This window comes from Vitis vinifera, chromosome 12, assembly GCF_030704535.1.
Source record: "Vitis vinifera cultivar Pinot Noir 40024 chromosome 12, ASM3070453v1".
Lineage (NCBI taxonomy): Eukaryota > Viridiplantae > Streptophyta > Magnoliopsida > Vitales > Vitaceae > Vitis > Vitis vinifera.
Window position 1 is genome coordinate 6,728,870 of NC_081816.1, and position 127,179 is coordinate 6,856,048.

General features: G+C 34.3%; 13 protein-coding genes and 2 long non-coding RNA genes across 27 annotated transcripts; 11 read left to right on the forward strand and 4 right to left on the reverse strand.

Moving 5' to 3' along the window:
• Nucleotides 1-3,114: 3,114 nt before the first annotated feature.
• Nucleotides 3,115-8,847, forward strand: LOC100258592 (probable protein phosphatase 2C 52-like). 2 transcript variants are annotated; one of them, XM_059741372.1, is made up of 7 exons: nucleotides 3,146-3,373; nucleotides 3,486-3,696; nucleotides 4,578-5,087; nucleotides 5,172-5,519; nucleotides 5,611-5,728; nucleotides 5,814-6,037; nucleotides 8,147-8,847. In XM_059741372.1, the coding sequence occupies exons 3-7, from the start codon at nucleotides 4,827-4,829 to the stop codon at nucleotides 8,615-8,617; spliced, it is 1,422 nt and encodes a 473-aa protein (XP_059597355.1). In that variant the 5' UTR covers nucleotides 3,146-3,373; nucleotides 3,486-3,696; nucleotides 4,578-4,826; the 3' UTR covers nucleotides 8,618-8,847. The 2 variants fall into 2 exon arrangements, with proteins under 2 accessions (XP_010657270.1, XP_059597355.1); XM_010658968.3 differs by lacking the exon at nucleotides 3,486-3,696 and having other exon boundaries at nucleotides 3,115-3,373.
• A 1,152-nt stretch (nucleotides 8,848-9,999) lies between these two features.
• Nucleotides 10,000-10,909, forward strand: LOC100241457 (putative cell wall protein). The gene has a single exon (XM_010658967.3). It carries the CDS (start codon nucleotides 10,391-10,393, stop codon nucleotides 10,757-10,759), a length of 369 nt encoding a protein of 122 aa, XP_010657269.1. The 5' UTR covers nucleotides 10,000-10,390; the 3' UTR covers nucleotides 10,760-10,909.
• A 1,802-nt stretch (nucleotides 10,910-12,711) lies between these two features.
• LOC104880877 (uncharacterized) lies at nucleotides 12,712-14,929 on the reverse strand. Its single transcript, XR_786989.3, has 2 exons — nucleotides 14,350-14,929; nucleotides 12,712-12,983 (listed from the first exon to the last, which is right to left on the reverse strand). It is a non-coding gene; the product is annotated as an uncharacterized LOC104880877 (long non-coding RNA).
• Nucleotides 14,930-15,256: 327 nt separating this feature from the next.
• Nucleotides 15,257-18,894, reverse strand: LOC100258564 (uncharacterized). The gene is made up of 7 exons (XM_010658972.3): nucleotides 18,451-18,894; nucleotides 17,470-17,610; nucleotides 17,261-17,374; nucleotides 17,000-17,173; nucleotides 16,457-16,572; nucleotides 15,701-15,779; nucleotides 15,257-15,595 (listed from the first exon to the last, which is right to left on the reverse strand). The coding sequence occupies exons 1-7, from the start codon at nucleotides 18,892-18,894 to the stop codon at nucleotides 15,590-15,592; spliced, it is 1,074 nt and encodes a 357-aa protein (XP_010657274.1). The 3' UTR covers nucleotides 15,257-15,589.
• A 494-nt stretch (nucleotides 18,895-19,388) lies between these two features.
• LOC104880878 (pentatricopeptide repeat-containing protein At1g03560, mitochondrial) lies at nucleotides 19,389-21,915 on the forward strand. Its single transcript, XM_010658973.3, has one exon. The coding sequence runs from the start codon at nucleotides 19,389-19,391 to the stop codon at nucleotides 21,363-21,365; it is 1,977 nt and encodes a 658-aa protein (XP_010657275.1). The 3' UTR covers nucleotides 21,366-21,915.
• A 16,724-nt stretch (nucleotides 21,916-38,639) lies between these two features.
• Nucleotides 38,640-41,620, forward strand: LOC100248306 (indole-3-acetic acid-amido synthetase GH3.10). Its single transcript, XM_002272524.5, has 4 exons — nucleotides 38,640-39,066; nucleotides 39,462-39,563; nucleotides 39,646-40,466; nucleotides 40,808-41,620. Exons 1-4 carry the CDS (start codon nucleotides 38,747-38,749, stop codon nucleotides 41,341-41,343), a joined length of 1,779 nt encoding a protein of 592 aa, XP_002272560.1. The 5' UTR covers nucleotides 38,640-38,746; the 3' UTR covers nucleotides 41,344-41,620.
• A 12,959-nt stretch (nucleotides 41,621-54,579) lies between these two features.
• On the forward strand, nucleotides 54,580-56,151 carry LOC104880879 (uncharacterized). Of its 2 annotated transcripts, none has more exons than XM_059741219.1 (6): nucleotides 54,580-54,821; nucleotides 54,934-55,018; nucleotides 55,281-55,373; nucleotides 55,491-55,726; nucleotides 55,822-55,897; nucleotides 55,991-56,151. In XM_059741219.1, exons 1-6 carry the CDS (start codon nucleotides 54,766-54,768, stop codon nucleotides 56,102-56,104), a joined length of 660 nt encoding a protein of 219 aa, XP_059597202.1. In that variant the 5' UTR covers nucleotides 54,580-54,765; the 3' UTR covers nucleotides 56,105-56,151. The 2 variants fall into 2 exon arrangements, with proteins under 2 accessions (XP_059597202.1, XP_059597203.1); XM_059741220.1 differs by having other exon boundaries at nucleotides 54,934-55,177; nucleotides 55,991-56,149.
• Nucleotides 56,152-56,705: 554 nt separating this feature from the next.
• On the forward strand, nucleotides 56,706-59,777 carry LOC104880880 (uncharacterized). Its single transcript, XR_786991.3, has 3 exons — nucleotides 56,706-57,047; nucleotides 57,141-57,268; nucleotides 59,741-59,777. It is a non-coding gene; the product is annotated as an uncharacterized LOC104880880 (long non-coding RNA).
• Nucleotides 59,778-71,344: 11,567 nt separating this feature from the next.
• Nucleotides 71,345-72,454, forward strand: LOC104880897 (F-box/kelch-repeat protein At5g60570). The gene has a single exon (XM_010659051.1). It carries the CDS (start codon nucleotides 71,345-71,347, stop codon nucleotides 72,452-72,454), a length of 1,110 nt encoding a protein of 369 aa, XP_010657353.1.
• A 1,603-nt stretch (nucleotides 72,455-74,057) lies between these two features.
• LOC100253450 (uncharacterized) lies at nucleotides 74,058-77,164 on the forward strand. Its single transcript, XM_002278135.4, has 2 exons — nucleotides 74,058-74,589; nucleotides 76,679-77,164. Exons 1-2 carry the CDS (start codon nucleotides 74,317-74,319, stop codon nucleotides 76,856-76,858), a joined length of 453 nt encoding a protein of 150 aa, XP_002278171.1. The 5' UTR covers nucleotides 74,058-74,316; the 3' UTR covers nucleotides 76,859-77,164.
• A 1,549-nt stretch (nucleotides 77,165-78,713) lies between these two features.
• LOC104880881 (uncharacterized) lies at nucleotides 78,714-80,238 on the reverse strand. Its single transcript, XM_010658974.3, has one exon. It carries the CDS (start codon nucleotides 79,696-79,698, stop codon nucleotides 78,970-78,972), a length of 729 nt encoding a protein of 242 aa, XP_010657276.1. The 5' UTR covers nucleotides 79,699-80,238; the 3' UTR covers nucleotides 78,714-78,969.
• Nucleotides 80,239-90,523: 10,285 nt separating this feature from the next.
• Nucleotides 90,524-101,801, forward strand: LOC100248332 (protein STRUBBELIG-RECEPTOR FAMILY 3). 10 transcript variants are annotated; one of them, XR_009467076.1, is made up of 19 exons: nucleotides 90,524-90,670; nucleotides 90,816-90,840; nucleotides 91,110-91,296; nucleotides 91,867-91,996; nucleotides 92,089-92,160; nucleotides 92,615-92,680; nucleotides 92,806-92,877; nucleotides 92,989-93,060; nucleotides 93,159-93,230; nucleotides 93,310-93,375; nucleotides 93,849-93,914; nucleotides 94,693-95,072; nucleotides 95,208-95,638; nucleotides 97,348-97,619; nucleotides 97,923-98,061; nucleotides 99,564-99,697; nucleotides 99,788-99,944; nucleotides 100,878-101,155; nucleotides 101,638-101,801. XR_009467076.1 is itself a non-coding variant. In XM_010658975.3 (18 exons), the coding sequence occupies exons 3-18, from the start codon at nucleotides 91,176-91,178 to the stop codon at nucleotides 100,971-100,973; spliced, it is 2,346 nt and encodes a 781-aa protein (XP_010657277.1). In that variant the 5' UTR covers nucleotides 90,524-90,670; nucleotides 90,816-90,840; nucleotides 91,110-91,175; the 3' UTR covers nucleotides 100,974-101,801. The 10 variants fall into 10 exon arrangements, 6 of the variants coding, with proteins under 6 accessions (XP_010657277.1, XP_059597057.1, XP_059597056.1 ...); XR_009467074.1 differs by having other exon boundaries at nucleotides 90,539-90,670; nucleotides 91,078-91,296; nucleotides 101,499-101,801; XM_010658975.3 differs by having other exon boundaries at nucleotides 100,878-101,801.
• A 1,112-nt stretch (nucleotides 101,802-102,913) lies between these two features.
• On the forward strand, nucleotides 102,914-113,800 carry LOC100243027 (secretory carrier-associated membrane protein 1). Of its 2 annotated transcripts, XM_002278406.4 has the most exons (12): nucleotides 102,914-103,279; nucleotides 106,297-106,404; nucleotides 106,568-106,630; nucleotides 107,070-107,103; nucleotides 107,196-107,318; nucleotides 109,763-109,825; nucleotides 109,912-110,005; nucleotides 112,063-112,108; nucleotides 112,214-112,281; nucleotides 112,993-113,041; nucleotides 113,246-113,311; nucleotides 113,412-113,800. In XM_002278406.4, exons 1-12 carry the CDS (start codon nucleotides 103,223-103,225, stop codon nucleotides 113,496-113,498), a joined length of 858 nt encoding a protein of 285 aa, XP_002278442.1. In that variant the 5' UTR covers nucleotides 102,914-103,222; the 3' UTR covers nucleotides 113,499-113,800. The 2 variants fall into 2 exon arrangements, with proteins under 2 accessions (XP_002278442.1, XP_010657282.1); XM_010658980.3 differs by lacking the exon at nucleotides 106,297-106,404 and having other exon boundaries at nucleotides 102,959-103,279.
• Nucleotides 113,801-114,984: 1,184 nt separating this feature from the next.
• LOC100244720 (pentatricopeptide repeat-containing protein At1g73710) lies at nucleotides 114,985-118,528 on the forward strand. Its single transcript, XM_002272748.4, has 2 exons — nucleotides 114,985-115,081; nucleotides 115,160-118,528. The coding sequence occupies exon 2, from the start codon at nucleotides 115,175-115,177 to the stop codon at nucleotides 118,199-118,201; it is 3,027 nt and encodes a 1,008-aa protein (XP_002272784.1). The 5' UTR covers nucleotides 114,985-115,081; nucleotides 115,160-115,174; the 3' UTR covers nucleotides 118,202-118,528.
• A 310-nt stretch (nucleotides 118,529-118,838) lies between these two features.
• Nucleotides 118,839-121,394, reverse strand: LOC100267038 (pentatricopeptide repeat-containing protein At1g03540). The gene has a single exon (XM_002272783.4). It carries the CDS (start codon nucleotides 121,343-121,345, stop codon nucleotides 119,444-119,446), a length of 1,902 nt encoding a protein of 633 aa, XP_002272819.1. The 5' UTR covers nucleotides 121,346-121,394; the 3' UTR covers nucleotides 118,839-119,443.
• Between the last annotated feature and the right edge of the window lie 5,785 nt (nucleotides 121,395-127,179).

The following is a 127,179-nucleotide window of genomic DNA, read 5'->3' on the forward strand; positions in this document are numbered from 1 at the left end:
TTTTAAAATCAATTAAAATAACTTTTATTTAAAACTATATATAATCGGGAGAACGGGTGATATTTTAAAAACTTTCTAAACCTATTCTAAGCTCGTTTATCCTTATCCCTAGCCCTTCTTATTAGGGGGGTGAGACAGTATAAAAAAAAATCGTCTTATTATCATTCTTATTTTTATCTTACTTTTACCATGGTAAATTATCTTACTTTTACCATGGTAAATAAGGTAGCCCATATCTTAATTATCACTATTTTCTTATGTAAGAATTACTATATTTTATTTATTTTTAAATAGAAAATATATCCAAATCAACACCAAATTATCAATATGGAGAATTTAAGAATTTTCAACTTTTTTTCATATATATATATATATATATATAAAAGACAATGTGGAGGGACAAAATCAAAACAAAAGGAAGAGCTGCAACCCTATCAACATAGGGAGCCATGCCCATGAGAAAGTGAAAAAATAAAATAAAAAGGGCCTACATTTTAGGGCATTTGCTGTAAAGATGAAAGGGCATTATTAATAAAGCCATGACATAAGGTATAAAAAAAGATATTTGATTCTTCCTTCCAAACAAACCTCAAAAAGATGGCAAGAAAAACCTACCCCTTTAAATGCACTTCCTCCATTTATAATAAATCTATTGAAAAAGCTAAAAGTGAGGTGGAAATTCATGACAGGCTCCCCCACTTTACCCAATCTGCCAAAAGCCCCCCTTTTATTTATTTATTTATTTTTCATAAAAAAACAATTTATTTATTAATTTTAAAAATATTTTGAATTATCAAAATATTTTCAATATTTAATTTTTGTTCATTTTTTTAATGTAAACTATAACTTTTTTAGTTGGTTAACGGATGACTTGTGAAGAAGACCCCCAGAAACTGACGTGGACCACCCACCCCCATTAAAGCCTTGCTTTGCCTCTTGACACTTGTTCCATGCCCTCACTGTCCACGTCATCCACATTTTTTTCTTATTAATGGTTTTATTTATTTACGTTAAATACAAACTTGTCATATTTATTTACTTTCTACTACCTTTAATATATGTAACGTTCTTGAGACCTATTTTTTTTATTTCTTTTTAATAATTATAATCTTACATAATATTTTTAGTAAACGGATGTTTATAAATTAATTTTATCATTTAAATTGACTTAATAATTTAATTAAATTCATTAAATAAATTAAATATATTTAATAAAATGACTTAATAATATGACTTAAAAGTAAAAATTAATTTTAAATAATAAATAAAAATAATTAATTTATTAAGAAGTATTATTTTTATTTTATTATTTATCCTAATTATTTTAATAACCTTTTTTTGCTATTTCACTATCTCTATAATTACTCGATTTTTTTTAACCCAATTATAATTTATAAGAATAAATATGTCAATTTAATAATTTAAAATAAATTTTAACTTAATATTTAAAGTACTAATTTTTAAGTCAATAATTTAAATATAATTTAACTTCAAACTAACTTAAGTTATTAAATAATAAATATTAAGTTTTACTTAATCCTCTTAATATTTAATCTTAATATAAAAAATACAATATCAAAATAAAATATGATTAAAGTGAGTTAAAAACTTATGTTTTTTTAATTATTAACATTTATATAAAAAAGTTAAAATAATTTTATTTTAATTAATTCAAGCAATAAAATTAAACAAAATCTATTTTAATTTTTTATAAAAAAGTTTTAAAAAGTATTTATATATTAAAATAGAAAATATAAATAATTCTTTTTGAATTTCATCATTATTTATTTATTATTATATTTCCAACAAAACCCAGCTAGCTAGGCCCATCAACTTTCCCTCCCATCTGTCTTACAAATATTATTTGACCAAAAAGAAAAAAAAAAAAAAAGTATGCACGGAGGAGGGGTGAAGTTGCAACTTTTAAGAGGAGGGATGGTGGGCTCACATTTAATTGTTTAGTGCCACGTCACGTGGCCCCACAATGTTTTGTCAGTTTGGCGTGCTTTTATTTCCTCGGTTAATCCCCTCTTCCACCTTCTTTACCAGCGCGTTTCCTTCACACCCCTCTTCCTCTCCGTCTCCGTCCTTTTGAATCTTCACATTTTTTTGGGGTAAATTTTGACTTTTATTAGGGTAAACTTGTCTCACATTTTCACTCTCGTGGGCAGGGAGTCATGGACCCATTTAAAAATTAGGACATTTTTAAATTATAAAAATATGAATTTATTTTATATCATTAAAAATTATTTGAAAATAAATTTGAGTAAATATATAATAATTTATTAAATATAATTTTTAAAAAATATTTTTAATATTTTATTTTCTCTTGATTTTGATTCAAATGAAGCCTAATTTGAATGTAGATATGTTTTTACAAATTGTAAGATGCATGGGATTGATTATTGAGGGCATGACTCATCCGTACAAGAGTGAGGTGATTGATTCACATGGAAACATGGGTCCATCAACTGCTCTCAAGGTTCCAATTATGGTCTTTGAATCCTAACGACTTCATTTTAAGTCTTTTAAGCTGTTTGGTATCAAAATGTGGGGTCTCAAAATAATCTTAAAAAAAGAAAATTATAAATTAAAATTTATAAAATATAAAAAACAATTTTTAGAACAAAAAGAAAAAATTTTCCTAAAATCATTATCACACTATTCTTAAAACATGTTTAAGTTTTACAACTAAAAAATAGACAAAAATGAAAAGTAATTTTCTATTGTTAAAAATAAAAAATAATGTATTTTCAAAGATTAATTTTTAATTATTTTTAAAAATAATTATATAAATATGAAAAATAATTAAAAATAAAATATTACATATTAAAGTTATTTTTAAAAACATATAAAATGGAGTAAGAATGTTTTAAGTTTTTAAACATATTTTAAAAATTATTTTCAAAAATTGGTTTTCAAAGTGTTTTGAAAAACATTTACTAAACAGAACCTAAAGTTTTAACACGGTTGATGTAAATTATTGATACAAAAATTATGAATTTTAAATAAATAATATAGGACAAGTGGGTGAAATCAAATTTCAAATAGTAATTATTTTGGTAATGATTTGTTTTGTAATTAAATTAAAGTCTTCCAAAAATTTCATTTTTCAGATGTTCCAAACGCGCCATAAAAATGGGGGCGTGGTGAGTAAGGGAGAGATGAGTGGTGGTTTCATCATTTCGCCGGGGTTGCACGGCCACCAACAGTAACTGCCGGCCATCTCTTTCTCTCTCTCTCTCTACTTTCTCTCTGTTGCTTTCTCAATTAATGCACCACTGGCTCCTTCATAATATCTCTCTTTCTCTCTTTCACTCTTTCTCTCTTTCCTCCACTGCTTGCACGCCCTCTGATTGCTGGAGACCCAAAGGTAATGCTAAGAAAAAGTCGATGATTATTATTAATTTTTTTTTTCTGGGTTTGAATTTTGTTGATGGTTGGTTGCTGTGATGATTGATTCAAGTGTTGAGTTTTTGCATCAGGGCTGGTTTGATTTTGCTTTTCTTTTGGAGTCCAATGGTGGGTTCTTGTTTTCTCGGGTCACAGAACAGTGGAAAATTTAAGATTCAAAATTCTAGGGTCTTTCCCTTTATTTTTTATTTTTTGTTCTGCACTTTCTGAGCAACCAAACGAAGCTTGAAGCCCATCACTACCTCCTCTGTTTTCACTTATTTATCTTTCCGTGGAATTTGGGTAAGATTTGCTTGATTTATTCCTCTTGGTTGGTTGTTTTCTTTTTCTTCCTTTTTGTTGTTAATAAGTTTTGATAGAAGTAACTATACATTTATTTATTTTCCTCTTTCGGAGATTTCCGCTGAAAACCCAGAACAGAGACTGTTCATATTTTCTTGCTTTTGTTTTATCTTTGATGATTAAACACTGGTACAGAGAAATCGTCTACCTCTTCACAAGATTCTGCTTGCCAAAACCGGGGGTGGGTTTCTTTCTTGAGGAGGTGTCTGGGTGTATGTGTAGGCGTTACTGAAATTTTAGCTTTGGGTTTTCTTCTTCAAAATCCCTTTGTGATTTTGAGAAGAACAGGAAAAATTCTTAAAAATTACTTGGAACATTCTCATTCTTTAAGCATAATGAGTCACGGGTGTATGCTTGTTTAGGAGGATGCGTATCACACTGTAATTTGAGATTCCTTGCTCTGAGTTTGTTTGTACATGGATGGATGAAAATGGGTTTGTTGAAAATTAAAGAAAAAATGGAAATTTTCATGGTGACTCATATGAATGAAAGCTAGATGTCTTTTTAATATTCCAATCTGTTCTCGGATTATATGTTCCAGATTTTGCTGCTGTTCTGTCTTTACTGGTTTTAGTTTTTAAGTAGTGACTTGTGCATATAATTTCATGAAAGCTCACCATTTGATTTTGATACATAAGATTCCTGTAGGACAAGTATTCAAGACAATGTTGCGTATATCCTATTCCTGGTTCACATGGGAGATATTTTAAAATTTGCATTTTGTTTGATTTGTTGGGTTTTCTTCCGTGCAGCCGTTTCTGTCTTCTATGAGACTTTAGGATAAACAATTCAATTAATTAATGTCTTCTCGTTTTCTTCAGCTGGTTTGATTGTGCTCCAACAGATCCGCATTTGACTATGATAAAAAGACCCTAGTTGTGCCATTGTTTTTCTATATTAAGGTCCAGACTTCCCATGGTTTGATGTGTGAGAATCTTTGGTGTTTGAATTATCTTTTGTTCGGTTGACCATTTCAACTAATTTTGGGAATTTCAAGTGAGATCTGTTCTGGCACAAGGAGGAACCTTGTTCCTGTTTTCATCAGATGTATTCGTTGTGGGGTTGAGAAGATGGGAGGTTGTGTGTCAACTAGCAGTCGGAGTACTTGTAGTAGCAGGGGCAATGGAAAGAGAGTTTCTCCATCTTGTATGGGGATTGGGATTTGTAGGCGAAAGAGAACTAAGAAAACATTTGCAGACCATGTCAATACATTGCAACATTTGCCCTCAATCCCCAACCGAATTTTCACGAATGGGAAGAGCCGAGCTTCCTGCATATTTACTCAGCAGGGCCGGAAGGGCATAAACCAGGATGCCATGATTGTGTGGGAAGTAAGTTCTGTAGTTTTAAATTGAGAGCACAATTACTTGTGTTTGGGGTTTAATTTCTTAGTTGCGTTTTTTAAATCTTCGCAGGATTTTATGTCGGACGATGTGACTTTTTGTGGTGTTTTTGACGGTCATGGTCCACATGGTCATCTTGTTGCCCGCAAAGTGAGGGATGCTTTGCCATTAAAGCTACTGTCATTCTTGCATTCTTATCAGTCAAGGCAAAACGGGTCCAGCACTGCTTGTTTCAAATCAGATTTGAAGAAGCTGGATGGTGGAGATTCTGAAAAGGACAGCTCAACCGAGGATAAACTGGACTGTCTATGGAGAGAAGCTTTCCTCAAGTCATACAAAGCCATGGACAAAGAATTAAGGTCCCATCCTAACTTGGATTGCTTCTGCAGTGGTAGCACCGCTGTTACTATAGTGAGACAGGTACAGAAGGAACCCACACTCCTCTGCTTCTTCGACCTTTTTTTTTTTTTTGTTTTTTCCTCTTTTCATTTATTAAATTTTTGATGTCAAGGGTTCAAATCTTTTCATGGGATATATTGGGGATTCACGAGCAATCTTGGGATCCAAGGACAGCAGTGATTCCATGGTGGCAATCCAGTTGACAGTTGATCTAAAACCTGATTTACCCAGTATGTCTTATTCGCTATCAAATTTACAGCTGCATGCCTTTTGGATTATTCTAATTTTGTTGTTGCAATGTATCTTTTTTCACAGGGGAAGCTGAGAGGATTAAACGATGTAAAGGTAGGGTCTTTGCATTGCAAGATGAGCCTGAAGTGCCTAGAGTTTGGCTACCTTTTGATGATGCCCCTGGATTAGCCATGGCTCGAGCATTTGGGGATTTTTGTTTGAAGGAGTATGGGGTCATCTCTATACCAGAATTCTCTCACCGAATGCTTACAGATAGGGATCAGTTCATTGTTCTTGCTTCTGATGGGGTATGTCTTTCACCTCTGTGGCTGGATTCTGTTTCGACTTTCCTCTATTTTGTAAATTTCATTGGCTAGTAATAGCTGAAATTTGATTTTGCTGAAGATCTGCATTGCTGATTTGAAAATTGAGGATCCTTAGCATCTTTTAACAATGCCTTTGGACCTGGTCAAAATCAGAGACCTGCAAGTAAAGAATACAAAATAACAATAATAGTAATATGACTGCGATCTTACAATAAAATGAGAGTAGGGAAATTTCGTTTAACATGTGACATGACAAATGGAAAACCAACAAACAATGAACAAAATTATAAACGATCTTTTCTTCATGGCATATCAACTGTCACAAAGGATGAGGTTGATGGGCCTTTATGTAGGGCTTGTGCCCCAACAATAACAGTTGCAATAATTCTGGGATAAAGTTTGTCATATTTCCTTGAGCCAAAATAAACAAATAGGTAAATGAAAGCAACCCATTCTGCATTATGCTGAAACTACTAAAGTTGCATCTGTGTAGTGATGCCAAGTTGCAAGTGCATAGTTTGATGCTTTGGTTCTCTCTATATCTTTACATGTCATCGTAATAAATCAATTTGGTGATTTATGCTGTAGATCAAACTTCTTCAAGGATATATATGTCACTTAACTTTGGCTCCAATGCATTGATGTTGGACTTGTTATTCCTCATTAGCACTTGCCCTGTTGTGTCAATAGCATGTGGATTTAATGCATTAGCTTTTAGTACAGATACATGTTAAACTTTGGGACAAAATTGACATCTCAAAACATTATCAGCGTCTCTAGTTGTATATTTTACTGCATTTAAAGCCACATTAGACAATTAAAAGGTTATTATCTCTATGATTGATCTAGGATTACGGTAGGAGTTAAATGTGTTGTGTTGAGGTTGGTAGATGCCATTTCGGAGCCCAATTATCATTACATGCATCATTCTAGTGTTTCATCAGGTTTTGACTTTGCTTTGAGGATGGATACAGGCCTGTTATTCTTATAGTTGCAGGCTGGTTAGCCTATAGTTGCCCTTATATCTTGTATAAAAAAAGGCATTTATAGAAGCAAATTAATATCCCACTAAATTATTTGTATATGTACGATTGTCACCCCTTGAGATTATAGATAAAAGAAAGAAACAAATGTCAACAATGTCTTGACACAACAGATTGTGAATATAAGAAATTTAATTTTTTGCAGTTCAGTTAAAGAATGAATTATCATAATCAGATTCAATTTTTTTTTTTTCTGACATGTAACCTAGAACCTCCCCAACTTTTCATCACTTCAGCCAGGCTTCAAAGATCTGGATTTGAATCTTAATCCGGTGTCATAAAGGCTAACCACCCAGAGTGTACCAAACTATTGACTGGTTCCAAAATTCTGTATCATGTCCCCCGTCTTGAGTACTCATGCCTCTTACCCTACAGAAACCAAAGTAAGTTGAATGTTCTATCTCATTGTTACCCAATTTATGATTAATGACCACACATTAAGGGACTGCAACTGCCACTGATGGTAAAACTAAGCAACTGCAAGTACAACTGGGTTGGACAGAAGTTATGGAATGGAGAAGAAACAATACAAGTGATTCATTCTTAAAACTGTTACATTTTATTTACCATGGTCATGTATGTATTATTTTTGCAGTTCCCAAGTAAAACTGGTGGCTATGTGGGAATTTAGCAGGTGATTTTTGCAATTTTAACAAAATCTCTTGAATTATTCTGAAATTTTGTAGATTTATCCCAATCTTTTTGCCAAACACATCAAACACATGAATAGTTCCACATATTTCAGTAATTACTTAATATTCTGCAGATGCAAATAATATTATGGGATCACCCACTTATTCTCCTTAGTATCTTAACATGCATTACTTTTTCTTGCTAGCCTATTATTGGATTTTTCTGGTGAATTCTTTGTTTTTTTTTTCTTTCTCAAATAATTTTGCAATTCAAATGAAAGAAGGATTGCAAAATGTTTAGGTTCTTTTCAAGGTGGCATCTTTTGAGAAATTGAATTTCCTGAAGGGGTGCAAGCTTTAAGATAACTGTCTATTTTTCTTCGCGGCTGAGCATTTCTAGCATATTTGCATTACAGGTCTGGGATGTTTTGAGCAATGAAGAAGTGGTTGAGATAGTGTCCTCAGCTCCAACCCGTTCATCTGCTGCGAGGATCCTGGTGGACTCAGCTGCTCGTGAATGGAAACTCAAATACCCAACTTCAAAGATGGATGACTGTGCGGTGGTTTGCTTATTTTTGGATGGGAAAATGGACTCTGAATCTGATTACGAGGAACAAGGTTTTTCTACGGCCACCCTCCAAAGCAACCATTCTGGTAATGCAATGGAATCAGATGATGGCCAGAACTCTGAGCCATCTTTGCAGAGGAATTTTACTGTTAGATCATCAGAAGAAAATGATTCTTTCAGAAGAATACCGATTGAGATTGAAGGTCACGAAGAAACGGTAATGGCAGAAGATCAGAACTGGTTGGGTTTGGAGGGTGTCACTCGAGTTAACTCGCTTGTTCAACTTCCAAGATTTTCAGAAGAGAGGCCAAACTCCTAATTTTTTTGTTTCTGGTTAATGGAATGGGATTGGCGTTGTTGTAATATCTGGCCCTTAGTGGCTCACAAAACCAAGAAATATAGTCTTGGCTTGATTCCATCATCATGAGGGTTTGTGCAGGAACCCTTTTGCCTTCTGGCCTTTCATTTTGTTGGTATTGCAGAAAAACGCAGGACAGCTTTCATGAAGGAAATTGAATTGAATCAATGTCAATACAACTCTTGGTTCTACTTTGATGTGTCAGTTTGGGTGCATTCATATAGTATAATGCATGATAGAGCTTAGCATATGGTATTTGCGATATCCTAGATAAAAGTTTTGATACTGCATATGTAGCTTATATTGAACTTAGAATGAGTAATAATGAGTAATATTTATATAAGAGTGAGTTGCTATAAATGATATCAAAATTAATTCCATATCTCAATGTAGAACTGTATCCTAAGAGATTATTTACAGGCGATTTTACCATAGAGGAGGGAGCAAGTCTTTGCAAATACAGGGATTTCAAACCCGAGAGTAGGTGAATGTAACCATTCTCTTGAGGAAACTTGGACAAAATACTCCTGGAGTAAATGCAGCTGGTTAGAGTTTGGTGGGGATGATAACGATAAAAGAAAGCCTTAGGCAGCAAAAATGCAGAGGTGGAGTTCTCTGGTCCAGGACTTTATAATACCAATGAGAGACCTTGTCCTAGTGGAATGGTAGTACGAATGGGGACAAGTTCACATATGTATCCAGAGAAGTAAATGAATGTCCTTAGGAGGGATCTTCAGTCCCCAAACCCAATCCCCAACTTCCACTTCCACCAAATAGGATGAAAAAAAAAAAATAATGAGGAAGTCCAGGGGATGTTTCATGTGTGTGAATTTTGACACACTGGTGAGGTAAAATAGAGCCCTCCTGCCAAAAAATTTTAGTAGGAGACCATGGAAAAGAACTTTCCAGATCATTTTCTTTGCTCCAAAATGGAATACACCTCTGAAAATAGAACCAAACACATCCTAAACTTTGGATTCATTCAATTCCATATAATGTTTCCCCCAAATGAGGGGTCCTAAAGGGAAAAGAAAAACCAAAAACATACAACATCTGTGTATATAAACCCGCCCCCTGCATGGATATGAAATGCTAAAGGTCTTTGCATTGTCTCATTCTCATCAATGGATGCACATGTTATAGAAAGAGCTCATCTTGTTATGGCATTGTCATAAAATTCTGTATGGTCATCCTACAAGGAGCCTGCCATGGGTGGTCCATGCAAAAATACCCTAATGGTTTCAGCTGCAACACCCAAGTTGAGGACCCATGATTTATTTACTTACTGGTTCAACCTGCAGTTCACATACGGAGGGCTGAATACAGAGAGAGGGAACAAAATGAAGATGAACATAGACAAATAAAATGGACTCAAGCCAAGTACATCAAACAAATGCAGGTACAAAAATATGTATTTTGGCCATGTCCAGGCCCCAGGATGTATTTATGAGCCGAGCAAGCAGTTGGTGAAGGTGAGATGACATAAATAATGCCAAAAGCCCTCCAACTACATCAACCAGGACGAATGGTGCACCACTCAATCATGTATTTGTGTAAAACCATGACTATGGATCTCCACCATCTATGCCCTCTACAAGAGGAAAACTCTCATAACTCACCGCCACAAAGTCACCCAACTCAAGACACAACCTAAACTATAAGAAGAGCTGCTGTCTTCTTGCTTCTCCATCACCAACACCAGTATCTCTTTCTTTCTCAAAGAGTTCTCTACCAATGGCCCACAGCTTGCAAGCCTCTCTCATTGCCCTCCTTGTCATCTTCAATGTCCTCCTCGGGCAAGCCATTGCAGCACGTGAAGTTCCAAATGACTCCAAGAAGGTTGACAAGAAGCAGCCTGAGTGGTTCATTGAACCTGATGGTAGTCTGCTTATTCCAGGCCTTGGGAGGGTGATGGTGCCAGGGTATGGATCTTACACTCCCTATGATGGCAGCATCCCTAGCGGTTCGAGTGGGAGCGACGGTTCCACTGGTGGAACCGGCAGTTACATTCCAGGTGGTGATGATACATTTGTCCCAAACCCTGGTGTTGAGATCCCCAACCCTGCTGGTGGAGGTGGTGTTCCTACAGCATCTCGTCCTTGAATTTGTTTAGCATTTCTGGTTTGGTTTCAAGGTGTTAAGTGTAGTGCCTAGACGTATGTGTTTCTAGTCTTTGAATTGTCTTTCTTTGCTGTTTCCTGAAGATGTTTGTAGAATAATTATTCTTATGAATAAGAGATGGGTTTGTTTCAATATGTTATAGCACCGGTGCTCTACAACCCTATAGCTATTTTTGGGTACTTAGCCCCTGCATTTACCTGAACAATAATAAATGTGTGTGCAGCATTCAAGTGAGTGACAAACAAAAACCCAGTTTGAATTTACTGCAAGAATAAAGAAACCTGATCTCCAAACCTCTGACTTCCAAAGATTTCACTGCCAGTAGTTGCATTTAAGGTTTTATCCAAGCCAGGGACTAAATAACACAAATACAAGCAATCATGAATATCAAACACATCTACAAGGGTATGCATTCAAGAGTGGCTACCATTCCATTTTGAGAACCCAAAAAAGGGTAAATTTAGGGGGGTGTTTGGTACGTGGGAATGAGGAGTGGGAATAGACATCTCATTCTTTCCCTCCCTTATTCCTATGTTTGGATAAATTTTATGAAAGTAAGAATGAAATCAAATATGATTCTGACAGAAATCAAATCCTACTTATAAGTGGGATTTCAATTAATCGCAAGTAGGTGGTATTCTCATTCATTCATCCCATAAGAAAATATAAAATAGTCTAAAATTATTATTTTATCCTTGGATTTCATTCATCAAGCCTTGATGCCTTTTCATCCCATAAAAAAACTATTTTTCTCTTATAATTTAGTAACAAAAAAAAAAAAAAAAATCTCAATTTTAAAAAAAAAAAAATGAAAAAAAAAAAAAATTTTAAACCATGTGTAAGGGTATTATTATCAATTTATTTCTTTTTCATTCTCATTCCGATTCTTACCAAACATTAGAATAAAAACAAATAATCATTCCAATCATTCGTCCAAACACTAGAAATGGAATTACCAAATTTATTTCCATTCACCAAAAAATAGGAATGGAAACAAAATATTCATTTCCATTCCCTATTTTTGTGTACCAAATACCCCCTTAAAGGCATTGGAATTGAATGAGACACCAAAATAAAAAAGAAAAAGAAAAGAATAGAATAGAAACGAAAGGAAATCCAAAAATTGAGTGAGTCACAAAAAATCCCATGCTTTGAAACAAGTTTGTGATAATAGAAAAACTTTATCTGAACATTGTAAAAGTATTGGTCACATAACAAACCCTAAGTAAAGCGCAATTAACTGACTTGATATGTTAGATGTCCAAATGACCAAGGGGATAATTAGTTTGTAGGGGCTGACTAAAACCAATGCCATTGATTTACTACAAAAGTTCACATCTAGGTCCAAAGATGAGATAAGAAAATCAAACTATTGAATACAATTAATGTGCCAACAAAGAAGAAGATGGCTAAACCATTAACCACCAACAAGACTTGTCTTCACATTCAAAGAAACCTGCGGTATGGTTGTTGTCCAGCTAAACAAATAAAGAGTTTGGTCTCACAAAATCCATTGTTATCAATTCTAATGACACAAAAATAGATTATGATGTCCCTAAGTCATTTTCTCCATAGCTGATGACAAGAAATCACTTAAATGCGTGTATTAAATCCCGAAAAGTCAATTCATTTACTCAATAGCAGATCATCAAGTCAATTATTTCCCTCAAATGTTCTTTTAGGATATCATGTTTAGGTGCAGTTTGCTGCTGCCTTCAACATCCATGGCCATCTTCTTAACTACTCCTGCTATTCTTCAATTAAATAAAAGGTGGTAAAAATTTTATCTCATGCAAATGCCATGTCCAACAATCCAACATAAAATCACCAAAATAAATTCAAAAATTTAACCTTTGGAGATATCGATATCCAAGGATTTCCACATTCTTACAGCAGCATTCCTAAATGGTTATAGCTCAATAAGCCACATAGTGTTTAGCTTTGAATTAGATTTTGTATATTTTCTTGACGTGATAAAAGGATGATTATCCACTTATAAGATAGGATATGAACTCATAATATGAGAGGGTAAACAATAAGTATCTAGTTCTTGAGACCTTAAAATTAAGGGATTCCTGAATATAAAGGAATATGACAAAGAATCTATAATTATGGAATGTGAATCTGACCAAGCCAATTACAGCAAAGCCCTTAATGGTCAGAGCTGAATCCAACATGGAGACATAGATAAGCCATAGAGAATGCCCTGCAAAAAGGAGAAATATTCCCTGAGTAAAGCGACATTAAATGAAGAGAACAGTATTACTGGTGGCTGTCAGTCCAATTGAGAGGAATGAAATGTAAATTCATGTCTCATGAATTCATATTTTTGGTCAATCCTTAAGGGACTTCAGGATCAAGCAGTCATGTATAGTATAACTCTGTAAGCATGGAGGAATTTGAGCCTCTAAAGTTAAGCTTTGATATATTTTTAAGCACTTGATCCCTTTGAACCTTAATGGGTTTGCATCCTTGGTACAAGACCAGCAATCGAATGAGGAAGTAACAACATGAAGATTACAGTGTAGGCAGAGAAGTTATATATTCATCCAATAATTACTCAATTCAGCAGATTTGATCCAAGGGTATATACATGATGTGAATTGATTAATGTGGGAATCTTTAGAGGGCTACTTGGGCAACAATGGCTAAATGAAATGATCAACCAGCACACAAGTCAAACAAATTAACGCAGCCACAATCTTAGGTGTCCCATGAATGAACCTAATAACTAAGCCACCAGCCACATATCTTTCACATTTAAACAACCATATGTCATGACATTTGGCTACCTACCACACTAAAGTATTTTGATTAGATCCCCAAAAAGTTGCCGCTTTTTCTTAATAATAGCGAAAGTTCAATGATATATCTTGGCAGCCTTAAAGCAGGTCATTTTCTCTGGTTTAATGAGCATAAACTCATATTGAATGAGTCGTCTCACTTCCAAAAAGCTGTTTTCCCTAGCAAACATGAACTAAATAATCTACAAGAAGACTAAGACAAGGTTTGTTGGTGTCATAACAAACGCTTCTCTCACTTTCAACTAAATATAAATGCTGCTCCGCATCTCTCTCAAACCCAATCACATCATCTTAACAGCTTGAGCTACCCTCTTAACTAAATCAAAGGCTGTTCTATCACAATTAATGCTCCAACCATCACCAATAACACACAGGCACAAAATCAAATAGTTGACCTTCAAATACAGAAATGCCCTGCAACCAGTCCAGTTAACAGGCAACCCATTAGTCTCAAGGGTTCAACTTCCATGAATGATCTCGGTAACCCATTGTTAAACTCTGTAACACAAAGTGAGGTTGGTAGAACAAAACGCTCAGCAATCAATGAAGACATGGGCGGTCAGATACTCGAGGACTAAACTTTTCAACTTCATAAAAAATGGAAACAATCGTAGATAATTTCTTCTTTTTTCTCACTCTATTCCTAACAGTCATCACACCCCACAAAAATAAATTAATACAAAGACAGGATCTCAGTTGGGTCCATAAAAATTAATCAGAAAAATCTACCCACATATTAACGAAGTAAGTTTGATTCAACAAGTGTACCTCATTCAAATGGCAGAAATGATCTTGAAGAGTACGAAAGTGAGGAAGCCGAGGAATATGAGGAGGAAGAGATAATCAATGAAAACAAACAAGTTGTTGGAACCATGGTTGGCCTTCTTCTTCTTGCTTGGTTCCTGATCAAGTGGTTCAAGTTTTGCCATTATATATATATTATCAAAAAATTTCAGATGATCAAATTGCTGGGTTTTCAGGGAATAAGATATGCAGATCTGGTTTTTTTTTTTCCTTCCCAATCACTCGATAATTTATTGATGGGTTGTTGTTTCTCTGGATGGCAGTTTGACTCCCGCGCTCGTTGTCTCCGTTGCATTTTCACGCGTGTTGCAGGTGATCCTAATAGGGTTAGGGTCATTCTAGCCCAACCAATTCTATAAATTTGGGCCAACCATCTTTATGGCCCAAAAAAGCCAGGCCTCATAGCCCAAGAAGCCTAGCATTTTGGGCCAAATTGTAGTTCAATTTGCGTGTGAGTGCCCTTGCTGGACTCTCTTCGTTCTGTTGAATACCTTCTTGGGCTCAATATTGAACCCAAGCCCACAGCCCTCTGGGCCGAGCCCACGATGTAAAAAGGTATGATTTGATCGATTTTTGTAGAATATTAATTTAGTTTGGACTTTTATAGATTAAAAGAAACCGAAACCAAACCAATTCAAAATTCTCAAATTGAGTTATTGAAAACCAAACTAATATGACCGATTTTGATTGATTTGGATTATTATTATTTTTATTTTTTAGATTTTACTTACACCCCTAATACTTTGTTCCTTACAAGATAGTTTTAGAACTGTTTAAGAATAATTCTGATTAAAACACTTTTATTGGTAAAACATTTGGTGCATCTGTATTTATTTTCAAAGAAAGAAACATGATCATATCAATCATCATCTGTGACAATAGCACTGTTCTTATTGAAACCCTAGACTTACATTGCACATCAGTTCAACAATGGTTTGAATAAATATAGCATAGGTATGAAGAAAAATATGCACACCATGTTACAGAATTGATGACAATAATATTGGGTTCAAAGAAACAGAAGACTAAAGAATATGTATGATGATAAAAGAATGTAGCAGGGGCTAGCCCAGAACTATGAGTAGTTTGGCCCATGGTGTCAGCATCAAGCTTCTGGTCTAGGTTCAATCCCATTTTCATTTACCATTGGCTGACAGCATAAGATTGAGTCATTCTTGTCTTAGCAAATCCAGTTTCCCGGTCATCAGTCCTGATGAAAGACAACAAGAATGCAACTACTTAGTATTCATGATGCATGATGCTCTATTGAGAGAGCTTGGTGGTGCTGTTTGCGGAACTCAGAAACCGGGCTTACCTCTGCATTGTTCGATGACCTGGAATTTGCTTCCTGTGTAGCCTCTGTTATTCTTGCTTCTGACTTCTCATTTGAGTAACTGCAGGGAGAAGGGAGTGGGGTTATTGAAATAACTCAATTGAAAGAGTTTTTATCCTTCAGCATCTGATAATCACCAAGTTTAGTAATGGGATCTTCTATCATGTTAGGTAAAAATTGTAGGAATCCATCAATTTATTGTACACCATTTCCTGCTGCCTGGTTTGGTTTGTTTAGAGGATGTCATATGTGGGAGTCTCCCATTTGATTTTCAGGTGTTGAAAGGATGGTGATTCCATACGACAACCAGGCAGAACACACTAAATTGATGGATTCCTACAATTTTTACATAATATAATAGAAGAGACACAGGGCCGGTGTAACCATGTTTCAGCTATGTACTTTACTCTTATGTAGACCACCATATGACCAAAGGAAATGTGCTAAGGAGGGTTTTTTTCATCCAATTGAGTGAATGTCAGTAAGTGAATGGATGTAGGTGTGCTTTCATGGAATGTGTTCGTATTTGTGCAATTTCTGCAATTTCTGCATATTCTCTTCATGCTCTATAAGTGACTGAACAAATGGGTGGAAAGTAAACATGGAATTTTACTAATAGCTTCCCAAATCCAACATCAATTAGTTTGTAGGTTAGCTAAAATTTTCTTATTTTCTAATGTATTCTTAGCAACAATCGGGGGGATTCTTGACATAGAATGAGGTAGATTGGATACTTACGTGGACAGTATGGTAACCCAAATGAGCTCCACACAGTCGACCCAGAGAAGCCTTTGCTCCACTGGAATCACACCATAGGTTATCAGATGAGCAAACGGCCAAAGCTTCCACCCTGCCTGTAAAGCAAATCAGAATGAAACTACCTCAGAGTTTGCACAAAAACCAAAACTCGATGAATAAAATTCTGTTCCAAATTTCACTCTAATTTTCAGCATGTGTGGTCTCCAGATGTTGCCTCATTGGATCAAAACTTGAACATACACACTGAAAAGCAGGAAGCTTTGAAAAGAACCGAGGTATGGGTTCAAGCCTGTTACTCAGTTTTCAACTTTGAAGGCTATTGCAAGATCACCAGTAAAAACAGAAGAGAAACAATAGAGTAAGGGATTGAGACATGTTCTGCTAAGTTGGTACTTTTATTTGTTTCAAGAAGACAACAGATAGAAATTTCACAAACTACAACACAAGTATGGTCAACAAAATGTTATCTAAAGGAATTAAAGGACTAAAAGCTAGCAAGGGGAGTGTAAGAGAGTTTCTCACAGTCAACATCGGCCAAAATGTTGATTTCACTTCACCATAAATATTGGCCGGTGATTCCCGCCGCAAGAATCCCAAAGCCACATAGTAGATGCTGTTCCATATGGCCGCCCACACAGTTTGGTCAACGACAACTTTAGCAGGGACCACCCACCAATCCTTGGAAGGGAAAAGAGCCTGAATGAATAAGTAAATGGTTTCAGCCACACATAAAAAAACAAAAAATAAGTTTAAAAGGAAAATGATATGAACCACAATTACAACCTCACAGAACTGGTAATAATAATGAGAAAGGGACCCGTGGAGAGAAAATCCAACAAGGCCTGATCTGAGCATACGTGTAAGATCAAACTCAAAAAGAGGTTTTCCTTCGTAGCACTGCAAATTCAGTCAGACATAACTAAAGAATCAACAAACTAAGTTGGTCACCAAGATGAATCATTGAAAATGAACTCTTTGAAAAACACACATACTTGTGCAATCCAATCCCCAATTGAGTAGACAGCTCCACTTATTGCCATTTTGGCTAAAACAGGATTCGTCTTCAGAGCTTCTTCGTAGGCAACCCAATTGTGCTCGGGCGCATACCTCAATACCTCGTATAGAGTCCACCCCTGTGAAATAAGAAGATAAGAAATTAGTCCTGGGATATAAAATCCAATAACTAGAAACAAATTTTGATTTTTGCAAATCAAAATGACCAAGGAACTCATCCTAACTCCTTGGTTTTTATCTGTTGCACTTTTTTGACAGTACAGATTCTGAAGATGGTTGGGAGAAATTTTTCATCATATTAGGTGTATCCTATCCATCACTTCACCCTGAAGTTTGTAATATAATGGAAAATAGTTCACAGAAAATTTTTCTCAGGATAAAAAAGACACTTTTCTTTCAGGCTCCATTTACCTCCAAGGGTATTTTACAGCTTGAAGAAAATTAATAATGCATCTTCAATTGCTTTCAAAGAAATCCACAAAAACCAAATTTTATTTTCTTCTCAGAGAAAAATACCCTGGAAAATTTTTCCTGCAAAACATAGAGGCCTAAGAAAAAAAAGTTACCAAGAAAATCTTCTTCATTAAGTAAATGGATTAATCTTGGTTTAATGCTTCATAATGAGCATGGAAAACATAAACTAAGCTCAAAATCTAGCATGATCCAACAATTACATCACATGGACAAGAACATGATCCTTGAAGATCAGCCACTGAGCAGAACGAAAGTAAATTAATACATACCCACTTCAAAACTGCCAAGCATAGGGGGAGCAAAATCAAACAAAAAGAATTTTTTTTTTCAAACTCATGAAAGAGAAACCCGAGATAAACCCTTCAGTATATAAGGATAAATCACCAAAAACAACCAATCGCGGATGCCCATCTAATAATCTCAACCAAAAGAGAACCCAAAACATAGATTAAATCAATATATAAAGATAATTATGGTTCACTCACATGCCAGTAATCATGATCAATGGTTAGCAATCTAGTGATTGCAAGAGTACCACCAGCTAGAACAATTGTAGCATTAATTGTTTTACTCCTCAACCTATCAAACTCATAGTTATCTCCTTTTCCCTGAGAAGAAACTGATGATGATGATAAACCCTCAGAATCTTCAGACCCATCAAGCGATGAGCGAGGCAAATCTTCATCTTGATGGACTTTTGAACCACTTGTCTGTGCTGGAGCCAAGTCTTGATCCTCTGCAACTGCGTTGATGACCCAGTTGAGTCTCTTCTTCTTTGAGAAAGTTGAATTCAGTGATGGGTTTGATTTGTTGAGGAAGAGTTGGGAAGAGGAGGTAGAGATACAAACTGTATATGAGTTATTTGATTCTGTAATGGATTTGGGGAGTGGGAAAAGCCTATGGGCAGTGATGGTGTTTAGAGTCGCCATGGCTGGTGAGCTCACCAAGGTTCCAGTTCCAGTTCCGCTGAATTGATGCAATACGAGGAACAGGCATATCAACTTATATACAACTACAAAACCATTACCTCTGTTCAAAAATATATTTAAGAATTGGGCCAGTGTGTTTGAGTAAACGGGCTTTTATTATTAATTCCCTTGGGCCCTTGGGCCCCTAACCGATCCCAAGAAAGAATTGGGGTTGGGCCTTTGTGAAGCTGTGAGTCTTGTGTCTATGAGCTTCCCATGAAGATCGAATGATTTCATTTTCGTTTGTCTCCCAAGTGACAAAAAATGGTTCAATTTTATCGCTCCGATATGAAACCGTCCAAATGAGAGAAACCCCAATCAAACCTTCCTCTACAATCCATCCTTCCATGAAAATGGAATCGTTTATTTTTCGTTTTTCAGGATACCAATCGCCACAAAATGATTTGAAAAATTAAAAATGATGCAGTTTTCAGAGCCGACCTTAAACCCTCCAAATGAGAAAAACCCTAATCAAACGTTTCTCTCAAGCCCATCTTCTTCTTCCTTTTCACAGCCCTCAACCTCCATGTCCGTACAACAGTGGCATCTTTCATCCACATCTGCGCCCACCACCACATGCCTCAAAACTGGGCTCGACCTCAACTGTTGGCTCCAATTCCAGATGGGTCTTCACTACTCCTATCCCTCCAGAATGGGTCGAACCCTTGTACGATCTCTCCGATTTGGCTTCAAACCCACAACCCCAACCCTCTCCATGGGTTAATCAAATTCTCAAGCTTCTCGATGGTTCGGTGAATATGGAGTCTAATTTAGACTCATATTGTAGCAAGTTCTTGATCAAATTATCGCCCAACTTCGTCGCATTTGTCTTGAAGTCAGATGCCATACGGGGAAAACCTGATATTGCATTTCGATTCTTTTGGTGGGCCGGTAAGCAGAAGAATTATATTCACAAGATTGAGTGCTATGTGTCTTTGATTGATGTTTTGTCCCTGTCCAGTGATTTTGACAGGGTTCGATGTATATTTGGTGAATTTAAAGAAAAAGGGTTTTTGATGACAGTTTTTGCCGCAAATTCCTTGATTAGGAGTTTTGGGGCTCTTGGAATGGTGGAAGAATTGTTATGGGTGTGGCGGAGAATGAAGGAGAGCGGAATTGAGCCAAGTTTGTATACTTTTAACTTTTTGTTGAATGGGTTAGTGAATTCAATGTTTATTGAATCAGCTGAGCGGGTTTTTGAGGTTATGGAATGTGGGAAAATTGGACCAGATGTTGTTTCCTATAATACGATGATTAAAGGGTATTGTAAGGCAGGGAATACCAAGAAAGCAATGGAGAAGTTTACAGATATGGAAAAGAGAAATTTGGAACCTGATAAGATTACTTATTTGACTTTGATTCAAGCATGTTATTCAGAAGGGAATTTTGATTCTTGTTTGCATCTTTACCAGGAGATGGAAGAGAGGGGATTGGAAATTCCACCTCATGCATATAGTTTAGTGATTGGAGGGCTTTGTAAAGATGGGAGAACTGTGGAAGGGTCTTCTGTTTTTGAAAATATGAATAAGAAAGGCTGTAAGGCTAATGTGGCTATTTATACTGCTTTAATTGATGCATATGGAAAGAATGGGAATGTGAATGAGGCAATAAATCTATTTGAGAGAATGAAGGGTGAAGGGTTTGAACCTGATGATGTTACGTATGGGGTTATTGTTAATGGTCTGTGCAAAAGTGGGAGACTGGATGAGGCTGTAGAGTATTTTGAATTTTGTAAAGACAATGAAGTGGCAGTCAATGCCATGTTTTATTCCAGTCTTATTGATGGTCTTGGTAAGGCTGGGCGAGTGGATGAAGCTGAGAAATTTTTTGAAGAGATGGTTGAGAGGGGGTGTCCGCAGGATTCATATTGCTACAATGCACTAATTGATGCCCTTGCTAAGTCTGGGAAGATGGAAGAAGCATTAGTGCTCTTTAAGAGAATGGAAAAGGAAGGTTGTGATCAGACAGTATATACATACACAATACTCATTAGTGGACTATTTAAGGAACATAGAAATGAGGAGGCATTGAAATTGTGGGATCTGATGATTGATAAGGGTATCACACCAACCACAGCTTCTTTTAGAGCTCTTTCAGTTGGGCTCTGTCTTTCAGGCAAAGTTGCTAGAGCCTGTAAAATTTTGGATGAGCTAGCACCAATGGGAGTCATTCCAGAAACAGCTTTTGAGGACATGATCAATGTGCTGTGCAAAGCAGGCCGTACTGAGCAGGCTTGTAAGTTGGCTGATGGAATTGTTGATAGGGGTCGAGAAGTGCCAGGAAGAGTCCGTACTATTCTAATCAATGCCTTGAGGAAGGCAGGGAATGCCGATTTGGCCATGAAGTTGATGCACAGTAAGATTGGTATTGGATATGATAGAATGGGCAGCATTAAAAGGCGAGTGAAGTTCCGGGTTCTTGTTGACAGTTAGTCTTCAGCCAGATTTTTGGGCCTAATATCAGTGAATCAATTTGGTTTGGCTATACATTTTAAAGATAGACTCATATTGTTTTCCATATAACCTTCAGGGCTGATGGCGCCTGCACTTCATCCTTGCCCTTTGTGATTCACTTATGAAGAAGTTCTAACATAACTACCCTGAAATGGTAAACACTCATCGAGGTTTATCACTTATCTTTTGATCAGCTTAGTTGTCGGACAAGTTTGATCAAGTTCTGGGCAGAAGATCTTGGAACCTACAGATTTCAATGCAGACGCAACTTGAGCTACATTTCAATGCAGTTGCAACTTGAGCCATTTGATATATCCATGTGACAATATTGAATGTAAACATGATGTACCATCAGTTTCCAAGGAATAGTTTGCTTCAGCTAATTACTGGTATTTACTTGACAATAATTTTAGGAATGGATTTCCAACTGGTTCTATTGTATTTTATCTGGAGTATACAAGAAAACCTCTTATTTATTGTACCGTTTCTGTTATGGAATAGACTGAAGATTGCTGGTGCATTTTTGACCTTTTCTTTTTCCATGCGTATCCCATATATCTGCATCATGCCTTGGTAGGTACTCAGTGCTGCCTTTTTTCCTTTAATAAATTTTTTTTTGCTCTTTGAACAAAAGAGACATTTGAATTTTTGATAAGATCCAATTTAATATGAGTCATGTTAGTGAAAATATGTCAGGTTACACAGGAAGATTCTGGAAGTATATATCCATGCAATATCTCAGTGTCTCCAAAAGTTCTAGTTTGGAGTCCACTTAAAGAGGCTACTTCAATCTCAATTTTGATGGAGTGTTGTGTGGAATCTGGAAGACAACCAAGCTGCAGGTGGGTTTCATATTCTAGATTCAAGAGGCACAATTTAGGAGCAGGTTATAAATTTCAGGGCACCACCAGTCTACCAGAAGAGCAAGCCGAAGCTTTTTTTTGAATGAGATTCCTTTTCATCTTCTCAACCGGATTGTGCGAAATCATGTGCTCCATGGATCAGCTAAACCCTTGGCAAATGTTATCACTTAAGTGTGAATTAGATCTGTTAGATTGCCATGTAAAACTCTGCACAACCCACACGCACTCTCTCACACTCACAGAGAGATTATAAGGATTAGCCTAATTTTTTTTCTTCTTTCGAGTGAAAAAAATGAACATAGTTTTTGCCACGATGATGCTTCATAGCTGAAGACAATCACAAAAATTATGAAGGACTAAACCATATATGATAAATCAGCAACTTGTAATTTCATGTAAGCTTCAAAAGCCGGGTTCAAATCAACTTAAGAACCTACTCTTCTACTTTTGGTTCCCAACTTATAAAACCAACTCAGCCCCAAAGTTCCATGCTGCCAGACTCTGTTAAGGTGGTTGAATGCAGTGAAGGAAAAAATGTTTTTTTCTCTGATTTTCATTACAGATCTGATTCCTAGCCTAATCACAAACCTCATTTGTAGGAATTAAACAGATATATAGTAAGCTGTTACATGTACATAGGAGTCAACTATTCAAGGGTAAGACTAATAGTAATAATAAAGGTGTTGGTAGCAGGGCAGGTTAACACACCAAGTAACAGAGAACAGAGTTGTGCTGCTACTGCTCTCATTTTTTTTTATTGGATCATAAGGTAGAATTTATACATGATATTGTAACATATATGACCTCAAAAAAAGCAGCAAACCAAGCTACTTGTTGAACAAACAACTACCTCCTACAAAATAGCATCAGAATTTGACTTAAAAACAAAAACATAAAAATAGCACCAACAAGATAGAAACATAAAAATAGCATCAACACTCTAGTAATCTTGTTGACTTCAACTGCATGTAGTTGATGATTGCAGCCTTTCTTTCAGCAGATACTAAGGCATAACTCTCAACACTCCTCCTTGAGTTAGGAGCTGCAAACTCCAAGTCTTTCTTGTAGAAACTCAAATCTTATTCTAGGAAGAGCTTTAGTCAAAATATCTGCATTCTGACTTTCTATATTGCAGTAGACTAGCTGTATATCTCCTTCTTTCTGTACTTCCCTAAGAAAATATAATTTAATCTTGAAGTGCTTTGTTTTACCATGAAAAAATGGATCATTTGCAATGGATATAGTGGCTTGGTTGTCTATAAACACTTGTGTACTCACTTCTTGCTTCATATCCAAATCCGTCAGCAACTTTCTAAGCCATAAGGCTTGATTTATAGTTGCAACAACAACAATATACTCTGCCTTAGTTGTGGATTGAGCCACTACTTCTTGCTTCTTTGAACTCCATGAAAAAAAAAACACCAGAACCAAAGCTAAAACAATAGCCTGAAGTACTTCTTGTATCGTCAACACAACTAGCCCAATCACTATCAGAAAATCCATGAAAATTGAAACTTTGAACTTGACTGAACTTAATGCCATAATCCATAGTGCCTAAAACATATCTTATCACACGCTTTGTTGCCTGGAAATGAATTTCACTAGCACAATACATGTATCTCAAAAGTAGACTTACAACATGTATTATATCTGGTCTTGTTGCAATCAAGTACATTAAGCATCCAATCATGCTTCGATAAAGTCCTTCATATACCTTTCCAACACCATCCTCCTTACAAAACTTCTCTTTTTGGCTCATAGGGGTAGATGTAGGTTTGCATTCCTCCATTTTGAATTTCTTTTGCATATTTTTGTTGGCAGATGAAAATCTCATTATGCTTCTAGTGTACTTCCATTCCCAAGAAGTAAGACATCTCACCCAGGTCTGTCATCTCAAAGACCTGCTCCATTTCAGCCTTGAATTTGTTCACAAACCCTGCATTACTTCCTAATACAAGAGAAACAATTAATATATCTTCTTCAATCTTCTTAATGTAGAGTGTAAATTCACTCAAGCTCTTGTGGAAGACTAAAGTTAGTAGGTGAGTATCAATCCCGCTGTACCAGGCTCTAGGGGCTTATCTTAACCCATACAAGGCCTTCTTAAAGAGGTATACTTTTTTTTTCTTTTTCTTTGATAGCAAAACCTTATGGTTGCTCGACAAAAATCTCTTCCTTCAGGTAGCCATTCAAAAATGTTGACTTCGCATCTAGTTGATAAATCTTCCATTTTCTTTGAGCTGCAAAAGCTAACAACATCCTGATTGTATCCAAACGAGCTACTGGTGCAAAGGTTTCCGAAAAGTTAACACCAAACATTTGTGCATACCCTTTGACAACCAGCCTTGCTTTATGCTTGTTTACAGAACCATCAGAGTTGAGTTTGGTTCTGTAAACCTACTTAACCTCAATAGGTTTTTTGTGTGAAGGTCTATCTAGTAACTCTCAAGTGTTGTTCTTATCAATCATATTTAACTCCTTCTGTATTGCAACCCTCCATTTTTTATGTTCAACAGCCTCAACAAACCCTACAAGTTCAAGAACAACTATATTACACCTTTGATAAATATCAAAAAGTGTTCTGAAGCCTCTAACTGGAAGTTCATCAACATCTTCATCAATATACTGTTGATTCTGCTTATTCCAGCTTCATTTCTCCATTTCCAAAAACTTAACATCTCTACTTACCACAATTTTACTAGTTTGTGGCAAGTAGATTCTATAAGCTTTTGAGGTATTGTTGTATCCAATGAAAAATCCTAGTTCTGACTTTTTATCTAGCTTGTCTCTTTTCACCTAAGGAACATAAAGGTCTTTAAATTCATTAGCATAGATTTATAACCAAACCGGACCTCAAAAGGTGTTTGTTTCTACAATGCTTTTGATGGTAGTCTATTTAGCAAAAATACTCTTGTATTTGCAACTTCAGCCTAGAAACTTTTTGGCAGTTTTTTCTCATGCAGAAGACATCTTGTCATCTCCATTATTGTTCTATTTTTTCTTTCCACTACCCCATTTTGTTGTGGGGTGTATGGTGTGGTGATCTGTGCCTGCATCTTCACATAATTTGTTGAATTTTTCTGATGTATATTCTGTACCATTATTTGTCCTTATAACCTTGATCCTGTATTCACTTTGATTTTCAACCATTACCTTATATCTCCAAAACACATCAAAAACCTCAGATTTGTAAGTGAGGAAATAAATCCAACAAAATCTTGTGAAGTCATCAATAAATGCAATATAGTACTTACTCCTTTTCAAGGATGGTGTCTTCTGAGGTCCACCAACATTTGTGTGAACCAATTGTAGTTTCTGTGTTGATTTCCACGCTATTTTTTTGGAAAAGGAAGTCTGGTTTGCTTCCCATGTTGACAGGCTGCATATATAGGAAGTTCTTCTTCTAAATTTGGGAGTCCTTTTACAATCTAATTCTTCTTCATGTAGAGCACGACATTGTGATGGAAATGCCCTAATCTTTTATGCCAAAGCATTGTATTGTTCTCATGTTGTGCAACAACAACTTGCTTATTTTCTGACATATTCAAGGCAAAACTTTTACCTTTCATTTTTATGTTGAACATCTCTCTACCTTCAACATCCTTGATTATGCAATTTCTGTCTTTAAAACAAACTTTAAATCCTTTCTCAACAAGCTGTCCAACACTTAGCAGATTTTGGTCAATGTCAGACATAAAACAAAACATAAAAAAAATGATCTTTAAACCTGTTAGGCTTTTAATAGCTACTGTTCATTTACCTTTTACTGGAATATACCCACCATTTCCAATTTTGACTTTGGAAATAGTTGTCCTATCAATCTCCTTGAAAAGATCTTGATCATATGTCATGTGGTTTGTACAACCACTGTCCACGAGCTAGCTTTTAGAGGTGCTTCCGTTTGCAAAACATGTTGCTACAAACAGTTGCTCCTCCTGGTATTGTTCACCTATTGCACTGGTTTATTCCTATTGCTGTTGAGTTCTACAGATCCTTTCTATGTGTCCATGTCTACCATATTTGTTGCATTTCACATTTGGCTTCCACCAACATTTTTGTTAAGGATGATTTGTTTTCTTGCAATGAGGACAGAGTGGATAGGTTCAAGTTTTTTTTATTGTTGTTATTGCTTGGCTTATTGTTGTTCTTTTTGTTCTTACTCCTTCTTGTGTTGTCTTCATTGGTCTATGTCTTTGCTTGAAAAGCTCCTTCTATAGAACTTCCCTACTTCATGAGTCTTATTTGTTCCAAAGCCTGTAAAGCATTTAGTAGTTCTGCCAAGGTGATACTTGACAAATCCTTTGAATTTTCCAAAGAAGAAATTGTAGCTTCATATTTTTTAGGAAGTGTGACAAAATTTTTTTGAACAACTCTTTCATCAGAAAACTCTTTACCTAGCAATCTCACCTTGTTTGCTATTATAAGAAGTTGTTTTGCATAGTCTTTTATGGTTTGAGACTCCTTCATCCTCATTATTTCAAATTCTTGAATCAAATTCATCATTTGCATATTTATGACTCTTTCATTGCCTTGATATTCTTCCCGGAAATGCTCCTAGATTTTTGCAGCAGATTCAAGTTGCATGATTCTGGTGAGAATCAATGGAGAGGCTGCAAAAAATAAGTAAGCCTTGGCTTTAGCCTTCCTTGTCTTTTTCTCTTTATGATATTTCATCTGTGCCATCGTTGGATTGGCTCCAAGTGGAGAAATTTCATAATCTTCCTCTATTGCTTCCCAGACATCAAGAGCATGGAGATGAACAGTCATCATGACAGCCCAAGTTTGGTAATTTTCTCCATTGAAGACTAGTGGTGCCGCTGTGAAGCTTACTTCTTCCATTTCTGCAAGGTTTTTAGATTCGGGTTTAGTATATGGTGTTTAGGTTCACTCACCTCACTGGTCCCTCAAGACAAAAAAAAAAAAAAAAAGCTCTGATACCACACTGTTGGTGGTAGGATAGGTTAACACACCAAGCAACAAAGAACAGAGTTATGCTGCTACTACTTTGATTTTTTATTTTATTTTATTGGATCATAAGGTAGAATTTATACACGATATTGTAATAGATATGACCTAAAAAAAAAGCACCAAACCAAGCTACTTGTTGAACAAACAACTATCTCCTACAAAATAGCATTAAAATTTGACTTAAAAACAAAAACATAAAAATAGCACCAACAAAATAGAAACATAAAAATAACATCAACACTCTAGTAATCTCATTGACTTCAACTGCATGTGGTTGATGATTGCAACCTTTCTTTTAGCAGATACTAAGGCATAGCTCTCAACAAAAGGGCTCACATTGTTTTTATGGGAAACCTATTTGGAACTTGAATTTGTAGAATATACAAACAAATATTTTAGTGGATATGCTAAAAAACTTGTATCCAATATTTGAAGAGAACTCCAAAATTATAATAAGTTGAAGGTGAACCTTCAAAGTAGGGTTTTCAAGAGAAAGATAACCTTATGATTGAAGAAATTGCAAAAGGAATCTAGGAATTGGTTGTTTAGCATGCATGGTCATTTCTGTGCAATCTAATGGTAAGATTTTCAATCTAGATCATACTCACCAATAATTCACAAACATTGTACTTTTACCATCACAATTTATGACAGGTTAAGTAACCGTGGTTGAGTTAGTGAATGATTCTAGTATCTGACAAAGATTAGAGCTTAAGTTGATGGGTTAACCACCTTAGATGTTGAGAAAGTCTTGATTTATATCTACTATATCAAAAAAACTGTTTGTGAACTGAAATGAATAATTACTCATAGCATGGCATACCATGAAGTCTTCTTAATTGTATGCACAATTGAATATTGGAAAATCTATCATTTTTTGCTGTGCAAGTGGACATTGTGGATCAAATTACTAACATATTGTAGGTTGATTCAAACATGATACTGGATTATGGTATTTTTCTTACGATGGTTGAAGAAGCTAAAATTCTTCATGAATAATTGAATTTTGTTTTACCATGAGGAACAATACAGAGATGGATTTTTTGCCAAGGTGAGGACCCTCTATCTTTATTGGGGAGGAACTATTTATATGCTCCTCATGCATGAAGCTTTCAAGGAGGTTCATTTTTTTTTTCTTCTGTTCCTTTAACCCACTTTGCACATAATGCCAAGGTTGGTTGACTGCTTTCCTTTAATATCCAGATAACCTTCTGCAACCATTTTTTACTTTGGCTACTATTGTCAAAAGTGATTGCAAATTTGCTTTTAGTGGCATGTAGGAAAACAAGTTGGTTTTGATTGAAGGTCGCCTTTTGTAGAGGACCTTAATTGCAAATGGGGTGATTTTTGGTGTCTTCATGGTTTTGTGTTGTATAGCTACAAATGAGACTTTTTGAAAACTATTAGTTTTAGAGCAAACCTGTATTGTTCATTTGGAAGTAGGTTATTTAGTTAGATTGGGTGAATGGTACTACCTCTTTACTCGAGATGGCCTCAAGGTTGGGTGGCTGAAGGTTAGTATTTTGAGATGGTCTGTTTCTTATTTGCTTCATTACCCTTATAGCCTCCACTTCTTCTAGGATGAAGGGCTTGATGAGTAGAGACTATTTCTCAGGAAAATAGTATAAAAACTGGTGGTTATTTAAGCAATTTCTTATTGTGTTATTCCTCCATTTGAAGGGATAGGCTTGAAAGGCTAAGTTTGTTTGTTTTTGATGACTTATCTATGGTTAAGTGATTTTCTAGAGATATTAAACTTGTTTGAATCTAGTCTGAGAGTTTTGTTGGTGTGAGAAGTTTGTTTTAGCTTGATTGAGAGTAGGCATGGAGGCCTTTGCTTTGAGTTTGGTTCTTGTTGTCATGCCATGTGTTTTATTTGATAGTTCCTGGTGGATTTAATCTTTAGAGCAGTTTTGTTTACTAGCCTCATTTAGCTTCTTGAATTGTACTTGGTTGTTTTCTACTTAGGTGCTAAGTGCTGATATGATGGAAATGCCAAAGAGTTAAGTTGGTGCTGAGGTGGTTCTAAGCATTATAATTGAAATTGCTTGGGTAGTGCATGATGTAGCTATTAAGGGCTTAGCTGGTGATGATACAACTTTTTTTAGATATGTACATGATGAGGTTGAGCTTTTGAAGAATCACAAGATCACTTTAGGATTTGATGTGAGCTTGTCCATGGACTGGCCTAGGTTTTGATATACCTTGGGAATGGTGACAATGAGAAGTCTTTTGCGTTTGATACCACAGTTTTGCTGAGGATTTGATGTTTGTTAATTAGACTTGGACGTTTTTTTCCTTTTTTTCTTACTTGTAGGTGTTGGGGATTGCTAATGAGCAATTTTCCATGTTTAAGGATTAGGTCAAGGTGGGCACCATGATTAAAGTAACTTGAGGGTTTCTCAAGCTAGTAGTTAAGGGAATTAGATGGTGATGCATATTTTATTACCTTATTTGTTGGTGTGAGGTTGACGTGTCTTTGAGTTAGGAGCTTTTATATAAACAAGGTTGAGCTTTCTGGTGGTAAGGGCAAGGAGCATGAGCTGTTTGTGCTTGCCATGACTCCTCTGTGGAAGTCTCTATGATGATGGTAGTGTCCACTCTATTTTTAGCTCATTATGATAGGGTTTTGCTTATGCTAGGTTGATGCAACCTGGTTATGGACAAAACTTAGAAATTTGAATTTGTGTTGTGCTTTTTGCTTTGTTAACATTTCATGTGGTAATTATGCATGTTTAATGAGGTTGGGAAAGTGATTGCAAGTTGCTGCATTGTTGTAGACTTTTATGCTGCATTGTTGTAGACTTTTAATCATTTAACTTGGCTATGGGGAGAGCTCAAATTATGAATGAGACCTCTTTGCTGAGGCAGTCATTATTTTGGCTGGACTTCATACATCTTGGCTAGCAAGACTAATCACAATTCTTTAAAGTGGACCAAGCAGGCTCTTAGAGCTTATAGGAACCATCTTTTGGTGTTAGGGCTTAAGCATAGGGTTCGTTTAGGACCTCACTCAAAGGTTTTATGCCTAGGATTTTAGTTTTCAAAGTTAAGATATAAGTAACACTCAACATAGGTAGCTTCAAGTGTATTAGTGTAAGCATTAGTACCTTTTTTGGTAGGCTTGATTCCAAGGCTTGGGCGTTTTGCTGCCATCAGGTTGGGACTGCTAACATACCCCTTATAAGGTCATTTTGAATACTTGTTTTAGTACCTGTAAGAATCTTGATCTAGTGTTTGAATGATATTGTCATGATGTAGACTTATTTTATAGCCTGTCTTGCATCTTTTGAAATAGTTTTTTTTTTTTCGAAATAAGCCAACAAGCAAGTTTAATTGTTTAGTTTGCATGCAATCAATAAAATTAGTAACGTTTCCAAAGTGGAGAGGATACTCTCTAGATACTGGAATAATTGGAACTTACCACTTCAATTTGGACAATAGTTCAACTTGTTTGGTGGAAAGCACATCTGGGGACCTTTTGGTTAAGGGTTTTATGACAAGGATAATTTGTGCTTATAGATGGAAGCTAGTTTGGTGCAAAGTTGACCCATATCCAAAGATAGAACTTGACTTAATGTGTACAAGTACGACCTATACTTGGAGGTGTTGAGGTCAACATAGAACATAGGTGATCTGTCTCTAAAAGAGTGAGGGGTCAATTTTGCACCAAGATAACTTTCATGTACAACGATAGGGGGTGATTCAACAAAGGATGTCTCGAATTAGGAGGACTAACGCAGAGGTGGGATTTCAAGTTGAGGTTTTCTTCAAGGTTTCTAGCAGGAATACCTTTAGATCTTTTTTATTTGGTTGTTCATGTTGACCATTTGTTTTTTGGCTAGGCTACTAGTAAGAGCCTTTGGTTTGAGGCCAACTTCTGAAGTTTTGGGTCAAAATGGCCCTTTTAAAAATAAAATTGTAACATCTAACCACTCTTTCAAACTTATGTTCAAATTGACCTCTTTGGTGCCATGTAGGCGCCATGTCATTAAAAATATTTTTTTTCGTCATTTTAGTTAAAGCCACAGTTGGCAATTGAGATTTCAATTATAATTTTTATTTTTACTTTCAAATTTAATTAAAAACTATTAAATTACAATTTATGATTGAAATTTAAAAAATATACTTAAATAATAAATTATTTATATTTAAACTTAAATTATTTATAAGAACATCTTCATGTTTAAATATAAATAATTTATTATTTAAGTATATTTTTTAAATTTCAATCATAAATTGTAATTTAATAGTTTTTAATTAAATTTGAAAGTAAAAAAAAATTATAATTGAAATTTCAATTATCAACTGCGGCTTAAAAGTATACTATTATTTCGATAAAGATAAATTTGTCATAATATAAATAAATTAATATCTTAAAAAACAACAAATTAAATATCTTCAATTAATAAATTATACAACTTTATATATTATTTATATGTTATATAAGTTTATTATTTTAAGATTATTAATTTATTAATAAATAAAATATTCATTTATAATATCTTCTATTTATCAATTTATGTTTGTTGAAGTAATACTAGATTTTTAAATTTAAATATAAATAATTTATTATTTAAGTATATTTTTAAATTTTAATCATAAATTGTAATTTAATAATTTTTAATTAAATTTTTAATTAAAAAAAATAACTAAAGCCGTAGTTGCCAATTGCGGCTTTAGTTCAAAAATGAAATCGTAGTTGGTAACTGCGACTTTAGTTCAAAAATGAAACCACAGTTGTCAATTGTGCCTTTAACTAAAATAACGAAAAAAAATATTTTTAATGATACGACGCCTACAAATGCGACTTTAATTCAAAAATGAAGCCACAGTTGTCAATTGTGACTTTAACTAAAATAACGAAAAAAAATATTTTTAATGATACGACGCGTACAAAGAGGCCAATTTGACCCAAAACTCCAACTACGGAGCAAGGATGACTGCTTTTCTTTAGTATCCAGATAACTTTTTGCAGCCATTGCTGACTTTGACCACTAGCTGCCAAAAGTGGTTGCAATTTTGCTTTTAGTGGCAGGTAGGAAAGCGGGCTGGTTTTGATTGAAGGTCACCCCTTGTGGAGGACCTTAATTGCAGATGGGGAGATTTTTGGTGTCTTCACGGTTTTGTGTTGTATAGTTGCAGATGAGACTTTTTAGAAGTTACTAGTTTTAGAGCAAACCGTGTTGTCCGTCTGGAATTAGGTTCTTTAGTTAGATTAGGAGAATTGTGCTACCTCTTTACTCGAGATGGCCTCGAGGTTGGGTGGGCTGAAGGTTACTACTTCGAGATGGTCTGTTTCTTGTTTGCTTCAGTGGTATTTTTTGACACTCTTGTAGAAACAAAAGATGTCGACTTTTTGGTGTATTTGTTGGATTAGATCATCTTTACCAGAAAGTGGAACTTTTGGTTCTTCTTTTTGCAGAAGGAAACTACTTAATCATTCTATCATTTGTTTGAAAATTGAAACTTCCTTGAAGGAAGCCAAGACCATTTCGCTGATCAAGGTCTTGTAATAGCAAAAGCAAACTCCTTGGTAATTTCTTGAAGTGTGCCTTGGACAAGTATGGTCTTAGGGGAATGCTTGATTGCTATGTTTATTAGAAGTGAGAGAGAAGTGGGCCTTGGAGAAGTATGATCTTCTGGGAACACCTGCTAGTTTTCTGTCAATGCTTAAAACTTTAAATAGTTTCAAAACCTCTGTTTCTTCTAAATTAAGTGCCCGTGGTACTGTTTTTGAACTGAATAGCAAGTTTTCTTTGTTTCGCAATTGTCCATTTGATAGGGTTGTTGTGTCTACTTAAGTTCTGGATCTTTTCCCATTGTGGTATTTAGTTTTGCATTTGTTCTCTGCTTAGAAGTCACTGCTCATGCTCGTGTATTTTTCTGCAGGTCTGGGCTGAACTTGTGCTCATAGATTATATATCCCAGCAAGAAACTCGACACTGAGAAAATTAGAAGAAAACAGGTTTAGTTGATCTTTCTGGTTCCTGATCAAACAGATACCATCAGAAAACCAGAACAGGGACAGTATCAAGGCTGGCTTCTCATGGCATGTTAGCAGAGGCAGGTTAAACTTTGGAGAGAGGATTTATGATGTGGGGTTGATTGAAATCTAGTTTTGATGAGTTATCGTGTCCCTTTTTTTTTTTTTCGGAATTTTGGTCACATTGCTTAAAGACAACCATATTGCCAATTTGCCATTAGCTTCTACAGCTTTTGAGCAGGATGTTGACCTGACTTCATATGGTGCATTGGGTCTGTGACCATGCTATTGGATTCTCCAAGCTCTACTTGGATGCTGGCCTGACCTCATAGGCACAGTGAAACTATGACCTCTCTGCAGACAGATTTGAGCACAACGACAGGTTCTGGATTTCTAGAGAGCCCGACTAATCAATAAATGAGTGCTGTGTCACAGCACTCCAGATCTTTCCACAGCCTTCTTACTGGATGGAACATCACTCGCATGTGTCTGACCCCTTGCCAATGCGCCTGATGAAAGAGCTTAAAAACTGAGGCGATGATCATTATAAATTAGAGAAATTTAGTCTTAATTTAAATATTCGTAGATACAAAACAGTAAATGAACAAAAAAATGTAAACTCAACTGTCATCGAAAGGGGTTTAAAAGGAGAAAGGATGAAGAAAGAGTTGGCGGTGAAGCAATTTGAAGTCATCAAAGTAGTATAGCGTGCAAAAGATTTCAGAAAGTATCCTCGCTTGAGTGTATTCAGGGAATACCCACAATGACTGCTTTAGCCAGGTTTGGATTCCTTGGGGGATGCTAGCAGGCATGCCAGGCAATCAGCCATGTGCAGAAAGATGATGCACATGCCATAGACCATTAGGCTTCTATGCATTCACCTCAATAGATGCGGGTACTTCGCTTATATTTCCCCGCTTCCAAGGTTCAGATGGAATAAGTGTTCATTTGACCTAATGATAGGTTAATTTGCATGCAAGTCTAATATATTAGAAGCACATGCTTGCCATCAGCAATTCTGTGTGTGTCAAAAGAGGTTCACATGCCTTCAGAATTAGGGTCATGGGTGTTGGGGTGACTACAAAGGACAATGCCCGGGCCCGGACTGCTGAGGGATCACCTCAGGGCAAGATCTTCTGCTTCCTGCTGAGAGTTCTGCAATGGAAGGATAATTCAAAGGATAATGCATACCTCTCTACCTTCATTACTATAAAGCTAATATAGTTATCCTTGAGGACAAGTTGGTCATTTTATATTAATATCCCCATGGTACAAATGAGGGTATGCAATTGGTCAAGCACCTTAAGTAACTAAGCTAGGATTGGGTTACCTGTCCCACCCTAGTTGGGGATGATAAAGTGATGGGGGCAACTGGTAGACATTTACTACCATGGTGTTGCTATAAGCATGCCAAAGTGCCGTTTGGATGGGGTTTGTCTTGTTCATGTTCCATCTCGATGGAGTTTGTTACTTTGTGGGAGTTGTTCGTCTTACACGACAAAATTGGGACAGTTCTATTTGAACAAGCTTCCCTCTTTGCTCAAGCGTGCCAATCTTAGGTGATAAGTTTTGGTCGGGGATGGATAGTGAAGAATCTAATGCCTCATTGGGCAGTTAGCTTTATATGATATAACCCACATTAGTTGCTTGCCATGATTGGTAGTCATTAACAAATCAAATACTATTTCAAATTTGAAAAAGGCTAACGTACTCTAAATTTGAACGATTGTAAAAAATTGAAAAAAAAAATGTAATTGAGATGAAAATAATAAGTCAACTATAGAAATTAAAGATATCTTTTCGTACCCCCAAAAAAGTATACTTTGGTACTATGGATCGAGCCTCAAATTTATGAAGTCTAAATATAATAGAAACAATTTCATTTTCTGTTGGTTAATGTGAATTGACTAATATATTAGAATATCTTCATGCTGCAGTGTTACCGGCACATGATAGGGAGAAATGAGAGGGTGCCAGTGACATTGTCATATCTTGTCCAGTTGGTATCTACCCTAAAGTACTGAATCTAAGGTAGGGATCATGAAAATTTATTGATTGGAAAGGTGAAAAAGGTAAAAAAGTAGAAAAAAAATGGAGGCAGAGCTGAAGAAAGCTGGTGAGTTATGAAAGAAAAGATAAAGCAAAATCAGAAATTAAAAAAGATACAGTAAAGAGATCCAATCTGAGGTCCTCTAAACATCCCCACAGATGTATACTCTCAAATTTTTTCACCTCTTCTCATGAATGGAATGTTGTATAGCTGCAAGTTGTGAGGATATAGCTTCTTTATAGTCATGAAAATTGTGGCGTATGCTGGTGAATCTTGGGTCTGTGAAAGGAAAAAACACAAACTAGTTGAGGATGGGTTGATGGTCTATGATGAGAGGAGCACTACACTGTGTCTCATGCACATTGATCGAGTGTTGTTTTAATTGAACACAAAAAGGGTACCTCCTTTGGAACCCCATACCTATATCATTGTCCTTTGCTGTGCATTGCAAATGAAACATTTCATATCAATTCCTGTAAGGTAAAGTATTTGGGGTCTCCTCTGTTGTCATTCTTTCTTAATTTGGATCACTGTTGTGCCAATCCAGCAAGTGTCTGCCTTCACCTTACGGATTTCATCAAAGCTCCAAATATGATGAATTGAAAGCCATGTCTGGATCTTCACAACTTGGTATCCTATGCACATGTTACTGTTTCTTTGATGGCATAGTAGTTGCAATCACATGGAGTGTTTTTTTTTCTTTTCTTTTCTTTCCTCCTTTTTTTCCTTTTTTTTTGGGGCAGGCAAACTTTGTTTTGGTGTTTTTGTTAGGGCCAATGACATGAGACTGGAAATAAGCATCTGTTTATTTTTTTCATCTTCATGGTAGGCCTAGTGTCTCCATCTTTGATATTATTATGTACTCAAAAGTCAAAAGCATGACAACCCACAGAAAAACTCTATGTTCATTTCTGATTCTTGCTTTGATTTCCAGTGATATCAACTATGCAATTTTCTGCATTACAGAATGCCAAGGTGTACGAGCGAGATTGGTTCCACCCATCTGTTTCCATCTCTCCCCAAAAGGGTACCTAGCGGATTAATGCATTCACTTACTAACTTATAATCAGTCTATCTAAAACTGGGATCAATTTATTTTTTACATGGTCCCCTTCGATAAAAGCTCCTATCTGTTTTGAATTGTCTCTCTATGCTCTGTCTTCTCTCCACTGCTAGGGGTCAATTCCATTAGGACTTTCGCTTTCAGTGGCTTATGGGTCCAGGGAAGAAGAATACGACAATGGAAGGTCCATGCTTTTCCTTCATCCTACCAAGATTTATGTTCACACAAATGTGATACATGTAAGAAGGGTAGATTTTGAGAGCAACCCAACCCAAGTAAGAATGGCTGGTAATGACTGCTACTAATTAGTATGGCACTTTACCCATATATGCAGCCTAGTTAAGCGATGAATTTATTCCTTATTCCTTTTATAGGGAAGAATATTATAAGATTTTTCGACATTTTTTTTGCAGTCTTTGCATTCAAGAAGTCGCTTTTGATTTGTTCTACATGATTATGTTTTCTACCATTCTAATGGAATCATGTTGTTTGATTTGCTAGGTGTGCAAAGCCCCTGAAATCAATTTGGTATAACAATACTGATGCGCCATGAGTTGCCGAATATTTCCTTTTCATGGATACCCCAAAGAAAAGGCTGGCATAACAAGTTTGAGGTTCAGATAAGGTTTTTGTGTTCAAGTATGTTCATCACAATATCTAGATATTTAAGAGTATTTGGATGGTTCTGAACCAATGTTCATTTCTATTTCTCACCCGAAAAAGAAAATCCTGAAAGTCACATTATTTCTTTAGTTTGTTATTAGCAACTAAATTGTGTGGGGGGCCAATGTGGAGGGACTTCATTTTCAAGGTGAGATTGATGTTTTCACTCACTTCCAAATCGCATGTTTCACTTTCGTGAACTAGATTCCAGTAGAGGCTAAGTGACAAGGGTGCAGAAATAGTGAGTGGAAAACTCGAAGATGTTAGCTTGATTGTTGGACACTTGGATTTAGCTCCCAGTGATCAAACTCTAGGAGATGAAACATATGTGGGAATTGAAGACCCCACAGAGATTTTGTAAGGGATCAGGTGGAGAGTTATTGGGGTAGTTAATTATTTTCCTAAAAGAGCTTTTTAAATTTACATTACCCAACCTGTAGATTGACTTAGAAGGTTGATGCAGAGTGTCATTCTTTAGATTCAATGAGCCCTATGAGGTGTCTCTGTGTGTGATGGGGCTGTGGGCCTCAAAGCTTTAAACTGAGTACTGTTGGAGCTTCATCCTTGTAGCAGAAACCAGTCAGCAAGTTGACATGTGAACAAGAAATGGATGCAAATGGTCCAAGGCAATAGATAAAGCAAGTTACTTGCTATGGGCTTCTGTTCGAGACAAATATGTGAAAAACAGAAGAAAGGACCAGGCCCCATCATCAAGTGTCTATATGTATTAAATTATTAAACTAAAATTTAATGAAATTAGTTAGAATGCAACAGTAAAGCAGATCTATCAGTAGCTATGGAGAACAAAGGACCCCTTTGTCCTCCATTAAACTTGTATTATTTGCCCAAGCCATTTGTATCATCTGCAATCCTTCTTTGTACTGTAATTCTCTATAATCTTCTTCTTCCTGCTACAATCATACATGTTTTCCATTTTTTTTTTTTTTTTTTTGTTCTTTGGTCTGTGTGTAATCTCAGTACGTACAAGTCAGTTGCTAAAAGCAAAGGGGGCCGGAAAGGGGAGAAAAAATCAGAAGAAAAGTTAACATCTTTGCCATAGAAAAATAGGGGAGTTGAGGGCACATGATGAAAATGGGGACAAAACTTATACGTCTGGAAAGGCTTCATTCCTCATCTGAAAAGGGGAGAAAAAAAAAAAGGAAGAAAAATTTGATGTGGGGAAATTAATGTTGTTAATTAGAGCTAAACTGAAATTTTCATCTTCTTTTATAAATGTTTCCTATGGGAAAACAAACTCAGTCTTGGGTCAGACAAATCAAGAGAAGGCAAGGCAAAGAACAACCCAAACCAACCCAACCAAACCCATGGCTAATAATTAGAAGTGAAGGGGTTGGAATAATGGGGAAGTTAAAGAAGAGTTTTAAGTTTTAACTTTTAGGCGTATAAGTTTCAAAAATGGAGGGAAAAATGAAGAGACCCAGCTGTCAAGTAGGGATTTGGTCCCCCAGCTATCTCACTCATCTCATCCCCTTGTTAAAGAAGAATCTCTCTCACAAGAAAATGATAACCCCATGTCTTGTGGTCTACATACAATCGTACCATTCTAAGATGGAGCCTCTGCAGTAATATTAGAAAGTTGGTTGCTCTTTTGAACTAAGGACAAGGGACTGGATAAATAATAACCATAACCAAGTGAATGATATATTAATTGTGTGTGGGCTCCTTTGTCTTGTGTATTTTCGAGATAGAGCTACCGCTAGCTTGCACCATTTCTCATTCAGGACTCTCATCAGCATCAGTGTCCTAATGGAATCAGCTGCTGGTGCTGAGAGCAATGGAGAGCATGAAATCATCGGTTGGTTCGAGGACGTATCAGAGAATACGGGCTATGTCCAGACTCAGACGCTTTGCCGGATTCTTGAACTGAATTCTGGTGTGGAGTATCTCAAGAAATGGCTGGGGGACATCAATGTCCAAGAGATGGAGGCAAGTGCATTGGAATCTCTTTACACCTCTTTAGTCCCCCTTGCCTCCCATGCAGATTTGGAGACTTATATTCAGAGAATTGCAGATGGGGACACCTCTCCCATTCTCACTAACCAGCCTATAACCACTCTCTCCTTGAGGTCAGTAAGTTACCTCTGTGTGATTCCCTTTTTCCCTCTTCTTGCTCTTCATTTTTACTATCTAAAACCTGCCTTTTTCTGATTAACCATGCAAGTACTGAATGATCATTACCAAGCGAATCAGGGGGTTGTTGCTTGCTTTTACTTTTGTCTTCCATGGCCATGTTCTATGATTGTTAATACTTGATCAGTACTGGAGAACCAAGGAAAAGCATGTTTCCATGTTAAAGTATACCTCAAAACATGCTTCAAAGCATATTTTCAACCTTCTTTCCCTTCTTTCTTGAATTGATTTGATAGAAAACAACATGTATTGTTTGCCTCTTTCTGAAAAAGGAATCGAAAACAAAAGAAAATTCTTAATTTGATGCCCGTTCATTGTGACCATTCTGCAGTTCTGGAACCACAGAGGGAAGACAGAAGTATGTCCCCTTTACTCGCCATAGCTCACAGACTACTCTTCAGATTTTTCAGTTAGCGGCAGCTTACAGATCAAGGTATCTTTTCCCTAATCTCTCCTTTTCAAGTTCAGCTTTGTTAACTTATTGCTTCTATCTTACTCTGGGTGTCTGCGTCTAGAGTTTATCCGATAACGCCGGGAAGAAGGATCCTCGAATTCATATACAGCAGCAAACAATTCAAAACAAAGGGAGGCTTAATAGCAGGAACAGCCACAACACACTATTTTGCCAGTGAAGAATTTAAAATCAAACAGGAGAAGACAAAGTCATTCACTTGCAGCCCAGAAGAAGTAATCTCAAGTGGAGACTACAAACAATCCACATATTGCCATCTCCTCCTTGGCCTCCATTTCCATGATGAAGTGGAGTTCATAACTTCCACTTTTGCTTATAGCATAGTTCAGGCATTCAGAACTTTTGAAGAGCTATGGAGAAACATATGTAGTGACATCAGAGAAGGCATTGTCAGCTCAAGAATCAGCCTGCCCAAGGTGAGAAAAGCCGTCTCCGATATCATATCACCAAACCCGGGTTTGGCATCATGGATTGAAGCAAGTTGCAAGGAGTTAGAAGATAAAGACTGGTTTGGCCTAATTCCTAAGCTTTGGCCAAATGCTAAGTATGTGTATTCCATAATGACGGGATCAATGCAACCATATTTGAAAAAGCTAAGGCATTATGCTGGGGACTTGCCTTTAGTGAGTGCTGATTATGGATCAACCGAGAGTTGGATTGGAGCGAATATAGATCCTTCTTCTCCTCCAGAGAATGTGACTTTTGCAGTGATACCCACTTTTTCTTACTTCGAGTTCATACCACTTTATAGACAGAACCAAAATTGTAGTTCCTCCATTGATGACTTCATAGAAGATGAACCAGTACCACTCTCTCAAGTCAAGATTGGACAGGAGTACGAGATCGTCCTCACAACTTTTACTGGTAAATTCCAAAACTTAATTGATTTCTCATCCTTCATGCCTCATTGTTTTCAAATCATAAATGCCGATTCTTACATTTAGACCAGTTTCTAAACTTCATACTTAACATGCCAGTAAGCTTAGGATATAAATAAATCCAAATTGAGGGAACTTAGAAACTGGGGATGACTGATGAGGATGAAGTTGAAACCAAGTAGTTGCTTACAAATAGTTGGCTAAGAGTTATAAGGTCTGAGTGATCAAAAGTCAGTGTTTGGTTTCTGTCCTTTGTTTTCCCTTCCCTTTTTACATTTTCGAAGTTCTCTTTTAGTTGATTCCCTTCATTCAAATCTTCCATATCAGGTCTGTACAGGTACAGATTAGGAGATGTAGTTGAAGTGGCTGGCTTCCACAAAGGGACCCCCAAACTGAACTTTATATGCAGGAGAAAGCTTATCTTAACTGTTAATATAGACAAAAATACTGAAAAGGATCTTCAGTCTGTGGTGGAGGTGGGCTCCCAACTACTGGGCAAGACCAAAGCCGAGCTAGTCGATTTCACAAGCCATGCAGATTTGGTGAAGCAACCTGGTCATTACATAATTTACTGGGAAATCAAAGGAGAAGCCGACGACAAGGTACTTAGCGAATGCTGCAATGAAATGGACGCGTGTTTTGTCGATCAAGGCTACATTGTATCGAGGAAAACCCACTCAATTGGACCTCTAGAGCTTTGCATTGTAGAGAGAGGAACTTTCAAGAAAATTCTGGATCATTTCATAGGCAAGGGTGCGGCATTGAGCCAGTTCAAGACCCCAAGATGCACTGCTGATGAGGTCCTCCTAAGAATTCTCAATGTCTGCACCATTAAAAGGTTTCACAGCACAGCCTATGGATGAAACCAGAAAAAGAAAGACAGCAAATGTTTGATAGTCATTACATCTACTGATCTCCATTAATAGCTTGTTAACTCCCAGAAAGTCTCCAATTTTCAGATGTAAACAACCAAGAAATGCGTTGTTAATTTCATTGATAGCTTGCCATTGCCTAGCCAGACATATAGAATTGGTCACTACGGGTGTGTCATCCTACTACATGACATGTAATTCAGTGCTATAACTCCTAACCATATGAGGGATTCCTTTTGGCAAATAATATTTCCATTGAAGATCTCTATATTTCAGTTTTATCTACATTATTTTCTGTCAAAAGGGAAGACATAGACATGATAGATAATACAAGAAGCTCTTTATCATATTCCCATTTCATTTGGATGTAGATTTATTCAGATTAATTCATTTTTGAGTTGAGGCTAAGTGCAAATCCTCGTATGTGTTGGATTGTAAGGCATGGAAGTCTTTTTTTCTTGAGTTGAGGCTAAGGGCTTAGAAATTGATTAGTTTTCCTCAGTTAAAAATGAAGAGAAAAAGTCCCCACCACACATGATCATCATAGGCAGCTTGCAGGCTTGCAGGTGGGGTGAATAGGATAGCTGAAAGGGAAGGCTGGCTGATCAACAGACCATGATCAATAATGTGTACATGCAATGAATGAACCATCAAGGACACGTTCACTAGAGGAGGATCCAGAATCTGTGGAATATGGTAAAGAAAATGATCATATCAACCAACAGGTCCAACACCATATAACAAATTTGATTTGATGCTTCATCTTATATATACATACATATTTATTTATTTGGTAGCATATAATATATATGGTTATGAGTTATGACCATGTAACATGAACTCAATAAAGATGGTGGAGCATGCCTAGTAAAGGAGCATTGATATTTGATACTGCTGTGAAGTCACTCACACCTCCCAAAAACCGGCTTTAAAATTTGTGAATCATCCTCTTATCAACTCTCTAGGGTACTCCAATTTTTTGAATAGTGATGAATTTGCCCTTGGCCTTATGCTTCACCAGTTTTCTTTTTCTCATTAATTGTTTTTTTTCTCCTTTTGTTTGGTATAAGTTATCAGTGCTTTCACATCATGCAGATGGCAAATTTTAAGATGATACCCACTTCATTTTCTCTACTTAAAATCAATCTGCATCATTAGGAGTTGGTAATTCAAAATCATCATATTGATTTTCTAAAACAATAATTGAGCCAAGAGTCATCCCCCTCCATGAATGAAAGAGACACAGAAACCAAAAGCAGTTTGGGTACAATTTCCAACTTCGGAAAAAGGAGTGGTTAGGCATTTGGAATACGTGGCAAATGAAGACACTGCACACCTGCGAACCACATGACCATACAGATAAGGAATGGTTGAAGTGAGTGGGTCAACTTGGCAACTTGCCACCTGTCACTTTAATTAGATAATTAGATTGAAGTACGAATTTTATGGATTCTTCTTCTTCCGTTTGACATGAGTCCCCAAAGCTTTACCCTCTTCCTCTACCTATGGGTCACAATTTGGATGTCACTTGTTTTAACATAATGGAGTTGGATTTGAATAGGGCCGTAACTTCAGTGGGTTGCTTGTAATTAACATAGAGTTAAATTTCAATTCATGACAATCTAAGAGAGTCTAATCTAACTCGATTTATGCATAAATTAATCACTTCAAACCCAATTTAATTTAATTTTTCTAAGTTCATATTGAATTTGAGTTAGTCCAATGAGATTGGAGTTGCTTATATTCACCCGATACATGATTTAAAATCTATTCATAATATTTTTAATATTTTTTATATGTTTATTCTTAAATTTAAATAAAAAAAATAAGATAACGTTTTAAAATAATAAGAAAAAAATAAAGATTAATTCATGTATTTTTTTAAGAAAAATGAAAAAGCACATGATGTAATTATAATTTGATGTTTTTCTTTGAAAATTTTAAAAATAAATAAAATTAATAATATTATATAAGATAATAAATATTATTAAACTATTAAATTAAGTTTAGGTTAGATTTAATTGTTCAAACCTTGGTTCAAACCCAATTTAAATTGAGTTCAAATTAAAACAATTAAATTCAAACCTAACTCATACATTAATTTGAATATAGAGTTTGATTCAGATTGGATCAAGCTAATGCATTAAAGTTACACCCCTAATTTCAACCCGTTAAAAATGAATAACTCAATACTTTTCATCAACCTAAATAAAGAGGCCTTTTTCTTTCTCTATTTTATTTTTTAAAATCTTTTTGTTTAAATAAGCTTGTTCCCTAAATGAGATTCCTAACTTTGGGAAACAAGACAGAGATTATGATTTCTCACAATGCTACCCATAGAGTTGTCTTTTGGAGGAATATTTTGGAGGAATATGCAAGGAGCAAGCCATTTTAATTTGTGTATTAAAAAGTTCTCAAATCTTTGTTAATATTATTCCTTTTAACTTTTGGGGACCCATGGACCTGCACCAAGAAAAAGGGCATCTTTTTGAGCTTTCACTCTCATTTTCAAATGTCCTTGCAATCAATGATCCAAGCACCATGTTGGGCAATCCAAAAGGGCCTTTTGCTTTCTTTAATTAGCTTTCAAAGAAAAGAAAGAGAGGGGGAAGCAAAAAGTTTATATTCATGTGTTGTGTACTAAAAAAAGAGGAAAATAAAATATATGTAGACAAAAGTGTTGAGTTATCTTACTTGCATGTTTGGTTTTTGAAAGGTGTGGCAAGGTTAAATTAGAGGTAAAATCAAAGAGAAGATGCAATTGAAGTCAAGAGGAAGATAAAAATGAAGTTAAGAAAAAATTATTCTATTGGAGTTTAGAAAAAATTACCGAAGTAGAATCTTTCTTGACATCCCCCACAAATTCAAGGTGGTTAATGGAAATAAACTTGAATTTCGATGAAATGAGAGTGAAACGTTTAGGGAAATATGATTTATTAAAAATGTTAGTTGGTTGATCATTGGTATCATTGGAGTATATATATGCTAATAACCTACTTTGATGTGAGTCATTTAAATGACACTAATTCTCACAATATAGTTTATGGAGGAAGTGAATAAGACTTGTAAATCATCAAAAAGTCAATGCAATTATAGTAGTTCTATAGTAGTGACACAACAAGAGCATAATAATTAGCTTATGTATTATAACAACTAACAACAAACTGCTAGCTTTTCACTCAACCGTTAAATGAGATAATCACCTAAAAACAATAACTAGTACTTAATTGATTGTTGATTTGTAGGATCACTAGCCCAATTAATATCTCAAAATGATCAAAGTTGGAGTGATAAGTCAGCAAAGAAGAATAAGTTATGAAACAGGGTGCCTTTAGTATTATGGGAATCGATCATCCTTAGAAATTAGAACTTCTAAAACAAATAACATTGTTGATTAATTTAATTGAATTATTTTACCACACATTTTATAGATTTTTTATTAACCAGTGCATTGTTTTTATAAAAATTTTGTCTAATCAAAGTATATTGAACATAGTTTGGGTGTGTGAGGATATGTAGAAGGTACAAACCATGAGATCTTTGATAAATTGTTCATGATGGTTCATGAATTTGGACAATAGAGTAAAAGTCATGGTACATCACTTTCCTTGTAGAGTAATGGTTTATCTTAGTTATTAGAATTAGATTCTAAGGTAGATACACTAGTGTATATGACCATATGGAGATACATATTATTAATGTGATAAAATGACATGTAATTTCTCAAAGCAACCATGTTATATATGTTCTTAATCTTAAGAAGTTATTGAACTAATGTTTGAATTAATGATTGCTTCGAGTTTATAAATGACTGAGATCTAAAAATGATCTTGCTAACTTGGGTAGTTCTTAATTCAACATGTTGTAAAATATATCTTTAATAAAAATACCATGATATTTAAGTATATGAGAGTCTAGCATCCTCTTGAATAATTTTAAAGTTAGTAATCAAGATCAATTCATGATCATGATAATTCTATTAAATTAGGATTTCATATTTATCCTTGTGTATGAAGAAACGTGAATTGATCGTGGAATAAAAGTGGATTTGTGATTCAAGAAATAAAGATGTAATCCAAATGGTTGATAATAATTTATAATTAGATTATAGATATCAATTCAAAGGGAACATTATGAAATGATATAGTAGGTCATGAATTTAAACTTTTACTTATTAATTGTTTCATTATAATTGTCATAGAAGATTCGAGTCGTGATTTATTATAGGTTTTTTGAAAAAATCTATAAGAACAATTTTTTTGTTTTTTGTTTTTTTTTTTTTTTTTTTTGGGTTTTAATGATCCTTACTTGAACTATTCAATTAGTGAATACAATAATTTTATTGAGCAATTGGAAGATTATGATGGTGCACCATATAATCTTAGGTACACTATGAGGATCATGGTTAAGGCTAGGCCATTAAGGGTATGTAGTCTTGTTATGTATCGTAATTAAGCTATATATAAAGGAAAATTATAAATGCATCCATCAAAACTCTCTTTGCATCTACCCTATTTACACATCCACCTAAAAATTTAAAACCTATTAATTTTATCCACCTTACAATTTTAAAAATACTTAACACACTCTTCCCATTATTCTCTCTCTAAACACTTTTTCTTCTTCTTTGTTTTTCTTTCAACTTATTTCTTCCCAACTATAAATTTTAACTTTAGATAACACAGAACATGGAAATCTATTAGGGCTTGTTCCTATCTAATTTTTGACAAAAAAAACTTATTGTAAAAATATTTGAAAAATAATTAGGAAGAATATAGATGTGATTTTGAAGTAAGAAATTGTGAAAAATTGCAATGTAAATGGAGAAACAAAAAATTTGAACTTATGGTGTCCAATTGTGAAAGACCGAACATACCTTAGATGTCCAGAGGTATAGGGTCAGACACCCTTAAGAGTGTTTAGAAGTGTAGGGTCAAACACTATTAAGATTTTTCAAAGGTACAAGGTCGAGCAACTACAAAATGCTTGACCCTAAAACTCTAAATGATAACCATGAGACCTTCTTCTTCTAACTCAAAAAAATGTAATAAGAAATGCAAAAAAATTGTTTAAAAACCATGTTTGTGCACTTATAAAAACATTGAATATGATTATTTGTTTATCCATTTGTGAGAAACGCAACTCTCTTGCTAAGTTTTATTAGGATTGTAGAGATATTAGAAGAGAACGAATGAAAGAAGGTAAGGAAAATGGATGTATTTTTGTGATGAAGGATATTTTTGGGATTCAATAAGGGCATTTATGTCTTAAAAGATTTCATTAAAATCTGAATGCCAAAAGAGTTTTTGGATGCATTTATAATTTCCCTTATATAAAACATATTTGTGCCGACATTAGATGCATCCTCTTTTTTTCCCGTTATCTCATTCTCTCTTCACTAATTACTCTTAGAGACTGCCCACACAGCCAAGTATATAAGTGAATAGCATCAAGGCGGGAAGATCCTAGGTGATAAAGGCAAATTTGTGGTGGATTTAAGCCTACATTAACTAAAGCAAAGAGATTCAAGTTTGTTTTTTTGGAACTCCTTTATCTATGGCATGCACACTTTCAATTTTTTTCATTGTTCTTGATCACTCAAAACCATCAAGAATAATGAAAAATAAAAAAGACAACTGTATAATTACAGAGAGAAAGACATGAACTAACTGAGTATATCACATATTTGATATTAGAGTGAATATTTGTAAGATAAACAAAACTACTAAAAAGTCTCAAATATAGGTTAGCATCTTAACGACTCCCTGTCACCAGGTTGAAGTTTTAGATTAGGCTCAATAGATGTGTCAACTATTTGCATTAGTAAGATTTGCTAAAGAAAGAGAAGCTGGGAAGCAAATTTTAGTCTGGCCAAGATGAAAACTATTTGATAAGGTTGATATTTCAAGTACTAAAAAATAGTTGGAAGGCTAATATCATTCATTTCAAAAGTTTGTTAAGAATCATTTTGAGTTCTTCAATGCCTTGTGAGTCATCTCCAATGAGAATTATATCATTCAGATGTAGTAAGAAAACAATAGTTCCCTGATTAGTGTTGTGTAAGAAAAAAACATAATTGAAGACACTACAGGAAAAGTTAGAAAAAAGTCATGACGAAACTAATTTTGGCAAACCAATTATAATATGTTTGCTTAAACCTATTAATAATTGGATGCAAATGATTTTCCTTGGAGGATGATCATCTCGGGGGGAAAATTGAATATAGACTTTTTTCGTTGAGATCACCGTTCAAAAATGCATTTTTGACATCTATCTAGGAAAATATTATCTAATGATAAATTACTATGACTTCAAGAAAAGTGCAAAAGGTAATTAATCAAGCAATTGGAGAAAAAAATTCTTTACATATAATCAATTCTATACTCTTAGGTATATCCTTTAGCAAAAAGATGAGCTTTATAATGCTTAATCATGCAATTAAACTTAGGTGGTATTTGTTTTTTTTACTTAATTTTAAATAGAACCTTGATACTTAATAGTGTTAAATATTAGATTGTTTGTTTTTGTAGTTTTTTATTTTTATTAAGTATTAAAAAGTAAAGAAAAACCAATATGTTATTTTTTTTATTTAGAAAAAGTTACATATTTTGACTTTTTCTATTTAGTAAAAAGTTTATAATAAGTCATAAAAAAAGTAGAAAAACAAACAACCTAAATTCTGAAAACAAATTGCTTTAAGCAAAAAACTAAAAAAACAAATACCACCTAAATTTTGATTTTGTAGATCTATTTACATCTTATAATTGACTTTTCAAGAGGCACCTTAAGTCTCAAATGTGAGTTTCTATAAGAGCTTTGATTCACTGTATATAGTTTCTTGCTAATAGAGGCCTCACAAAAGGAACTAGGTTCATGTAATGTGACAAAAACATATAAACAATGAAAATCTTAAAAATGAGTAGGAGGTTGATGTGTCATGGTAAAGCTATGATGAACAACACTAAAAGTGAAGGTAAGATCTGTGGTTGAGTATAGAGATGGATGAGGCAGGTCTTTCAAGTATAGTCCCCGTCCTACCTATAATAGGACAAGTTTGAGAAAAAACCGAGGGTAGAAGGTAGGGGTGGGGGTGTTGAGGTGACTCTGAGATTCATTTTTATTTTAACCTATATATAAGATTAAATAAAAATTTATTTTAATTGATTTTTTTTTCATTTTTCATTTTTGACATATGGAAAAAAAAGGGAATTTATGTAACCATACACCAAGGGGCAAAATTTTGCCTTTTGGAAACTTAACTTTTTACTTTTCAAATTCAATGGATTTTGTGAAAAATAAACCACATTTCATACACTGTAATAGTGATATTGAGGGCCCTTCCAAAAATACCCTCATACACTTTGACATAATCAATTGCTTAGAAAAGTCATGTTCCACTTAAGCCAATGACATGGCTCATATGACATGTAGACACTCCACGTGGCAATATTTAAAAAAAAAATATTTACTAAAATATAATAGTGAGATTTACCCGAAATCATTTCTTCTGTGTTGAATCAAAACCCTAAATCCCTTCTTCTCTCTTTGAACCAAACCCCCCAAATCCCTTCTTCTCTCTTGAACCAAACCCTAACTCCAAAAACCCATATTTTTTCACTTTCTTTCACAACCACAATTCGCGAGGGGAGCTTGTAGTGAAAATAGAGAGAGGTGGTCCGAGCTTAGAGGAGTTTTCCCAAGTACGAATGTAATGGATTTATGAGTTAATTTGGGTTGGTATTGTTGCTTGTTGAGATCTTTGACAGAAAATTGGGTAATTTTTTAAAAATATCACCGAGATTTCGGTATTAATGGGTATTTTTTACCCATTTTCAGAAAAAAAAAAAAAAAAAAGGGAAATGTCATTGAAACTAGTGAGGTTGTAAGTTTGTAACTGTCAAAAAATAAAAATAAAATTCTAGGGTTTAAGTTGTAGGTCTTAAAAAGAGGCTTTGATGGAAATAAAAGGAAAAACTGATTAATTAAAGAAATAGTGTATTTGAACTCCACTTACCAGTCCAGCCCGCACACGCACACAGATCCACAATTTGAGGGCAAAGGTTGTGGTTTTCAGCGTGGCTCAAAAATCGTGGATTTAGGGTTTGTAGAATTTAAATCCAATGGCACAAAAGCAATCAATTTAAAGAAATAGTGTATTTGAACTCCACTTACCAGTCCAGCCCGCACACGCACACAGATCCACAATTTGAGGGCAAAGGTTATGGTTTTCAGCGTGGCTCAAAAATCGTGGATTTAGGGTTTGTAGAATTTAAATCCAATGGCACAAAAGCAATCAATTTAAAGAAATAGTGTATTTGAACTCCACTTACCAGTCCAGCCCGCACACGCACACAGATCCACAATTTGAGGGCAAAGGTTGTGGTTTTCAGCTTGGATAAAAAATCGTGGATTTAAGGTTTGTAGAATTTAAATCCAATGGCACAAAAGCAAATAGAACCCTAGAACAGATCTAGAAAACACTGGGAGCAACAAAATAAAAGCATTTTTTTTTTTTGGTTTTCCTTGGGAGTTTTGATGGATTTCTCTCGGAAATCAAACGAGGATGAATTTTCCCAGAAATCGAATGGGGGATGGATTTTCTTGGGAAGCAAACTAGGGTTGAAAAGAAATATTAATAACATGATTAGATTAGTACCTGCGAGGATTGAGAGTGGCAGAGGAAAATAGGGCATGATGCTTGCCTAGAGAAGAATTCTATTAAGGGGCTTCTTGATGCCTCACTTGTGGTGGTCGTCTTTTGTTTGTTTTTTAGATATAGTATACAAATAAAAAGGAAACAAATCATAAGAACAATATTATAAATCAAAATTATTAATTATTAATTATTAATTATCCATCTTTATTTTGGTTAAATCAAAATTTCAATTTTTATCAGTAATATTTTATAAATTAAAATTAATTTGATAAGATAAATTATTAATAATATTAATTATTTAAATAAATTAATGTTAATAGAAAATTTTGTTACCATATATTTTTAATACAAATGTAGAAAATTTTTAAATGGTAGGTTACTCTTTTCTTTCAGTAGTTTTGTAACTTCATTAATTTTGTAAACATTGGTCTTTTTGTTGTTTGATGGATATTGTAGTTTAAAATGTGAAATGGTCTCTATTTGTTTATGTAGATTTGTTTCAGTTATGCCAATTCATCTTGATGGCGCTAACTTCATGGGTCATATGAAGTGAATTGTAGGATTACGTACTTTTTAGTGAAATAGAGGTTTGAGGACTATGATTTTTATTGAATTGGATTTTGATATGTCATATTTTCTTTTATAGCTATTTTTGTAACCATATCAACGTTGGTGCCATCGATCTTGTTGTTTGTTGAATAAAGTAGTTTAAAACAATATGACTTTTATTTATCAATATAAAAAAATATTATATTTTAATTTACAAAAAAATCAAAATTTACATGAACTGTTATATATATACATTATATATATATATATATACAAAAACTAACCTCCTCAATTCTGGAGCTTATCCGTTACAAGAACTTTTTTCTCAAAACTGATTGGTTGACAAAGAAAATTCCAATATTATCTTCATTTATTTAAAAATAATTTAAAATGCATGCATTTTTTAATTTATGATTTAATTATTCCCAAAAATAGCCCTTTACTTGTCATGTCATCCTAATCCATTGACAATTAGAATCCTTTGTATAAATATTTCCATTCTTTTTAGATATTTTATTATTATTATTATTATTATTATTATTATTATTATTATTATTATTACTTTATTATTTTATTATTTGGGAATTTGTTTTCTCTAGAAACATTATAAAGTAAGAATTTGAAAAAAAAAAAAACAGAATTTATTATAGTATTAATAAGTTAAAAAAAGATTCATATTCTTGATAATAAATAAACCAATAATAAATTTCTATTTATTATATAATATTAATAATTGTTTAATATAATAATGAATAAAATTTGTTATTAGAGTTTTTAATAATAAATTTGTTATAATATTAAAATAATTATATATTACGAAGTTTATTCTTTATTATTTAATAAACAATCTTATTACTTTTTGAATTGGTAATTATGATTAAATATGATTTGTTGACAATATTTCCTAAACTTTTAGAAAACTAAAATAAGAATCCTATAAGGTGTTTGTTTCTAGAGGAAAAAAAATCTTAAATAATAAAATAAAATAAAAAATCTAAAATAATAAGGAAACATTTATATGGAGGAGTGTAGTTGTCAATAATCTTAAATTATTATTATTATTATTATTACTTTATTATTTTATTATTTGGGAATTTGGGAATTTTTTTTCTCTAGAAACATAATAAAGTAAGAATTTGAAAAAAAAAAAACAGAATTTATTATAGTATTAATAAGTTAAAAATAGATTCATATTCTTGATAATAAATAAACCAATAATAAATTTCTATTTATTATATAATATTAATAATTGTTTAATATAATAATGAATAAAATTTGTTATTAGAGTTTTTCAATAATAAATTTGTTATAATATTAAAACAATTATATATTACGAGTTTATTCTTTATTATTTAATAAACAATCTTATTACTTTTTGAATTGGTAATTATGATTAATATATGATTTGTTTGACAATATTTTCTAAACTTTTAGAAAACTAAAATAAGAATCCTATAAGGTGTTTGTTTCTAGAGGAAAAAAAATCTTAAATAATAAAATAAAAAAATCTAAAATAATAAGGAAACATTTATATGGAGGAGTGTAGTTGTCAATAATCTTAAATTATTATTATTATTTGGGAATTTTTTTTCTCTAGAAACATTATAAAGTAAGAATTTGAAAAAAAAAAAAAAACAAAATTTATTATAGTATTAATAAGTTAAAAATAGATTCATATTCTTGATAATAAATAAACCAATAATAAATTTCTATTTATTATATAATATTAATAATTGTTTAATATAATAATGAATAAAATTTGTTATTAGAGTTTTTCAATAATAAATTTGTTATAATATTAAAATAATTATATATTACGAAGTTTATTCTTTATTATTTAATAAACAATCTTATTACTTTTTGAATTGGTAATTATGATTAAATATGATTTGTTTGACAATATTTCCTAAACTTTTAGAAAACTAAAATAAGAATCCTATAAGATGTTTGTTTCTAGAGGAAAAAAAATCTTAAATAATAAAATAATAAAAAAAAAATCTAAAATAATAAGGAAACATTTATATGGAGGAGTGTAGTTGTCAACTAATTTGAATAACATAAAAAATAAAATGACATTTTTTGGAATAATTGGATAACTCAGTGCATGTATTTCAAATTATTTTTAAATAGATGAAGATAATACTAATTTAAAATATTTGGGATTCTTTTTACCATATATTTTCTTATTAGTGAATCAAATCCCACTTTTCCCTAAACTATATTGATTTGGTTAGATAAGTATGTAACTTTGAGGCATACCATTTGTTTAATTGGCTGACCCACTAAAATGCACATTGTCTGTTTTTTTTTTTTTTTTTTTTGCAGTGGGTATCATAGTAGGTGACCCTATATATAACAATTTCACCCTTATTGATAACCATATTATTGAAAGGCTAGAGGAAACCGATCTCAATGATTTTCATTTACATGATGTAACAAAATGTTTCCCATTTCTTTGTTAATATATGTTATATTTGTGTAATAATTATGATGAATGTATATAGGAACACTAAATTCACATTCACATGTCTTTAACATTTGATTAATTTATTAATGAATTATGGTTGTTTAATGCAGTGATAATATGAACATACGATGTCGTTGTTCTGGCCGTAGATTCCTCTCTGGAATCCATTTGCTCTCAGAAGTGAAGAAGGATGTAATAAGAGAACTTGGTTTTGGTGGGCTATTGCAATTAGGTTATAAGAAGGTTAATTTAGATTTATGTTTTTGGTTGATAAAAAACACAAACATTGCTTATTCCCAACTCGAGTTATTTGGGGGTAAGAAGGTTTCTTTGACATGTCATGATGTTGGGATGACGATGGGCATTCCACATAGTGGAAGAAAGTTAATTGTTGAGAAGGGAAGTGTTAAAGCTAGTCAAATGCCGAGTTTGCAAGATATAGAGTCAATGATCGTTGGCATCGATGATATGGAGGAATTTAAGCGGGTCTTCTTGATTTCGCTTGTGCAACCTTATTGGTACCCACATCTCGTTTGGAAGGTAGTCACTCGTTATGGTATGCACCTCGAGAGTAGTTACTTGGGAACATAAATTGGGGAGAATATGTCTTAGAATTTTTTATTCAAGCTATACATGAACATAGGAGGAAGGAAAGTGTTTGGATTAAAGGGTGTTTGATGTTTCTACAGGTAACTTTTTGTCTTATTTATAAGTATATGTCCATGTATTAGATATTCAATAACGGTTATACACTATGTTGGCCATGATGTTACCACTAATTATGTCTTATATAATGCAACAGATATTCTACTTTTCAATATCTAATTTTCCAGCCATGTATGTGGAACTTACCACTCATCGCATTGCTATATGGAACGATTTTTTGGTTAAGCAACGCATCAAGTTGAATGCTTGGAGGATTTGGCAAAGTTGAGGTATAATTAGATTTTAGTTATATTAAGATAGTTGATTACCATTGTAATTAGATTATTGGGATGACAATTTACATGTTTTACAATGATAGTTGGCTAACACATCGGTGGAGCAAGACGAAACAGAAAAAAATAAGGCTCCTGCAGTTGATGATCTAGTTGACCCAGATGAGAATGAAGACTTTGATGTAATCCTTCATACCTAATGACTATGAATAGTAACTTATATTAAAGCTTAGTTTAAATATATGTCATTTAATGTTCCTTCATTATGTTTGACTTAGGTTATTTGTGCTCGCATGGAGGCAACACAACATCAAATCACCGATGTACAAAGTCATCTTAATAGTCTTATTGCATCATACAACCGTGACGTGAAAGTGTTGAGGACTCATTTCACCTCTTCACACTATCGCACAGATGAAGGCCAACCGTCAAATTTTCATGAACATGTTAATGAAAGTGGTGCACCATTTTATACAAATAATCCACAACACTCACCTGTTCATTCTGGTGGTCAAAGAAGATCTTCTGAAGATGACCTTGGATGTACAAATGAAGGGGTGTGAGAAAGACCCGTCGTAGAAGATGGTGTGTTCTTTTCAAACGAGGATCTCCTTCACCCTAGGCCACACAATATGTTGGTGTTAGTGCAATCGTGCATGAACAACAATGTGGATGTAGCACCACAAGCCTCAGAAGAAATACGACCACGAAGAGTAAAAATGAAAGTACGTCATCATAGGTAACGAGCAGCTGCGTGCAAGTCACCTTTTGTACAATTATGTGTATCAAAATATAAAAGGTTGATGGAAGAAGAGACACATGTTGTCGACTATGTGTTTGACGAGTCAAAAGATCCTAGGTTAGTCCCAAATCACACGTTTAGCAAGTATTGTTCTTAAAAGACTATGATTATGGATTTGTCTAGAAAACAAAAAAAATTACTCACGTCTTGTGTTTCATGTGATTAATAGTGAGATGCTTTGTGCATATGGTGGCTATGGCGTGACACGGGAACAACTTCAATGCTTAGTAGGGGAGAGCTTCATTGATATTCCGGTAAGGTTTATGATAAATAAGAAAAAATACCTTCATCTTTCCATTGATCATTTTAACTAATGAAGAGGCATTATGTAAGTGATTTCCATGTTTTGCCGATACATGAATGCAAAAGAAGAGAATCCTTCTCGCAGACACTTTTTTAATCCATACTTTGGGGTGAGGTTTTTTTCCTCGAGTACACCAAATCTTGTCCCTAATATAAGATGCATGTTTAGTTTTAGTCATACATTGTTACTATGATCTCAACAACTTTTTACAGGAAATATGTGGTTCAATGAGCAAGTCTACCTCAAAATCAACACTCAAGAAAAGATTAGGTAGTTATTGTGTTAATCTTGAATGTTGCAACCAGGTAATGCTTGACTATTGTATTGATTATATAGATTGATGACAATTTTTTAATAATTTTGAATTTATATTTCAAATATTTAAGCATTCATTGTTGTTATGATGATTGTCTGTTTTGTAGTTTTATATCCCCTTATTCCAATTTAATGAATGGGTCATCATGGTAATCAATTTGGAGGCTAAAAGGGTGGATCTACTTTCATCATATAATAGCATTCAACGTGTTCACTTTGTTAATGAAGCTTTCAAAGTAGTTGGATTTATGTCGCAGTTATTAAAAAATTCCTTCAAGCGGAATGATGTGAATATAAATAATTTACATCTACAGTATGCAAATATCGTTGGCGATCCAAAATTGTTAGTTACATTTTTTTTTTCTTCCATGTATTCATTTTCAATCCTAATTGGGTCCTATGTTAATAACATGTCACAAATCATACTTGTTATTGCAGATGTCATACTGGGATGTATGCTATTCTCTATATGCAACATTGGGATGGAAGTGGTCTTAATAGAACCATTAATTCTGTAAGTTGTTAAATATGATGTTATGTTTTTATTTTCAAATGTACATGTTAAATGTTACCGGGATGTAGGGTCTAACATAAGTTTAATGTGTAGGAACGCATGAGCCTTGAAAGATTGAAATTTGCAACTCATATGGTTCTTGATAGCGAAAATGAAATTGGTGAAATGGTTACAACTAATATTTGGTCAACCAATGATGTAGAATAGTATTGGGTAACCTTCACAATTAATTTCTTTTGTTTTATTTCATTCAATTTTTTAACTATACATTCTAATTTAAACTTCAACTTGGTCATCAATAGTGAATAATAGATTTTGAGGCTATGTCATGTCTTTTTTATAGTACAATAGAAGGGATAAGTTATCAAGACTGCTTCCAATGCATGCATGGTTCATTTGACTACCAGGTTAGGTGCTATCTCCTCCCTATATATATAAAACTATAGTAAATGACATTTTTATTTTTTAAGGTTATATTATTGACAATTTCTTTATGCTTCCATAAATCGTTTGTGTTATTCCATATAACCTGTTTAAATCAGTTGATAATATTGTAATGACATGGTCTGGTTGCTTAAACTTATCCCCAATTTTCTATGTTTATGTATAATCATGAGCTAATTATTAGATAATTCAACAACCCTGTAAACCAATTTGGTCAAATGGCTGTATTTTCTGTTTAGCTGAAAGAATCCTTGTTACCATCTTATTGTGGGTTTGGTTGTCTCGCATCTATAAAGCAATTGATACTAAACTTAGTTTAGAGTGATTTTTGATGGTTAGACATTTAATAAGACAAATGATGACTTGTTCCTACATTAATATTTCCTAAGGGAGTGTTGTGGAAGGAACCCTCTAAAAGAATAAGTTCCTTCATTACTCATAAGCTTTATAGGTTTTTATTATGTTTTATTTACATCTTATGGTTAACTGTACTTCTCTTATCTTTAGGAGGTCACTGATAAGCTGATTGAGGAGGATGAATTTGATGCAGATCAAAATGATGCATTTAAGGTGATCTGTAATTGATGATATGCATGTAACTTATTGCTCTTGCATGTAATTAACCATACCATGAACTTAAATTGTTTTGGTTGCTCAGAATTTTGTCAAAGACAATATCTGAGAGTCAAAAAAAGCCAATAGACAGGTATTTTATAGCAGATACCAATCGTTGCAATAGTTTTGGTCTTACACATAAATTTCAAATATGTTAAGTACTTGTCAATTCCTTTTCTTGTAGGCTAGAGAAGCTCGAAAAAAGGCCTTGCAGAAATGAGTTAGTAGACTAAAGTAGCATTTGAAAACATGAAGTTTAACAAGTTCTACTCAGTCCAGACCGATGATACTCCTGACATATCAAATGTTAAGGTACAATTTATTTTTTCTTTTGCAAAAGCTAATATTATTAACACCATCTAATTAAAAGAAGGTGCACAAATGTACACAAGAAGTTTAGAAATGAGACATAAAGGCAATTAGATTGAGAGATTAACAAAAGCACCTCTCTATAATCATTAAAAGCCCAACCAATCAACACAATCTAATATGGACAGTCATGTTAAAAGTCAGAGAGAGCATAAGAAAGAATTTGTTAGAGTTTGTTCCGATTTTTCTTCATTGACAAAAACTCTAAAATGTTAAGGTACAATTTTGAACATCTCTTCTATTGAAAGAACAGAATATCTTCGACACCACTATTTTTGTTTCTCCATGTGAGACTATTGATAGCCTATGAATCTTGTGCATTTTGGAGCTGGCCTTGATGCGATATTCAAGATCATGGTGTATTGCTATAAGTCGTTCCCTACATAAATAGTCAAAAAATAATCTCTTGACGGAATATATGTTTAATTTATTTATCTGTTCCATGCTAACATAACCTGTTTGGTATTTTTAATATCAACTAACTGATCGCCCAAAAGCTTTGTCATTATGTGGCCATTTTTTTTCCTTGGTATCCAAATGGATCAATATGACACTATTTCTAAATGGTTTGACTTTTACTTAGCTAATTAAGTTGAGTTTTTTCTGTTGAGTCACCTTGTTTTCACTTGGCCATGGTTTATTGAGGGTATGTTTTGTCATCCATTTTGTGAATAAGTACAAAAAATAGTTAATTGGTTGTAGCATATCAATGAATTTGGCCTCTTCTACATGACTCATTAATCTTTAAATAGTAATTATTATTGTTTGGAATGCCTTTCAGGCACCGTTTATAAACATGTATTATGGGAAAGCTCATGAAGTTCTGTGATTGGGCTCATCAACCACCAGTATTTCTACTACAAAAGATGCCAATTGATTTGCATTGGGGACTATAGCTAGCTATTGATTCTAGGATATGTTTCATGATGAAAGTTCATAATGGAACCCTAAATGTGTGCTAAATCTGGTGGTTCTTTCTCGGTTTCTCAAGTTTGTCTTACCTTTCCAATTTATGTACTTTGTTAAAAGTTCTAATTTTGTCCCATCAACATTATTTCTTGTATTCCCAAAAGGTTCAATTCTGCCAATGCCATGAAATACAAATAGTTATTGATCATTTATGGAGGTTTAAATGATTGTGGATGATATAGACATTTACAAAACGAAATTGCATACTCGTGCAGCGTTTGGCATGATGGAAAATATCATAGTGGTAATAAATCTTTGTTTAGCAAGGTGATTAGCTTCTATGTGTAGCTATCAGAGTAATAAAGCCATAGAATTTTATATTTACGGATGATTTTTAAAAATAATTATTTTTAATGATATGGGTCATTTTTTTCCAAATTGAATTAAATAAACTTCTACTACTGTTTTTGTGGAAAAAAAATTGGAGTCCATGCGCATTTTTTGCTAATTGTGAAAGTTTTTTTTAGCATTTTTAATAATTTAATGATACATTTTTTAAAGTATTTAAAATGTCATAAAATATGTTTTAATATACGTATTTTTTAATTTTAAAATAAATCTCTTAAAGACATTAAATCAATTAATGCTACTTTTCTTATAAAAATTTAATAAATATTATATTTATTCATACTTATATCAACTACATTACACTTATTTGATAAATATTTATCCATTTTATGTCAAAGAGAACAAAAACTTGAAAAACTTTTGTTGCATTTGATTTGATTGTATCACAATGGACAATTAATAACTAGAGGTCAACATATTACCAATATTTATGATGCACCTACCACATAATAACTTCACATTCACTCCACATATTGACAGTCTCCAATTGTAGGCTTGTAGAAGACTTCATATTACCAATATTTATGATGCACCTACCACATAATAACTCCACATTCACTCCACATAATGATAGTCTCCAATTGTAGGCTTGTAGAAGACTTCATTCACATTGTTTCATCCCATCCAACTTTAGTGACTTGTAACTATGCACTCATTATGGAACATTAAATGCATGTATGTACTAGCTACATCTCTTGCATAGGCGGACCTCCATTCCAACTTCAACCATTTACTCAGTTTGGTTGACATCACATCCTCAACAACTCATATTCATTCCCATTTACACCTCATATTCTACCACCTATACACGTTGCACATCACAACCTCCCTCTTCCACCCACCCATTCCTCCATTGTAGTTAATCTACCCTTTCACTCTAAGATTTTCACCGGCATAATCGTCAACAATTTGCTACAATAACAACAACAATAAGGTTTGTTTTTCATTGTTTTCTACACATATTTTTTCTTGGTTGTGGCAACCACTCTTTTGGGAGTTGCTTGAATTCCTTTTTAAGCTATTTGTGGTTGGCTTGGATGCAATGAATTGAAACTTTTCATCTCTAACTTCCATCACTGAATTTTTAACAATATGTAGTGCCATTACAAGGACCAAACATCATGCCGCTTAAAAAGAAGGTTAGACATGGCTCAACGTTAACTGTACCTGAGGAAGTCCAACATAACCCTTTCATGCCTCGCCACCCACCGGATGAGCACGAATGTGATAAGCTCATAGAAAAACGACCAATTGTCGTTGAGCGTGTCATTCTAATTGCTAGGTTTGAAGAACATGGTGTTGCTGAGTTACTAGATTTTTACAAATTGAGACCATTTATACAGCTAACGCAAGAATGTTATCCAACTCCTGTGCGAGCATTCTATAGCAATATCATAAATGTTGACGAGGAGAAATATTCGTTTCACACTTCATTCAAGGGAGTTGTTGTGCGAGTTTCCCCATCCCTTATTGGACGCATCTTCCCTTTAGAAACACCCAAGAAAGCTATTAACTTTTGTATTCCAGATATTGATATAAAGGCAATGTCAGACACAATAACAGAGGAATTATGCGGCCATTCTTTTCAGTTGGGTACAAGTGTTGAACGTAGATCTCTTCTTCCAAAATACAGGATTCTAAGTCTGATATTGTTTCATACTGTCTTGAATAAGAAGGGTCATCTTAATGAGCTTACACTATATGTTCTGCATATTCTGTTCCACATGGCACGTCGCCGTAAAATTAATTTGCCATAACATGATAGAGGCACAGCGTAGTAATGTGAGCACACGTGCATTACCATATGGTTTAACTGTTTGCTTGCTTTTACAAAATACAGGGTTGGATTTCAAGACACTGCCTTATGAGTCAATCCCGCGCATGCAACCTATGCGCATGAAAATGTCGATAGACAAACAAACATCATCCTCTTCTTCGCGTAGGTCAACTAAAAGTTCTCAACTTGGGGATATTTACGCAATGTGCAAATCAATGAACAATCAATTGAAGATTGTGCGTCAACAATGCGATCGTTCCATTGCAGCATGGAAACCATTGCACCCTGATGCTCTACCTCCTACGCCATCACAGACAGATGATGAGGAAGATGGTGATGATGATGGTGGAGATGAAGAAGACGAAGATGCACCGACTGATGGAGAGGAGTAACCTTAGTTTCTGGCCGTCTTACAACCGAATGCGTATGTGTGTGCACAACATTTTCATGGATTTGTAATAAGTTTATAAAATCTCGTTCTCAAACAACTTCTTAACTCCTTTTACTTTAACGTTTTCCAATGCTTATCGATATGCATGCTTTCATTAGTCATTAGTAAACTTTATACTCTCTTGCACCAATTGTCAACACGTTATGCAATATTTATGTGTAAATGTGATGCTAGTTATGAGGTTGGTTTAAGTTATTTTGAATGTCTGAATGACATTTGCCTATTTTCCAGTCTTAGTATGTATTGACTCTATATTTTAGGCTTCAACACATATGAAGCAATTCTCCATACATTTTATTTCAATGTGAATGTGTAGGGTCAGCCCTTCATGCGTTGGGTCTACCTCCCATGACCATATTGTCTGATCAACAAGTAAGATAAAGTCACTATGAAGGCATGCCACCTAAACAAGGGGCATGCCTATCATTTTGATACTGCACAAATAATAACTACGATTAGGTTTTCACCCACTTGCATGCATGTCATATGAAAGGTGTGCCCCTAATTTGGCTACTGCACATGGCATCTTCGACACATAGGCATGCCTGTGAAATAAAGAGTGGGCCCTTATTTTGTGTATTGCATATAACATAAGATTCCAAAGTTTATCATACCATTGGGGATGTGTATGACATGAAGGCGATGACCATAGTTTTCCTTCATGTTGATTCCTACAAAAAAAACGTTGTCATTACCTAATACTTTATTTCAAATTTATATTATCATTTTATTTTATATTATCTTTATTTTTTTAACTACTTTTTTTTATTTAGCTCATTATTAATTTTTTTTTTATTTACCCGTTTACTTTTATTTAATTTCAAAATTTTGTATTTTTAAATATTACAAAAATAGTTGTACTCAGAATTTGCTACAATAAAAAAAATTATGAAATCCTAATATTTTATAACTTAAAATTAATTTGATTAGATAAATGATTAATAATTTTAATTATTTAAATAAATTAATGTTAATTGAAAAATTGTCACCACATATTTGTAATAAATTTTTAGAAATCATATCTCAAATCAAATATTTGATATAAATCAATTTAGTTTTTATTTAAAATGTAATAAAATATGTTTTAATAAAAGTATTTTTATAATTTTGAAATAAATCACTTAAATATATTAATTGAATTTATGTTAATTTTTTGATAAAAATTTAATAAATATTATCTTTAATTGTACTTATATCAATTATACTTACAAAACATCTTTAATACACACACACACACACACATATATATATATTACAAATTTTGCGAAGGATGTACAAATGTTTCCAAAGCGTGTTTCGAGGTGGGGATCAACCATGAATCCCTTCCTTATGGGTTGCCAAATTAAATTATGGTCCATCCATGGCAATAAGGAGGTCCCAGAATCACTAGGCTTAGATGTACCAAATTTAATGAAAGATGTACCAAATTTTGTGAAGGATGTACCAAGGGTCCGAAAATGCGTTCTGAAGTGGGGATCAACTCCCAATCACTTTGTTATGGGTTTCTAAATGAAATTGTGGACCATCCATGTTGAAATGGGGGTCTTGAAATTTTTCGGATCAAATGTACCAAATTTAATGAATGATGTACCAAATTTTGTGAATGATGTACTAAGGGTCCAAAAATGCGTTCCGAAGTGGGGCTCGGCCCCAAATCACTTTGTTATGGGTTTCTAAATGAAATAGTGGCTCATCCATGGTCAAAAGAGGGTCCCGTAATCACTAGGCTAGGATGTACCAAATTTTGTGAAGGATGTACCAAGGGTCCGAAAATGCGTTCTGAAGTGGGGATTGACCCCCAATCACTTTCTTATGGGTTTTTAAATGAACTTATGGCCCATCCATGCTCATAAACAAAACAAATTTCATATTTGTGGTTGTTACCATCAATTTTGAACCTAAGGCTCCACTACTATTTTCCCTAATTCCCACATAAATTCATGCCCGCTTTACTAAATTTGTTTTATTTTCTTCTTCAATTCAACTCTTATTCATTAAAAATTCAAAACTTTTACTAAGAAATTTATTCAAACTTTAATCCCAATCATTTTTAAAATTTATACTCATCTACTCATGACTAAACATGAATTCTTTTCCCATGCATTAGATTCACCAATTAACAACTATAAAAGATCACTCAAATTACTCATTTTGGAATCCTAGATAAACAACAAAACATCTCGAATCCCATATAAACAACATTAAACAACAAATTGTTTGAACATTCCTAAAAATTGTATTCCCTTCACATGCAATAGTCATATTTTTCTTCTCTTTTCTGTATTATTCCCAACAACCACATACAACACAAACACAACAATTGAGAAAATAAAACAAAATCAATATAGCTTACCACCATCTCATTTTCCCATCATTTATCAAATTTTAAGCCATATTTCATTTCAAATAAACCCTAAATAAATTAAAATATAAATTTAGATACAATATTAATGGACATTGAACATGTAGAAATATGCAATGTAATCAAGTTTAAATCACAAAATTGCACAAATCACATAACTATGACATTATTCAAATCTCAAAGAATCAAAATGACAAATCAAAATATAAAGTTATTACAAAATTTAATAATATATATATATATATATATATATATATATATATATATATATATATATATATCACCTGGAAAAACCCTTGCTTTAAAAGTTAAATGCAACTGCAATAATTTTATTCGTCGTTATCTCGTTCTCTCAATTGCTTTCTTTCTCCTTTTTCGATGTAAAAGCAAAATAGGAAGTATAACCAGGAGAAAAATGACTGTCGCTTCTAAAATAAGAAGAAGGAAATGGGTTTTTTTTGTCTACCTTGCCTTTGTTTGGGGTTCGCACTTGGACTTTTGTTTTCAGATTGATGTTGTGTGGGAAAATGAAGATGTCGTCTTCCTTATGGTGATGGAGGAGAAACAAAATAAGAGATCAAGTTTGGAGGTTCGTTTGGGGTTGATGGGTTATCGCGATTTGAGAACCTACCAAATTTTTTATGGATCCTTTCACCTTGTGATGGGTTGTGCCTATGAACGAATAAGAAAGAACATGGGTTTTTGGTGTTAGGGTTTGGTTGAAGAAAGAAGAAGATATTTGGGGGTAAATATTTTTTAAAACATCAATCCATGTGGAATGTCTAGTTGGCCGATGATATGTAACTGAGCCATGTCATTGGCTTAAGTGGACAACAAGCAACTTATCCAACTAGGAGAGATGTCAAACTATAGGAGGGCATTTTTGGAAGGGTCTCAACATCACTATTACAATGTATGAAAGGTTGTTTATTTTCCACAAAATCCACTGAATTTGAAAAGTAAAAAGTAAAGTTTCCAAAAGGCAAAATTTTGCCCCTTGGTGTATGGTTACATAAATTCCCAAAAAAAAAAAAAAAAAACTTTTCATAAAGATGAATAATAAAAATTAGTAATATTGATTTATTTATAAATTATATTTATTTAAATATAATTAAAAAATTAAAAATAACTAAAGAAACATAAGAATTTTTCTTTTCTTAATGAGGATGAAAATAAATATAAATAAACTGGAATAATGTCTGGATGACGATGATCTATCTTGAACCAGTGATGAAAATTTCAGATTTTATCGCCAAAATTTCGACAATATTTAGGAGGTAGCCAAAACAATTTCTACTGCTGATTATCAATAAGAAGGAATATTGACCAAAAATTGACAAAATCCCGAAATATTGGCAAAACATCGGAATTTGGGAGAAAAATCGGAGCGTGAGGCAATGCGCCTGTCAAGCAGGGTAGTGAGAAAAAATTGGAGGTAGCCAAAACAATTTCTACTGCTGATTAAAGGTTTTTTTAAAACATTTATCATTTTTTTATTATTATTCATTTTTAATTTATTTTTTATTTTAAATTTATATTATCATTTTATTTTTAACTACTTTTTATATTTATCTCATTAATGTTATTTTAAAAAATTACTATCACTTCCCTCTTAATTTTTATTTATTTATCCGTTTAAATTTATTTAATTTTAAATGTTTTTATTTTAAAGTAGGGAGGATTACCCAATATGATAGGCTGGAAAGAATAATTACTAGCAAGACTCCCTCATCTCAAAGATTGTTAGAAGACAATTTTGCCTTTAAATATGTTTTCTATATTATTTATAACTAAATTTGAGATTGTCAATGATGTGGGACTCATACATGATGATAAGTACTGATAATCAACCGTACATTTTTCAAGCCCAAAAAAAATTACTGTTCACTTTTAAACAATCAAGTGACTGTTTAAAAATTTGCTATTTTTTTTTCAAAAAATTTGAGATTTTTTAAAGTACCTTGTAAAAAAAATTTCAATATTTCTTAAATAAAATCCATATCCTAAGGTTATTTGATTACTATTCAAAAACCACATATTTTAGATACTAACTTTCATGAGTTTCACACCTTTTGAGTAGTAATTATGCCTAATATGCCCAAGTAATACATTGCTACCCTTGCAAGAGATACTAATGGTTCTTTGTTGAGTTTTGGAGATATTTTAAGGTGATTTTTGAAGCATGGAGTGACAAATGGAAAATGGAATGGAGGAGGGTACATAATGTGGATGAAGAGGAAGAGGAAATGCACTTGGACCAAGCTTTGGAGCTTAATTGAAGGTGGTGGAGATGGATTAAACATGAAGAAATGAGAGAAATTGCAAAGAGGAGTCGGAATAGCATGATTTTCGATTTCGCATGACCATGCGAAAATTTCGCATAGTCATGCGAAATGAAACAGAAAGGTTGTGGCTGCAGCACATAAGGAAATTGTGAAAAAGTGATTTCGCATGACCATGCGAAATTTTCGCACAGTCATGCGAAACGCTCCAGAAGAACGAAATTGAAGCTGATGGATTCTCCACTTCGCACCATCATGCAAGATTGCTAGGAGCTCATGCGAAAATGCATTTTCTCTAGATTCCTTAATGAAGAAGCATCCGGAAGACCTCTAAAATGTTGTCAAGTGTCCTTTTAACCTAGGCCTATAAATAGAAACGGGATTGACTCATTTAAAGACTTTTGATACATTTTTCTAATTGTAGAACTTTTCATACTTCTTCTCTCTATATAATTCTCCACTTTCCTTCAGTTTCTCTTATTTTCTCAGTAGCCAAACATGTCTTATGAGATCAAATCTCCAAGCATGAGTGGCTAAATCTCGTTTTTCTCGGAGAAGGGAGGATCTAGAGGCAAAATCTATGGTGAATTAGAGAATTGAGCTTGAATTGCTAAGGTAATTTGATCCAATTGATTGATTAATTGAAATTTGGGGATTTTTCTCTTCAAATTGTCTTGGATGATTACTACAATGCAAGCTAGGTAGATTCATCAAATTCTTAATGCTAGATTTGATGAGATTGAATAGTTGCATTGTGTGAATCATTGGAAGATAATTTAAGATGAATTGAATATATGATTCAAATTGATCTCTTGGATTAGAATACCTAATTTGAAGAGAAATTAAATCTAGATCTAAAGCTAAATCAAAAATCGGTTTAGATGAAAATTTAGGTTTTCAATCTAACTTGATGAAAATTAGATCTTAACACCTATTCACCATGGAAATTGTTCTCTAGAAAATCCTAACTCCAAGAATCTTACATCTTATTAATTTTCTTCTCTTTTACACTTCATTTTCAATTCAATTTGAATACATTGTTATTTTGGAATTTTATCATGCAATTTCAAGTCAATTTCACTTTATCACAATCATTTCTTATCATCTCATTCAAGCCTTAATTACCAAGAATAATCCATCCTTGTGGACGATACCTAAAAACCACTATGCTACAGTAGTTTGTACTAAAACCACTTTTTGATCGGGTACAAATTGCTATAGAAGAGTGAATTAGGTTATAAATTTTGTTTTGATCCAACAAACGAAAAAATATGAGCGATCATTATTATATCGTTTTATATGTGAAACATACAATTAAAAACTTTATTACCATAATAGAATGTATAATAATTTTTTACAAGCACTTATCAATTGAATAATATATAAATATTCAATTGACTAACACACACCTATTAATAGTGTGTTTGACAATTATTTTAGGAAACGTTTCTAGCATTTTTAACACTTAGATGATAAAAAATTTCAAGTATTAAAAATGTTAAAAACGCTTCTTAAAATCACTACCAAACAGGTTCTAAATGGAATAACTCACAATTATTCATTGAGTAATATAGCACGCGAAAAAATTAAACTATGTTGTAATATATTGTAATGATAGTGTATTTATATTGTAAGTATAATGCATTTATGTCATATCTATATTTCATTACAAAAGTAACAATTCTAAAATATTTATTCATATCCTATTTGTATTAACACATCGTATCAATATATTAACAACATTCATATAGTGCATTGAAATTATTTAATAATTTTTGTATATATATATATATATATATAGAACTAGTGAATTCAAATTAGTATTTTATTTGGTTTCAGAAATTATTTATGATATAGGTATGTTGTAAAATATGGTATGATCATACAAAATTATCATTTTTATAAAAAAAAAATTAAAATTTTCCTAATTAGGTTGTATTGTAATGTAAGTGTATTTATATTGTAATTATAACATATTTTTGTTGTACCAGTATTTTATAATAAAAGTAATAATCTTGAAGATCATTTTTTATACCTTATTAATATTCAATATATCAAATAATATATTAACATCATCCACTTGATGCATTGAGAAAAAAAAATTATATATGAAAATTAAAAAAAAAAAAAAAAAACATTATGCAAAGGGAAAAAAAATCATATAAATTTTTAAAAATTATTTTATTATAAAAAGTAAAAATGATTAAACATTCTTCATCATTTTATTATTCTTTTTAGATAATCTGAATGAAAAATTAAACATTTTATCTTCCTTGAATTTAATACAAAAATATAATTTATCAATTTAAAATTAATATATATATATATATATATATATATGAAAAAAATCATCATTTTTATTATATAATTATAAAACTTATTTTTTTCTTAATAAAATTAAAAATTAGAATAAAAATTTTAAAAAAATGTAAAAAAAAACAAACAGTAAATGATATTTTGAAAATATTTTTTAGAAGTATTTTCGTTTTAAATAGTAAATTTAAATATCAAATTATATATAATTGTAAGGGTTAAATCCAAAATTTTGATTTAAAATTTGAATGCCAATAATTATAATAAATGTGGGACCCACGCACCATAAATATCTTAACAAATCAAGTAAAGTGTTTTAAATACTTTGAATTTTAAAAGTTTTAGTTGAATGACAGTTTTGGTATTTAAGCCTATTAAAGTCATCCCAAGAATTACTAGAAGAGACCACCCTTTCTAGTATTAAAAATATAACTTTACTCAAAAATTGCTACAATATAAAAATAAAATAATGAAGTCCTAATATTTTATAAAATAAAATTAATTTGATAAGATAAATTATTAATAATTTTAATTATTTAAATAAATTAATGTTAATAGAAAAATTGTCACCACATATTTGTAAAAAAATTTTAGAAATCAAATCTTAAATAAAATATTTTATATAAATCAATTTAATTTTTTATTTAAAATGTAATCAAACATGTTTTAATAAAAGTATTTTTTAATTTTTAAATATAAATAAATATAAATATATTAAAAGAATTTAAGTTAATTTTTTTAAAAATTTTAAGAAATATTTTCTTTAATCATACTTATATCAATTACACTTACAAAATAACTTTAATATATATATATATATATATATATTTTTACTTATTTTATCATTTTTTTTATAGTTTTTTCAAGCATTCTTATAAATATATTTCCCAAAAAGCTTACTCAAACCCACTCAATATGTAGCAAGATTACCTCCAAAAGCAAAGACACCTTAATTCCCACCTTTGTCATTGCATCTGACATATCATCATGTGTTTATTATTTATCTCCCAACTTACCTTTATCGTTTACCACATCCACCAAATTATCTCAACCTAAGACTGCAAAGTTATATTCAGCCACCAAGGGAATAGCAGGATACAGGTGTCCAAGCTTTGTGATCATCATAAAACACCAAAAAAAATTGGCAAGACTAGCTAGATAGATTATAAGCCCTTAGAGAATCAATTTTTAAAAATAAAATAAAATAATTTTGGTGATGATCATATAGAAAACCTTAAATATTATCCTGGGTTGTTTTGGGTGTAGTCCGAAAGATAGATCCCACAAAAGGTTCCCCACTTCTGTGCTTACTAAACATGGTTAGATTGAAATTGAACTTTAGTTTTTTTTTATAAATAAACTGTATCTAGGTTGCTGCAAACCATATCATCATTGGTTGCCAAAATAGTTTCAATATCAGCAGCCTATAGACATTAATTATCAATGACCCTTTTTCTTTTATTTGGGTAGAGAAGACAGAAAATTCTACAATGAGCTGCTTACAATGAATATTGTAAGTAGAAGCATGGAATTAAATAATTAATTCATGGGTTCCTTCATACACTTCTTATTGAAGCCTAGAATTAGAGGGGAACAGACAAGACGTACAATAAGAACTTGTCAAAAGACTAGTTTCATGCTGGACATGAGCCTAGGTGTCTTGACCCATGGGAGACATGATTGAGGCTTCCCATGAGCCCAACATTAATTGGTTGTAGTAGATAGTACTAGTACTAGAACCATGGTATTAATTGGCCATAATCGATTACAACACTTCTAGGACACTCAAATTATGAACACAGACCTCTGAACTAGATGTGATATATATCCACATCAAATTGGCCAAAAAGTTTATAGGTTTATATTTTTCATGCTAATTTGTTTTAAATTCACAAGCAACTTTTTCAACTAATGCTTACAATATTTAGATAGGTGAAAGCCACAAATTATAAATTTATATCAAAGTTACTCATAATTTTGATACGAGAGTTTGTTTGGGATGTCTTTCTATTTAACTTTATAATCATGTGTAACATAACAAGAACGTCGTGTTTATATGAGTGGGTAATTGTAATATCCCACATCAAATATAGGAAAAAGTTTTGAATGCTAATACGTAGGAACTTGTCTTAACTTTATAAATACATTTTAAAACTTTATTAATGGTAATTTGAATTTAGAACGAACGATCCTCTGAACTCAAAGCAAACAATATTTATGCGGTTGAAAACGGATCATTACACTAAAACCCGCATATGTAGTTTAATATATCACTCTTATGCATGCAATGTAAAACATTAAAAGCAAAAATAAAGCGCCAATATATTGACTATTTTCATTATTAGATGATGATGCTTTTTATAATCACCAAGGAAATAAGTTTAATATTTTATAGTAATGTTAATAGGCTTAGAAAATTGCGTCTAAATCCTAATAGAAAATGTTTGATATCAAGGCCTCAAATATTGAACAAGGCTGAATTCAACCTAGCTAGCAAGGCCCACAATTTGAAACCCACATGCTGCAATGGTGCCAATAATTGAAGAAATTGATCATCCAAAACTTGCTATGTGACTTAGGCCCATATACCCTGAGTATGCAAAAGCAATTACCTGTCCAACCAAATGATAGATAAATGGAAGACAGAAAGAGGCAACAAGCTTCCTCCATATTCCTTGAGGTTGTGTTTGGTAGGGAAAATACAAAAGAAATAGAAATGAAAAAAATATAAGGAAATAAAAAAAAAAAATTTAAATCAATAAATTATTTTTAAATTTATTTTAATCCTTCTTTAAAAAGATTAAATAATTAAAAAAAGTATAAATTTTTAACTAATATTATTTATTTTTTATTTTTTATTATATTTTTTTAATGATAAAATCAAACATGAAAAAAAATCAATTTTCTTATTTTTTTTTTCTTCTTTTCTTAATAATTCTCGAAACTAAACATAACATAAAATTATAAGACTAAAACCAAATAGCCTCGATTCCATCTATGATCTTTTCCACCATTTTCAATGACTAGTCTAGGGTGAACTTTATTTCAATATTAAGCAAGAGGTTGCAAGTTGCAACCAAGGTCTCAAGAGTTTGTGGCACCAAAATATTCAATGCAATAACTCTCGATCTACACATAAGTACAACAGCCTAAATTTTTTGAAAATGCATGTAGAGAAAAACGAAGATGAGAGTTGGTTTCCTCTCAACTTCATGGATGTTACCATCTTGTTAACTACTCAACAAGGCCAATATTTTACGTAAAGGACGATAAGAGAGACAAATGAACAAGAATTTCATCAAACAGTAACAACAAACACCATAGTTTTCACCACTCGCCTACCTCCCTAGTCGATGCCAATTAAACAATTACCCCTTCCTTGCCCCCTCCGCTTTGCCCAGCCCTATATATACCCCTCTCTTCCACACTCCCCAATTCTGGTCTCCCCTTATTTCACACTTCAAAATCCTATTAAGAACACTAACACTCCCACAACCCTTCTCACTATTTCTCCTCCATGGGCTCGCTCACCCCTCTTTCACATCGCCCCCGCCCTGCCCCACAAAACCCTTCCACCACCTCCCGGGTATACGCCTCGTTTTGCCCTAAAGAAGCCTCACCAACCACCAACATGTCTAACTGGATCGAGTGTTATAACCCTTCAAACAATGCATGGCACAGAGTTACCTTCATTCCACTACGCTTGGAAAACCATATCATGAAGGGCTTCTCCATGGTATCCATAGGCGCATCCATTTATATAATCGGCGGCCGCCTTTGCCATAAGGTGGCAGGCCGTGAGCTGGACGACATTGTGGAAGTAGACCGTGAGGTGCTTTCCTCGGTACTACGTTACGATGTCAAAACCAATGCATGGTCCGAATGTGCGTCACTTTGCACCCCTAGGTTCGATTTTGCATGCACCGTGTGCGACCGGAAAATCTACGTGGCAGGGGGACAGTGCACCTTGGGCAGCGCCAGGGGCATATCGGCGGCCGAGGTGTATGACCCTGCGCTTGATGAATGGAAGCCACTGCCCAACATGAGCACATTGAGGTACAAATGTGTAGGAGTGACATGGCTAGGGAAAATCCACGTGTTAGGGGGTTTTGCCCAGAGGAAGGACTCCGATATAACAGTGCCCTACACCCTGGAGCGAAGCTCCGGTGAGGTGTACGACTCGCAAAGGGCCAAGTGGCACTTCATGGTGGGGATGTGGCAGCTGGATGTTCCACCTAATCAAATTGTGGCTGTAAATGGCAAGCTTTTCAGCTCGGGTGATTGCCTTAATTTATGGAAGGGTCACATTGAGGCCTATGATGCCAAGCTCAAAATTTGGAACGTAGTTGATGGGTCACACCTCCAAACACTATCATCTCCAATTTCCACGTCAGAAGAAAATTGGCTTCCAATTGATCGACTTTACCTTACCATGGCACCAATTGGGACACAATTATACTTCTTGGCGGGGCACCGGATGCCGGGGGAGATCCCGAGGTTGATGTCGATCGTCCACATGTTTGACACGTCGGAAAATGGTTATGGCTGGAGGAGCTTTGAGTCCACGGAGGAGGATGGTGAAAAGGAGCTTTGCAGCCATTGCTGTGTGGTGGAGCATGTCTCATAATGCATGCAAACCACTTGAACTATTTCCTTTTTTTGTTTTTATTTTACAATATAGAAAATTTTGAGGAATTATAATACATTTGAATTATGAAAACTTACCAAACAAATTAATTAATTCTAAAGGATGACCATGATTTTTAAAAAAAAAAAAATTAATGCTATGTTTGGTTCTTAAATTTATTTTCAAATTTCCTTCACTGTTTTTTCTTTTTTTTTCTGTATGAGCCAAACATAGCCTAAATATCATCCTAAGTTTGTATTTTTTACATTTAATGAATAGAAATTTCTACCTTTGAACGAAAGCATGTGATTTTACAATTTTTAATGTATTGAGCAATAATTTGGGCATGGGCCAACTTTTTCCAATTTTGTGAGGAACAAAGTGGGCCAGGATAAAAAAAGGGGCCCAATTCACAACTTGGCGGAGAAGCCATTTTATAGACCAAGAATAAAAGCAAAAACTCCTTTCACGTGACCCTTAGCTTTCTCGCACGGGTCACCTGTGACCACCATGGTCCACTCACGTGCCCACTCCTTCAGAAAGTTCCAACATTGCTACCATCTACGGTTCGTACATTCCCACGTTACCTTTCCCCGTGCGATTAAGCCAAGCGTGTGCTCAACGCGCAGTGACGGGACTGAAAGTGAATCTGGAGGTGATTCTCTGACGTTGACTGGTGGAGCGGAGAGAAGAATCGATGGTCAGGATTTGTGGGGGTGTAGGCGAATCTGGGCCGTTGAAGGGAAGGTGATCTCGATATGTGGTGTCATTTGCGGAAATCTGAGCCTGGAAAAGCCGACATGAAGATCTGACATGTCGGAGTGTTGTCAGAACGGTGGAGGGATCCATTAGGAATATGCCACGTGTCGCGTACGTCTGTTAAGATTGACACGTGTTCAGAGCGGTCCAGTGGGCCACATCTTCAGGATCTTGGAGAGCCAAATATTTGCCTATGACCATAAAGCAAATGGGCTGAACCGCATGAATTTAGTGATTTTATTTTTTTAAAATGTGGGGAAAAATGATAAAAATTTATAATAAATTATTTTTGTAATTATCCTAATCGAATAGATATTATTCACTCCAATCCTCAATCCCCGATGCAAGGATTTATTTGGTTTTATCTATTTCGCATAAGTTTGTCTCTATATAAAGGTGAGTGTGATGTCTTATATTAGATAATATAAATTCATACATATTTTACAAATACGATAATATCTATATGAGTTGTTAGAAATTTACTAAAACTTATATTATGACATGTTTGAAAACTTTGTTAGTTTTAAAATAATTTTTATTTATTTTTAAAAATAAAATTTTACTTAAAAATCTAAATATAAAGTATGTTTTTGTTACATGATTCTCTTTTAAATTACTATGATCATTATAATTATAAATATTTACATATTATATATTTCACATAAATATTTGGAAAATGACTCATTGTGCAAATATTCTTTATTTTTGCAGAAATTCATTTGAATTTGCTATATGAATAAATTTTATTTCATTAAAAAATTTAGAAAGCAATTAGTATTATTATATTGGTGACGTGGCATGCAACTAATGAAGGAGAAAAAAAGGGGCGTACAAAGGAAGTGGAAGGGGATTGGTCATGTTGGAAGAAGTGTTCTCTGCTTGAAACCCCTCTCTCTCTCTCTCTCTCTCTTCGTTCTTCTCTTTTTCTCTCGTCTCCCTCTGTCTCACTTCCGTAAAAGCAGCCATGTACAGCTTCAACCATGGCAGAAGGCCCAGAACTGCAACCCCATGAAGACTATGGTAAGTGGGTTTGGCTCTGTTTCTTGCCTTGTTGGTGCTTTCTTTGGTAGTGGTGGTGGTGGTAAATTAAGTGGGAGTGGGGAATGGGAGGAGAGAGCTGGGGAATGGTGTCGCCGACGGTGGCTGTGGCGGCTGTCAATGTGGAGAGGGAGGAGCATTGGAAGCACTTTGACAACTCTGTAAATGCCGTTTCTTTTGGGTTTGTTGCCACTGCTATTCTCATTTCTATGTTCCTTGTTATGGCCATTTTTGAGAGGTTTTTACGGCCTAGATCATCGCCCTCTGGTTCTAGGACTCATGGGGATCCTGAGGCTCCGATGATGTTCGATGGCAAGCTTCGTTACCCTTCTCCCAAAGTATGCTCATCTCTCTCTCTCTCTCTCTCTCTCTCTCTCTCCCCCCATGCTCTTTCTTTTTCTGGGTGTCTGAGAAAATTGCAAATGAAATGCAGATATTGGTTTTCCTGCTCTCTTTCTCTCACATATCATCTGGGTATACGAACACTTAGCAAATCCTTACAAGAATTGATTTTAATGGCTGTTTACACTAGAAAGTAACTCTCTCTCTCACTCTGATTTCCTTTCCTTTTTTTTCTTTTTCTTTTTTTCCTTTTTTTTAAAATTTTTTATTTTACTTTTGCCTGCAAATGCAATGAGTGGCCTAGACAACTTGACTGTGACTCTTCTTTTCTTTACTTTTGCATGATTATGGCCAATTTCTGCATTTGGACCAGTTGAGTGGCTATCATGTAATCCCATGTTTCTTGTGATAATTTTGGGTTTGGGGATGCAAATTAAGCCAAAGTTAGAAAATTTTCCCTACTTTTTGCTCCTTGATTTGCTGCCCATTTGCCTTTTCTTTTACTTTCTCATGAGAGTTCCATGTGAACCCTTTCAAAAAGTTACCACCGCCTTAGAAAATGTGGTTAGACCCCCATTTGTCCTATTTTATTACCATCCAATTAACAATCCCCCCTTTTAGCCTGCCCAAATTGCAATACCCCCTTTAAAGGTTGATACTGAAATATCCTATATTTCTTCATGGCCAAATTTTGTCCCAATCCCAATTATATTTGGTCCCACTACTTTCATTGAATAGTACTAATGGGGTGTTTTTTGTTTCTTTTTTGTAAATGTGAGTCTTAGCATGGGTAGATTTGCCATAGATCACTGCAACATTTATGGTTTGGATGATTGAAGGAGCGGCTTAAAAGTATAGAAAGCTCATATTTAATTAGACTCTACTCCAAAATCCCCATGGAGGATGACAGGGATGGTTTTTGTAGTTTCTATAGTGGGTTGCATTATGGAATACAGCACCATTATATTCGAATATTATATCTTATCGGCGCACATACGCAACCTTATTTGATTCAGATCTTGGAACAATAATCTCCATGATCCTTAAAAACACCACTTTTATCAACATAAGGTACATATAGCTTTTAATAATTTCTTGCCATTCTTCACAAATTATAGTGTTGCCTTGCTGGATCTTTTTCCCCTTTTCTCATATCTTTCATGTACCCAAAATCAGGGTGTTGGGGTGCTAGTATCACAATCTTGGTCTTAAGTCTTAGGGTGCATTACCTAAATAATGGTAACATCATCCAAGCCTTAGTACCGAAGTCAAGGTTATGAGTTCAAATTACGATCCATCCTATACTCAACCTACCTTTATTAGACTCCGATTAGTTTTTCAGGTGAGGTAGTCGAAGTATGATCTAAAAATTAGTATCAAAATCAAGGTTATGAGTTCAAATCATAATCCACCTTATACTCGACCTACCCTCATTAGGCGAGATACTCACAAATTCGATATAAGAATTAGTATTGGAGTCAAAGTCATGGGTTCAAATCCCGATCCACCGTACCTCAATTAATTTTTGGATAAGATAATCGAAACACAATCCAATAATGGATTTATGAGTCAAGGCCATGAATTTGAATCATGACCCTTATGTTGGGGAGGGATCCAGGGATTCAGGGTTAGGTCACCTAGATAAATAACACAAGATGGAGAGGTAGTAGCATCCCTGCATTCTCATTTGTTACGTCTAATCTCATGGGTCCCCTTTAAATTCAAAAACATGTGTCTTTGTCTTAGTTTGATAACCAGGCCAATCAGACCGTGTGCCAAATTTTATTTGTGAATTCAATCATTACATCTGAGTAGAGTAGCAACACCAACTCAAGCACCCCATGTGGCTGATGGTTAAAAGAGTGGGCCTCCCAACAAAATACAAATGGATGCTGCCTCATGTGTTTATATCAAAGGAAAATGTAGGTTAGATCCAACTTATTTTGTAGTGTCTGATGTAACCTTGATAACTTTTGTGTAAAATTCCATGTATCAATCCTGGACCAGGTAGTAGTACTCTTTCGATCATTTTCATTCTGTCATTTGGTGCATCTCTTTGATTATTTCTCTTCATTTATTTTGTAGATGACGGTTTACGCTAGAGGGGTATCGGTGTTGATGCCCGGAGAACAAATCCCTACTTACATTGCACACCCAGCTCCGGCACCATGTCCTCCGGAGCGCATTGCTCGGCCTCTCCATCAACATAGCCCATGCCAACCTATCTCCTTCTTCAGCTCAATTTCAGGCGACAACCTAACTTGACTAGGCAAAAATGCATTTTTTTTTCCTTCTTTTGTATTTGTCTTTTTTTTTTTTTTTGGTCTTTTTCATAAATTCAAGCAAGCCCCCATAACTCAGGAACCTGGATTCTCTGCGGCAGACTGTAAATCAGCCAAAATGGAGATGGAGCCAAGGCTTTTCTTTTTGAGGGCAAGGTTGTTATCAGAGTTGGTATGTTATCTTCAAAGGAAATTCAAGTAGAAAAAGACATGTATATTTGGAATTGATGATCATGGCAAAATGGTTTTACGCCTCCAAAACCATATTAGAAGTTACTCTCTTTTCACATTTTGTCATTGTCATTTATGTACTATCCTTGTTTGGGTAACTTCGCTGGTTTTATTAATTCGACGTTGAGGTCAGAGTCATAATTTTTTTAACGGATAATAATGAATCTTATTAATTTCCTAATTTTCATACAGTTTTTTGAACAAAACTAATCAAACAAGCATAAAAACTTTTATTGAACATAAAAAAACTCAGAAGTATTGTGTCAGTAGAACATCTTATATCAACAATGTTATATAAATAACACAAAGGTAAAACAATTATACAGTATATGAGGTCTTAACGTAGTTTGGTCAAACATCTTTACATCCATAGATGTGAGAGAATCTTTCCACTATACAATATAAAACATTACCGATGAGAGAACCAAATATAATTATTGGTTTCCGAAGCATCTCATGTTTTTCCACTCCTTGTACCCATTTCCTATTACGAGCCCTGTCGCTCTACTAAGTATTTTTCGTTCTTCCTCACATCTCTATCCTTTTTCAATGGATAATAATGAATTTTATTAATTTCCTAATTTTCATATTAAGTTTTATGAATAGAGCTAACCAAACAAACATTGAAGCTTTTATTGAACTTAAAAATAACTCAAAAGTCGAACTAAACACGGATAAATCTTTGATTATTTTTTCATATTTTTCTATTAATACAATGTTAGAAATCCCATCAACTACCGGTTTTTTCTTTTATTTGTCAAAATTGGAACTTGAAAAAGGATTTGAACCACCATTTTTATAATGATTGTTATCATCTAGCGGAATGAGAAGAGGTGATTGAATGAAAGAAATCCATACATGGTTTTTTCCATATGTAATAAGGACATGTCAGATAGTCGAGCTCGCCACCCATTTGTAATTTTGTAGGCATTGAAAAAGGTTTAAGAAAAGAAATAGATATGAAGCAAAGAGACAATGGGGCATCCAAACAACCGAACATGGAGGCATTATGGGCATGGGCTCGACCCTAGATGGGTCAACCTTGGGCCAAACTTTACCCTAGGCAGTCCTTTTCACACCGTGCCCACCACTTAGCCCTATCTTCTCGCCTTCTTCCCCTGCCACAATTCTAACATTCGGAGTCAGTCATTTTCAGTCAATTGTCAATTAACAAGCATAAATTACTAGCCCAGTTATGCGTTACTATTACAACTTACAAAACCCAGACAAAAATGCAGGCCCAAATTGATCCTTTGGGCTTAAAGATGTAGGCCCATCAAGAAAATGATTGCAGATTTGGACCATTCCTTCACTGCAAACATCCTATTCTATTTCTTTCTACCACTTTCTCTGGATTCTTAAATTATGAATCAAAAGTGTGGTGTGGATAAATTATGAAGCACTTGTGGCACAAACTTTATGGCACATAAAACTATAGGACTTTTAGAAGAACATCAATCAAAGACATCATCCGTGGATTGTGATTCATGCTGTTTTCTAAATTATTTGGAATCCAATGCACCAAGCCACATGATGGAACTTTCTTGCCTGCCAAACAGTGTGGGATTCACTCCTTAACACTGAGCCCAAGGTGAAAAAAAGAAAAAGATTCAATCACAAATCCCCATGATATTACAATCCCAAGCTTTAAAAAGAAAATATTTAGTTTTGGATTTTTTTTATGAAGTAAATAAATATTTACATTAGGATATTTTTTTAGTGCATCACAATTGTTACACAACCGCAAAACGACACCGTTTTTGTGTACTTCTATCCAAACTGAACTCCAAAAAGCTTCAAAGCGACGGCCGGGCCGGAGAGATGTGGTTCCGGCGAAATGTATGCATGTTGCCGGAGATGCTACTACAGAAAGATGAAGCACTCCAAGGAGACAAGAGGGTTTTCAAGTGTTTCGTTTGCATTTGGCGAATCGCCGGCGTTGGACTTCTCGAATGCGCAGCCTTTCTCAGCAGTGGCAGCCGGTGGTCGGTTACTGTACATGCCGGTGGTCATCGACGGGGGGCTCTTTCCGCGACCGGAACGGGCTGCTCCAACCTCCGAAACTGGCGCCGGGGTCCTCGACCGCCTGCCAGATTCCCCCACCCCTGGGAGCCCCCCATTTCGCCGACACGCCGCTGGTGCCCTCACCGTCCTGGACGGAACCCGGTTGAGACCCTCCGGCAGGGGCTCGGACCTCCTCGGAGGACCCCACCCGCCCCTGTCCTTCCCCACGCTCATATCGCCGGGGCACGGCCGCCTCCTCCGAGCCTTGGGGGGACACCTCCCAACCATCTGGGTCATCTCGCCGTCATCGTCGTGGCCATTGACCTCATTTTCGTTCTTCTCCTTAAAGGACCTCGTGGAGAAGCCCTCACTACAGACCTCTGAAACCTCGGACACTTGACAGACCTCTTGGGCAGTGGTGACCATAGCCTCAATTTCCACCTTTTCTTGGAAAATCATCAAGGGAGAAAGCGGCTTGGCAATTGGTGTCTCAGAAAGAACTTCCTTAACAGTTTCTTCCTCATGGGTGGGCGAGGGAGATTGAGAGAAATGGGGATGAGATTTGGTGGAGCTAACACAGCAACCCATCTGGAGTTTTAAATTCAACGGTCATCAAAAGGGTTTTTGGAGACTTTGGAAGATGAGAGTCACAGGCTGAGACTCACAGTGGTGGTGGAGGGGAGAGTGGCTGAGAGCCTGAGACCCAGTCCAGAGCTTGTCCCAAGATTTGTTAACTTATACTATTTTTCACATCAAAAAGTTGATATAGAATTTGAGTTATTGATTACAATCCCCACAGTCACTACAGCCCCCTTTTGTAATCTCTTTTTAACTCTATAAAATAATTCATACTTATAAAATAATTTCATAAACAAGCAAATTTCTGGCATGATGGCACCATGAGAAAATGAAAGAAAATGTTGGAAGATTATTGAAGCCATCTAAAATAAGGTGGGTCATAAGCCCACAGTTTGGTGATTGGCCCATGTGTTGTAGCCGAGAATTGATGAAGATGATGATGATGATGAGACCTAGGAATGAAACCCTTAAGACTGATATCAAAATCACTTCATGTGCTCATGGCATGATGTTCTCCTTTTCTGTGGTATAGTCCCCACTCCCCACAATGGTAGAATCCTAAAAGCCCTACTTATATAACTGATTAGGGGGCTGCACCACAACAGCCTGGCAACTTATTAAAACCCACAGCAGACTGCCCCCACCAACTTCATTACTTGAGGCCTTGAGGTCCATTTTGCCAGCCGGCGTAGAGGCTTCTGGGGGTGCCATGACCCAGACTGATGGATAAATTCGGGAAGATGTCACCGGTGCAGGGCCCAGAGAAAGGGAGAAGAAACTAGTGAAAAAACCCCACGAATAGGAACGTGTCACTAACATGAAAAAGTAAGTTATTCGGTTCATGAGAAAAGGTCATTGAATTGGACAAAACTTATGGGTAATGATCAGATTGCTCACTTGGCAAACATGGAATGACGCTGTGAGGGGCACAGTCATGGACAAGCAGAATTGGCCTCCGACACGGACTTGGTTCCCCTCGGAAGAAACGTCTAGAGATGGAGAAAGCTCCTCGCGTGCAGTAGAAGAGTTCTCTTGCAATTGAATCTGTAGACTGAACCCATAAGCAAGGGAGATTTTTTCTTCCAGGGTAGAGGATCTGAGGCATCACATTTCTGGGCTTAGTGTTGGATACTTCACAAAATTCTTCCAAGTAACATTTTCGGATGCGGCATTAGTGACCTATTGTACTAGTCAGATGTCTTATCTCCCCTATCAATCCGACAACTTGGAAGGTGCTTCGCGGCAGCTCAGGTTGTGTGTAAGTGAACTTGGAGGAGCTAGTAATTTAAATGGAATAAAAACAAACGCATACCTTATACAAAGTTACGTTTCTAGGAAAAAGGCTGAGAATAATAATGCGTCGTTACAACGCTCCAAATGATCGTATCGTAATAGTGAAAGATTAGAGAGTCAATCACATGTACCCATAACCCAAAATTGCTCACAAGATGTGAGAAAGAGAAGGAGACAACACTTAAAAAATGGGATTATCGTGCTCTACAAAGGGGATGGGAGTAGTCTATTTATAAACTTAATCAAATAAAATTCTTCAATGGATAACTCTTTGATCATGATGAGATTATCATCTGATAGCCCTCTCATCAAGGAACTCCATTTGATAGCTCTCTTATCTTTCACCAATCCGATGATTTTGCTTGCTTTGGATGACTCTCATTAAATAATGAAGTCTATCATCTCCCATTCACCTATAGTGGGCAAGATAGTAATAGTATAATTTTATCTCATCATCTTGGTCCATATTGACTAATGAATTGTACAATTGACAAGTATATATAAAAGAAAATTGAGAATACTGTACCAAATCTTACATGAACCAACATAGTTTATCCCAAAAAGTCTCAATTTGCTCCTAAAGAGATTTTTCTGCATCTATTCAAGTGAAGAGCGGATCCAATAAGAACCTACTAACCTAATTATATAATGAATACCATGTCATGTAGACGTCATAGCGTATATCAAGTTATACTAGCATAGGGAATATGAGTCATCTTTTTCTTTTTTTCTAAAATCTTAAGACGCGTGTTTAAAGTTAAAGGTCTTTCCTTTCTTGTTAGGAATGTAATAGGCTTACAATTTTGTATATAAAACTATTCAAGAATCTTCTTAACATACGTCTTTCAAGACAAACTAAGAAATCTCCTTGAATAGTCCCTTATAATGTTAATTTGAGCCTATAATTTGCTTTACCTGTCTTTCATCTTAAAAGTGGAGACAACCACTTTGTTAACATGGAAAGATAGGATAAGGAATCTATTCTCGGACTATTTAACATACATGCAATGACCTTTTTTTTACTATTATAAACTCATTGGTGATAATGACTCAATGAGATAATTTTTTCAAGCCATGGAAAGACTTTCAAAGCTTGCAAACTTTGTGCTTCTGTCCACTCAACATGAAACCAATCGATTGATCCATGTAATCCCCTTTGACTCAATATAGTCACAATTGAGGTGTCATTCTTTACCATAGTTGAACGTGTTTTGTCAACTTTGCCCTTCTTTCTATCATACTTACTTTGCTTACTCTTTGTGATTTTAATACTATCAAATTCAATTTTCTCATTCTTTCCTTTTAAATAGATCTCTTGAAGTTATTATACTTAGGGTTGAGTCTTTCGTGCAAACTACCTTCTACTATTTAAGTGAAGTAGTTATGAGTTTTAGCAACCTTCAAGTGCTTAACTTCAAGTTCCAAATGATGCAATACATACATTTTAATGTTCTTGTTGTGTGTCATATTGTTTTTCATATGCTCTCATGAATCAAGTTGGAAACGAATGCTTGTTTGGACCTATCGCTCATCGATGAGGTCGATCCTTGTTACTTTCAATTTGTGGATAATAATTGGATAATAGTTGACATCATTCTAAAATATTGTTTCATATTTTGATATAAGTGCATCTTATAGGTGTCAAACTTGAGGGTCAATGCACACAATCTAGTAGTAGAGGTCCCATCAAATTTATCCTCTGGGTAATCCACATCTCTTGAGTAATTTGATGTCTCTCAAAAAGTTGGATAAGATCATTGTGCATATTGTTTAACATGACAAAATGCACATAGGGATCTTTCTTTTAACAATATTGTTTAAAATTGTTATTTATTTATTATAAATAATTTTTCATGTTAAATTGTCATTATTACAATAATATTTGAATAATTTCATGAAAATAATTAAAAAAAAATAATCACATCCAAATCTTTTGTATGATACATACTTTTCAAAATTGCAAAATAACTCATTTTCATAATTAAAAATTACCAAAATTTAAATAAATCACAATGACTTCCTTTTGTCATCCAAATTTTGATCATGCCCTCCATTCCTCATTTTTTATACTTGGAGGTGTGTGTTTGTATTACATTTCTAAATTTTTAATTGACTCGAAATTTTAAGACTATGTTTGGATCCTAGAAAGTTAAAAAGAAAATAGAGGAAAATAAAATAAAGAGAAAAAGTAAAGGAAAATAAAAAATGGATTTAATGTTAATAAATTATTTTTATATACTATTTTAATTTTTTTCACTTATTTAACTCTTATATATAAATTTTAAATAATTTAAAATTATATAATTTTTTTAATAATTCGAATTATATTTGAATTTTTTCACATTTTCAATAGTAAAACCAAATATGAAAAGAACATTATTCTTAGGATTGTTTTTCATTCTCTAGTGTTTTCCGAAAATTAAATATAGCCTAAAAAAATCTCTATTTTTATCATTTTCATCCAAAACAATTTACAAATAATATATAATTCAAAAGGGGTTTTATTTTTATTTTTTTATATTATTTTCGTATAATTCTTGGAAAGTATGAATTTTTTATTTGTAGTTCATTGGTTTAAGAAAAACCAATTTGCATAGACTAATAGTCTTCTTATTAGAAGGCTACATAATATTGCCCAACTCAATGGGCCTGCTAACTTTGGACAAGTCAACTGGCCTTGCAATAATATTGCTTGCCCAAATACTAACTCTAGAAAATAACTGTTTAAGGTAGAAATGATGTTGAATATCATAAATAATTTCCCTCACTAGCCTATGCCAATAAACAGTCAAAGCCCCATCCACCTTGGCTCACTCACTTGGGCTACATAATCCATAACTTCTAAACCCAAAATTCAGCATGTCAACTCATAAAGATGGAGTTGGTTGATTAGCTCCATCCATGGACTGTGATGAACCAATGGAAAAAACTGAGGTATGAATCTATACATATTGCACTTTAAGTTTAAGCTGTTGAAAATATATAATAAAATTTGGATAATTGAAGAATAGGTGAAAAAATGGAAACCCCGACTACAAACAAATATAAATAAGGTACAAAGAATGTGATCAAAGCACAAAAAGAAATGACCAAACTACAAAAAGAATTAGACACATTATATTATAAGCCAATGAAACTTCAGCAACAACTATGAGTGTCATGCCCTAAAACCCACTCCAAAGACATGACGGTCATTTCACACCTCAAACCCAAAGACTCAAACTGGAAATAACACAAACATTCATATTGTAACTAAAAATTTATCAATTACCAAATTCATGTTCGAAGTAGTAGGACAAAATTCTAAAATCTTCAAGTATCAACTTTTAAAAAAAAACTAATACATCAACCAATGTGTTATTGTCCAAATAACTCAAAACTTAAAATAATTCAAACGAGATTTGAGTTTTAACATCTAAACAATGTCCAATATAAAGAGAATTTAAACAAATGTCCTAATAAAGCAAAAATTTCCTTTTAACAGTCACTCATCGCCCAAACTGAGGTTACCTGAAAGATTATCAACAAAGGGGATGAGCTCAAAGCCCAATAAGGAACATTAATACAGTTTCATGGATCAAACATTTTTAATCATGTTTGCAAATAGAAGGTATAACATATACTTATTTTCATAAAAACTTTTAAGTTCAAAATACTAATACATTCAAAACTTTTCAACAAAACTTTCTCTTATCCATTTCAAAACAATTTCTCATCAAAACAAAATCGAATACATTCAAAATATCTTTACTCTGGTTATCATATCACAAATGGTGCCCAATTAGGTGGGACTTCACAATTTAGTAACTAGTTTCAAATTTGTTCCATTTAAGGTGAACAAAACTAAATGTCAACAATTATAACTTATTGACTAAGGTCAAAAGGTCAACTATTGTAACCCGTTGACTAGGGTCGTATAATATCAACTATTATAACTTGTTGACTACAGTCATATAATCCATAGTCAAAACACTTTATTTCATGAATTCAAACTGACAAAACAAAACATCATATCTCCTCAATTTTTCATTTTTCTTAAACAAAGAAAATGCTAAAATATATTTTTCATACAAAACATATATTTGATCAATGCGTAAAGATAAAAATAATATGTTTACACATTTTAAAATATAATATAAAAATAAAATTATTTTCTTTTATAAAATATGCATTAATTTCCCTCACCTTGAAGAAACACTCAAAAACTTGAAGTATTTAGTTTGACGAATTTACTCTTCACCTAACATAATACCATGCACCATACTTATTATTGATTATTTATTTAGATATATAAATTTGACATTCCTAACAATATTTTATGTAGTTCTCAGTGATTCTAATTAATTTCCTATGTTAACATTATTAGAGAAAATATTATTTTCAATTTCCTAAACAATAATGAATTAATTTAATGAATTTCCAATTTTTTTATAAACTTGTATTTCTTCCAAATCTTATTCTAACCATTTATTTCTTTTATATACTTAAACTAAATCAAAACTTTTATTAAAAACAATTACTATTATTATTACTATATTTTTCAATACCCCGCAACACCCAAACAGTCTTATTATACGCCACTCACAAGCATCCAAATCATATAGTTCTTATTATTATTATTATTAATATCATTATTCTTATTAATCCCAACTATTATTATTATTATTCTTACATCACTTACAAATATCCAAATAACACAATTCTTACTAAGATTATTATTATTATTATTATTATTATTATTATCACTATTCTCATTTGACTTATTAATTACAATGTCTCTTCTTATTTAATAAAATACCCCATGTGCTTTTAACAATTCCAACAACTCCACCAACTCTACTTATTATTATTATTTTAATTTATTCCACTCCACCCTTTGTCTCTCACTGTTACATATTGATTTTTTTATTATTTTGTTGCCCCAACATAGTGCCTCAAATCCAAAATCTAGAAACATGCAATTGTTCTTCTTATTATTTTCCAATCCCTTAAGTCACATATAATCATACATTTATTTACTCATTTTAATTTTTAAAATTTCATTGTTTAGATCTATTCATATAAAAAAAATCGAACTTCCCTATTTTCATCAATGAAACAACCTATATTCATAATTTCAATATTTTGATCTTAAAATAAATTAAATAAATTAACTCTAATCTAAATTAAAATTTTCTAAAGAATATCTAATGTGTTCAAAACTAACTAATGAATATAATATATTAATATATGTTAGAATCTTAACCGAAAAAAATTTGAACTTCAAACTTTAGACATTCAAACCTTTAGCCTACGTTCTCCAATTCTCTAATTTTTTGTTAATAGAGTTTTTTGAACAAAGAATATAAAATGAAAATCTAATCTATACCTAGGATTTTTAATTGTAAAATGACTATTTTACCTTTAATGAGTTTAGTTAATTAATTAATTAATTTTTAATTTACTATTTTGCCCCTAAAGTTTTTTTTGGGTATTACAATGAAATTCGGGTTGCACACATGACCTTGATTGATTGACGATGTTTCTTATTATGATTTGGTACTATAATTAGATTTGGAAGTAGAATTGATTCTTCAACATTTTAACAATAGTAATACATGTGGTAAAATTTAATATAATTCATCAACGTGATACAAACTCAATACACTTTTTATCGATTTGGATTAAGTATAAGTGAGTTTGGATCAAAATTATGTCAAAGTGCATAACTCATTTAATAGATAAGTAATTTTTTGGTCAACCTGTATAATACGAATTAAACTCAAATTAACCCATCCGATAATCTCATTATTAATGTAATTAAAATTTTAAACTTTTTAATTTATTTTTGATTTATTTTAAGTTTGCTTTTAAATAAATATGTCAATTAAGTTATAAACATATTTGATTAAGATATTAATCATATAAAGATATACAAAATTTAATTCAACTTGATTATTAAATAAAAGAACTTAATAATCTAATGAGTTAAATGTGTTATATGATATATTACTTATTTAATAATTAGGTTGTATTTAGATTTTATATTTTTAATATGATTATTATTCTTGTTGGGTTTAAGTTGAGTTATGTAATAAAATACTTAGGTTTTTACACGATATCAAAGTCATTGGATTTGGTAGTTCTCCATTGACTGCTCTCTTTACCCCTTTGCAACGTGACGTACCAACACAAAATTGTCACCCCTAAATAGTAGTGATTGCGATTAGTGTGGAAGTAGATGATGGGGTGCTATTAATTCAGACAATGCCCAACATGTACTAGATGCATAAATGCAGAACAACAACCAACAATGACCGTACAGCTCCTTTCATTGTGGCATGTTGCCTATCTTTGGCGTCTCAGGAGCACAGTTCACAAGTATATATGCCAAAGTCTGTTTCTCATCCACATGGGAAAGCCTGTGCAATTTTTTTTTTTTTTACTTTTCCTGGCCAGATCCAATGCCCTAATGAATCATCCTCTGCACAAACCTTTTTGGGCCATGCATCCACGTATTCTTGTTTTATTCCCACATTAATTATTTTTTCTTAAATTTCAACCACTCAAGGTGTCTCTCATTTTTCTTTAATTTTATTTGGGTTGTGAAAAATGCTTGCAAAAATAAATAAATAAATATAAAAAAAAGAATAAAAAAAATCAAATGAAAAGTATCGACTCTTATTTGGTATTATGGACAAATATCCAAAAATAAAAAGATATAATAAAATTCTTCATTAAATAATATCACTTTAAATTTAAGGATGAGTCATCGGAAAAATATATATATATATAAATGATCTATCTTCAACGTCAGTTAATCTTCACATAAGATGATCACATTTTTATTTAATAATGATATTTAAATTTAAAGTCATATCAGACTCTTAAGTCAATGACAAATAATCAAATGATGACTTTTAAAATAATTTTCTCACAGTATAATATTCAATATCATAAAATTTGAACATCCCTGATTGAAAATAAATTGATTTTTGACTGAAGACAACTCGTCATAATTTTTTTTCCCTAAATTTTCCAAGCAATTGATGTGTTTGGCATGGGGAAATCCAATTGGGGTTCAAGTATATAGGAGTAATGAAACATGTGCCATTTTGAATTGGATCTCCATCTATGACATTATTTAATAGTTTGGGTGTGTCACACCCAAAGGGTCACCACCATACCCACAACGACCCCATAATTAATAGTTTAGACAGCAAAAATATCCATTATCTGTCTTGATAGGTCACACACACATAGAATTTAAACTATAACGGCTTAGCAAAACTGTGTAGCTGGCTTTATTTATACCTAAACCTAGTAATGAAGTTGCTGTCGCGTATCTATCTCCTCTCAATTCCATTATCTGTCTTGATAGGTCACACACACATAGAATTTCATTTTCATTTCGTTTGTCAAATTGGGTGGGCCCAAAACATTATGTTAATTAGAATTGGATCATATTTTTGTCACCTTTTTTTTGGGCACATGACACTGTTACATCAATCATCCCTTCAATTCTTTATATAATGTCCTACTAATTCCTTTTGACTACTACCTATCCCGTTTGAAAATTTGGTCTCGTATATGCATTGGTTGTTTTCGGATATCCAAAAAGTGTTTTTGGATCATAAAAATTTTCAAATTGATGGAAAAAAAATGTTTTAAAAGGTTTTTTTTTTATTTTGATTTTTTATAAAAAAATACAAAAAACTTTTTTATTTATAAAAACAACGTTTTTATTGTATTTTATGAAATAATTGGGATACACTAAATAAATAGACACCCCTCGTGTAATTAAACAAAGTCATATAAGAGTTGAGAATCGGTTTTGACTCCCACCTACTCGGATAAAATTATGTAAGATAACGACTTTCCAATGGATAATTTTTGGGTGGGATTCAAAGTTTGGCACCGGCATTATTCAAAAAAATTTATATTTATTTATTTATTTGTATTTAAGGGAAGTGAAAAGGCGATAGAGTAATAAAATTGTGGACTTTGTTGAGTAGGAAAGAGGGTATATTGTAATTTGATTGGGTGTCCACCAAATAGATTCCGTGCAGGACATGTGGTGGTCGGATAAAGAGATAAAGACTCCTTACCTTTTAGGGCACATTTTCTTTCTTTTTTTTTAATTTTTTCTTTTTTTGTCAAAAATAAAATATAGAATTATTACTTATGCTTCTAAAAGCGACTTTTGTGATGTGGAAAAACTATTAGGTATAATCTCCCATGTAGTGACAAACTCCTCCTTAACGGTACTATGCATAATGGGCCTACCCAAAATTAACTACCATTAAACATTAAAAATGGTTACCAATTGTATTGGAAGCTATATGAATTGAATTGAATTGGTAAGTAGTGTTTTAATGTGATTTTTGAAATAATAGTATATCAAGTAATTATTTATAAATCACTTCGGTTATATTTAGTTCTCAAAAAATAATCAAGTAAATATTGACATCGTTCTTCAAGCAGAAAATGATGTTACTTGTATTTATGGTCTTAATGAAGTAATGATGGGTCTAGACTTACAATTTTATCATAATAGATTCGAACATTTGTCTTAGATCGAATTTCAAATCAAGAGTAAAATAAATTTGAAATAATAATAAAAATAATTTATTGATTTTCACATTTTTTTTTGCCTTATTTTCTTCACATTTTTCACAAGAAAAAAAAACATTCAAATTCTTTGATTTTTTAAAAGTTCATCAAAAATCTTATTTTTGTAGGAAAACACTTTGCTCGTATTCATGGTCTTGATAAGTAATGTCGGGTCTAGTAAGCACCTTACAGCTCTGTCATAATAGATTTAAACATTTACCTTAGATGGAATTTCAAATCATAAGTAAAATAAATTTGAAATAATAACAAAAATAATTTATTGATTTTCACATTTTTCTACCTTATTTTTATCACATTTTTCATGAGAAGAAAAAAAAACTCTCAGATTCTCTAAATTTTAAAAAATTTATCAAAAATCTTATTTTTATAAGTTTCGAACATTGTTAAAAATATTTGTAATTCATTTCAAAATTACTTACAACTAGTAAGTTAAAAGTTATTTTTAAAATTTCCCCCCCTAAATATTTTGCTTTTATTTTTAATTGAAATTCAAGTTATTAAGAATAAATTTTTTTTTTATCAAACAATTTTTTAAATTACAAGCTCTTTTATAAGATCAATAATATTTTATATTATTTTATTTTTTTTTAAAATTAATTATTTACCCGATATGGTAAATTTTCATGGGCCTAGTAAAGAAGCCCAATACAATGATTACCGCAATAGCCATTCGTTTTGAAGTGGCGGCTATACTTTAACCGTTCACACCCTGTAATGGAAGAAACTAAATTTGCTAAAAACGAACACCACCACCACACGCACTCAATAGCGAGTGCACTCAACACCCACCGAATCTGAGCATCGTTACATCCGGAATCACGTGATAAACACACTGCAATAGTATCACCGAAAACGCGCCTCAATCTCGCGTGGAGAAGGAATGGTTTCCTTTCTTTAAAGACAACACCTTAATATAAAGATGACATAATTGATATATCTGAAGCTTAACGTAGTACTGCTGTTTTTAGAGAGAGAAACTAGAGAGAGAGGTGTTCAGACCTTGAGAGAGAGAGCCCAACAAGTTTCGCTACCTTTCTACACTGGACCCTTTTTCTCCTTTCCAGCTCTTTCCAAGGTTAGGGTTTTCTCTCTCTACAATTCATCGTATCAAATCCCAGATAATTTTTTGCACAACTTTTGGTTAGTCTCTCTTCGTTATAGAATCTTACCCACTAAGTTTTTGTTTACTTATAGTTGGTTTTTTCTAACTTTTTTTGCAGACTTCTCTCATTGTTTAATGGTTCTGTAAGTTTAAGTTTACTTCTGTGACTCAGTTTCATTGACTCTCTCTCTCTTTTGGTCTTTGCTTTGTTGAGTTTTGATGTGTGATGACATCACTAATTTTGTTTCGTGGTTTAATTTTCAGATTTGAGATTGTTTTCACATTATTTTTGTGAGGTTTTTTTTTTTTTTTTTTTTTGTGTTTTGATGGGTGGTTGAGGTGTGATAAGATCACTGACTGTAGATCACTAATGTGTGTAGGTGGGTGTGTTTTCTTGTGATTTAATTTTCAGATATGAGGGTGATTTTCAGATTGGTTCTGTAGAAGAAGGGAGAGGTAATTGAGCTGGTTGAGATCAATGGGTGGGAAGAGATCTGCTATAGATTGCTTGAATTTGGAGATCTATGCACAGACTTTCGTGGGCTTTGTGTTGATTTTTGCGGCGCAAGTTTTGCTTGGATATACCAGCCCTGGCGATGGTAACTCTGAACTATAGAATTTTTGGTTTTATTCTACTGTTTGGTTCCTGTGAAAAATGTTGGAAGTGAAAAGAAATTGACGCCTTAAATCTTACATGTTATGTTTGTTGGGTTTCCAAAATTATGAAAATTTTACCTGAGTTGAGTGAAGGGTTGCTTTCATGGGTCTCGAATTCTTAAAAGTTTAAGTTTCTAAGTTTTTTATTCCCCAGATTTTCTTGTTGTCCAAACAGAGCTTTGATGAAATGATTTCTTTTGTTTTTTTTTTTCTTTCTACAATTTCTGAACATTTTATGCTTTATGCTAACTTGGTTTGCAAAACGACTGTTGACTGGACCATTTATTTTTTTGCTTAGGCTATAAGTAATGAAACATCTCAGATTACGAACTTAGATGTTTTTCTCTTGCATTCTAACTCACCAACTGAACAGTTATCTAATTTACGGCAACTGTGACACTTTAGCTTTTCATTGTTTGATTGGTTTCTTGTTAAAATTGTTTGCCATTGTAATTTCTTGAATTAATTGGATCCCAATGGCTTATTGTTAACATTATTTTGTATTGAACCAGTTACTGCAATTAATAACTTATACGCTGCATTGGGTAGCCCCCTTCTTCCTGGATGGGTGTCTACTGGGGGAGACCCATGTGCTGATGCTTGGCAAGGAGTCTCATGTAACGGCTCGGAGATAAATTCAATGTATGACAATCCTACTTCACTCCTTCATTTATTGGATAATGTCTCTCAACAATGTCATCTGTCAATTCTCTTATAGTTATTCGCTTTTACAGAATTCTTAATGGTGCCAATTTGGGAGGAGAACTAGGTGATAGCTTGGGAACTTTTGCTTCTATCAAAGTGATGTAAGTGGTGATCTCTCTCTCTCTCTCTCTCTCCCTCCCCCCCCGCCCCCTCCCTCTATGGTCACATTTTATGGATAACAATACTGGCAAAGAATTAATAGTTGAATGGATGTATCCATTCACTCTTAGTGGAATTGCTCTGCATGTTCTTCATTTATCTTTACTTATTCAATTTTTTTCGTTCTAGCATTCATTTATGGGGCAGAGTTCCTCTCTATTTTTGTTATCTGATCCTTGTGGATGAGTGGAACCATCCTGATGGGATGATTTTATGTCCCTCTTCTGTAATCACTAGTTGACATACTAATTGAGCAGTTAGTTGCCCTCTGCATATGCCTCTCATCATCAGATGCAGGCTCAAGAGAAAGCAATAGGCATTCTTTTTACAGATTATAGTTATTGCTTTTCCTTGTAATTCTTGGTATGTCATTAATGCTTGTGCTGTTGATTGCAGAGACCTGAGCAACAACCAGATTGGGGGTAGTATTCCATCCAGTTTACCCCTTACCTTGCAGAACTTGTACGTTTTATCCTGATATTAAATAAAAAATGTTTTGTTTCATTTATTCAAATACTTGCTGTTTTCTGTGTGCTTGGATTTCAATCTTCTTATGCAAAATATGTGATAGTCTTTACCTTTGGCAGTTTTCTTTCAGCTAATCAGTTCACTGGAAGCATCCCAACTTCGTTATCCTCTCTTAGCTTACTTACAGACATGTAAGTTCTTTGTTTTTTTTCCCACCTTTTTTTCTTGGATGCCTATGGGTGCTGTTATTTTTTTTTTAACCTTTATTTTATAAATAACTTTTAGCTATTTATGCCTTTCAGGTCTCTAAACAACAATCTTTTAACTGGAGAGATCCCTGATGCGTTTCAAGCCCTTGTGGGTTTGATCAATCTGTACGGGCTCATTGTGTTTTGCAAAATTTTTCCTTTTCATACTTACATTATAGGTTGTTGCTTATTGATTATTGACGGAGCCATTTGTCTTTGTGCAGAGATCTATCCAGTAACCATTTGAGTGGGCAATTGCCTCCATCAATGGAAAACTTGTCGTCGCTGACCACTCTGTTAGTAACTCACTCATTATGGCCACTTATCATTACACCTATTCTTCAGCATGGATTAAGCTAACATTTTAGTTGGCAGGCGTTTGCAGATCAATCAGCTATCTGGGACCCTAGATGTTCTACAAGATCTTCCCCTTAAAGATTTGTACTTTTCTCAACCACATTACACTCTTGTTCTTTCTTCAAGGCTATGTTTGGCTCTCGGAAAATATGAGGGAAAGAAAATAGAGAGGAAAAGTAGAAAAAAAGAAATATAAAGGAAAATAAAAAATAGATTTAAAGTCAATAAATTATTTTTATATGCTACTTCGAACTCATTTCCCTTATTTTAACCTTTCTATATAAAATTAAATAATTTAAAAATGTATAAGTTTCTAATTTATTTTAATTATATTTGATTTTATTTGGTATTTAACATAATACAACCAAACATGAGAAAGTCATTTTCCTTAACATTTTTTTTTTCTTTCCTTAGTAGTTTCCGGGAACCAAACATAACCCAAAAGATTTGTTGGATAATCTATGTTTTTGGTAGTTATGGAATTTTTATTAATTGGTAAAAAAAGAAGCTAACTTCTCATAAGCTCCTGAATTTATTGTTATTATGCTGTGGAACAGGAATGTAGAGAATAACCTGTTCTCTGGAACGATACCTGATAAGTTGCTAAGCATTCCAAATTTCAGGTGAGAGTCACAAAATATGAAACTTAGTTTATTTTTTTCGTTTAAGTAGATTACATTCTTTGCACAATGTGAAGGCTGGAAGTTTTGCTATCAGATTCGAAATTTGTCTAAAATGAAAAAATCATTTCCATGAATTTCTCTCATGCTGTAAAAAATTTTAGAAAGACTTCCAGTGTATGGATATTTTTTAGTTAGCACATAGGAACTCCCTAAATTTTCAACCAATTAGTAAGGATAAGCCTGAGAAATTTGACCCAAGTTGAGACTGACTAGTGTGGATAGACATAAAGAATATGTTGTCTGAACCATGAATGCCCATATTATGAGAAAAGACCTAGCCAGACAACTCAAAATGGAAACTGGGTCTATTTCTCACAAATGCCATGCAACAATAAAAGTGAAGGTAATGTTACATTACCTGGTGCTTTACAAATCTATAAATCAGATAATATAAGTGAAAGCTGCTTCCATTTCTTAGTAGCCCCTTAAAAATAAAGTGGTGATATTTTGATGCCAACATGCCTATTGCATGAGTTGCTGATGCAACAATGCCAAAATTGGTTTTATAATGGTTTCTGATGCAGCAATTAGAATTAGGGTTTCAACATTATAAAGTGTTAAAATTGATTCAGGGGTTTATATTTTCTTCTAATCTGTCAGTTTGATATTTTAGTTTTCTTGTTTCTGTAAAATCTTTAAAACAGAACGAAGAAAAAGTAGTATGTAAAGCTATAGTGCCATATGGCTGTGTTTCTAACTTTGAAATTTTACTATGCAGAAAAGATGGAAATCCATTCGGCAATGTTACTGCTCCTTTGCTTGCACCCACATCCCCATTGACACTCCCATCACCACCTCCTCCACTTTCTGGGCCGCCATCTTCCAACCAACCACCTGTGAAACCAGCTGATGGGCCATCTGCAACAGAGGAATCAAATTCAGGGGGGAAAGGAAAAGGTTTAAGCACTAAAAGGATAGTTTGGATATCAATTACAGTGGTCTTGGTATTTATAATTTTGGTGCTGGCACTTGTGCTTCTTGTAAAATGGTGTTGTGGAGAAAGGCAAGAGTCTGACTGGATATCTAAGCGAAATGAAACCGGTGCATATAAAGGCAGCAGATTGAATCTTAGAGATAATGGATCCTTGGAACAGCAAGGTAATCAAATAGAGAAAGGCATGTAGATTTTTATTTGTCTGCTATCTAGTTTTGTTATATATTGTCTTCATCCTTTTAGGTCCTAAGGTTTTATGTTTTTCTGAACAAATGGCTAACTAAAGATTCTGTCACCAGTTCCAAAAGAGGCAGTTGGCACACCCAAGGAGGAACATCAAGAAGTGGTTAGAAGAATAGGTGTGGCTCCAAAGCCACAAAATGAACAAGATCGAAATGTGGAAAGAATGTTCACAATACCAAAGCAGGACAGTCATGAGATAGATATAAGTGGACTTGATGTGATGATGCCACCTCCTCCCCCTCCTCCTCCTCCTCCTCCCCCTCCCCCTCCTCCCCCTCCTCTTGTTGAAACAGTTATTGTAAACCCAATTGTGCCAGTTGAAGTAAATGCAGAAAAACCTTCCATGAAAACTCTGAACCCCCCGATCTCTGCAAGATCTTTCACGATTGCATCACTTCAGCAATACACAAACAGCTTTTCTCAAGAGAATCTGATTGGATCGGGCATGCTGGGAACTGTCTATAGGGCACAGCTTCCTGGTGGAAAGGTATTATTCCTTTCTTTTAAATTGCATCAACACATTTGGACTACTTTGTGGCAGTGGCAGTGGCAGTGGTTTCCCTTAATTTAACCTCATGATGCATCGTTCTGTTAAGCTCCTTACTTCGTCATCTTTGTCATTTTTTGTTTCTCCTGTGCTTAATTACTTTGGCCAGTTCTCTTGTATACTCTTTTTTATATAAGCAGAATACTGATGTTTTATCTGTTAAGCTGTTAGTTAGTCTTAGAGATCAACCAAACCCTAAAGGAGAATCTGTGATCGAACTGGTATCGGAAACAGGCTCCTATTATATGAGGAATGGCTACACTGGTTTAATCATTTTTGTGCTGGAGCAATTTTAACTGCTTCTTCATTTTCATCATCATCTCAGACAAACTCTCTAGCAAGCACCAAAATTACTCAATTCTGTTTAGATTTGTTTTCTCTTTCAAAGATTTCAATGCTAACTGAAGAAAAACCCAGTTTAGAAGGTGAAGAAAGTTTTTTGACCAAGTTGCACCAAAGTTTGTTGTTGCACAATGGTGCTATAAGCATGTTTCGTTGGGTATTTTGCCATGCTGGTTCATTGGTGGGAGTAATTTAAACCCTTTCCATTAGTTTGTCTTTTTCCTTTTTCTCAGTTTTTTAGGCTGCTTTTCCTTCTATAGAAATAGTTGAGTTTTATATTTTAAGATGTTATTTTATTTCATAAGAGATTTTCTCTTTTGAGCTGTTATAAGTTTTAATGGCAAAAGAAAATCACTAGGTGTGATAGCATTTGATCAAGATTTCTTGAAAACCAGTAGGATTGTACAGGGAACAGGCACAAGAAGACTTTTATTGGTATTTTTAGAATCTTGGTTATTTCTTTCATGCTTCCATTTGTCAGATCCATCATGTTAAATTGAGATAACATGGGAAATTATATCCATTTGCAATTTTACCTAAGACTCTCCTTGATTGAGAAGTGAAGTAAAAATATTGAAACATGGTTTTAGGTACCTTAAGCTGTTGATTTTAAATCTAGGTAAGTCACTTATCAAAAATAAAATAAAATTAAATCTAGGTAAGTCAAATGCTTGGTTTCCTATGATTGTCAATCTAGCAATATATTTTGGGTATTTGACATTCTTTTATGTATTAAATAGAAACCTCTTATTCACATTGATATTTTTGGAGAAGCATTTAACTAGAAGTTATATTTGCGCAAATGGGTCCATAATAAGTTGTACTAAACAACCAAAACCCAATTACACCTAAATTTTCCTGTGTGTTCTTCTTAATGTTTATTGTTGTCACATAATCTTGCATGTGATATGCACATGTGGAATGCAAAGATTATCCATGTAGTCATAACATAGCCTTACATAAAGGGAAATGAACAAATAAAAATAGAAGCAAAAAAAAAAAAAAAAAACAAAGAACATAAACATAAAATAAATAGAAACAAGGGCAAACTGATAAAAAAAAATATATATTTTCTCCTAGAGCTAAAAGATTTGTATCTTCATAAGAAAATTTATGTAAATTGTCATTTTGATTAGTGGTTGAACTTTAGCACACTGGTTAGTGCCCTCTATTTTTACTCTATCTCTTTAACACACATACCAGAGGCACTCGTGTCAGTTTGTGTGATTGATGCAATTTGTATGAGCAAACAGAAAGGCTTCGGAGTTTTGACATTTGATCCTTCTTTTGTTTTAATTGTTTTGTAGCTACTTGCAGTCAAGAAACTGGACAAAAAGATTTGTAATCAGCAGAAGGATGATGAGTTTTTTGACCTGGTAAACAGTATTGATGGAATTCGACATGCTAATGTTGTCGAGCTCATGGGATACTGTGCGGAGCATGGTGAAAGACTTCTTATTTATGAGTATTGCAGTGATGGGACACTGCACGATGCCCTGCACTCAGATGATGAATTTAAGAAGAAACTTTCATGGAGTGCCCGGGTACGGATGGCGCTTGGAGCTGCTAGAGCCTTGCAGTAAGTTGAGCAACCGTTAAAGATAATTTTCTGATCCAATTTGTTCATTTTCCAAGTTTTCAATGGTTAAAAGTCGACCAGAAACTAGTATCAAAAGGGTGGTGTTTGATAAATGTTATTCTCTGTTCCCATAGTTATTAGATTTTCAAGGTTGATTGATTGAATGAGGTTCCCAAAACCCCTTATCGTCGTGTACATGCAATGGAGGGGGGTTTTCTTTCTTTCTCATCTTTTGCATGATCATTTGTATACAAATGTCTACCATTTGAAGTACTAACGTTTTTCATTGTTTTATTTGAGAAGGTATCTGCATGAGGTCTGTCGTCCACCTATTGTACACAGGAATTTCAAGTCTGCAAATGTGCTCCTTGATGATGAGCTCACCGTACGTGTCTCTGATTGTGGTTTGGCTCCTTTAATATCAAGATGTTCTGTAAGTCAGGTGAGTTGTGTCCTAATATCTTCAAGTCTTTGGGTTCCATGTATGTGGGGTTGTTGGCTGATGTGGAAATTTTGGATTTGTTAGGACTGAATTTTCTGATTTCTGAGTTAGACTGAGCAGTTTAACAGCAAGTTATTGAAGTGAGATAAAGAAGTGAAACATAGACGTGGTTTAATAAATAGTAGGGGTTCATAGACAAATATTGTGCAGTGAATTAATTGATGTTGATGATTAGATGGTCTGGATCAAGGGATATTGAAGAGAAGCAGGTGCAGTGATGAAAATCATTGTTTTGTGCTCATCCTGGGGCATGGATGCAGGGATTGTGGTTACTCATTGAGGACATGGTGTTCTCCTGAATCTTGCTGTGAGCCCATCATTTCATGGCAATCTCATATCATTGAGGTCATCTTGGTTAGATATAGTCTGTTTTCTTAATTTGAGACTTGTTTATTGAACTGTTGTCTCCTCATGCCCCTTCATGTGACAAAGATATTATTGATCACAGTTTTGGATTGTCCCATCAGACCAGGTTCCAGTCTCCATGCCTGGCATTCAGAAAAAGTCTTCCTATACTTCATTCTTTGCTTTAATGTGAGCATTCATATGGGGGATCTGTTGTAATATTATTTGGGTAATTGTCCCTTAGTGTCCTGTTGACATGAATTAAGTGAAAGCTCTCTTCCCTGGACTGACAAAGGATCTGTTTGATATTTGGGAAAAAGTGGATTGCCCAAATACTGGGATGACCACATTGTGCAAGATAATCACAAGAATGTAGCTTGTTGATAAGAATTATCCACGTCTTCAAAATGATGAAGAGGGACCTTTACCGAGTTCAGGGAAAGGAATGAAAACATTGACCCCCTTTTTAATACTTCAATAGTATCAATAGGACAAAGACAATGATAAGTTGACTCATCCAACATCATGGATGCATTTCTTTTCCTGATTTTGTTTCCATCAAGCAGATGGGAAAATAGTTTAATGACATTCCACTGATATGTGGAAAGGCTTTTCAGTTTCTGTTTAATTATACTTTAAAATGATTAGCTTGTGAGGTTGAATGAGATGCTCAGACAATTAAATTGCTTACTATTTTGGAAATCGCAAACACGGTTTTCTATAAGCTTGAATGACAAGTGAATTTGTGGTGTTCAATCCCAAGCAGTTGGGGTAAGCCACAGTAAGAACAATAATGTATTTTGGTTGAACACGTGATTGATTAACTAGATTCATTCTGAATGTGTTCTCCAGTGCTAACTTTTACAAGTGAGAATATTTTGATTGACCTTACATAGAAGAGTGGTGGTGAACCTTCCTGGAAGAATTGCCATTTAATAAAGACATCATAATATGTTGTCATATAGAGGCCATGATGAAAAATAAAGGAATTATATACAAGTATTTATATCAGAAACTAAGATTTGCAAGGGTTGCATAAATTACTGTCTAGTTTGAATCTATTGCAACTGAAGTCTGATTCTCCTCTATTTGCTCAGTTGTCAGGACGCTTATCGGCATATGGCTGTGAAGCCCCAGAACATGAGTCTGGGATTTATACTTTGAAGAGTGATGTCTACAGCTTTGGAGCAGTAATGTTAGAACTCTTGACAGGACGAAAGTCCTATGACAGGTGAATAGACCAAATTTTATCCAAATTGGGTTTGTGATTATGTACCCATTTTGCTGGCTTGATCTTTACCTTCTTAAATAACATGTGCAGCAAACGCAACCGAGGAGAAAAATTGCTGGTGAGATGGGCCATCCATCAGCTTCATGACATTGATGCTTTGTCAAGGATGGTTGATCCTTCATTGAATGGAGAATACCCTGCTAAATCTTTATCCCGCTTTGCTGACATTATCTCTCGGTGTGTTCAGGTGAGTGTCTTAATGGTTTTATTTTCTATTTGTTTCATATATTTGGTTACTGGTGGTTTGACTAGTGGGGTGCTGTTGGATTTGGAATAACAAACCCTGGGAATCCTGGCTCGTTTGACCTGCAATTTCTACTTTCCATTCTCTTGAAGTCCGGCTTCTCAGTGATTTCACTGAGTTTTTCATTTTGAATGAAAGGAAAATGTTGTTTCAAATGTTTAACCATATGAGGCATAATTGCAGAGATGACTGGAAAAATATATTGTAGAGGAAATGAGCTCTAGGAATTGAATTTCTTTCAGGGCACATTTGGAACATTGGAGTAGAGAATGAGAATAGGAAATCGATTCTTTTCCTATTCACAAATGTGTTTGGATTGTTTGCTAGAATGAGAATAGGGATAAAAATTCATTGGTATTGAAACCAAATCACACTCTCACTAGGATTTTGATCCCTCTGACGTTTCTACATGGTATTGTGATTCATCCCCATACCCATCCTATTTTCATTCCTATTCCCCATATACCAAATGCATCCTCTATATATAGATGACATGAAAATATGAGGTATTCCCCAGTATAAATATTAATTCTGTCCTATGCTCAATCATGCATCTGTCATATGGTCAAGTTTGGCTGTTACTCATGAAGATGCAAGAAATATAAACTCATATTGCTGAAATGGGACAGTAGCCCACATCTCAGCGAGTTTCCCTGGGAGATGTATGAGAAGTCAGCCTTTCTGCTAATTATAAGCATATGGCCAAGTTTGTCCTATTGACTTCAAATCCATGACAGATTTGATGATTAAAGAGATTACAGAAGGTTCCTCGCTTGGCATTTGACTGCTATTCATTTGTTATAACTTTTTTCTCTTTTCTCTTTTATCATGAATCTATACAGACTTACTAATCTAATCTCAAACTCTTTTTCCCAGGACGAGCCAGAATTCAGGCCACAAATGTCTGAAGTTGTGGACGACCTCATAGACATGATACAGAAAGAGGCTTCCAATAGATCAAATGGCGACTAAAGTAGATTAGGAAATAAAAACTGGTGATTCAACTTATGAACAGGAAGGTGCTGAGGTTTGATCTGCCAAAAGTTTCACCCAACAAGATACAGCAATTGTAGAAGCTGCAGAGTTGATGCCCATGCTAACACACCCAACAGTCCACATCCTGATCAGGGTGCACCCAAGGGAACTTTTTTGAGGTAATCAGCCACAGGACACATTGTCACCAACTGTTTGATATTCTTTGTCAATTGTTTGCAATCATTCTATGTTCATTAGAACCATAAAATGAGGTCTGTACTGCAGAAATATGCTAACCCAATTATTTAACGTCATTTGTTATTGATTCTTGATAATGAAAATCTTTTCCTCTGCTGCTGGCCCATGCTTAACTTTGTATCCTGTTCTTTAGGCCTTGTATGGAGTTGCAAATAGCCTTCTGGGTAATAAAGATGTGATTGATAAATTCTTCTAGTTTATGAGACAGGGATTCATGAAAGTGTTTTTATTGACAATCTGAAAGAAGATATTCTTGGCTTGTAGGAGACCATGTTCCAAAGCTGGGAGAGTTTATATTGGCTCAGTTCTTCCTGAGTTGCGTTGCTGGAATTAGATTTACCTAGGGATGATAAAGTTTGATTGCCAACTCGATTTGAACTTGACACGTTTTTTTTTTTTGCAGGTTTGGATAAAGTATAATTGTGTTTGAGTCACATGTATGTTGACTTGTATAGCCCGTTTAATAAACAGGTTATTTTATTATTTTTGGGTGAATAATTAGATCGTATTTTGGTTTATGTTTTTAATACGATTATTATTCGTGATATGTTTGAATTGATCTATTTAGTCGATTGTCCAAGTTTTGACACAACATGAATACAATTCATCAACTCGAATTGTTACCCCTCGATCTATGCATAACAGTATACATATTTAGACCCGGAATTTTAAAAATAAAAAAATAAAAATTGGGAAGTGCCTTCATTATTTCTTCCCTAATCTTGAGTCAAGCTTTTTATTCATGGACATCCAAAACCTGCAAGAGGAGGAAGCTTAATGGGGTTCTCAAACAGACTTAGGCCATGGAAATGTCTCTGCTGAGCTTAAACACTAAGCTACACAACGTGAGCCATGGCACTAGTCACAAGGAAATTCAAGCCCATGTCCTACACAAATGCATCTTGTCCCCACCCTTTATCCCATTTTCGAAGGCTTTGGACTCGTTCTTGATTGGCACCCACCTGGCCTTTTGACCTTTACATTTCAAAACTTGTAAAAATAGTCAATGGCTTGGTTTATAAGGTTAGGTAACCATGATGTGGAATGTGGAATGTGGAATGTATACATCAATCCTTCTAGTAACATTGGAACATCAAATGAAACCCTACATTAGGTTAAACACAAAACAACACATATTGTCCTAAAAATCTCCATCATTTGTCTATTCCAACTAATACATTATCGCATTGTTTTCACAGCTTGATGTTTGACCATAATGAGACAAAGGGAAAAAGGGGATTCATGAGACAACAACATCCATATCATGGTTTTCAAAGTATAATATATTTTTGCTAATTTAAGGCTTTATTCCAAAAATATTTTAAAAAATAATTTTGATAAACGGGTTTTGGGAAGGATGTTTTATATGATAGAAGTTCGGTTCAAAATTGAAATGTTTTATATGAAAAATACCCCATATAATATTTTTTTTAATTATTCTCCGTATTTAAAAAAGTAAATGAAATTAATTGAAATATTAAAATATTTTTTTTAAAACGCCTTATTTTTTTATTTTCTTATATGGGGTATTTTTAGAAATTTTATGTTAAAAGTTTTTTCATTTCAATTTTTAATAATTATTTTAAAATATCAATTTCCAAGCCTTTCTAATTATGGGATGTTTGGGAACTTGCATTATATGTGAAGGAATTATTGGAAAATAATTATTACAATAGTCAATAGTGTGATAATAAATGAACAGGGTTGCTAGACAATTCAGCGATTAGAGCCCCATGTACGGACTATTTAAGCCATTTGCATCGTCCGACGCGCGAATAGGTTCTTTCCACTCAAGTTTCCCAGGAAACAAACGCCAACATAAAAGGCTAAGCCAGGCTACGCAGACCCATCAGCACTTCTTTCTCTCTCTCTTTTTCGAACTTCTTCCGCCTTAATTGTCTCCACCGAAACTCTAATTTCCCAAATCTCCCGTTTCCTCCGACCCCACCTCTCTCTGAATCTCCAGATCTCTGCTTTTGCCCTCTCCCATGGCCGGCCGTTACGAAAGTAACCCTTTTGACGAAGAAGATGTGAATCCATTCGCGGTGAGTCTGGAATCTATTCCGATCTCCAGTGTTTGATGAGTTCTGCTCAGATGAACGATTGTTTTTTTTTATTTTTTTTTATTTTGTATTTTCTTTTTTGGATGTGTTGTTTGGTGTAATTCAACTCAAATTTTGTTGTTTATATTATGTTAATGGATTTGATGATTTGGTGGACATGGATTTGTGGTTGGTTTCGACGTCTATTAGATCTGTTTTGGGTATTTGATTTTCATGTTGGCTACGAATTTTCGATGTGATTCTCATATGTGGGTCTTTTTTTTTGTTCTTCTTTATTTTTTTCCCCTGATTTTGGTTGTTTTTTTTTTTTTTTACTTTAGTGCAATTGAGTTGAAAGGAAAGAAAACAAAATTTTGGTTTTTGGATCCTTCGTATTTTGTTTGTTAAAAAAATGAAAAATTTATCTCAACTAAGCAAAGCAATTGTATTAGATTCGGTTGACCAAGGTTTTTGTTTGATCACATCCCAAATATATTTCAAAGCTTTAGTTTTTCTTTTTTTATTCTGTTTGTGATGAATAAGGCAATCACACATAAGCTTATATTCTTTTCAACTTTTCTAACTATACTTGCTTTCGTCAATGACATTGCATTTGTTGAGAAGTTCGGAGATTGAATCAGCATGTATGATGGGAATGCTTTGGTTGGGGAATTAGCTACTGTTTTGTCTCTCTTTCCTGAGGTGACAAATGTCTATGTTTTATTGTATTAATGCATTGTGTTATTATATTATATAATATCTAAATCAGACTGTGGAAAGCAAAGGGGTTCATTCATAAGTGTACTTATGATGATGGAGTTGAGGTGAATATGAGTGGAAAGGCTCAGAAATATTGAACTAAAATGAGTGCGTTGAGAAAATTTGGGAACATCTGCATTACTTAATGGTTATCAAGTTAGATAATATGATAAGGATTAAGGAGCTTCTAGTTGGATGCTTGGTCATGTGTGCAGAAAATCAGTTATGGTGATGATTGTAAGGACTGTCCAGGCAGCAGAAACATGATAAATATGGTAGCTTGGCAGCCCTTGCTTAAAACTCGTTGTGGAGACAGATTTATGGAAATATTGTATGCTCTAGTTTAAAGACATGCTGCTATTGATAATTTCATAAAGATGGAGGGGAGGTGGAGCTTGGGGACGACCTCTAGGCAGTTTAAAGAGTTTCTTTTGAAAATTGAGAGGAACAGGAGCGAGTTCATTTATTTAGTAATGTGATGTGCTTTTTCTGTTCTTCATATTGTGCAAACATGAGTCATGTAGTTTTTTAGTTGTGTTTAGATTTGCATTGGCTGAGAGAATTTTCCATTTGGGTCTTGTGTTCCATTTTATGAATTGGAAATTGTACATATGAATATTGTCTAATTTTTAAGTCTGTTGTTTGAATGACACTTTAGAATTCCTATTCTTCAATGGAGTTGGACTTAGCATTATCTGAGTGCTAAGAGGTTTAGAGATGATAATTGTGTGATTGATATTTAGAGGTCATGACTTTGTAGTGTTAGTGAGATGGTAACAGTGGTGGTTGCCCTTTGTAACAGTTGTGGTAGTGGCATTTTGATGGTTGTAGTGTTACAGCAGAAGGGTGTTAGAGAAGGTGGTATTGGGATGCTAGAGGCCACAACTTCATTCTGGATGTATTTTCATGAAAAATATCAGAGGTGGTGCTGTGGCCGACTGCTACGCTGATGTCATGTTGTTTGTAGTGGTGGTGGTGGTTTTAGCATCCTGCAATTGATGGTCAGGGTGGTGATGAAAATGTTATAAATGTCAGATGTGTTAGTTGTGACAGGTTGTTGGAGATGATGGCCTGGTTTCTTGGCTGTACTAGGGATGAATTACACAGGAGGAGGTGATCTTAGTGGTAATGGGGCAGGCTAGCAACATTGATGGATTTGGGGATGAATTGTGGTATAAGTGTGGTGTTGCGATGCTGGTGAAGGTGGCAACAGTTTGGGTGATGGTAAAGATAATGACTGTGGTAGTGATGAATTATGAAAGTGAGAAAATGCTAGAGGCGATTTTGATAGAATGGAAGTATTAGGGGCCGCTGTGATAAGAGTGTAGGTGGCTGTGATGCTTGAAACATAGGTAATGCCAACCTCTTGCTATAGGGGGGTAGTTAAGTAGTGGCTTGCTAGTGATGTTGGTGAATGTGTACCAAAGGTGGTAGGTTTCAGTGATGGTGGAAGTTATGGTGGTAGTAGTGAGAGACATCCAGAGTGGATAAGGTTTTGGTGGTTGTGCATTTGGTTTGTTCTTATGCTTTCAGTTGAAAAATTAAAACTAACACATCCTCGGAATTTCTAATCCTCCTTTTTATCATATATTATCCATTTCTTTTTTTTCTTTTTTTGCAGTGGGATTCCCAACAAAATCTACTGGTTGCTTCTTGAACATGCTATTTGAAATTGGTCTTATGTCCAATTTCCATAGCAAATTTATTTTTCAACCAAGAAATGTGTTGGAGTGCATGATAGGTATTATGAACCTAAACCCTATAAGCTAAAGCTTTTAGGAAAATTGGTTGTCTAACATGTTGTCATAGCCTCGTTTGGTGAAAGGTAAGGTGTTTGAACCTTACCGCATGTTTATTTCCGCACTTTAATAAGCCCAAAAGAGACTATTTATGGTTTGTTTATCTGTGGGCCTGTGTATGCCTATGTGTCTTCCCGTGTGTGGGTATGAGGTTGCACGTGAGGGAGGATGTTGGAGTGCATGATCTACATTGTGGGCCCAAATCTTATGAGTTGAAGCTTTTAGGAAAATTGGTTGTCTTACAAAATGCTCCAATTTGTTTTTTCCCCCTTAAAACATGTTTGTAGTCCTTTGCTCATTTAGCCTCCTTTTCCAAAATACTTTCGAAATTATGGTAATGTTTGTTATGATGACTTTATTTGCATGCTTGTAAATTATCATGCATTTTTTGGATGATTAAGTTTACATGATGCCCTGCTGCCTATGGATGCTTATCTATTGTATTCTTGCTGAGATTGCCAGAACCCTGGTAGTGTCCCCCCTGCAGCCAACTCTAGGCTTTCACCACTCCCCCCTGAACCTGCTGGTTATCGTGGTGCAACAGTTGATATTCCTCTTGATGGTGCAAAGGTAGATCAAAGTTGACAAAGATGTTTCTTATTTATTTATTTATATTTAAAAAAATGAAAAGCGAAAGAAAAAAAAATGTTAAGTTATGTATTACATTTTGTTATCTGTACATTCCGTGCAAGCATGCATTTCAAGTTTTTAGTTCTTTTGCTTTCAATTGTAGGACACAAAGGCAAAGGAGAGGGAACTTCAGGCCAAAGAGGCTGAACTGAAAAAGAGAGAACAGGTACTTCACTCATCCTATGTCATATGGTAGTTTGAAATTGATTTTGATATAATTTATAAATTTGATGCATCTGAATTAAGCTAGGCCAGTGTTTGATATCAATGATTATGAAATCATGTTGAGTTTGCTTTTTTAATTGTGAGGTTCATTATAGGCATCTCTTTTTAAGTGATAGAAGTCCATGCTGACTTGCGAACTGAACCCTATAGGTTGACAAGATGTGTAGGAATGGAGCATTGGCTATCAAAAAGGATTGGATCATCACTTCTCATTTTATATATATATATATACTGTGGAAATTTTTTTTTAAAGATAATTTTTTTTTTTTGATAAATAAAGAGATTGTATTAAAAAACCACTGAAGCAGTGGCTAAAAATACAAGAAAGATAAAATTCATCCTTCCATTAATTGGTCATCAGCTTTCTTTCTGCTATGCAGGAACTAAAACGGAGGGAAGATGCTGTAGCACGAGGTTTGTCTGTTGTTTATATCATTAGTGAATCAATTAGGTTGAGTAGTGTTTTCATGCAGTCTACAATCTAAATATCATTCTTTCTTTGGCAGCTGGAATTGTCATAGAGGAGAAAAATTGGCCACCATTTTTCCCCCTTATTCATCATGACATTGCAAATGAAATACCAATCCATCAACAGAAGTTGCAGTACGTTGCATTCACGACATATTTGGGTATGTGAACCTTAAAGTCCTGTTTGATAGAAGTTCAAGTTTCAAATGTCCCAAAGTGATTTTCTCTTGTGGAATCCATAGATGCATTTCTCTTCTCTTTGGATATGCTATTTTAGATCAGTTTAGAAAATTTATACTGGCTTTTTCTAATTTTATTGAGGATCTAGGAGCACTTTAGTGAGAGTAGACCACTCTCATAGCTATGATATATTGGTATGAATTTTTACCTTGATACCCTTAGTGTTGTGCTTCTGTGATTAATCTAGTTTTATCTAAAAACTGTTATATTGTCACAGATATTATGTTGCTTCCTTAATGATTAAGATTATAGTTATAGAGCAACTTATCGACCATTTGCAAGTTGCACATCTCTGGGAACTGTCCAAAGCTACTTTGGCAATAACAACATGCTTAACAGAGTTTTTAGTTTCTTAAATTTTTCGAAGGTATTTAGTCTATCAGTCTGAATTGCTTTATTAAATTTTCTGTATACTGCTTCTGAGACATATAGTTTATGAAACCGGATGATTTAGCTGGTTAGACTAATGGAACAGGAAACCATCCTCCACATGCCAAGTCACCAAAGTAGGGTTTACTTGGATATATAGTTTGTTGATCCAGTTGAATTTTTTAATATTTGGTTATTTTTCACATGGTGAACCTCAAATTTGAGGAAGATTGTGAGGGTGGGAGATGGTTAAAATAATATATATACTTGTACTCTTATACTTTAATATATTTAATACCATTATTTGCTGAAGCCTGCCTCTTTCTGGTTGGTTCCTTGGTAATTTCTTTTTCCAGTCACTTTCTAGGGACATTTTCTTGGCTCTCTCTGATCTTCACACAGCATTGATTGCTATTATTTTTTAATTAATTTCTGTTTACTTGTGCCTTTTCTTGGTCAATGGTAGGCAATTATGGAACAGTTTTTCCTCTTTTATTGAAAAAATGCTGTATGTACGACTTCTTTACTTGTCAACCAAAGTTCTAATATGAAATTCTAAAGTGTAACCTTCTGACTAAAGTGGTATACAGTATTCTTGACTGTTATTTTTGTAGATTTTATCCAGCAAATTATGTAGATGAAATGATGTTTATGCATAAAATTGTTGTGTTAACTGACTGCCATCTGAAGTTCTGGGAGGTACTTGTGAAAGAAGGTTCTTTTGCCAGATCAAACATCCTGATGTAGCGGTTGTTTTAGAAGTAGATGCATGATTCAAGTTGTTGGGACCTCTATATGGATGAGGGTTAAATTTGCTTCCTTTTTAGATAAAAAAATTAAACAAGAATGAGAGAAGTTGCAGACTTTTTTAGATTAAATTTTTTGTCTGTGCTAGGTTGAAGCATATTCAAATAATCCTATTATCCTAAAGTGCAATAACGTGCATATGAATATGATCAACTTTAATTTCAATAAATTGTGGACTCATGAAGAACTAAATTGCATGCCATTAACTTGCCTGTCAGTAATTACCCAAAGGAATTAATTTTTTGTGCTCCCTTTGATCCTATGGAAATTATGCCTTGGCAAAAATGTAAAATGTAAAATAGTTTACAGTGGCCCATTGTTTTAACAATCATATGCGTTTGCTCATATTGGTCTTTTAGTTCTCCTTCCAAACCCAAGCACTTTCAATACTTTGCATCGATTTTGGATATGAGAATGTTAACTTTTGCCATGGAACAGGGTTTGATTTCTTCCATCCATGGATGAATAAGAGATCACTTATCCTATCAATGAGTGAACACCACATGAAATTATCTTTTGATCTATGGATATCAATTTGCCTAGCAAACTGATTGCCCAAAACAATACTGTATTGAGTATGCTTTTAGGACTAAAGGACACTGATATCTTCGCCATTGACTATCTCTTCTATGGAATTTGTAATCTAAAATATTTGAAGTGATGTGCTGAATAATTAAAGTATTTTTAAATGCTCATCACCTGCAATTTGAGTAATGGATGATTAATGAAAGTCTATCTAAAAACAACCTCTAAGGTCAAACCTTAGAGAAATATTTTAATTATTATTAAGTGTATTATTTCAAAATTTAATTTCAAAGTTCATACAGAATGGTATTTGTTAGTGGAGAAGGGATCCACCTCAGAAGGCTTAATGTGGTGTTGTATTGTGCAATTAATTAGCATTCAAAGTTGATATTTATTGGTTTGATAGATGGTGTTATGGCATGTGCTCACTAACCGGATAATGATGTCCTATGCATCCATAGGAAAGGAGCCCAACCCAAGAAACCTAGCCAGCTTGAGCAAAGTGGAAACAATAAAATTACTGGATGCTATTTTGTTCTGATATTTGTTTGGTTTTGATGTCAGATAACACTTTACAGTATAGAACAATAGTATCTACTATTGAATAATAGGTATTTATCCTTCCACAATGATATAAGTTCTTAAATTTTGTGATGTCATGCAGGTTTGGTACTTTGCCTTACATGGAATATTGTAGCAGTTACCACAGCTTGGATTAAGGGGGAAGGTTAGTTTGGAACTTTGTTCACCTCCCAAACCTTGGGGAATATTGTAACCTTCCATAATTGGGTCTTGAATTTGCTTTCCTTGTAGGTCCGACAATTTGGTTTCTTGCCATCATCTACTTCTTATCAGGGGTTCCAGGAGCTTATGTGTTGTGGTATCGTCCTCTTTATCGTGCCATGAGGTACTATTTATGGTTATTCCAAACATGACTCCCATTATATCATCCACACTAGACATATATCAGACTTCCAATTGTAGGGGATGGGTCCTGTCACGCCATTTAGATTTATTTTCTCTAAGATCTTTTGAATTGGAACTTAATCAAAAGGATGATTCCATGAATTTGTTCCTTTGCATTGTTCTGGATGTTAAAGGAAGATGTTCAGAATGGTTCAAAGATCTGATTGTTCTCTGTTATTTGTTTTACTTGATGTTGATCATCTCAAGGTTTTAGGAGTAATCTTGTTGGATATGTTAAAATCCAATACATTGATTTATTAATGGAGCTATGAATATTTTGCCTTTGCAAAGTGAATGCAAATTTGTGGGGGCTTGAAAAAAATGTAAATGTGTTTGGAAATGTTTAGAGGGATATTAGGTAAAAGCATTGATTTGTCATGCTAAGAAACATCATATTTAATGCTTATTTTTTAAATGGTAAAAATGCTTGCTTCCTAGCCTGTGCATCAACAAGTGAAGGAATCCTAATATGTTCTTTCTAACATTTAACTGCAATATGTTCACTTGCATCAAATGAATGTTCTCGTTCTCTCTCTCTCTCTCTCTCCCTCTCTCTTCCTTCTATCTCTCTGTCTCACACACACACACACAGAGAAAAATGTTCTCTATATTTTTAGTCAGTAAATCTTTGTGGTGGTTAAACTATTAAACAATGATGTGCATTCTATGATGAATTTTCATAATAGCCACCCACATTAAAAATAATAACTATGCCGTAAGTTTCTAACAAATAAAGAGAAATAAATTGTTAGTTCAAGATAGAATAATGCAAAGATATGGGGAAGAATTTGATATGAAGAAGAAAGCAATGTTTCTATGCTGAAATTGAATAGTGAATCACTAAAAAAGATTCAAGAGTAACTCATGTTTTTTTATAATCAAATGAATGTGTGTGCGCGCGGGTGCATGCACGCCCAAGTGTGTGCATATGAGAGGAGGCAAGCCCAATTATACTGGAAGTATGCAAAGATTCACAAAAAAGAATGAGAGGAACAGGAATGGAACATACCCTTGAAGCCTGGCTCAAGTGGTAAGGGGATGGGGAGGGTTTGTGGGAGGTTCCAGGTTTAAGTTCCAATGGAGACAAAAATTTACCCATCCAAAAAAAAAAAGGAACAGGAATGGAACATAGGCAAGCACTAGCTCTCAGTCAGAAGGGGAGACAAGATTTCATCCCCAAAGAAGACCTAGAGTAATAAAATAAAGACGTAAAGCTCAGTTCTCTATTACCAACATCTTACACCTCTGTCTTTCAAAAGTCTTCTGAACACATTAAAATAGAATTAGAGCATTGCTCTCCACACTTCCCTTCTTTGAACAAAGCTATCATGCTGACAAGCCAGTGTCCCACAAAATTCACCCACCTTACAATGGAGGAGAATATGAGTTGCATACTCAGCTTTGACACAAGCATGTTGATTCAAATGTTATTTTGTTCAACATTTAACACGATAAGAATCAGTTTTGTTTTCAAAACCCCAGAGAAATATAGTTGCAAACCTGAAAGACCTACAAGGTAAATAGCACCAAACTGTAAAGAAAATTACCATCGATGGATAGTTTGAGTTACTGGGAGATAGCTCAGCTGCTCAAGATATTGAATTGATATATGGGCATGTTAAACTGTCAGCTGAAATATATATGCAACCCTGGATCTTGGATGTATTGGTATGTTACTTTTTCTAAATAAAAAAGCACATGGATTGCATATGTAGGATTTATTAACTGGTATGCTTCTTGCCTATCAAAAAATAATAAATAAATAAATATAATGATATTCTTCTTGGTACTCTTCTTCTGTACTTTGCACCTAGTTCACCTTTAGAGCATATATCCTTCTTGGGACAAAGTAGAATTGCACAAACAATTGTTTGTAGTTCACAAATTTTTGTCAATTAATCACCCATATTATTGACTCTGTTTTATTTATTTATTTGTATTTTGTTTTGTCGTTTTGTGAGATTCTTCCTGACAATGTCCTGTCACCTCTTTTATCAGGACTGATAGTGCTCTAAAGTTCGGGTGGTTTTTCTTGTTTTACCTGGTAAGCTGTTTTATGTTCTTTTTGTGGATCTGGCTTTCACTTGCAATGTAGATGTTCTGCAAATTGTGGTCACCTCATTTTTTTTGCCTTGTTTTCTCCATGCAGCTTCATATTGCCTTCTGCATCTTTGCTTCAGTTGCTCCTCCAATTGTATTCAAGGGGAAGTCTCTCACGTAAGTTTTCTTTGATATGTTTCTGTCCAAGAGGATTTAACGTAAGTCTCTCACATAAGTTTTCCATTCATTAATTCTTTATTGAGAAGATAACAACATATCTACAAAGAAGGGTATACCAGTTTGAGGATGAATAGCTCTCATATCTCCTAAAAGAATTCAGAAGTAGTGTCAAGAAACTATTGGTGTTCATAATCACCCAATCTGCAGATATAAAAAATTTGGACATACAATCTGTGCTCTGTTGGTTTTTGAAGTTGGAAATGAGTCAATTGATTGCCTTGGAATGTCTGCCAGAGGTTTGTCCTCTTTATGAAAATTGGTGGCGCTCAAGAAAAAAAAAAAGGATTGATGGTGTCCAAAGCATCCTAATTAATTCACTTTTCTGGGGAACCTGGGTGCTTGCAAAATGGCTGTCTGGACTTAAGCCCTTAAATGATGCGCAAGGATTAAAGGAATGATCTTGAAGGGTGAATTTATAGCCCTCCAGAGAATTACATACTTTCTGCCAGCTGGGCTGTCTCCTAAATCTATGGGCAAATTCCCCTCTCCAAACATGATAACAGTTCTGTAATCCTTCTTCTTGTCACTATATTCGCCATATTTTACCATAAAACAATAGTAATCATGTAAGAACAACTTTTATGAAGTATTGGTAATTCATTGTCTATTTTGCAACTGATGCCTGTGTGATGTGATCCTGTGGCACAGAGGAATCCTGCCTGCAGTGGATCTTTTGAGTAAACATGCTTTAGTTGGGGTAAGTTCCAAACTGCAGACCTTTACGATAAACTGGATAATATCGCTGGATCATTGTGACTATGAAAATTATTGTTGGCATGTAATATTACTGGACCATTATAACCTTGACAAATTATTATCAGGATTCATGGTAGTGGCTTTTTTTTTTTCTTCTTCTTTTTTGTAAGAAGGATTGGGATCATTTACACTTCCTATATTGCAGATATTCTACCTTATTGGATTTGGATTGTTCTGCCTTGAATCACTGCTCAGTATCTGGGTTGTTCAGGTTCAGTAGTCTGATTTCTAGTTCTTCTGCTTCTATCTCCAGCACTTCTACTGCATCTTGGTTTCTTCTAACTCTCTTTGTTCTCAATCCCAATATGCAGCAAGTTTACATGTACTTCCGAGGCAGTGGCAAGGCTCAAGAGATAAAGCGTGATGCGGCAAGAGGGACTGTAATGCAAGCATTTTGATGTGCCACGGATGGTGCTTATTGATATATCTAGATTGGATTTGCCCCAAAAGGATCGATTCTTTTTAATCCATATGTTATTTGATACCTTCAATTGCTGCTTTAGTGTGTCATGTTTGTTGATGTGATTTCTTAACTATGTTTGATTGACAAACTGAAATAGTTAGATAGGAACATAGAGTTTTTGCAGTCTTCTTTGAGATGAGCCTTCACATGATGATTTCCATTATTTGTTTCCACGGGAAGCTTATATGTAATATATTTTCTTCCTCGAATGAACAATCTACATAATTTACACATTAACATGTAGACTCCTAGGATTTAACCTTTTTTTTCTGATTCTGCCATGGAAATTATGTTGCTTGTTAGGCTTTTCAAGGGTGCAGTTCTGGCTTTGGGGGGATTGGGATATATGCATTTTTAAGAGAGCTAAGCAGCGGTTCATGGGTTGAAGAAACAGCTATAATTGACTAGTTTTCCATTAGTTTGTGCTTTGCTTAAGGCGCAGTTAAGGAAAATTTCTGCTCATTTTCGTATGAGATAAAGCCATCCGTCAGCTGTCCAAACAGTTCATAAGAACCAAGGAGCTTTCATCCCAAAATTAATTATGATCTCTTACAGATAATAAGAAATTGATTGGAGTTTTAAGTCCATTTGGCAATGATTTTTAACAGGGTTAAGAGTGCGTTTGACAACAATTTTAATGTCTGAATGATGAAAAGTTTTAAGTGTTAAAGGTTAAGAAATGCATCTTAAAATTATTGTAAAACGGATTCTATTGTTTTAAAATCATTTTTAAAACTTGGAGAATGATTTGAAGTGATTCTTTGGTTGGTATTTGATATAAGTAAAACTATAGTTGTATTTTAGGTGGGTCAGTCGGATTTGGATTTGGACAATTATATTAATATTGGGCTTGAGTTGGAGTTAAATTTTAATTTAAGTTAGGTTTGAGTTAATGTTTGAACAATCTAAGCATAACACCGGCCTAATTTAAATTTTTTTGTAATATTTATAATTTATTTTATATTATATCATCATATTTATTTTATTTGTTTTAATTGAAAAAATCAAATTATAATTATTTCATGTTTTACTTTACTGAAAAAGTTATTTACTATTTCATTTTTTTATATATAAAAATTTAAAAAAAATAAAAAATTATGGGTTACCCAACTTGATTTTGATTCGATTTTGACCAATTTGAGTATAACCAAATAAAATTAAAGCAATCCGAATTAGATACAAGTTTAAAAAAAAGAATTCAATTAAACTTGAATTGAATATTTCGAATTAGAGCTTTGATGAAATTAGGATTAGGTTGAATGTTTCTTATTTCGGATGCAATCGGGTAATCAATCCGTGTAGAGTCTTCAAGTGATACTTTCTCTAAATAATTTTATTTTTCTCAAAATAATACTAAAAATAAAAATAAAATAAAAAGGAAGAGTGTATGATATAAAAAAATAATTTGGGCCTGTTCGGAAAATTTAGATAGGGTGGGCGTATTTCCAGACTTCCAGTCAAGACTTGGCTTGCAGACCATATGGTCTGACTCTGTGTCGGCTTCCTAAAAGACTTCAGGTGGAAATGATAACTGTATATTCATTTCCAGAGGAAAATATCTAGAAGTATTGAGGCCGAAATCCCAACTTTTTGCAGGAACAAGGCCAAACGATGCTCTACAGTTACAGTTACAGTTCCAGAGAATTAGGGCGCGAAAAGCTCCAAAGCCCATTCCAAAGTCTTCTCTTCTCTCCATGTAAGCTTCAAACTCTTCAATCATCTTATGGAAATAGAGATTTTTGGGGGTTTAATTTCCACTCCCAGAACTTGGCAAAAAGCCTAAACTGTACTTTCCGCCTCACTTTATCTTCGTCCAAGATTGACAAAAGCCTAGGCAGAAATGCATATTCACATACCCAGAAGCAAAGGCTGAATCCTAGAGGTGCTAGGGTTTTTCCAGGGTTTAAGCTTCAGTGTCATTCCAGAACTGTCGCTTTGCCCACAAAAACTTCAATTAGTCGTAGAAAGAAGAAGTATAGTGGTGTGCTGCCGTCCATTTTACGGGCTTTGGAGTCTGAAAACAACATCGAAGATACCCTAAGTTCATGTGGGAAACTGAGCCCAAAAGAACAGACTGTGATTCTCAAAGAGCAGAGCAGTTGGGAAAGAGTTTTGCGGGTTTTTGAGTGGATTAAATCACAGGAGGATTACGTGCCCAATGTAATTCACTACAATGTCGTGCTTCGGGTGCTGGGTAGAGCTCAAAAATGGGATGAATTGAGGCTGTGTTGGATTGAAATGGCTAAAAATGGTGTTTTACCAACAAACAACACCTATGGAATGCTGGTTGATGTGTATGGCAAAGCAGGTCTTGTGAAAGAAGCACTCTTGTGGATTAAGCACATGAAATTAAGGGGAGTTTTTCCAGATGAGGTTGCAATGAATACTGTTGTTCGGGTTTTAAAGGATGCAGGAGAGTTTGATTGGGCGGATAGGTTTTATAGGGATTGGTGTGTTGGGAAGGTTGAATTGGGTGATTTTGATTTGGAATCTGTAGCTGATTCAGATGATGAGATAGGTTCTGCACCTGTCAGTCTTAAACATTTTTTGTCAACTGAGCTTTTCAAGATTGGTGGGAGAAGGCCTATTTCGAATATTATGGATTCATCGAACACAGATGGTTCCAGACGTAAGCCACGACTTACGGCTACTTATAATACTTTAATTGATTTGTATGGTAAGGCGGGTCGCCTGAAGGATGCAGCTGATGTGTTTGCAGAAATGTTAAAATTGGGTGTTGCAATGGATACTATTACTTTCAACACTATGATCTATACTTGTGGAAGCCATGGGCATTTATCAGAGGCAGAGACTTTGCTTACCGAGATGGAAGAAAGGGGAATATCTCCTGACACAAAAACTTACAACATATTTCTTTCTTTGTATGCTGATGGGGGAAACATTGATGCAGCCCTCAAGTGTTACAGGAAGATCAGAGAGGTGGGACTTTTCCCTGATGTTGTAACTCACAGAGCTGTTCTTCATGTATTATGCGAGAGGAATATGGTTGGAGAGGTGGAGACTGTGATTGCAGAAATGAAAAGATCTCGTGTGCGGGTTGATGAGCATTCTATCCCTGTTGTTATTAAGATGTATGTAAATGAAGGATTGCTTGATAAGGCAAAAATCTTTTTGGAAGAACATCTTTTGGAGGATGAGTTATCATCAAGAACACGTGTAGCAATTATAGATGCTTATGCTGAAAAGGGTCTTTGGGCGGAGGCTGAGAATGTGTTCATTGGAAAGAGGGATTTAGGACAGAAGAAGGATGTTGTGGAATATAATGTCATGGTCAAAGCTTATGGCAAAGCAAAACTTTACGATAAAGCCTTTTCACTCTTCAAGGGCATGCGAAATCATGGGACCTGGCCCAATGAAAGCACTTATAATTCTCTCATACAAATGTTTTCTGGAGGTGATTTGGTGGACGAAGCAAGAGGTATCTTAGCTGAAATGCAAAAAATGGGATTCAAACCGCAGTGTCTAACCTTCTCTGCTGTTATTGCATGCTATGCCCGACTGGGACGGCTTCCTGATGCAGTTGGTGTCTATGAAGAAATGGTAAGGTTGGGAGTCAAACCAAATGAAGTTGTTTATGGATCTTTAATAAATGGATTTTCAGAAACTGGAAACGTTGAAGAAGCTCTTTGTTATTTCCGCAAAATGGATGAATTTGGCATTTCAGCAAATCAGATAGTGTTGACTTCCCTGATTAAGGCTTATAGTAAGGTGGGGTGCCTGGAAGGAGCAAAAACACTCTATGAGGGAATGAAGGATTTGGAGGGTGGTCCAGATATTGTGGCATCAAATAGTATGATAAATCTCTATGCTGATCTTGGGTTAGTATCTGAAGCCAAGTTGATTTTTGATGATTTGAGACAAAAGGGTAGCGCAGATGGGGTTTCATTTGCAACAATGATGTATCTGTACAAGAACTTGGGTATGCTTGATGAAGCCATTGATGTTGCTGACGAGATGAAACAGTCGGGGTTGCTGAGGGACTGTGCTTCGTTCAATAAGGTAATGGCATGTTATGCAACAAATGGACAGTTGAGTGCTTGTGGTGAATTATTGCATGAGATGATATCAAGGAGGATTCTACCTGATACTGGGACATTTAAAGTAATGTTTACGGTGTTGAAAAAGGGGGGCCTTCCAACTGAAGCAGTAACACAGCTCGAATCATCTTACCAAGAAGGGAAACCTTATGCTAGACAAGCTGTAATAACCTCTGTCTTCTCTACAGTGGGTTTGCATGCTTTTGCACTTGAATCCTGTGAAACCTTCTTAAACGCTGAAGTAGATCTTGATTCTTCTTTCTATAATGTTGCAATATATGCTTATGGAGCATCTGGATCAATCGACAAGGCTTTGAAAATGTTCATGAAAATGCAGGATGAGGGCCTGGAACCAGATCTTGTTACTTATATTAATCTTGCTGGTTGTTATGGAAAAGCTGGTATGCTTGAAGGTTTGAAGCGGATTTACAGCCAACTAAAATATCGAGAGATTGAGCCCAATGAGTCCTTGTTCAAGGCTATTATAGATGCCTATAGAAGTGCCAAGAGGCATGACCTTGCTGAATTGGTTAGCCAGGAGATGAAATTTGCCTTTGACACAACAATGCTTCCACTCTGAATCAGAACATGAGCTTGATGAACCATCTCCTGGTCTTTAGAATCTGCAGATTTTGCATGCTTGAAGCTATTATCTTCCGGTGGAATAAGATGTATAGAGAAAACCTTCTGCAGCAAGTTCAAGTTTGAGGGTGCAGGTAACCATGTATGGACAGTGCAAGAACACAGCCATTGATGGAAGATTTGAAGGTAATTTTGGGTTTGATGAATTACATGTAAAATCTGGATGTAGGGGACAGTAAATTGTTAGTTACAAGGTGTATTATATTTATTATGCATGTTTTCTAGACAGATATATATGAATAGAAGCTTTGACATTTTGTTTCAAGAATTTTTCCATGCCTGTGCTGTATTTTGGATTTCATAAGAGATCTCTCAAATTGGCTTATCCCAGAGGACCCAGACCAATTGATGCCTTGGGAAGATACCTAGCCATTTGTAGCTCTATACAATATACAATCACCTGACAATTTTGTTAATTTTTCAGTTAGAAAACTTTCTATTACCATAACTATACTGTTAAACAGGAATATTTTCATATGCAGGAGATATATATACGTCCGTCTTTGTGTGTGTGTGTGTGTAGAAGAAGAAAAAAAAGAATTAGAACTTACAACAATTCATGCTTGAAGGAGTAATTTGAAAAATAGGGAATGATATTATTCTGCTTTTTTTTTAATGCACAATTCAGAATGTCAGAAGAGACTCATTATACAAATAGCCTTCCCCAGTTCCCAGTGAAAATATAAAATAAAATCATTTAACTTGTTTAGATCTTAATATTGATCTTATCTTCTACAAGGGTATAAAAGCACCAACTCCAACAAAGAAAATTGAATTATTGGACTCCATGTGGTTCAAAAGGCCTCATAAATAGATGATCAGTCTTATGCTCTCAATGTTAGTCTAACAACATCATATGGCCTTAGGGTGTTCTTAATCATCCAATCAACCAGATAAGAATGAGAGAGATCAAGACAAGCTTCTCAATCGCCAGAAGATGGGACCCTATTGTCAAATGCATCCCTTGGCAAGGAAAATCAGGTGAGGATGGTCGGATATTGCCTTCCCCCAGTTATTGAAATTGTGTGCTCCATATATCTTCCATTATTACTGTTTCTGATAGGATACTGTGAAGGCAGACCATAACAGAAACAAAAGAATGGGAAACAAAAACCATTCAATCAATGTTAGTCTTAAGCCCTGAGCATTGAGTTGATGACTAATTCCCATCTTGTCAACATCACCCCATACCTTCCACATCTAGAAAATTGCTTTCTCCAGGAACAAGTGAATTCTCAAAATCAAAACTAGAACCCAAGTTGTTCTTAGTTTCAATCCAGCTCTTGCCAGGCATTTTATTAACACCTCTATCTTTCATTAACCTCCTAATCCTTAAAGCATCATTCCACCGGCCAACTGCCTTGTAGACATTAGCAAGAAGAACATAACTCAAATGGTAGTCAGGTTCCAATTCCATCACCCTCTTTGCAATGCGCTCAGCAATCTCATAGTTTGTACAGGTTGTGCAAGCACCAAGAAGAGCAGCCCAGAGAGATGAATCATCTCTAAAGTCTGAAGTCTCTATCAAAATTTCAGCTTCTTCTAATAGTCCAGCGCGGCCAAGAAGATCAACCATGCAACTATAATGCTCAATTCCAACCTTAATTCCATAATCTTTAGTCATTGAGATAAAATATTCTCGTCCTTCATCAACTAAGCCTCTGTGACTACAAGCAAAAAGAATCCCTATGAAACTAATATAATCAGGCTTTATCCCCTCCTTAACCATCTGATTAAATATCCTAAGAGCTTCTTCACCTCTTCCATTTTGAGCGAACCCCCCAATCATTGAGTTCCAAGTTATCAAATTTCTGACTGGCATCTGATCAAAGATTGTTTGTGCATACTCAATACAACCACACTTTGCATAAAGATCAACCAGAGCTGATTCTACGATAACATCTCTCCAACCACCCTTCCTTATATACTGGCAGTGGACCTCTTTCCCTTGTCTAACAGCTGCCAAACCTGCACAGGTACGAAGTATGGTTCCAAAACAGTAGAGATCAACCTTTTCCATCTTCCTAAAGATCTGAATAACAGACTTGAAGTCTCCATTCTGACAGTATCCCCCAAGCAATGCACTCCAAGAAACTGAATTCTTTATTGGCATTCGATCAAAAATGCGTTGAGATTCTCCTACTGAACCACATTTTCCATACATGTCCACTAGGCTGCTCTCCACAACCACATTTCCACAAAATCCAGTTGTAATGACCTTAGCATGCACTTCTTTACCTTGCTTCAATCTCCCTAGATTCCCACAGGCAGTTAAGACTGTCCCAAATGTAAATCCATCTGGGCACATCCCGTGATCTCTCTGCATGGAATAGAAAAATCTCAAAGCTTCATCAAAGAAATCGTTCCTTGTCAACGCAGAAATGATCGATGTCCAACAAATAGCATCCGGTTCAAGCAATTCATCAAACAATTGGCGCGCATCATCCAAAGCACAGTTCCTCCCATGCATGTCTATCAAAGCACTAGCAATAACATAATTTGAATCAAACCCACGTCCTAAAACCACCCCATGAAATATCCGACCCAGTTTCAAGTCCCCAAGCTCAGAACAAGCCTTGATGACGGCAGACAAAGTAAACGCATTTGGCTCAACCCCATAAGCCAACATTTTCCAGAACAACTCAAGAGAGTTCATAGGTTTCCCTACCCGAACATACCCCGATATCATCGAGGTCCACGATATCACATCTTTAACAAAAAGACCATCAAACACCTTCCGGGTCTCGGGAAAATCGGTACCCAATTTGAAATAAAGCGTGAGTAAGCTATTCCCAACAAACCGATCAAACTCGAGACCAGATTTGATTACATGAGCATGGATTTGGAGGCCATGGTTGAATGCCAAAACCTTGGTACATGTTTGCAAGAGAGAAGCATATAGGACTGGTTTTGCGGATATTTCACCGGGATCTATGGATTTTAAAAGTTGTAGAGCGCCGGAAAGCTCACCGGATTTACAGAGTTGGAGGATTTTGGAAAATGGGTTTGTGTTGTCGGAGAGATTGAGAGGGGTGAGCAAGCTATAATAGCGTTTGAACAAGGGCTTCATCAAATGTTGCATACGGAGTGAGTGGAGCACTACAACTGATTTTTGAAAGCTTAACGGTTTGGGGTCTACTTATTTTTGGAGACTCTTTAACTTCAATGATTTTGATTGGGATTAAAAAAATTAATTTCAAAAAATATGAATTTTTTAAAACTATTTCCAAATTTACAATACTTTTCAAAAATTCAATTCAAAATTTTCGGTTTCATATTAAATTGAAGCTGAAATTGTTGTTATAAAAAGTGTCTTACATTTAGAAATCTCCGACAATAAAGAAAAAGTGTATTTGCATGCACTCATATAAAAATAATTATAAAATGGTTATCCTTTAAAAATAATTCAAGTTCTATAAACTCATTGATCAAATGTAATACTTAATATGGTCAAAAACAATACTTATATCCTTAAAAAGTAATATATGAATAGTTAAAGGTAATACATTTGATCAAAAAATTGATGAAATATTAATGTTTTTTAGATAATGGTCTGAAACTTATATTTTATAAACTTGAGTTTTTATTTTATGGGTTTTTTTATTTTAGTGTATGGAAATATACTTTTTCTCTAAAAATATTTTTAAAAATATTGAATTTTAATAAATATATTTTAAAATTATTGCATTTTCTTTTTCCAAAAATCCGATTTATTTTGTAGTTCAAAAAGTGCTACAAGGAGTAAGTCCTCGATATACTTTTCCATGTTTCCATGCCCTAAGCTTATATCTCCATCACTTTTAATATGTATCTTTCTTACGTACCACCAAAAAAATTAAATTTCGTTAACGATTCTAATTTGCTATCACTTTACTTGGTGGCTAAGGAAAGTTTTCAAATATGGTTGAGATATCGTATTCAAATTCAATAATTATCAAATAATTTTAAAAGAAAAAAAATTAATTTTCTAAGTTGATATGCTATTATAATATTAAATTTTCTTATAAATAACAAAAGTTATTAAGAATATTATTATAAATATTATAAGTCTGAAAGAAAAAGTCATGAAATGAAGATAACTTATAAAGACTATACAAGTTTGATAAAAATATAAAGAAAAAGAGAATATATCTGATAAAGTGAATTTAGGGTATGGATATAAAAAGTAAGGAAATATAAAATATTTCTGTAATCCAATAATTATATCTAGTTTTATATTTTGTAATGTTCTTTATAGTATAGTGAAAAGATTTTTATTTTTCATCCGTGGATGTATGTATGAATAATCAAACCACATTAAAACTTGATGTACTGTATGTGGCTTTGGTCAGTATAACATTTCCCAATTGTGATTTCACTTTTAAGCTAAACCATATTTGTCAAATATAAGTTTTTTTGTTTTTGGCACTTTTACATTTTTTGTTTTGTTTTATTTATTCATATAACTTTATCATTTTAAGATTATTGATTTATTAATAAATAAAATAAAATTTTATTACTATTTTTTTTGTATTAAAGTAATACCAAACCTTTAAATTTAAATATATTGATTTTTTATTATTAAAAGTAAATGAGAGCATTAATTGATAAATAATAATTTTTAATATATAATAAGCTTATATCTCCGTCACTTTTAAATATATACCTTTCTTTTACGTGCCACCAAAAATTAAATTTCATTAATAATTCTAAATTGTTATCACGTCTCTTGGTAGCTAAGGAAAATTTTAAAATATGGTTGAGATATCATATTCATATTCAATAATTACTAAATAATTCTAAAAGTAAAAATTAAAAATACAACCTTGAAGCAAAATTAAATAGTATAGATGGTGAAATAAGAGATTTTAAGGGTATATTGGTAGTATTTTTTTCAAATAGTTTTTTAAAATAGTTTTCAATTATTTTGAAAAACTTGAATATGAAAGGACAAAAAGCATTTTCCCACCGACCAATCAGAAAATAAGTGTACCATTTTCTCAGATGTTACATTCATTCACACTTTATACCTCCTGCCCAAATCCTCTGAACCCTATCAACTGCCACCCACATCTGACTTCAACAAAATCAGCCGGCTCTAGTAATTACAAGCCACCATCAGTCCTAATCCTACCCATTTGAACGGTCCTGATCCATCATTCACCCCACTAATCCAACTGTCTTTTACAGGTGGCACAGTCCCCATAGTCCTCCGACCTCCCAAAATTTAATAACCCCCCTTAAAGGTCCAACAACTCCCCCCACCCCTCCCCCCCAATCAACGGCCACCAGGCAATTTGCTACCCAGAGCTGCTCGATGTTTAAGTCCCACGCATCTATAACTACAAGACTAGGACTACGTTAGCGGCCACCGCCCAACTAACAACTCTAGAGTAGTGTTCCTGCCCTTCCAAACATTTTGGCAGACTCCATCGGAAGATCGCACCACCATCACCATGGTTTGTTTCTGTTTTCTCGTCGACCAAACACGACAAGTGAGGAGCAGCAAGCCGGCCGCCGGAATTTGCTCACGGTGTGGGGGCGGGGCGAGCGTGGCGGACATGAAGACGGCGACAAGATTTTGTTATGTGCCATTTTACTGGAAATCATGGCGGGCGATTATTTGTACTTTTTGTGGGTCGATTCTTAGGTCTTATCGCTGAATAGAGAGTCCACCAGTAAGCAGTTTGGGAGATTAGGCTTTTAGGATAAGCGCTTCTTTAGCGGTTTCTTCTCTGAAGAAAGAAGGCAAGAATAGTTCCTACGATGTATAGGCCCCCCATAGTTAACGTTGCATATTTTTTTTCAGGTAAGGATGTACGTATATGAAGTTTTTTTCTCCATCTTAAATTTTCTCTAAGATCATGGGTTATAAACTTATAATTATATTGAAATATTGAAGTACCGATGTGGGTTTGAATATTATTCCTAAGAAACAGTCAAGGATTCATTGATGGAGTACTGGGTCCCAGACACAACGCAGTCAAGCAGTGAAACTGTGGAAAGGCCTCCTGGCTTCCAGTTGAGCTGATGATCATTTAAAACAACACAGCTGTGGGGAGGAGCTGGTTCCGTAGAGAACATGAGTAGAGGAGGTGAATGGGTCAGAAGGCTCACGTGATGCCTTGATAGAGTCCTGGTTGTGAGTAATAAATGTGGTGCATGTGGAAGACTGCAGAAACAGCTTTTCCAGTTCATGCATGCCTGAAAACTCACAATTTACTGCTTTTGATGAAGCAAGTATCTACATGGCTTCTCACTCCTGAGCCAGAAACAATTGTGGGAAGTGCTATTAGATGACAGCGTTTTCCATTTATTTTGTGTAGGTGGGTAATGGGTTGCTCCCCATAAATGAGTGACGTTTGGCATCAAACACCCCCCATTTGCAAGCTTGCACAAATTGCAGGTTTTATGGCCAATCTTGGAAGAGTTGTTTCTTGTGATGAGTTTGGTTTCAAAAATGGCTCTTTTTAACCATAAAATATATTACATTTGATTACCCATCTTCATCTTTTAATTTTTTGGTTAATTACACTTTACCCCACCTATAACGTGTTTTTTACATTCTCGACTTTCATTTAAAATGGGGAAAATTACCTCTTGGGTGGGGAAAAGTTGGTCTTTTTTAATAATTATTGGGGAGGACTTTAATAGGCTTAAATATAAAAATTGTCCTTCAACTAAAATTTAAAACATTTAAAGCAATTCACTTGATTTGTTAAGACATTTATGGTGCGCACATTTATTGTAATTATTGACATTCAAATTTTAAAGGGAAAATTACAAGGGTAGGTTGGGAAAAAAAATACAAAAAAGGGCGAGTAGATGTAATAATTCTTATGAAGGCCTCATATTTTTATTAGACCAATTTACCCTGAATTTCTCTAGTCCATTTACCAATTGAGAAGTATATTTTTTTTCCTAACAATTATAAAGTATAAATACAATACAAATGCAATATAGTTACAATGAAAAAACATTAACATTACGATGCATTACAATATACCAAAATGACAAAATATTGAATTCGTTTTTTTACTGAACTAGCATTTCTAGGCTATCATGTTGTATTCATATCATAAAGCATCCTTGCAAGCCAAAATTATAAAAAGACAACAAAAATACACTATTATAATTTCAATACATGAAATTGTTGATGGTAATCCAATGATGTATAAAAAAAAAATCTATAAAATTAATTTTTTATATAAAAATATAAATGTACAATAAAAATACACTATAATTACAATATAAATACAATAACATTACGATAAGGTAAAATTTTGAAAATTTCAAATTTCTTATGAAATTTGGCAGTTGTTGGTTTTTTTTATATAAAAATATAAATGTACAATAAAAATACACTACAATTACAATATAAATACAATAACATTACGATACATTACGATAAAGAAAAATTTTGAAAATTTCAAATTTCTTATGAAACTAGGCAGTTGTGGGTGTGAAACCAAGGTTTGGTTAATCTTGATTTTGATGATAACAAAACAAGGTTTAAAACTAATGATCAAGTAAAATTTTGAAAATTTCAAATTTCTTATGAAACTAGGTAGTTGTGGGTGTGAAACCAAGGTTTGGTTAATCTTGATTTTGATGATAACAAAATAAGGTTTAGAACTAATGATCATATTTCAAGTGTGATTAGGCAAGACGACTTCCAAAGTGGCAATCCAAAGACAAATCAAGCCAAGGAGAAATCATGAAGAAGAAGACCACCTCAAAGAGAAGAGTTTTTCAAAGACCAAAGTTTCTTAAGATCTCTTTGTAAGGTTGTTGGTACACTAGGACTTTCATGCATTTCATTCTTTATTTATGCACCAAAATCATCCAAGAGTAATATTGTTTTAAATATCTTAAGAATTGGATGATTTCATGTTTTTAACTAAAAACTTGTGTTAAATGATTTTCAAACTTGTGTTAAAAGGTTTTAAGTTGAAAAAGGTTGAGTGTTGAGCCAAAAAAATGGCTTAACCGGTCGACCGATTGTTCTCGTCCGGTCGAGGACCGGTTGAGGGAAGCCAAAAAGTTTTTCTCTCTCCCAGTGGCTGATTACTACTCAAAAAGTGCTATTTTGTAGCTTGTAATTAACTCTTTTAAACACTCTTGAGTAGTAATTATTACCTTTTAACTCAATTGACATGTTAAGGACCCTTGCAATCGTTTCTAATCAAATTGTGTTAAGTTTTGGTGTTTTTGATAGCTTTTAGCTACACCAAAGCAATCCAAGAATGAGGGAGAGTTGTATATAGTTCATGGCAAAGCTTTTGGAAGCTCAAATTCATGAAGAACCAAGCTTTGGAGCTCCATAGCCCTTTGCCAAAGTCGTTCAAAGTATGCAAGGAAAGAACAACAGAGTGAAGAAAATAGAGGACAGCAGCTGCAGTCTTCTTTCGCACTTTTGGAGCACTTTCCGAAGTCCATTTTTTACATTATATATACCATTTCAAAGATTAGGAAGTCAAGAATCCAACGCTTCAAACGGTGTACGAATTAGAGCTGAAATGAGGAAGATATGGCCTTCGCAAGACAACTACATCCAGCTCATTTCCATCCGGGGTAGGAATTCCATCCGGGTAGAAATGCCATCCGGGTAGGATTTCCATCCGGGTAGAAAATCCATCCGGGTAGGATTTCCATCTGGGTAGAAAATCCATCCGGCTGCCGCCATTTCCATCCGGATGTATCACATTCGGAATCCGGCTACCCCCACTTACATCCGGCGCCGCATCCACCCCCGGATGACATCCGGAATTCAGGATCCGGATGGGAAATGAGGCGTTTCAACTTCATCCGGCAGACATATCCGGATGGGAAAGGAGGCGTTTCAACTTCCTCGATCAGCCATGTTCGGATCCTCCATGGCGTTTACCCGGATCACTCCAAGCTGAAGGTAGAATGTTGCACAGCTGCAGTGTTCTC

Excerpts from the sequence above, each read along its gene's own strand:
- LOC100258592 (XM_010658968.3), top strand. The coding sequence starts at position 4,827 with ATGGGAGGTTGTGTGTCAACTAGCAGTCGGAGTACTTGTAGTAGCAGG. Across the intron at positions 5,088-5,171 it reads ATGCCATGATTGTGTGGGAA|GATTTTATGTCGGACGATGT; the intron begins GTAAGTTCTGTA and ends AAATCTTCGCAG. Across the intron at positions 5,520-5,610 it reads CTGTTACTATAGTGAGACAG|GGTTCAAATCTTTTCATGGG; the intron begins GTACAGAAGGAA and ends TTTGATGTCAAG.
- LOC100241457 (XM_010658967.3), top strand. The coding sequence starts at position 10,391 with ATGGCCCACAGCTTGCAAGCCTCTCTCATTGCCCTCCTTGTCATCTTC.
- LOC100258564 (XM_010658972.3), bottom strand. The coding sequence starts at position 18,894 with ATGGCGACTCTAAACACCATCACTGCCCATAGGCTTTTCCCACTCCCC. Across the intron at positions 17,611-18,450 it reads TTGATCATGATTACTGGCAT|GGGTGGACTCTATACGAGGT; the intron begins GTGAGTGAACCA and ends CTTATTTCACAG. Across the intron at positions 17,375-17,469 it reads TTGGGGATTGGATTGCACAA|TGCTACGAAGGAAAACCTCT; the intron begins GTATGTGTGTTT and ends CTGAATTTGCAG.
- LOC104880878 (XM_010658973.3), top strand. The coding sequence starts at position 19,389 with ATGAGAAAAACCCTAATCAAACGTTTCTCTCAAGCCCATCTTCTTCTT.
- LOC100248306 (XM_002272524.5), top strand. The coding sequence starts at position 38,747 with ATGGAATCAGCTGCTGGTGCTGAGAGCAATGGAGAGCATGAAATCATC. Across the intron at positions 39,067-39,461 it reads ATAACCACTCTCTCCTTGAG|TTCTGGAACCACAGAGGGAA; the intron begins GTCAGTAAGTTA and ends ACCATTCTGCAG. Across the intron at positions 39,564-39,645 it reads GCGGCAGCTTACAGATCAAG|AGTTTATCCGATAACGCCGG; the intron begins GTATCTTTTCCC and ends GTCTGCGTCTAG.
- LOC104880879 (XM_059741219.1), top strand. The coding sequence starts at position 54,766 with ATGGAAGAAGAGACACATGTTGTCGACTATGTGTTTGACGAGTCAAAA. Across the intron at positions 55,019-55,280 it reads AGAGCTTCATTGATATTCCG|GAAATATGTGGTTCAATGAG; the intron begins GTAAGGTTTATG and ends AACTTTTTACAG. Across the intron at positions 55,727-55,821 it reads ATCGTTGGCGATCCAAAATT|ATGTCATACTGGGATGTATG; the intron begins GTTAGTTACATT and ends TTGTTATTGCAG.
- LOC104880897 (XM_010659051.1), top strand. The coding sequence starts at position 71,345 with ATGGGCTCGCTCACCCCTCTTTCACATCGCCCCCGCCCTGCCCCACAA.
- LOC100253450 (XM_002278135.4), top strand. The coding sequence starts at position 74,317 with ATGGGAGGAGAGAGCTGGGGAATGGTGTCGCCGACGGTGGCTGTGGCG. Across the intron at positions 74,590-76,678 it reads TTCGTTACCCTTCTCCCAAA|ATGACGGTTTACGCTAGAGG; the intron begins GTATGCTCATCT and ends TTTATTTTGTAG.
- LOC104880881 (XM_010658974.3), bottom strand. The coding sequence starts at position 79,698 with ATGGGTTGCTGTGTTAGCTCCACCAAATCTCATCCCCATTTCTCTCAA.
- LOC100248332 (XM_010658975.3), top strand. The coding sequence starts at position 91,176 with ATGGGTGGGAAGAGATCTGCTATAGATTGCTTGAATTTGGAGATCTAT. Across the intron at positions 93,061-93,158 it reads CTTGTGGGTTTGATCAATCT|AGATCTATCCAGTAACCATT; the intron begins GTACGGGCTCAT and ends GTCTTTGTGCAG. Across the intron at positions 99,945-100,877 it reads TTATCTCTCGGTGTGTTCAG|GACGAGCCAGAATTCAGGCC; the intron begins GTGAGTGTCTTA and ends TCTTTTTCCCAG.
- LOC100243027 (XM_002278406.4), top strand. The coding sequence starts at position 103,223 with ATGGCCGGCCGTTACGAAAGTAACCCTTTTGACGAAGAAGATGTGAAT. Across the intron at positions 106,405-106,567 it reads TTCCTCTTGATGGTGCAAAG|GACACAAAGGCAAAGGAGAG; the intron begins GTAGATCAAAGT and ends TTTCAATTGTAG. Across the intron at positions 107,104-107,195 it reads GGAAGATGCTGTAGCACGAG|CTGGAATTGTCATAGAGGAG; the intron begins GTTTGTCTGTTG and ends TTTCTTTGGCAG.
- LOC100244720 (XM_002272748.4), top strand. The coding sequence starts at position 115,175 with ATGCTCTACAGTTACAGTTACAGTTCCAGAGAATTAGGGCGCGAAAAG.
- LOC100267038 (XM_002272783.4), bottom strand. The coding sequence starts at position 121,345 with ATGCAACATTTGATGAAGCCCTTGTTCAAACGCTATTATAGCTTGCTC.